General features: G+C 43.4%; 2 protein-coding genes across 2 annotated transcripts; one reads left to right on the forward strand and one right to left on the reverse strand.

Moving 5' to 3' along the window:
• Positions 1 to 31,137: 31,137 nt before the first annotated feature.
• plekhf2 (pleckstrin homology domain containing, family F (with FYVE domain) member 2) lies at positions 31,138 to 90,431 on the reverse strand. Its single transcript, XM_068031556.1, has 2 exons — positions 90,220 to 90,431; positions 31,138 to 32,495 (listed from the first exon to the last, which is right to left on the reverse strand). The coding sequence occupies exon 2, from the start codon at positions 32,485 to 32,487 to the stop codon at positions 31,741 to 31,743; it is 747 nt and encodes a 248-aa protein (XP_067887657.1). The 5' UTR covers positions 32,488 to 32,495; positions 90,220 to 90,431; the 3' UTR covers positions 31,138 to 31,740.
• Positions 90,432 to 138,240: 47,809 nt separating this feature from the next.
• Positions 138,241 to 141,126, forward strand: LOC137370258 (trace amine-associated receptor 4). Its single transcript, XM_068032637.1, is given in 5 exon segments — positions 138,241 to 138,411; positions 139,031 to 139,122; positions 140,184 to 140,355; positions 140,357 to 140,468; positions 140,471 to 141,126. Coding segments are annotated over 5 exon segments (1,203 nt in total).
• Positions 141,127 to 144,179: the final 3,053 nt, after the last annotated feature.

The following is a 144,179-nucleotide window of genomic DNA, read 5'->3' on the forward strand; positions in this document are numbered from 1 at the left end:
TTGGCTAGCATGTTTCCTACATTCTAACAGTGACTACACCTTAAGAGTACTGCATTGGTTGTACATTTTGGGACATTCTGAGACACTATATAAATGCAAGTTATTTATTTCCGTCTACTTACACTTTGGCTGCTGCTATCTTGGTAGGGGCCTTTAGTTAGGTGGCCTATTTCAGGCACATCTGTGCTCATTTGTATCGGCCTTAAAAGGCCTAACTAATAGTCCTCTAAGGCATCGCTTGAGGCTGCTCAAAAATGCCTAAAACCATCTTTGTCATGTACGCGGCTGCCTGGATGGCCTCCCAATCCCCATCACCGACCTGCCCCTACACTCCCCTACCCACCCCAACCCCCAGGCCTGGACTGTCAGCCGACTCTCCACAAGAGCTGGACAATTTCGTGCCCTCCCAACCACTGCATTCTGCTGGTTTGGTCTAGGCACCGCATCAGATCCATGCAAACGAGGCCTGGGCCTCAAAATGGTTCCGATCTCACGGCAGCAATAACAGCTGAGAGGGGGATTCCACCCACTAACTGCCTGTTTTGCACCAAATGTTAAAAATGGCCTGATTCAATGAGATTCAAGAACGTAAACGTCATGATGACACCACAGGAAATCTGGATTGTAAATCCAGAAAATCAAATTTAAACAGCTGCTATGAAAGTCATTTAGGAAAGTTCATACTGCAAGAGACTGCAATTCAAACATTTTTCTGGCAGCTGTGGCCAAAAGGTTTTCCGACCTTACACTTTCAATTTTTCATTACCATTATAAAAATATCACATTAAAATTCAGATTTCCTAAAGTATTGGATGATACATTTAATATTACTGTGTGCATAATGTAAACATTGCAAACTGTCTTACTACATTACAACAGTGACTACACTTCAAAAGTAAAGTGCTTTCAGATGTCCTGAGGTTATGAAAGACACTATATAGATGCAAGTATTCCGTTCTTTCTTTCCATGGTAATTAACCAAGCAAACAATATCCTTCTTAGACAAAGGATCATAAAGACATTTTCACACATGGCATGATTGCTATTACTATCTACTATGGCAATTTAAATGTAATTCTGGTGTCAGTTTTGTTCGACAGCTTATCTGTTACATGCATTTGGCAGCACATAAAAAAAACCACAATTCAGCTTCCACCTCTACTTCCTCTTCTGGAACAATGTTCAAGGTATAAACTGAAAATGCTAGAAATACTCAGCAGGGCAGACAGCATCTATGGAGAGAGAAACAGAGTTAATGTTTTAGGTTGATGTTCTTTTGTCAGAAATGGAAAATGTTACAGATGCCGCAGGTTTTAAGTAAGTTGGAGATGGACCATGTGAAGATGAGGTGGGGCAGAAAGTAGAAGGAAAGTTAATGAAATGTTACTTTGGAGTGACAGCAGAGCAATAATTAGAGCGCTCTTTGTTCCGGTCCTACTTAGGTTCCTGCCCTCACCTCTTTTTCTGGTACATTGATGACTAAATTGATGCCGCTTTCTGCTTTCACCCTGATAAGGAAACTTTCATTAAATTTGTTTTCAATTTCTGCAGATTGGGTGATTGCTTTGCAGAATTCCTCCTTTCAGTCCACAACCTAACCCTGAACTTCCGGTCACCTGTCATTTTAATTCTCCGTCCCCTACCCTGACTGCACTGCTGTTTGCCCTCCCACACTCCTCCAATGAAGCTCAACAGAAGCTGGAGGAACAACACTTCCTCTTTTGATTAAGCACTTTAAAGCCTTGCAGACTGAACATTGAGTTCAACAATTTCATATCATAATCTTTTCTCCCTTTTTTTCCAAACAGCAGCTGTTGATAATGATTCTGCTAAATCCATTTTTACCTTCTCCAGACTCATCTTTTGTTTCTTTATTTTTCCCATTACCATTTCCTTTTTCCTTGCACCATCATCCCTATTGTAATTTAATTACAGCTGCTTCACCCTATCACAGACTTTCCCTTTTGTTCTTTCCTACTCTCTCCCTTCTCCCTGCCTCTGTTCTTGCTTAAAACCTATTGCATCTGTAGTATTTTCCAGTTCTGACGAAATGTTATCAATCTGAAATGTTGGGCACAGGGGCTGCTTTGGAGGTGCTGCGGGGTTTTAGAAAATATTCCGTCAGGGTGGCTCCCCAACGCGTTCCCACTTCCAAGTGACCTTGCGCTGGTGGGGCGATACTGCCATCGGCAGTACCCAGCAGTGGCGGTAGCTAATTTCAACAATTGAGGACCCACTTAGAGGAAGTTTGGTGACGCCACCGGGATCTTACCAGCGGTGGATGACCCCCTCCCCCACTGAGGCCGAGGCCTGGCAGATGCCTTGAGCGGCATCCCAGCAGAAGGCCAGGGGGTCAGCAAGGCCTTAAGATCCCATACCTCCCCACCCCCCACACCCAGGAACCACAATGATCAGTGGGCCATGGCTGTGGTCATAGGCCATCCTGTGGAGGGCTTATGCCTCCACAATGATGGCTTGGGAGCTGTGGTCACAGTCTGTTTAAGCTTTTTTTGCAATCTTCAGAGGACACCATCTTAAGGTGCCCTCTCGGTCCCCCACTTACAGCATCAGCATCCACCTCTCCTGGTAAGGCTGTCGGCCAACCTGACCCTCGGGTGCTCCTATTGGTCCTCCCACCTGGCAGACTTACCTGGCAGGAGAGAGACTATGATCAGTGGCCTTTGATCCTGTTCTAGGTAGGTTTTGAGTAAAATGGCTGTAACCAATTCTAGAGCTTCAGGCCAGGAAGTGCGTAACACCGTTCAGGTGGTGATGAAGGACAAGGAAGGAGATGCAGCAGTTGACTGTACCTTCTTCATCAAGAAAATCCTTACTGATGGCTGTAGATTCCAAGCTACGGACATCTTCTGCCTGCAGGACTTCCCCAGCAGTGGATATTTCAACGTGCCTTTCAAGAATGTGGCGGGATGCATCAAGTTTCTGAAGGTGTTCCAGGAGAAGGGAAACCAGGCGCTGCTGTCCATCCTCAAAGCAGAGCCACTCTTCACGCTTCCGTCACAACGTGACCAGGTGGTGACAATTCACCTCTATAATCCCCATGTTCCTGCTGTGGATGTACTCACCTTTCTCGCCAGGTACGTCGAGGTGGCCGGCAGCAGCACTGATGTCAAGGACCCATTTGGGATTTGGACCAGCAAGCGGCAGGTCAAGGTGACCTTAAAGGTCGATGCCAATGGAGCCATCATCCATCCTCCCTCCAGCTTCGCTATCGGGGAAGTCAAGACTTCTTGGTTTATGCGGAGCAGCCCAGAGTTTGTCGCACCTGTGGCAGATTTGGTCATGTGGCAGCCAACTGCAGCACAGTCGTCTGCAAGAACTGCAAGAAGGAAGGCCATTAGACCAAGGACTGTAAGCAGAGTACACGTTGCAATCTGTGCGGTGCGGCAGGCCACCTCTACAAAACCTGGCCCAAACGCTGCCTCAGTTATGCTCAGGCGGCAAGGTCCAAGGAAAGGCCGGGAGAAGGAATGGCGAATGCGTCTGGTGCTGGGGAGCAGACAAGCAACCCTTTCCGCAGCGAGGAAAGTCTACCTGAGATGGAGAAGAAAGGGGAAGCAGCTGAAACCAGTGACCCAACACCTACCCTGTGCCCAGAAACCCCTCCTCTACAGACAGAATCAATGGAGGAGGAGGCAGCAGATGGACAAACAGGTCAGTAGTAAGTGGTACAAAGGAAAACCAGAAAGAAAAAATCTCCAAAAAAGGTACAGGTCACCACCCAAACAAGTGGCAAGAGGAGGCTACTGTCTGAATCAGACCAGAGCAGCTCCTCTTCACTGGATGAGGAAGGGCCGGAACGACGGCACCTACAAAAGAAGCAGCAGAACTCAAAGGAGCTGGAAGATAAAGCCCCCCAGCTCCGGGGCACTGGAAGCTGTGATGGGCCCGGCGTGCATCAAACCCAAAACGCCAAACCTAGCGACACAGCCAGCACATACCAGCTCCAGGACACCGAGAACAAAGAAGCAACGGGCCCACCCTAGCTCCAGGAAGCCGGGAGCAGTGATGTTTTCGAGGAGGAACAGAGGGGAAAGACACCAACAGCAGAGGACAGCCCAAGCCTTGCTGCCTACAAGACCCACACCCACCCCCCACCCCCGATGTCCACCCAGTGGAACAAACCCTGCAAGAGAAACCAGGAGGGGTTTCTGAGCCCAACAAACATGAAACAGCTTGCGTACACTATGGGTATGCAGGAACATACCGAAGGACTGGGAATAGCAAGGACAAATGGTGTGGGAAGCAACAACTAACTTAAAAATGAGTATAAAGATTACTTCAATTAACGTGCATAGCATTAAATCCACTACACGATGTGTTTCAACCTTGAACTACCTCACCAATGTCAAAGCCAACCTACTGTTTCTGCAGGAGTGTGGAATACCACACCTCAGTACCTACAGGCAGTGGTCACGATGGTGGTCCCACGGGCCATCGATTTGGTCAGGGGGAAATGATTCCCGTTCCTCCGGCCTGGGTATTCTGCTGTGGGGAGGCAACTTCACCACCTCCGAAGTTAAGGAGGAGGTGGGCGGTCGCCTCCTCGTAGCAGGTGTAATGTACAACAATGCTCCGCTCCGGTTAATCAACGTGTACGCCCGGTTCAAAGCAGCGAGCAGCTGACCGTCTTCCAGCAGCTCCCACTGCTGCTGGCAACATCCAGGCCGGTCATTCTAGGCGGTGACGTCAACTGCATCATCGATGCAGCTGGACAATCCGGCAGAGATGACAGAAAACTGGACGCCACGCCCAGATTCCAAATGGAAACAGTAAAAGATGCCAAACTGCACGACGTCTTCAGCAAACCTGCAGACAGAGCGCAGCGCAGATACACATGGTCAAGATCGGACGGGTCTGCCCATTCCAGAATTGACTTCCTGTTTGTGTCCCATGCTGTCCCAGTCAGATCCATCGACGTCAAGCCGATGTTCTTCTCCGACCATTGCCTCTTACTGGCCGACTGTCACTTACAGGACGACCAGCGGGTTGGCAGGGGGACATGGAAGCTCAATGCTACACTGCTAACCCCAGAGAACGTTGAAAAACTCAAAAGGGATTACAAAGGTTGGAGAACCGTGAAACCCCTCTTTGAGTCTCCAGTTCACTGGTGGGAGGCGATCAAGGAGAACATCAAGAGGTTCTTTATCTTCAAAGGTGTTCAGAGGACGAGAGAGAGAGACAGAGGGAAATGTCCCGACTCCAGAAAAGTATGCAAAATCTGCTCCGGCTACAGTCGATGAGGGTCGAGGTCAAGGAGGACCTCGAAGAGGTGAAGAGCCAGCAGGCCTCGCTCTTTGCCAAGGAGGCCTCCAAGATCATCTTCCGCTCCATTGAGCAGGATGAGACGTGCTCGCGTTACTTCTTCCAAAAGGTACACACAGAGAGCTCCGTTATCAGCAGCCTGAGGAAGAGGATGGTTCTGTTACGTCTTTGCAGTCCGATATACTAAGGATCAGCAAATCCTTTTATACTGGGCTGTATGACGTGAAGCCAACAGACAGCAGAGCCTCCCAGTCCTTCCTGTCATCTATAACAGAGGTCTTAGATGACAGCATGAGGGAGAGACTGGACAAGCCGCTAACTCTGGACGAGCTGACAAAGGTCGTCAAGTCCTTCGAGACGAGTAAAACTCCTGGAAGCGATGGCCTACCGGTTAAGTTGTATTCGGCCCTGTGGGACTGGGTTGGCCCGAACCTGCTGGAAGTATACGAGAGTATGCTTCTAGCCAGCAGCATGTCAGAATCCATGAGGAAAGGCATCATCACCCTCATCTACAAGCGGAAGGGGGAGAGGGCGGAAATCAGAAATTGGCTGCCCATCTCACTGCTTAATGTTGACTACAATATTCTGTCAAAAGTCATAGCCAGTCGAGTCAAGTCTGCTCTGGAGTTGGTGATTCACCCTGATCAGACCTGCACTGTATCTGGCAGGAAGATCTCTGATAGGCTTGCGCTACTCAGGGATACGATCGCCTATGTACGGGACAAGAGGGTGGTCACCTGCCTCATCAGCCTGGACCAGGAGAAGGCTTTTGACAGGATATCGCACACCTACATGATGGACGTGCTTTCCAAAATGGGGTTTGGGGAGGGAATCTGCAATTGGATCAAACTGCTCTACACAAACATCAGTAGGGCAGTCTCAATCAACGGGTGGGAATCGGAAAGTTTCCCGATCCAATCTGGAGTCAGACAGGGCTGTCCTCTCTCCCCGGTCTTGTTTGTTTGCTGTATTGAACCCTTTGCTGAGTCTATTAGGAAGGATGCGAGCATAAGAGGGGTGACAATCCCAGGCAGCAGAGGCACTCAGGTTAAAACCTCCCTGTACATGGATGACGTCGCCGTCTTCTGCTCAGATCCGCTGTCCATTCGCAGACTGATGAGCATCTGCGACCAGTTCAAACTGGCCTCGGGAGCCAAAGTTAACCATGGCCATGTTCTTTGGGAACTGGGCTGACCGATCCTTTGTCCCCTTCACCGTCGGGTCAGACTACCTGAAGGTGCTGGGGATATGGTTCGGAATGGCACTAAAACTTGGAGGGAGCAAGTAGCCAGGGTACACCACAAACTGAGCATGTGGAAGCAGCGATCTCTCTCCATTGCAGGTAAGAACCTGGTCATCAGGTGCGAGGCGCTCACGTTGTTGCTGTACGTGGCGCAAGTCTGGCCCATACCCCACTCCTGCGCCGTGGCGGTCACCCGAGACATTTTCCGCTTCATCTGGAGATCCAAAATGGACCGGGTCCGGAGGGACACGATGTTCAAACCCCTGGATAAAGGCGGGAAAAATGTATCCAACGTCGCCCTCATCCTGATGTGTGTGGTTGCATCAAGTTGTGCGTAGATCTCCAGTACACAAACACCAAGTGTCACTACGTGCTGAGGTTCTATCTGTCCTCGGTGTTGCGAAGGATGGGCCTGGTCACATTGCGGAACGCTCCATCCAGTTGGACTGTGCCGTACCACCTATCCTTCATGGAAAAGTTTCTGCGGAAAAACTCCTTTGACCACCAATCCATCAGGCAGTCCTCTGCACGGAATGTCCTCAAGGCCCTACGTGAAAAGGAGATGGTGGATCCTGTTGGATGGTTCCCCGAGCAGACTGCCAAAGTTATTTGGCAGAATGCTTCATCACCAGAACTTTCAAACAAGCACCAAGATGTAGCTTGGCTGGTGGTGAGAAGAGCCCTCCCCGTCAGATCCTTCCTGCACGCCCGAAATCTCATCCCTCCGCACACTGCCCTCGAGGTGGCTGTTACCCACCTCCTTCTGGAATGTGTCTTCGCAAAGCAGGTGTGGAAAGAGATGCAGTGGTTTTTGTTGAGGTTCATCCCAAGCAGCTCTGTAACACAGGAGTCTGTGTTCTACGGGCTGTTCCCAGGGACGCACACCAAGATAAACATCAACTGCTGCTGGAGGACCATCATTTCGGTGAAAGACGCCCTTTGGTCTGCCCGAAACTTGCTGGTCTTCGAGCGCAAAGAGTTGTCCACGACCGAATGTTGCAGACTGGCACATTCCAAGGTCCAGGACTATGTGCTGAGGGATGCACTAAAGCTTGGGGCAGCCGCAGCAAAGGCTCAATGGGGAAAGACCACTGTATAAGATCCCCCCCACCAAGGTGAACTGAGGCGCTGGATCCATGGAAAACCCCTCGGGGTGTATCCAGAAAATATGGGTTTGCTGCAAAATGTACATGGTATGTAAAATGAAATGGAATGGTTGTGAGGCAACTCACTCCTGTATTGAAGGAAACTGATCTCCTTTGCACTCTTTGTCTTGTCAACTTGGTGCTGTTTTGAACTGTTTTGTAATGTGCTTTTTACAGACTTTTATGTCCTCCCACAGGTCGCCCACTATCCTCAATTGGACAGAGCTCCTGGACGACATCTTTTAATTGTCTGCCTCCGGTAAGACCGCGCAGACATTAAAAATCATCAGGGTCAGAACCTGGAAATGGTCCTAGCTGCTGATGAAAATCTAAGGCAGTAAGATTCTGCCCAGTAACTCTGTTTTTTTCTCCCTACCTGATCTGCTGAGTCTTGCCATATTTTCTGTTCATATTTCAGTTTTCCAACATCTGCGGTACTTTGTATTGGTCAAGGCATTGTTCATAGGATATAAAATGTACATTTCCATGCATTGAATTTTTACATTTATAAATAATAGAATACTTCAGAACTCTTTCTGTAACATAAAAGCCAAAAATAAGCTTAGAACCAGTGACACATTTTTTCATTTTAAATCTGGTTGAACTTTGTGCTTAAGTGTCCATTCTGGAGATTGGAACAGTTTCCATTTTCAGCAATGTCACCATCCAGCATTGCCAAGTCAGCTCTACTTTTCCCAATAGTCCTCCTTATCCCGAACACCAAAACAACATTCCCTACTGTACTATTACAACATTTCTCACTCCAATAATCCATTTCTTCTTTGAATGAGATACTACCTTCAGTTGCTGAATTATTCACAGTTGTATGCTGCGGATTTATGCCTATTAGGAACTAGATAGAAACTTCAAACTCTTTTGTTTGGGTCCTTAAAGCTCGTTAAAGAATGAATCATTCTTGTCTAGTTTCAAGCTTGTGTTTAAAAATGCGAGAGGCTGAAAACCCTGGCCTCATTCCAGAAGTATGGCAAAGCAGATGTCAGTGACCTCTACTCCTGACGCTGGAAAAATATCCGGGGTCAGGGGATGTCACGATGGGCAAATATTGGGCCAGAAGTTGGGGTGGGGATGGGGAAGAGGACAGGAAGAATTGCACCTTAGTGAGCCACTAGCATCACAGGTACAATTAGGTTTTTTTTTAATGCTCAATTAGCCTATTTTACAAGGAGCCAATTAAACTGTCATTGATGTAAATTGTTTTGCAGGGGGTGATGGTGTTTAGGGTCCTGATCTCAACATCTGGCGCTGAAAATGCCTGCATGCCACGGGCATTCTGAAGTTCAGAGGACTCAGCAGTAAAAAAGCCAAGACTGAGGAAATTCCTGGCTTGGGAGCTCCTTCATCCCAGCCTCACTCCCTCAGACATGATTGGTCATCTTTAGGGAAGATGGAGGTTTTTCCTCAAATAGATGCCAACTGAAACTTACTCGCTGGGCTAAGGCCCAGCGAATCTGAATCCCTGGGACTTTCTGCTGTCTCCAAGTGGATTTACACTGAGAGGACCTGACTGGCCCCTGCAGACATTCAGGTCATAGTGTTGGACCCTCTGTACTCTAATTCGTCATGTGTTTTAATCATCCTAAGTGTGTATTCCTTCACCTTGAAATGAATCTTAGGTCAAAACACTAATAAAATTTCAGTCCTTGGACTACTACAGTTTCAGAACTCAGAGTACTTACTACCAGAATCATTACTGACCTTCAACACTAAATGATATCTGTATTAGTCACCAAATTTTTTCAATGTTGTTATTTTAGTACATTCTCAATCTGATAATATTGCATGTTTATTTTAAAATAGATTAGACTGAGGAAGTATGTGCATTCCAGTATAACTGGTAACGTGTTGTATCAATATCTATGTAACACAGTAAGCTGTAAGGGGAATATTGCAACAAAGTCGTTAACAGATAACAAGTGATATTTTTTGACATCTATTTATGTCAAGTTTTTCATCCTTTCCTACTATCTGTGTTATTTTTACACTTACATTGCATAAATGTCATGTAGCAGGTGCATAAATTGAAATCAGATGCAGCAAAGAATGGCAAGGCATGATGCCATAGAATGGTGAAGTTTCCAACCTTCCACACAAAGTTCTTTACATGTGATCTTATGATCCTAGTTGGGCCATTTGAAGACATGTTGTGTAGATTGAAGCACTCGTAACAGGGAGGAAAATTAGTGGAGGAGCCATGGGCAGTGAGGGGGTGGCGTAGTGGTCATGTCACTGGACTAGTAATCCAGAGCCCAGGTTAATGCTCTGGGGGCATGGATTCACATCCCACCATGGCAGATGGTTAAATTTGAATTCAATTAATAAATCTGGAATTAAAAAGCCAGTCTAGTGGTAACCATGAAACCATTGTTGATTGTTGTAAAAACCCATTTGGTTCACTAATGCCCTTTTGGGAAGGAAATCTGCAGCCCTTACCTGGTCTGGCCTATACGTGACTCCAGACCCACAGCAATGTGATTGGATCTTAAATGCCCTCCGAAATGGCCTAGCAAGCTACTTAGTTCAAGGGCAATAAATGCTGGCCTAGCCAGTGATGCCCACATCCTACAAACAAATAAAAGGTCATCGGCCAGGAGCAACCCAGCAGTCAGAGCAGGGATCTAAGCAGCCTTCCTTCAGCTCTGCTGAAGCCACAGGACTTATACCACACAGCAGCGGTAGCAAAAGGAAGAGTAAAGCTGTGTCCTGACAAAAGGGTCGTTGACCTGAAATGATAACTAGCCAGAATTTTACATTGTTGCAGAGGCCCTGCCCATTGGCTGAAAAGTCGAGGGCGATCCCGCCTCCCCCGGACCTGGAAGCCATGCAGCAATTTTGCGTGGCCCAGGCCCTTAGTTGGTCTTGGTCGGGGCTTCTGGCCCTCTGAGGCATCTCCAAGAGCTGCTGGCCAATCAGAGGCCCAGCAGCTCCTCAGTCCAAACAGCTCCACGAAGAGCAATGGCCACTGCTGGGACTACAGCCAGCCAGGAGCAGCAAGATGCATCAGGCCCCAGAATGGAGGTAAGTGGGTGGGGCCTTGGCAGGATAAACAGCTGGACCCCGACGAGGCGGTGGGGAAGGCGGGCTAACAAGAGGACGGCAGGAGGTGCTCCAGCAGGGGCATCTTGTGCCGCTGGGTGAATGGGCCCTGCACGATCAGGAGGGCCCACCCCAAACCCACAAGGAGGCTGCCAGGGTCCGCCACTGGTAATATAGCAACTGTGGCGGGAGGAGGCCCTTAAGTGGCAATTAATTGGTAAATAATCTCTAATTTTTGAGTAATTTATGGGTGTAGATTAAGGGTAAGTCATGGCAAGGCAGCTCAGCAGCATGGAGTGCTCCTCCTGTGCCATGTGGGAAGACAGGGACACTTCCAGTTTCCAGGCGAACACGTGTGCAGGGAGTGTCTCCAGCTGCAGCTACCCGAAATCCATGTTGTGGATCTGGAGTGGCGGCTGGGGGCACTGTGGAGCATCCGTGAGGCTGAGATCATCCTGGATAGCATGTACAGGGAGATGGTCACATTGCAGGTAAAGACTGCTCAGGCAGAAAGCAAATGGGTGAGCGCGAGGCAGTGTAAAAGAACTAGGCAGGTAGTGCAGGAGTCCCCTGGGTCCATCTTCCTCTCTAATAGATTTTCTGCTTTGAATCCTGTTGGCGGAGATAGCTTCTCAGGGGAATGCAGCAAGAACCAAGTTTGTGGCATAACGGGTGGCTCAGCTGCACAAGAGGGGAGGAAAAAGAGTGGAAGAGCTATAATGATAGGGGATTCTATTGTAAGGGGTACAGATAGGTGTTTCTGTGGCTACAAAGGTGACTCCAGGATGGTATGTTGCCTCCCTGGTGGTAGGGTCAAAGATGTCACGGAACGGCTGCTAGACATTCTGAAGGGGAGGGTGAACAGTCAGAGGTCGTGGTTCACAATGGTATCAATGACATAGGTAGAAAGAGGGATGAGGTCCTGCAACAAGAATTTAGGGAGCTAGGTAGCAGATTAAAAAGCAGGACCTCAAAGGTTGCAACGTGCTAGTGAGTTTAGGAATAGGAGGATAGAGCAGATGAATGCGTGGCTGAAGACATGGTGCAGGAGGGAGGGTTTTAGTTTCCTGGTTCACTGGGTCTGTTTCTGGCAAAGGTGGGACCAGTATAAGTCAGAAGGGTTCAACCTGAACTGGAACGGGATCAACATCCTTTCAGGGAAGTTTGCCAGTGCTGTTGGGAAGGGGGTAAACTAATTTGGCAGTGGAGGTACAGTAGGAGGTGATGCACAACCAAATATAGAAGAGAAACTCAGTCAGTCTGGAAAGCAAAGCAAATTTAGAACTGTTGCGGCACAAGCGAATAATGCAATTGCATCTATTTTAATGCAAGGAGTCTTACAAGTAAGGCAGATGAATTGAGGGCGCTAATTAACACATGGGAATATGATAATATTGCTATCACAGAGACATGGTTGAGGGAAGGGCAAACTGGCAGCTCAATATTCCAGGATATAGAATCTTCAGGCCTGACAGGGGAGGGTGTAAAAGAGGAAGTGGTATTGCACTATTGATCAAGGAGTCAATTACTGCAGTAAGGAGGGATGATATCTTAGAAGGTTCCTCAAATGAGGCCATACGGGTAGAACTTTAAAAAAAAGGGGACAATCAGTTTGGTGGGAGTGTACTACAGGCCTCCAAACAGTCAGGGAGTGATAGAGGAGCAGATATGCAGGCAAATCTCAGAAAGGTATAAAAATAATAAGGAAATAATAGTAGGGGATTTCAACTTCCCCAATATTAACTGGGATAGTCTTAGTGCAAAAGGCTTAAAGGGGGCGGAATTCTTAAAGTGCATCCAGGAGAGCTTTTTGAGCCAGCACGTAGAACGTCCTACAAAAGAAGGGGCGGTACTAGATCTAATCTTAGAGAATGAAGCCGGACAAATGGTTGAAATGTCACTGAGGGAGCATTTCAGGGATAATGACCATAAAGCTGTAAAGGTGAAGGGTAGGACCAACAAATCCAGGGAACCCTGGATGTCAAGGGATATAGAGGATTGGAGAAAGAAAGAAAAGGAGGCTTATGGCAGATTCAGAGGGCTGAAAATGACGGAGGCCCTAGAGGTGTTTAGAAAGTGTAGGGGGGTATTTTAAAAAGTAATTAGGAGAGCAAAGAGGGGGCATGGAAAAAAACTGGCAAGCAAGATAAAGGAAAATCCCAAGGCATTTTATAAGTACATTAAGGGCAAAAGGATAACCAGGGAAAGAGTAGGGCCCATTAAGGACCAAAGTGTCAATCTGTGTGTGGAGCCAGAGGATGTAGGCGAAGTTTTGAATTATTACTTTTCATCTGTGTTCACTATGGAGAAGGACGATGTAGCTGTAAAGGTCAGGAAGGGGGATTGTGATATACTTGAACAAATAAGCATTGAAAGGGAGGAGGCGGCACAGTGGTTAGCACCGCAGCCTCACAGCTCCAGCGACCCGGGTTCAATTCTGGGTACTGCCTGTGTGGAGTTTGCAAGTTCTCCCTGTGTCTGCGTGGGTTTCCTCCAGGTGCTCCAGTTTCCTCCCACATGCCAAAGACTTGCAGGTTGATAGGTAAATTGGCCATTAGCAATTGCTCCTAGTATAGGTAGGTGGTAGGAAAATATAGGGACAGGTGGGGTTGTGGTAGGAATATGGAATTAGTGTAGGATTAGTATAAATGGGTGGTTGATGGTCGGCACAGACTCAGTGGGCCAAAGGGCCTGTTTCAGTGCTGTATCTCTAAAACTAAAAACTAAAAAACTAAAACTAAGGTATTAGCGGGCTTAAAAGTGGATAAATCCTCAGGCCCAGATGAGATGTATCCCAGGCTATTATGTGAGGCAAGGGAGGAGATTGCAGGGGCTCTGACACAAATTTTCAAATCCTCTCTGGCCACAGGAGAAGTGCCAGAGGACTGGAGGACAGCAAATGTGGTACCATTATTGTAGAAGGGTAGCAGGGATAAACCAGGTAATTACAGGCCGGTGAGTCTAACATCAGTGATTGGGAAACTATTGGAAAAAATTCTGAGGGACAGGATTAATTTCCATTTGGAGAGGCAGGGATTAATCAAGAATAGTCAGCATGGCTTTGTCAGGGCAGATCATGTCTAACAAATTTGATTGAATTTTTCGAGGAGGTGACTAGGTGTATAGATGAGGGTAAAGCAGTTGATGTAGTCTACATGGACTTCAGTAAGGCTTTTGATAAGGTTCCGTATAGGAGATTGGTCAAGAAGGTAAGAGCCCATGGGATCCAGGGCAATTTGGCAAATTACATCCAAAATTGGCTTAGCGGCAGGGGACAGAGGGTGATGGTTGAGGGTTGTTTTTGCGATTGGAAGTCTGTGACCAGTGGTGTACCACAGGGATCGGTGCTGGGACTCTTGCTGTTTGTCGTGTACATTAATGATTTAGATGTGAATATACGAGGCATGATCTGTAAGTTCACAGATGACACGAAAATTGGCGATGTCGTAAATATTGAGGAGGAAAGCCTTAAACTACAGGACGATATAGATGGGCTGGTAAGATGGGCAGAGCAGTGGATAATGGAATTTAATCCTGAGAAGTGTGAGGTGATGCATTTTGGGAGGACTAACAAGGCAAGAGAACAAACAATGGGTGGTAGGACCACAGAAAGTACAGAGGGTCAGAGGGACCTTGTGTACTTGTCCATAGATCACTGAAGGCAGCAGCACAGGTAGTTAAGGTGGTTAGGAAGGCATATGGGATACCTGCCTTTATTAGCCAAGGCATAGAATATAAGAGCAGGGAGGTTATGATGGAGCTGTATAAAACGCTAGTTAGGCCACAGTTGGAGTACTGTGTACCGTTCTGGTCGCCACACTATAGGAAGGATGTGATTACACTGGAGAGGGTGCAGAGGAGATTCACCAGGATGCTGCCTGGGCTGGAGCATTTCAGCTATGAAGAGAGACTGGATAGGCTGGGGTTATTTTCCTTAGAACAGAGACGGCTGAGGCGAGTCGTGATTGAAGTATACAAAATTATGAGGGGCATAGATAGGGTAGATAGGAAGAAACTTTTTTCCCTTAGCAGAGGTACCAATAACCAGGGGGCATAAATTTAAGGTAAGGGGCAGGAGGTTTAGAGGGAATTTGAGGAAATGTTTTTTCACACAGAGGCTGATTGGAATCTGGAACACACTGCCTGAAGGGGTGGTAGAGGCAGGAACTCTCACATTTAAGTAGTATTTAGATGAGCACTTGAAACGCCATAGCATTCAAGGCTACAGGCCCTGTGCTGGAAAATGGGATTAGAATAGCTAGGCTTGATGGCCGGCGTGGATAGAGTGGGCCGAAGGGCTTATTTCTGTGCTGTATAACTCTATGACTCTATACGCGATACACACATGCAAATAGAGACATAAAAGAGCAGCAGAAAAATAAAGTGGAAAAGTTTGAAGCAATATCTGAAGAATTTTGTTACGGTTCTTCGAGCTCACTGTAGAGTCCTTGATTGTAGGTAGATCTTGCTTTTCTTTGGGGCTCAGTATTCTTCGTCGACCTTGTTCGCTGTAGGAGACTTATCTCTCTTGGCGTTCATGTGTCTTCAGTGGATTCAGAGGCTTGTGAGAAAGAGATGTGAGCAGACAGGAGAGATCTTCTTAGTCCAGGAGCAAAGAGACACTCTCAGTTCAAACTGTTTGTACAACTTGAAAACCCAGGTTGCCAAGCAGGTTAGTCATGTGACTAGCTGGTCTGACCACGTCTTGGATTGTATCATCTTAGCAGTCTCCAGAATGCTCCTGTTACATACAATACCTGGTAATCAAGGTCCATCGTGGGTTGAATGTGTCGGGGAATGGTCCTTTGTCCTTCCAAGCACTATCTGTTAATATGCAAATGTATTTTCCAGCCACGGCTGATCTGTTTAAAAAGTCATTTCTTCGCTCCAGTAACAGTTTAAAATCATATTTATCACAAAATTAATGTGCCTCATTCTTGGCAGGTGGGAGTTTAGCATGACAGTATGTTTTACTTCATTATTGTTTTATAATAAACTGATAATTTTGTTGTTTATTACAGAATCCTGGTTGGTGTGTTTTATTCTGGGAAAAATAGAGCATATGGTTGACTATATCGGTAAGTGGGAAAATTATGACCTGTGGAGAAGTGGAACTGGAATAAACGGCCTCAGTCCTAACAATATCTTTTTTATTGTTCATTTTTATGGGATGTGGGCGTCGCTGACTAAGCCAGCATTTATTGCCCTTTCATAATTGCCCTTGAACTGAGTTCCTCGTTAGGTCATTTCAGAGGGCATTTTAAGAGTCAACCACATTGCTGTGGGTCTGGAGTCACATGCAGGCCAGACCAAGTAAGGATGGCAGATTTCCCTCCCTAAAAGACATTAGTGAACCAGATGAGTTTTTACAACAATTGACAATGGTTTCACGGTCACCATTAGACTAGCTTTTTTTTAAAATACCAGATTTTTTTAATGAATTGAATTCCGATTTCACCATCTGCTGTGGTGGGATTCAAACCCATGTCCCCAGAGCATTAGTCTGGGCTCTGGATTACCGATCTAGTGACATTACCACTACACCAGTATGCTATGTCTCCTAGCAACCATCCCTCCAGTTTCTTTGCAGGTCCAAAGAGATCAGAGTGTTTGGACTGCCGTAGGATGAAAGTATTATGGCAGTGCCCCAGGAATTCACTGCACAGCTTTTCTTGTGGTTGCACACCAGTTGCACATTGATGGAATAGAATCCCTTGCCATTTCCGAATCCTCCTGGTTGATCTGGCTGGTGCACTGATTGCCACGTGTGTGCAGTCAATGATGCCTTGCACCTGTGGGAAGCCAGCCAGAGACACAAACCCAAGCACCCACTCATTCAGACGGGCAGCATCATGGATAAAGTTGACATAATTGCCAACTCTGGTAAATAACCCATCAGTGACCTGTCTTATACATTTGTGGACAGCCAACTGGAAACTCCTAGCTATGTCTCTAGTGGCACCCTGGAAAGATCCAGAGGCAAAAGGTTGAGGGCAGTGGTCACTTTCACAGCCACTAATAATGCATGTCCAAAAGGTCCAGCAGAGAGCAGCTTTTCTAGGAGGCTGCAGGTGTCTGTCGCAACCTGACGCAACCAACTTTGCGTCCATAAGCAATGCACTTCAGAAAAGGCAAGGAACCGGAGCCTCTCCCTCTACACTGGGGTGTCCAAATTTTTCACGTAGGTGGGGCAGGGTAGGGGGCAGGGCACATTACAATTTTGTCCTACATAGGGGGCTGGTGAGAACATTTCTTAAAGATAAAGGCATTAAAAATTGATCTTACTCCTAATCAAAAACAACAAATGTGCATTTTTGTGATGAAGCTTTAAGATTAGATTAGAGATACAGCACTGAAACAGGCCCTTCGGCCCACCGAGTCTGTGCCGAACATCAACCACCCATTTATACTAATCCTACACTAATCCCATATTCCTACCAAACATCCCCACCTGTCCCTATATTTCCCTACCACCTACCTACACTAGTGACAATTTATAATGGCCAATTTACCTATCAACCTGCAAGTCTTTTGGCTTGTGGGAGGAAACCGGAGCACCCGGAGAAAACCCACGCAGACACAGGGAGAACTTGCAAACTCCACACAGGCAGTACCTGGAATCGAACCCGGGTCCCTGGAGCTGTGAGGCTGCGGTGCTAACCACTGCGCCGCCCTTAAATGAGAAGACTAATTTATTGACTTACTTTCTCATCACTATGTTGAACACTGACTTATTGACATACCTGGTATTGTTTTTGTTTGCATAGGTATTCAATCTCTGCTGCACACTTGATATAGTGATGCAGAGTGTTCCGGATAGATGTCCATCTGTCAGGAGTGATCTTTATCTTTCTCTCCCCTCTCTGCTCCCCATTTCCTACCTGTGCACTTACCATAAATGTGGATAATAGAGAACGAGAGACTGAACGCCACCTATCCACTGGGTGCAGCCTTGTTGTGTGGGAACGGAGTCCAAGCAAACCTATAGCTGCCCACCCAAGTGCCTGACATTCTGGCAGTTTACATCCGTGGGCTGGATGGAAACCTCTGGAGTCCATAGGCCGTATGTTGGACAACCATGGTCTACACCCTGTTATGTGGGTAGTGCCTCTTGTGAGCTCATTCCTTCTGCTGCTCCCCTGTCCACTCACCACCTGCAAGTCTCCCCACTGCAGGCTGACATTGCTGCTGATGTTCTTCTTGCTCCTTGTCCAAGCTCCAATCTAAGGCAGCCAAGATACCACCCATCCTGACCTGACTCTCATTAGTGCCAAAGTGCAAATTTAACCTCTCACCACAAGTACTCTCAACAAACCTTTTCCCAGTGATAGGTAAGAAAGCAGCTATGAGCACTGAGTATTTATTGCACTATTTGCCAAACTTTTAATCAGCCCATGAATTGCCATTCTGTTCTCGCCTTGGAAACTCATGAATGCAGTGTTAAATTTGAATGTAGGTGCGTTGATTGGAAGCTTGATTTAAATTGCTAACCCGTCTCTCTAGAGAGGTTACGTGCAACCAGTCAAACACGCCCGAGTGAAACCAAGAAGTCAGCATGTTGAAGCTGGCTCTCGGACACGAATGTATTTTTGGCCATTTTAACCTTGTCCCCAACCATACTTGAACCCACGTGCTGATACAGGTAAATTAAAATTCCTCCCGCTGAATAGCTTGAAGCTCAAGGTGAAAGTGGACATTGAAGTTTCAGATTGCCAGGTCCAACCTGAACAAATGGTTGCAAAGGTTGATATAATTGGAAGCTAGTGTACCGAGTTTCTGGTAAGAACTAAACAAGATGTTTTCAAGCGTTGCTGATGTTTAGTTTCAAGAAAGTTTTGAGTTATTCACAGCTTGATGTCAGATAGTAATGTGGTATTTAGGAGTTTGGTCACAATTCATATCATAGTCTATATATTTTTATCTATTTGTGATATGTCATTTATCACTTAAATTTTTGGTTACTATTGGCTTGCCTTCCCCAGGCAGCAGTAAGCACACATCACAGGTGGTTTGTAAAAGTTTATAATGTCAATACTATACCCCGATGTAGATACATCTTGATTGCAATGCAAGCAGAAACCACTTTTCACAGCCTCCTGGCGTTGTTGCAAAATTTATCAAATTTGGTTGAAGTGCTTGGTAATGTACAAATGGGCACATCCAACGCAAGTTCAGGACTCGCGTATCAAATTGATAAATTTGCTTTCATTGTGAAGGGCATCGCTTATTTTCAAAGTCACAGATTTTAACGTCAAAGGGTTAAAGAGCACATCAAGCAGCCCCATATTTTAAATCCTGGATATGTTTGGCAACCTGCTACAAGTGAGATGCTCATTTCCTTTGTTCCTGGTTCCTGTGCTCTAATGCATCAGTTCTTTTAACACTGTCGAAATAAATTGTTGGGAGACTCCACGGGCCCAAATAAGATGTACAGATAAGTTATATTACGGGCCCAGATTGCTGACCAAATTAACAAAGGATCATATCATTTTTTATTTTTTTGTATAAAGGGAGTAAAGTTCTGTAAACGATCGATCGGCAGCCCTGGCGCACTGCGGCTGTAATGCGTACTATCCAGAGTATACTGTGGAGAAACTCGCCAAGGCTTGATTGACAGCAACTCCCAAACTGAAAGCTTACCCTTTACTCATTGGAGACTATTCAAAATACTCATGTGTGATAAAATATAAGCTGTAATAATAAAACTACCAGGTTACCACTTAAATGTATGAAGGCATACTTTTTAATAAAAATTAAATTTAAAAAGCAGTTACATTCCATCATGCTGCCTGATTGCACTGACTCACTACAGATTTTATGATTTTGCAAATGAATTTTCAGAAACTTGAACTATAACCTAATCACTGCAAATTTAGGCGCAATTTCCCCCATTACACCCAAAGTAGAAATTCTATCCCTCTATCTCTTATGCGGAAGTTGTTTCGTGCAGAGCAGAATGCAACGCTATGGGGGAGACAGCAGGACATGAAAAGAAATTTTGGATTGCTGTCACAGCCGGCTGAATGGTTTATTTTTGTGCTGTAAACCTCTGGTTCCCTTTTGCTGAAGTCCTCGCCTGAGCGGTAATGTGATTTTGTAATGTGGCATTTACTGAATTTCTCTGCTGTGCAGTTTTGACTTTTCCACTGCACAAGTGTTTCTCATTATTGCTGTGCCGTTCCAATTACTTCCTCTAATTCGGGACATTGTTACATGGTCCCTATAAAGACATTCAGTGGCAAAGCCTTCCACCTTACTTGTGTAGAAGGCCCTGTTTACTTCTAAACTGGGTTATTTTTAAGTATAGACACTTCTTTTACCAACTCGTAACAATTAAAATATTTTACTTGATTTGCACTACTTGTTAAGAGATAATGGTTTGGCAACTTTTTTCCATGTGCATATAAACTCTCCAATTAGGTTTGCCTAATCTCAAACTATTTTCCTTTGTCCTTAAAAGTTTTTTTTTTATTAAATACATATTGGAAATCTCATAAACCAAGCAGTTAGGAAGGCGAATGGTACGTTGGCCTTCATTGCAAAAGGATTTGAGTACAGGAGCAAGGATGGCTTACTGCAGTTATACAGGGCCTTAAGACCACATAGAACAGCACAGGCCCTTCGGCCCACGATGTTGTGCCGAACCTTTAACCTACTCTTGGATCAAACTACCTACATACCCTTCATACTACTATCATCCATGTACCTATCCAAGAGTCGCTTAAATGTCCCTAATGTATCTGCTTCTACTACCACTGCTGGCAGTGCATTCCACGCACCCACCACTCTCTATGTAAAGATCTGGAGTATTGTGTGCAGTTTTGGTCTCCTTATCTGAAAAAGGATGTTCTTGCCATGGAGGGAGTGCAAAGAAGATTTACTAAGCTGATTCCTGGGATGGCAGGATTGATGTATGAGGAGAGATTGGGTCGACTAGGCCTATATCCACTAGAACTTAGAAGAATGAGAAGGGATGCCATAGAAGCCTATAAAATTCTAACAGGACTAGACAGGCTAGATGCAGGGAGGATGTTCCCGATGGCTGGGGAGTCACAGTCTCAGGCTACAGGTATGCCATTTAGAAGCGAGATGAGGAAAAATTTCTTCAGTTAGAGGGTGATGAACTAGTGGAATTCTCTATCGCAGAAGGCAGCAGAGGCCAAGTCATTAAATATATTCCTTAATGCCAAAGGAATCAAGGAATATGGGGAGAAAGCAGGAACAGGGTACTGAATTAGACGATCAGCCATGATCTTTTTGAATGGCAGAGCAGACCTGACCCGAAGGGCCAAATGGCCTACTCCTGCTCCTATTTTCTATGTTTCTATTTAAATAAAACAATGCACTAAAAAGTGCAATATGCGCTACTGAATTGGCCCTGGAATACTCTATTTGTGGACAATGCATTCATTGCCCATCTCTCATTGCCATGAGAAGGCCTACAAAGCACTGTACAAACAAGATGAGCTGGAAAAGGCACCCCAAGTGCCTGATCTGGCCAACTTTAAAGATAGTTGTTGCGAGCAACTGTAAAAGTCTGTGATAGTTCTACTGGCAGCTGCTGCACGAGAATGCATGCAAAATGATCTGATTCTGGGTAATAAAGCAGACCAAGAAAGCAAACTGAAGGAAACAGAACATTGGAAATAGTCACTGTAACCTAATTAGGTCAAAACTGAAATTAGTTAATTTTCAGTCCAAAATTAAGATGTTGCATTAAAAATTTGCCAATTTTAGTGGGATGAAAAGAAAACTGGCCCAAATTAATTGGTTGAAAACAGCAGATCAAACAGTAGTGGGAACTATTTACATTAAAGATGAACAAGGTACAAGTATCAAAGCCCGGAGTTAGAACAAACATTAGGTCTTTAAAAAGGCACAGGAAATGGGCTGGGTATATAAAATGTTACACCACTGAGGAAACATAGGAGTAGGCCAGTCAGTCCGTTCAACAGTCACCCTCCTAACCTCTTGCTTCTTGGATATCCATTTCATTTCCCTTTTTGTAAAGCGCCTTGCAACATTAAGTACAAGTTATTCTTAACACTGGACCTTAACCAAAAACCTTCACAGAATCACAGATCTTTTTCCTGAACTGTCCTAGACACTTAATACCTTAGCAGTTTTTTGTTGTAATATATACCATCATATAATTAACAAAATCCACTTGGCTATTGAAAGTTAAATGCATTAACTCAACAGCAGTGCATGCTCATAAAAGGCATACTAGGGTTTTGGAATTTTAAACAATTTTTCTTTTAAATTTGATAGAAATTAATCCCATTTAATAAGATTTAACTTCTTCCAAGCAGACAAACTGAACCTTAAATGCAGTCTCTGGCAAGTTTTATGCCATTGGTTTGTATGCATAGATCAGCCAACAATTTAAAGTGAGAGCAGTAAATAATCAAGGAAAATGCAACCAGCTTTACATCTTTAAACAAACTTCACAAAATTTGGGAGCAGAGATGGTGATGTGGATCATAGCTCCAACATGTTGTGCACAAAGTAAAAGGATGCAAGCTAATTCCCCATGAGTCACCACATGGTCAAGTTCTTAATTTCAACTAAGTGGTGGTTGAAGATGCCAAGCAAGAACCATGTACTTGGTTCCTCCCAGCCCACTTTTTCAGAGACTTAGTTGCAGAGCTATTTTGGTGGTGGTCTCAGAACATGTCATCCTCGGGGAATTAGTGCATAAACACATAGGAGTGAAGGTGTAAAAATAGGTTAATATAATGTTCAAAATTGGATGAAAATAAAATCTTTGAATGAACAAGCTTGAGGTATTGAACTTTAGTCTACTACATATGCACAGTTAGGTCCAATTTTTAAGTAAAAGACTTTAGTACTGGACAATTACTACCATACTTTTTAAAAAATGTATTCATGGGGTGTGGACCTCTCTGACAAGACCAGCATTTATTGCTCATCCCTAATTGCCTGCGAGGTGGTGATGAGTCTTCTTGAATCGCAATCCATGTGGCCAAAGTATTCGCACAGTGCTGTACGGTAGGGAGTCCCAGGATTTTGACCTAATGACATTGAAGGAACGATGCTGTATTTGCAAGTCAAGATGGTGTGTAATTCGGAAGGGAACTTTGAGGTGGTGTTCCCATGTGCTTGTTGCCATTGCCCTTCTGCGTGGTAGAGGTCACAGCTTTGGAAGGTGTTATTGAAGAAGCCAGTAAGTAATCCCAGTCTGGTGTAATTTCCAAGCGAGAAAAATAGCTTTCATTCAGCCTTCTGTCCACAAATTTCTGGGCCTCATTGAGAATTTTTTAAAAAAACAAAGCTGCTTGCAATAGGTCAGTAATCAAAGAGCAAACACCATTAGAATGCAAAAAGGATGCATAAATACAATCAAATTAAATAAATCAAAATGAAGGAAGTATTACTGGCAGTAAAGACATATAATTGGCAAATAAATTTCAACATATTTAAGTGTGAGGTATTACATTTTGGTAAGAAAGATAAGGTCACATTACTTGGAAAATAATCTAAATGGGATGCTGTGGCAAAAGAATCTGGGAGTACAAATACACAAAGTAGTGATACAGGTTAAGAAGGTCACACAGAAAAAGCAAATCAATCACAAGGGTTTATTTCTAGAAGGATGTAGGGCAGTCATGCTAAACCTGTATCAAACCTTAGTTAGCTGGCCATATTACAGAAATGATATAAAGACACTGGGGAGGGTGCAAACATTTACAAGGATGATATCAAAACTGAGAGGAACTTATCAAGAAATGATAATCAGGCTGGGTCTCTTTCCTCCTGAAAAGGCAGAGGGATGACCTAATTTAGGTCGTTAAAATCATGAAAGGTTTTTCATTAGAGGAGACACAGCATGCTTCCACTTGTGGGAAAGAGAAAAACAATTGGCTATCAATATAAGATAGTCACCAAGAAATCAAATAGGGAATTCATAACAAATGCATTTACCCAGCGTGTGATGAGAATGTGGAGGTGATACTTGATAAGCAGGAGGGAGAAGGGAATTAAGGATTTTCTTGACAGAGTTAGATGAGTAAGGATGGGAGGTGACCTTAGTGGGGCACAAATGCTGGCGTGGACTGGTTGGGCTGAGTGGACCATTTCTGTGCTAAACATTCTCTAATTCTATGTAATTCTGTGCAAGAAAGCACTGCTTGCAGTGCCACTATATATGTTTCTTTTGAGAAACAAGAATGCAGGAAGATAAGGTATTGAAATATTGCTGGCAACTGCTTATAATCAATAGGCTATTTCTGGTTTGAATTTTTAAACCATTCCATTCAGACTTTAAAATTTGTTCAGTATTAATTGAATTTAAAAAAAATCTACTTTAAAACTTGAGTTAGGTAAATCCCACCCTTGCCATCTTGTAATTTAATAGGCCTAGTTTTGTAATCTGCCATAAAAAACCAGATGGCCTCAAGATCTACCTTCCAGCTATGTCTATTTCAGCAATCTCAGCTGGAATGGCATTAAGGTGCTGCAAATTAGCTCTCAGCTTCTGGGGAGGGGAGAAAAATCAGCCAGGTTTACTGCTCCTGATAGGCCCAAACGTTTGGTAAACATACAGTATCAATCTTGGATGTAATACCTCCAGTCAAACAGGCTGCTAGCACAGCATCCAAATCACAGTTAAAGAATGTGACTTTGACAAAGTAATATATGGACAATAGCAACTATAAAACGCAACTTCAGTATCTGTACTTCAGCATATTTGATGTATAAGTTTACGGTACAGAAAGAGGCCACTTGGCCCGTATCTGCGCCGGTCAATCAATTAAATTAGCTTTTTAAGGTGATCTAATGCACTAACTCAACAGGAATGACAAACACAACAGCCTCATCATGCATCTATTCCATGAACAGACCAACTGCAGCTGAAGAATGCGCAGCTGGAGTCAGTTTAGCTTGACCTTGAAAATGTGAAATGTTGGCAAAACAGCAGTCATGCTCTCAAATTGAATATTTTAGAACAAAAAGTGTTCAAATATTAGTCATTCTGTAGCCTAACAATTTGCAAATACCATCACTAAAATATATTTTAAAAATCCATCTGACCAAAAAATCTTCCTCTCCGAGATAGCTTTAATGTCCTTGATCATATACATTGTCTCAACTCAAAACTGAGGTTCAAAACTTCCCAGGTGTTGGTACCAAATTTGCAGACTAGCTCAAGCCAAAAGAATGAATGAGAGAATAGTAATCTCACTAGAACTGTGGAATCACTCATGAGGTTTTACATAAAACCATGAGAAGTGCATGTGGAGTTTTATTTTGCATGTAGTCTGCAAATGCTTGATGCTGACAAGCAAGTGAAAAAACATCCAAATCCTAGGTTGTTTTCACTGACTCAAATAAAAAATCATCCAAATCTAAACTTATAGCTCTGGGAATCATTTAATTGTGTGAATGTCAGGTTTGCCTAGGGACAAGTTGGCAGTGATGCACCAATAATCAAATAGCCTGCCAACACTTACCATCTGGGTTCATTTTCTACTTGGGTGAGGTATTGGAGGAACTGTGCCCACCCCCAACCCAGAGTTCATGCTTTCAGAAACAGAGGAACAAAGTGGGAGAATATTAATTTTTTTTTTTGAAGATTGTAGCTGACAAAAATACTTTTGACAGCTGAATTGAGACTTTTTTTTAAATTGCAACCAGAGAGCACAACTGCTATGCCAGAGTCACGGTTTCTACCAAGACAGATGACTGTACACACGATGACTAGGTAAAAATTACACAACTTTGAGCTTTCTAATACGTGACCGCTTCCTTTGCAACCAAAGCCGACCTCTTTATACAGAAGCACTGATTATGCACAGTTCTGTTGCCATGCAATAATTACCAAGTGACATTTAAGAATTATATTTCATTTAGGTCTGCCATGATGTCAATCGATTAGATAGAACAGCAGCAGCCACTTATCTTCAATGAATCAATCAACCTTGCCAACAAAAACCTTTCCTAAGTTCCACTTTCTCAAATAGCAGTGACACATGGTTGCTTAAGCAAGCATTTTTCCAAGGGCAAAAGTACCATCTGAGGGATAGGCAAAGTAAATTGGGTGCAAAGTCTTTTGACCATTTTACCAGTTTGCTTGAAATCAGGTGCAAATCTAAATCGATCATGCCAAAAGTTGTTTATTTTACCTAGTTTGTACTAGTAATGTAAATCCTATTCCTAGAGGATTTCTTGCTTGCAGTTGGCTCTTGAAAAATGAATATAATTTTGAAGCAACCAAAACATCCCAATTTCATTATGTCCCAGAAGTTTTATTGTAGACTTAGTCAAAGCATTTGCATCTTTCAATTTTTCCAAAGAGAATATGCATCAGAGCATGTACAAAGTGTACTTAAATAACATACCAAATTTGTGAAACAAAGGAAGAAAATTTTTAACACCAGTTACTATTGATATTGAAAGCTTATGTCTGTACACTAGAAACTTTATGCCTTGATTTACGCTTCGTGATTGGCTCGGAAATAAGTCACAATCAAGTATTTGATGTGCAATGTTACCTACCCAAATTTGTGGTAAGTGTAAACTAGACCCAAGTGGTTTCATATCAGTATTAAAAATGTCATGACATAAAAGGTATGATGAGTAAAGAATGTTTCAGAAACCTAACAGAGCAGTGTAATGCCACTCTTTTATGAAGCACATTTTATGTTAGATATCTGAAATAAACAGAAAATGCTGGTAATACTCAGGAGGTCAGGCAGCATCTATGGAGCAAGAAAGAGTTAATGTTTCAGGTTTTTACTATTAAAGTACATTTCACCGACACTTTCCAATTCAGTGCAAGTTTCTACACATGCGAGGAAAAACTTGACTGCCAGTTATCACATTCATAATTCTTTGCAGGATTCTTATTGAAGCGACATACTTGCCATCAGCAAAGTATGAAAGTGACCTTTCGTCAAAGTTAATTCTGCCTCTCTCCACAGATGCTGCCTGACTGTGGAGTATTTCCAGCATTTTCTTTTGATATGTAAATGTCACTTGTTGATAAATGTTGCACTATTAGTGAACTGTTAGTCTGCCAATAACTCAGTTGTGAATTTGAGACCCTCAATAATGTTAAAGCTATGCCCAATTTGTACCCATTTGAAATATTGATTTGCATGACCTTGTACGCACAGAGCATGCGTGATGACTGATCAAAGCAGACCAAATTAAACCCATTAGATTAAGAGTACATTCTGGTGAAACTTAAATGGTTTTATGTTAGTGAGGGTCAAAATAGAATGACAAATGCTTCGCCGTTTTACATCAAGTCCAATACACAATAGTGATCAGTTTGTTGCATTTAGATGACAATTTATAATTACAAAAAACTTTAATTTTTCCCTTAATATGGAATAAAGTTTTCTGAAGACAAATCATGAGACTTTTTCCACAAGTCTCCCAAAAGTTACAAAATAAAAGGAAATGAATCAGGTTATGCACATTTTGTGCAGAGATCCACTTTCCCTACAGAATAGAAAATGGCCCGATTACAAGGAAGTCATTTTAATAGTCAATACAACTGTACACTTTGAAATACTGACATCTCAAGACTAAATGTGCATCCAAAACTGAACAATTATAAAGCTGTGAACAGTTTTTTTTTTAAAGACAACTTTAGTTGTAGTTTATTACACACTCTGCGCTAAATCATCACTTTATCACTTTCTATTAGTGTCAGATCTCCACAAAGTATTTTAGGAAGCAAAGCAATACATTTGCGTAACAAAATAGATCTGTTACAAAGTACTGAGCCCTTTCAAAAAGGTTGAAGAGTTTACACATTACCAAGAATAGTCAACACCAAAAAAAATCTACATCTGAGACTTTGAAGAACTGAAGGAATTCTACACCAACATATACAATTCAAAAGCAACAGCTTGCATGAACACCATAATCATTAACTGTAGATAATAAACATTTCATTGTACTGAAGAGTTCAGACATTTCACCGACACCTTCCAACTCAGTGCAATATAGTGCAAGCTTCTACATATGCGAGGAAAAATTTGAATGACAAGAGGTTATCATTTATAATTTTTTGGAGGATTCTTATTGAAGCAACATACTTGCAGTCAGCAAAATAAAGTGCCAAATTTGAAAAAGTACATTATACAAAAATGATACAGCTTGACAAAAGAACTGTAATGTAAAGCAAAAAAGTTGTTCCTTTCCAATACAGAATATCTGTAAGATGCTAGCCAAAAGATAGGACAGCAATCAAACTCACTTTTTAAATTTATGTACCCTTTGTACACTGATTTTTCCTGAGAAAAATAGCTTAAGAAAATAAGATTTTCGAACCTCGGTTTTCGATCTCAATTTCACTCCTGCAAACCTTAGCAATAGTTTAGTATAGATGGCACGGCAGTAACATGACTTTCTAGCTCACCAACAGGATGTGGTGTATTAATTTTTGTTAATTAATTTCTCGAGTGCAAGCTTGTTGTTTCCTCTCCACTTCAACGACTGAATGTACAAGAAAGGTCACAGAAAAACTGCACTACAGATTTTCTATAGATACTGACACAAATCGATGGAATTCACCTGATAAGCAATTAAAATCTTTAACCAAGAGAAAAGTTGATGCTCTGGATTCTAAGCAATTTTTAAAACGTCAGCTGCCCTGTGACCTCATGCAGTCATGCCAAAGTATGACATTTAGTACATAACGTCAGTCACAAGTGTAGCAGCTCTATCAAATATCTATTTTGCAATGTAGCTGATTAGCAATGATGAAACTTAAGAGTTTATCAGTAAATCTGAATGTGATGCTTAAAAGTATTTTTTCATATCTGTGGATGGGAATAAGGAGTCACCTCAGTTAGCTTTAACAGATTTGCTCACTGGATCAATAATTTAAAAAACTCCCTACAGATGTCTATGCACCGTTTACCAGGTCATGGGCACATAAGCACGATTTGAGGCAACTGCAATTCAAATCCAGTGAGACAATTAGGAGATTCAGCCGAATGGAGCTCAATCACTCATCAATACTGCATTCACGTATGTATCAAAGTGAAGGAAAAAAAATTATAATTCCTGCTCCTTTTTAAAAAAAACATTTCACTACACCATTGACTAAGTAGAGAGAAATAAAAATAGGACAGAAAGAGCAGTTAAGTATTAAAACAATTGGTATTTTGTATTACTGCCCACTACTAATTAACCAGCCAAACAGAAAAACATCCTCCAGTAAAAACATGAGGCATTATGCCCAGTGGTATAATGGCAAAGGAACACAAGGAACTAAAGCCACACCTATGAAAAAGAAATACCAGTTTAACAGAGCTCCTCATCTTTTCCAGCAAAAATGTTGCACATGCTTAAAATTTGGATTTGTTTGTAAACTGTTAGGTTTCTTTTCCTCTCAACACCTTAGTTTGAAATACAGGTCGCAATTACAGCTTGAAACCCATAATACTGTCCATCAACCCCATTTATACTTCAGTATAAACAGAAGTGGTTTGTCAGTGGGCCAGAAATGAAGTTTGGTCAAAGCTGTGGGTAGAAGGATGAGACAAGATCTCAACAGATATGTGACTTGTTACTACACCTTTGATATCACCACAACGTGAACCACAATATCACAGTGGATGATAATTACTGTTTATCCAGGCGCACTGGACATCTAAACACAGCATCTAAACACCAAGCTTATTTTCTAAAATTGGCATTTGGAGAATAATGGAGGACTGCCAATGTTGCTGATTGTTATTACAAATGTTTCACATCATTAAGCTAGCTGTTGCATATAGATGTTTTTAAAACATGCATAAGAAGCTAGCAAAGATTGTATTTTTCTACTGCACACATTATATTCATCAACTTTCATCCTACACTGTCGCTGGTGTTACAAATGTTAGGACACCATTCAACAGGTTTTATTTAGGTTTTTAAAATATTATAATTGATTCTTGTTTACAAAAGGGAAAGTGAAAGATAAACAGTTTTGTACAGGACTATGCCCTTGCTACAGAACAATTTACACAATTAGAAATAAAACTCCCTGAAAAATGTTACCAGTGTACAAAGGGTTTGTTTTCCTTGCAACACTCCTGTCATGTCAAGGCACTACATGGTCAATAAGGAAATTCTCATTTCCAGTTTACCCCCTCTCTCGTCCCCTGCTAACTTACTCATATGCATGAATTTGTTTAACGTTCTCAGCTAACTAAGTCTATTCACTGCTTAGGGAATACTAAACGAACACCTGAATGTAGGTTTCTGTTCATGACCTTACAGCTCAATGTTTTAAGCACAATCCTTGAGGCTTTCAAAACCATCCCTAGTTTAATCCAACTAAAAAAGCATTTCAGTAACTAAACAGACTTGCTACATTTTTTTAAAATGCCAGGTTTTGACAAATTTAATATTCCACAGAAAACAAATCAAACATGGTATTTGGTCTTGCTTCAGTTTTACTATGAAGTATGGTAGAGAAACTCTAGGCCCCACTAGTTCAAGAATGCTGCCATCATACAGGTAATTAGAAATCACAGTACTCCAAACTTGCCATGCAATTCAGTTTCCAATTAGCAAAGATGGTATCGGCCATATACTGACAAATGGTTTGTGCTTGACCATCGGAGAAATCAATAAAATTACAATTTCTCCAATCTCGTTTTCCAGTTAGTTCGTATAATGAGGTAATGGTGTTATTCCATAGAATTCAACGGGGCACAATTAATTCATATTTGCCTGCTCTGGCAGGAGCACCAAGTTTGAAAATCACAGCCAAGCTGCTACGAATTGTGATTAGTGTAAATGTAATGATTTTTGCGTATTACAATATAAAAAGGGCATTAGTAAGTGCCACACAATAGAGCAAGGCATATGAATCAACGAAGTGATAAAAGAATTCTGACGAAAATCATCGACCTGAAACATCAACTATTACTGTCTTCACAGAACTGTCCAACATGCTGAGTATTTCTAGCAGTTTCTATTTTAATTTCAGATTAGAAGCATCCGAAGCATTTTGCTTTTGATTAGAGACTTGTTTGTTTCCATATATTTTCTGTAAATAAGATGTCAATGTCTAGCCAACAAGATTTAAGAATTTGGGGGTGGTGGTCGCGGGGAGATTGGAAGTGACCTTGGTAGTCAGGAGTATTATACTATTTGATTTGTACTCAAGAAACTCTATTCATAGAAGGTATTTAATTAAAAAAGGGTCTGGAAAATTGCTTCATAAATACTGATGTTAAGGTGAGATTTAATCTGAAAAAATCTCAACATTTCCCAAAATAATCTTGATTTTATGGCAATCTTTAGTAAGCTCTATACATTTTATAGAATGGCTTCAGACTTGTTTACTAAACGGACTGCAAACCTACATCCTACCACTTGTGGGAGAGCACCCCAAAATGTGGTTTTATTGTCTGAGATTAAACAAGATATTGGGGGCATGACAGCGATTGTGGAGAGGAAGTATGCCTCACTAAAGCTCCCAATCTAGAAGTGCAATGTAAAATTAGACTTTCCAGCATTTGTTTAGCTCACTCCTTTAGTTCTGTTCAATTTTAAAATTTGACAGTAAGGTGTATCTAATGGTGTGCCTGGCTAAATCTGACCATACATCCCCCCCCTTTTAAATCAACATTGTTGTTCCCAAAGTATTTCTCATAACATTAACATTTTGAGCACTTTGCAGTAACTAAGAAGGTTTTGCATTCTAAATATTTGGGAGAACACACAGAATAATGTAAATGGAGGGCATTAAGTTTTTTTTTGTGCTGCCAGGAAGTAGATCACGTAACTAAAAATGATAATGGTTACAATCAGCCAAGAATGATATTTTTCAGTCAGCATTATGTCCCAGCAGAAGAGATGGAGTAGAAGCCATTAGTATATCCAAAATTTAGGCACAAGTTTTGTATTAAGGTTTGCAGGTATAGTTTATGGCTAACTGTCAAAGGAGGAAGTATGTGAGAAGTTAACACATCTCAAAAGCAGTTCATTTGAAGTTTTACTCTAATTATTTAAATACCAAAGCTGACATTTCACTTTTTAATCACTGCTGTCATCATCATCATCTTCATCAGACAAATTTCTAGGGGATTGGAGGGAGCCACGGTAAAACTCAGAACGATTTGGCAGAGTTGCAGTCAGCTGACCAGTAGAGAGCAGATCGTAGCAGAAAGAACACACACGTACTGGTTTGGAGGACTGGCTGGGAAGGAGGAAACGTTTTTCTGAACAAGGCCCACACACAACAAATCCACATTTTCGGCAGTGATGTCGACGGCTGACTGGAGTGAATTTGACTTTCTGACAACGCATGCATATATTCGCTTCTGAATCAGGCACCCAAACTGCAGCATGCTCATTACTGGGTACTTTCCCACTTTTTGACAACAGATCGGTGACACATTTGTTAATATGATTCATCCACTCCGATTTCTCAGTGGCAGTAGCAGCGTAAACTGCAAAGGATTTGGTTGGAGTCTTAATAAGCCAGCCATTACGCAACTCACCATCATCTTCAATGGAATCAATTGTAACATTCTCCAATGGAATTATATGCTGCTTGTTGTACTTTTTCTTTTGAATGACAATATTACCATAAACAAGGATGTCGTTGAACAAGAAAAACTGTCTGGCTTTCGGCTTCTTTCGACAAAGCTTTGTAAGAACTCCCTCGCCTATGAGTACCCGACCAGGAATAGTCAGGGGTTGTCCAGCTGCTCCAAAACAGTTCTCAACCATGCCAATGCGTCGAGCATTTGCCTCACTGTTTGCTAAGCGGTCCACCATCTTGTTTTCTGTAAGGGAGAAAGACACAAATTACATGGTATTTTTAAATCTAGTTACCATTTTGCTTGGGGGCATAAAAACAGCACATTATCAAATATAACTGATCTTTACAGGGAACAAAACCATTAAAACAACTGCAATCTATAGCATTCACTATAGAACCTAGGCATCTATTTTTATTGCAAGGCAGAGGGACAAGACAGCAGACTACAGTTACATCACCAGAAATGAAAATCAATAATGCAGATATAAGAGCACTGCTAGAGTGTAACTGGGCAGTACATAAGAAAAGGATAGCAAGTGCATTAAACCCTAATGGATTGTTAGGCCATAAAATGCTCAACCAGAAACAATGATGGAAGCAAAACCCATAACCGTTTTTTTTTTTTAAAAAGGAACTGGATAAAGACTTGGGGAAAAAGATTGATGGGTATGAGGAAAGGGACTAAGTGGATAGCTTTCAGGAAAGTGGCACATGCATGATGCACCAAATGTTCTCCTTTTGCATTTTAGTTCCAGCGACTGGATATTTCCAAATAAGTTCTACCATTCATGGTGCCACAATTAATTATTTTGATATGCACAAATATCCCTTACAGAAAATAAGCCTTTAAATATTTAGTCCTCATCATTAATTAATAGAAATACAAATTTGAGAGTTTTAGATTTCTTCACTTAATTTTACACTTGATTTGGATAACATATTTGATAGATTCTGTCACTTTATCCAGGTAGGTACACTATTAAAAGACACTTATAATACCTGTTCAACTTTCCATCCTCCCGCTTTTCTCTCACATTTATAATGGTGGACTCAAAATTTCCACTAAGAAGCAAAGTTCTTTTATGCATTCCTCAAAATTTTAGGCTGTTGCATTCTAGTTACAGCAACTTAATTTTATATACTGTCTTTAATATAATAAAACATCCCAAGGTACTCCAGAGATGTCTTACAAAGCAAAATTAGATACTGTGCCACATAAGGGGGAGATGGTAGCATAGTTTTTATGTCACTGAACTGGTAATCCAAAGGCCCATGGGTTCAAATACCACAGCAGCTGGTGGAATTTAAATGCAATTAATTAATAAATTCAACTACTTAATTAAAAAATCTTGAATTGAAAGCTAGTGTCAGTAACGGTGCCGTGAAACTAGCATTGATTGTCGTAAAGACCCATCTGGTTCAGGGAAGGAAATCTGCTGTCCATACCTGGTCTGGCCTACATGTGACTCCAGACCCACAGCAATGTGGTTGACTCTTAACTGCCCTCTGAAATGGCCTAGCAAGCCACTCCATTCAAAGGCAATTAGGGATGGGCAACAAATGCTGGCCTTGCCAGTGATGCCCATAACTAATGCTTAACTAATTGAATTAAAATTCCAACAGCTGCTGTAGTGGGATTTGAACCCATGTCCCCAGGGAATTAGTAGTTACTGGGTCAGACATTTCCAGATAGCTTGCAGGTTGTGCAGATTCAACTTCTGGCACAATTAATTTTTTTGAAATTAATTCCTGGAATGTGGGCATCACTGGCATTTACTGCTATTCCCAGTTGACCTGAGGAGGTCATGGTGAGCCTTATTCTTGGACTGTAGCAGTTTGACACAACTGAGTGGCTTGCTATATCAAATGTGCATCAGAATGAATCGGAATGTGGTAAAGATTACCCTGATCTGTACGTATAAACAGTTCTAAATTATATACTGCAGACTTACACCAACATAACAGCCTCTTCTGTGATAGGCGACGCATTGAAGGGAGTCAAGAAGTAAAGCAGAATAGCATAGCAGGAAAACAAACCAAATATAGATTTCAAGCATAAATTTGGAAATACTGGCTGCTGAGACACAAATGAATTTTGATCATAGTAAAAACTACTGAATTCACACTTAATAATTTCTGCAATCATCCATTCCTTCACACACCATGCCACAATAAGAAACTGCTGAAAGAACCTCATTGCAGAAATGCTTACTTTTTAAAGAAAAATACGAGCATCTATACTCTAGCACTGTTCACATTCTACATGCATATTAGTCCACTAGCAAGGCCTAACCATGGAAGTCTAAAATGGATAAAATAGAGCAGCTAAAAAAGACATGTAGTTTAACGTTTTGAGTGCAGACAACATTGTCAAGGCGGCAACAAAAAATTTGTGCCTGAAAAGTTAACCTAGATTATTTTTTTTCCAGATGTGAATTGTATTGCTGTATATTTGCCACATTTGATGTCAGATTTCTAGCATTGCAGTTTTTGTCTTTTCATTTCAATTGGACGAACTTCAGAGAAACTCCATTAAAGTTAGTCAGGAACATGAAACACAAATTTAGGGAGTAGATTAGGTAATCAAGATTCCATTAAATCAAAATCATACCATTTTTACCATACAAATCCATCAATATTCAGTCTCCAGCGAGGGGTGCTATAATAATCTCCACTTATTACTCTTCTCAATTGGTATACTGGAGGCTAACTTTACCTTGTGTGATCTTCAAAGTCTGCAGAACCAACTCTGTGCAGTTAATGACAACACAGAGGAATAGCTAATCAGACATTAATTCGTGAGACTCAAAGTATTATTGGATCTCCCAGGATTGCACCATTTAAAGTTCAGAATACTGAACAGAATAAAACGTTTTTAATTCCCCAAATATGAGCAAGTAATATTAGTACTAAAGAAAGGTGGCACCAGTTTTTCATTTTGAAGAAGGATTTTTAGACCACTGAGAGCCTTTGTTATGCATTATAAATAGATAAATAGCTGCAGCTGGATGAACTTCGGATCATTCAGGATGCTGAGGGGGTGATAGCGAGCAGTTATAGGGAAGTAGTGACACCTAAGTTACAGGATAAAGGTAGCTGGGTGACCGTCAGGGGAGGGAAAGGGAATAGACGCACAGTGCAGGGATCCCCTGTGGCCGTTCCCCTCAATAATACGTATACCGTTTTGGATACGGTTGGGGGGGGGCGGGGGGGGACGTACCAGAGGAAAGCCACAGTGGCCAGGTCTCTGGCACTGAGCCTGGCTCAGTGGCTCAGAAGGGAAGGGGGGAGAATAGGAGAGCGATAGTGATAGGAGATTCAATGGTTAGAGGAACAGACAGGAGATTCTGTGGTCGCGAACGAGACTCCCGGATGGTATGTTGCCTCCCGGGTGCCAGGGTCAGGGATGTCTTGGATCGAGTCTACAGGATTCTTAAGGGGGAGGGGGAGCAGCTAGAAGTCGTGGTACACATCGGTACCAATGACATAGCTAGGAAAAGTATGAGGACCTGAAAAGCAAATATAGGGAGTTAGGTTGGAAGCTGAAAGGCAGGATGAGCAGGATTGTTACCGGTGCCACGTGCTAGTGAGGCTAGAAACAGGGAGCGAGTGCAGCTGAATACGTGGCTACAGAACTGGTGTAGCAGGGAGGGATTCAGATATGTGGATCATTGGGATACTATCTGGGGAAGGTGGGACCTGTACAAGAAGGACGGGTTGCATCTGAACTGGAGGGGCACCAATATCCTGGGCGGGAGGTTTGCTAGAGCTCTTTGGGAGGGTTTAAACTAGTTTGGCAGGGGGATGGGAACCGGAGCTACGGATCAGTGGATGGGGTAGCTGTTGAACAGGCAGATACAGAGTACAGAGAGTCTGTGAGGAAGTTTAGACAATTGACACGACAAAGTTGCAGCCAGTATGATGGGTTGAAGTGTGCCTATTTTAACGCAAGAAGTGTCAGAAATAAGGGCGATGTACTTGGAGCTACGATGTTGTGGCCATTACGGTGACTTGGTTATCACAGGGGCAGGAATGGATGTTGGATGTTCCGGGGTTTAGATGTTTCAAAAGGAATAGGGAGGGAGGTAAAAGAGGTGGGGGAGTAGCATTGCTAATCAGGGATAGTATCACAGCTGCAGAAAGGAGGTCGTCGAGGAGGGTTTGTCTACTGAGTCATTATGGGTCTAAGTCAGAAACAGGAAAGGAGCAGTCACTTTGTTGGGAGTTTTCGAAAGACCCCCCAATAGCAACAGAAACACGGAGGAACAGATTGGGAGGCAGATTTTGGAAAGGTGCAGAAGTAACAGGGTTGTGGTCATGGGTGACTTCAACTTCCCTACTATTGATTGGAACCTCCTTAGTGCAAATAGTTTGGATGGAGCAGTTTTTGTCAGGTGTGTCCAGCAAGGTTTCCTGACTCAATATGTAGATAGGCCAACTAGAGGGGAGGCTATGTTGGACTTGGTGCTTGGCAACGATTCAGGCCAGGTGGCAGATCTCTCGGTGGGAGAGCATTTCGGTGATAGTGATCACAACTCCCTGACCTTTACTATAGTCATGGAGAGGGACAGGAGCAGACGGGATGGGAAAATATTTAATTGGGGGAGGGGGAATTACAATGCTATTAGGCAGGAACTGGGGAGCATAAACTGGGAACAGATGTTCTCAGGGAAATGCACGACAGAAATGTGGAGGTTGTTTAGGGAGCACTTGCTGCGACTGCTGGATAGGTTTGTCCCGATGAGACAAGGAAGGGATGGTGCAAGGAAGGGATGGTAGGGTGAAGGAATGTTGGATGACAAGAGATGTGGAACAGCTAGTCAAGAGGAAGAAGGAAGCTTACTTAAGGTTGAGGAAGCAAGGATCAGACAGGGCTCTAGAGGGTTACAAGGTAGCCAGGAAGGAACTGAAGAATGGACTTAGGAGAGCTAGAAGGGGACATGAAAAAGTCTTGGCGGGTAGGATTAAGGAAAATCCCAAGGCGTTCTACACTTATGTGAGGAACAAGAGGATGGCCAGAGTGAGGGTAGGGCCGATCAGGGATAGTGGAGGGAACCTGTGCCTGGAGTCGGAGGAGGTAGGGGAGGTCCCAAATGAATACTTTGCTTCAGTATTCACGAGTGAGGGGGACCTGGTCGTTTGTGAGGACAGCGTGGAACAGGCTGATATGCTAGAACAGGTTGAGGTTAAGAGGGAGGATGTGCTGGAAATTTTGAATGATATGAGGACAGGTAAGTCCCCGTGGCCAGATGGGATATACCCAAGGATATTACGGGAAGCGAGGGAAGAGATTGCCGCGCCTTTGGCGATGATCTTTGCGTCCTCACTGTCCACTGGAGTAGTACCGGATGATTGGAGGGTGGCAAATGTTGTTCCCTTGTTCAAGAAAGGGAATAGGGATAACCCTGGGCATTATAGACCAGTCAGTCTTACATCGGTAGTGGGAAAATTATTGGAGAGGATTCTGAGAGACAGGATTTATGATTATTTGGAAAAGCCTGGTTTGATTAGAGACAGTCAGCATGGCTTTGTGAGGGGCAGGTCATGCCTCACAAGCCTTATTGAATTCTTTTTGATGAAGGAAGAGCAGTGGATGTGGTGTATATGGATTTTAGCAAGGCGTTTGATAAGGTTCCCCATGGTAGGCTCATTCAGAAAGTGAGGAGGCATGGGATACAGGGAAAGTTGGCTGTCTGGATACAAAATTGGCTGGCCCATAGAAGACAGAGGGTGGTAGTAGATGGAAAGTATTCAGCATGGAGCTCGGTGACCAGCGGTGTTCCACAGGGATCTGTTCTGGGACCTCTGCTCTTTGTGATTTTTATAAATGACTTGGACGAGGAAGTGGAAGGCTGGGTTAGCAAGTTTGCCGATGACACGAAGGTTGCTGGAGTTGTGGATAGTGTGGAAGGCTGTTGTAGGTTGCAACGGGACATTGACAGGATGCAGAGTTGGGCTGAGAAGTGGCAGATGGAGTTCAACCTGGAAAAGTGTGAAGTGATTCATTTTGGAAGGTCGAATTTGAATGCAGAATACAGGCTTAAAGACAGGATTCTTGGTAGTGTGGAGGAACAGAGGGATCTTGGGGTCCATGTCCATAGATCGCTCAAAGTTGCCACCCAAGTTGATAGGGTTGTTAAGGCGGCGTATGGTGTATTGGCTTTCATTAACAGGGGGATTGAGTTTAAGAGCCGCAAGGTTATGCTGCAGCTCTATAAGGCCATGGTTCCACCACACTTGGAATATTGTGTTCAGTTCTGGTCGCCTCATTATAGGAAGGATGTGGAAGCTTTAGAGAGGGTGCAGAGGAGATTTACCAGGATGCTGCCTGGACTGGAGGGCATGTCTTATGAAGAAAGATTGAGGGAGCTAGGGCTTTTCTCATTGGAGCGAAGAAGGATGAGAGGTGACTTGATAGAGGGGTACAAGATGATGAGAGGCATAGATAGAGTGGATAGCCAGAGACTTTTTCCCAGGGTGAAAAGGGCCATCACCAGGGGGTATAATTTTAAGGTGATTGGAGGAAGGTTTCGGGGAGATGTCAGAGGTAGGTTCTTTACACAGAGAGTGGTGGGTGCGTGGAATGTGCTGCCAGCAGTGGTAGTAGAAGCAGATACATTAGGGACATTTAAGCGACTCTTGGATAGGTACATGGATGATAGTAGAATGAAGGGTAGGTAGTTAGTTTGATATTAGAGTAGGTTAAAGGTTCGGCACAACATCATGGGCCAAAGGGCCTGTACTGTGCTGTACTGTTCTATGTTCTATTTCTATGTTCTCCAAAACCCTTAAAGCAGGACATTTGCCCACATCTGCACAAAGTGTGATGTTTTGATGCATTGACAGTCATGGACAGTCATGGCAAGGAGGCTGGATAGGAAAGATTCAGACAATTCAAAATTTATAGTAATCAAGATTTGACTTAGGGTTTAGCAGCAATCGATGAAATGGCAGAGCAGAGACGGAAGAGGTAATGTTGCAGAAGTAGAAGAAATTGGTTTCGGTAACAGAGCAGATGTGGGGGAGGAAGCTACATGTCGGGTTCAGAAGTAGACACCATGCCTCCTGACTCAGACCAAGGTGGAAGCTGCATCTTAATGGAGTCCAGAGGCTTGTTAATGCTGATGAATCTAACAAATCAACCACTGAATTGTAACTTCGACTGGTCCTCATTCATTATATAACAGAAAATTCACCTAATAATATTTAGTTAATACACTAATAGTATAGGATGAATACATAATTTGCCTTGAGACAAGACATGCATACTAAATACTACCAGTTACTATAGCTGATGTGAGCATTTCTCAAACTATACGACGACTTAATAAAGAAAAAATGCACAAAGATGATCTTAAGAATCATTAGGGAACCTGAGAAAGCCATTCCGTTTATCGAGTCCATGCCAGCTTTCTGTAGAGCAATCCAGAAGTCCCATTTCCTGGCTGTATCCCACAGCCCTGCAGACTTATTTCCCTCAAGTGCCCATCCAACTTCCTTTTGAAATCATTCATCGTCTCTGCTTCCACCACAGGCAGCGAGTTCCAGGTCACCACCACTCACTATGTAAAAAAGTTTTCCCACATCCCCCCTGTAAGTCTTAGCCAAAACCTTAAATCTGTGTCCCCTAATCTTTGTATCAGCTAATAGGAACAGCTTTTCTTTGTCTACCTTATCTAACGCTGTCACAATCTGGTACATCCCTACCAAAGCTTTAAAAAGGTTTAGCATAAATTCCCTGCTTTTGCACTAAACACTTCTCTTTATAAAATCCAAGATCCCATATGCTTTGCTAATTACACTCTCAATATGTCCTGCCACCTTCAAGGATCTATGCTGACACTGACCCACCTCTTCCATAAGCCTCAATTTTGTTAACCAGTCTTTTATGTGGCACTTAAAATCCATAAAGACAACATTAACTACACTCATTTCATCAACCTTCTCTGTTACTTCATCAAAAAATTCAATTAGATTAGTCAAGCACAATTTGCATTTTACAAATCCGTGCAAACCTCTCCAAGTGTTAGACTGTTTTCCTTGATTTGTTTCTAAGCTTACCCTCCACTGACAAACTGACCGGCCTGTCATTAGTAAGAATGTCTTACACCCTTGCTTGAATAAGGTTGTCACATTTGCCACTCTCCGATCTTCTGGCACTTCCCTGTATCGAGGGAAGATTGGAACATTATGGCAAGCCCTTCCACTATTTCCATCTCTACTTCCGTTATAGCAACCTGGGATGCAAGCCATCTGGAACAGGCGACTTAGCCATTCAGCACAGCCAAGCCTTTCCAGTACATCCTGATCAAATTTCACCCCATCCATTATAGCTACCATCACCACTTCTACCGATATCTGATCAGGATCCTTTTCCTTCGTAAAAACCAATACAAAGTACTCATTAACTATTCCGGCCTTGCCTTGTACCTCTAAGCATATAGCACATTCTTTGTCCCCAATAGGCCCCACCCCACCTCTTACTACCTGCTTACTCTTTACATGCCAGATGATTTTTGGGTTCCCTTTTATGTTAACTGCCATTCTGATTCTCATTCTCTCTTTGCCAGTCATTTCCTCTTCACTTCCCTTCTCAACTAAATGTAATTGGTCTGGTTCTCACTTGAGGAATTCACTTGACATGGATCATACACCATCGTTTTTTATTTCATCATATTCTCTATCTCCCTCATCATCCAAGAAGCCCTACTTTTGATTCCCCAACCTTTAGCCTTGTTGGAATGTACCTAGCCTGTATTGGAAACATAACCTTCAAGATCCCCCCTTGTTCCTTTGCTGTTTTTCTTGTCAGTCTTTGGTTCCATTTTACCCTGGCTAGATCCCCCCCTCATCCTACTTAAGTTGGCTCTCTTCCAATTTAAAAGTTAGACTTTAAATTATTGTTTGCTCTTCTCCATTACCAATTTAAACCTTATGATACAATGATCACTTGTACCCAAATTTCCTCCACAGACATTTGGTCCACCTCATTTCCCAGGATCAAATCCAGCAATGTCTCCTTCCTAGTTGGACCAAGAACATACTGGTCAGGGTAGTTCTCCTGAACACATTTCAGAAATTCCTCCCCTTCCTTACCCGTTACTCTAACATGATCCCAATTGATATTTGGGCATTTTAAAGTCCCCCAATATCATCACTCCATAGCTGTCCATGTGATCTCCCTGCACATCATCTCCTCTATCATGCTCTCACAATTTGGAGGCCTATAGAAATACTCCAGTAGAATGATAATCCCCTTTTTGCTTCTCAACTCTGACCAAATGGATTCTGTCCTTGCCCCCTGAAGGACATCCACCCTTTCCAACACTACAATGCCTTCCCTAATCATTACTGCCACCCCACCTCCCTTTTCTCCTTCTCATCTTTTCTGAACACTTTGTATCTCTGAATATTAAGCACCCAGTCTTCACCATTTTAAGTCGCCTTTTCATTATTGCCACTACATCATATTTCTATATTTGTGCTTGTAGCTCACTAACCTTATTTAACAGACTTTGTACATTTCACATATATGCATTCTAAATGTGCCCTTGTATTCCTCAAGTCCTTTTTAGTCTATCTAATATGGTACTACTTCATTCTCCAGTACTATCCAACACTCAGTCCTTTATGCACTTTAGTCATCTTCTACCTATATATTCTGGTGCCCATCCCCAATTTAGTTCAAACCCTCCCGAACTACACTAGTGAACCACCCCGCGAGGACATTGGTCCCAGTCCTGTTGAGGTGCAACCTGTCCCTTTTGAATAGGTGCCTCCTGCCCCAGAAATGGTCCCAATGTCAAAAATCCTTCCTGCACCAGGCCTCAAGCCATGCATTGATCCTCCCCATCTTCCAGACTACTATCTTTGAGGTCCTACTTTTTAACATCCTCTTGAGCTCCTGAAAGTCGGACAGTAGGACCTCAATACGTATCTACCATACCTATGTTGTTGGGACCAACATGTATCTCAAGTTCTAGCTCACTCCCTCCACCCGTACAAAATATTCTGCACCACCTCAGTGATGACCTTTACCCTGGCACCAGGGAGGTAACACATCATATGGGAGTCATGATGACAGTTACAGAAATGCCTATATGTCCCCCCTAACTCCTATAACAACTGCATTTCTGCTTGGCTATTCCCTCCTGTTCAATCCTTTGTCCATTGGCGCCATGGTCTGGACTCCTTCAAGGTGTCATCACTCCCAGCAGTCTCCAAAGCTGAGTACCTGTGAGAGTGTGGCACATACCCCATAGACTCCTGCACTTCCTGCCTTCAGAAACCCTTCCGGGTAGTCAACCATCTATTATCCTGAACATACTCTGTCTGGGGTGACCACTTCCTGGAGCATACAATCCAGAAAACTCTCACCCTCCCTAATGCTCCGCAAGGGCTCCAGCTGCTCCTCAAGCTCAGAAATCCTGAGCCTGAGCTCAAGCAGCTGGAAACACTTCTTACACATGTGGTTCCCCAAGACACAAAAGTGTCCTGAAGTTCCAGCTTGTAGAAATTGCAAGCAACAAGTCTTAATTACCCATCCATGGTCTAAAAAAAAAATCCTTTATTCCATCTTTTAGAATCTAGTTAGCAGTTTGTTTCAACTATTAATTTTAGTTAATGCCTCTAGACTTGTTCTGTGCAAATACTTTTATTAATTCAGTTACTGTTATACTTACCCCAACTGAAATTTTTAATTTCCCAGCTTCTAGTTTAAATGAAGCCCTAGTTTAGAGAAAAATGGAAATACTTCCCAAGGATATTAGCAGTAGAAAATACCTGCTGTTTTTTCGAAATAACTTGTAATAGAGTAAAAAGGGGTAATAAAGAGACAATATTAAATCTTTCAAAACTGAGGTTTTACCAATATTCTTAACAATTTGTACTTCTACTGCCTTTAACATAATAAAACATTCCAAGGTACTTTACAGATGCATTATCAAACAAAATTTGACACAGCCATAAGGAGGAAACAGAGATGGAGGTTTAGGAAGGGAGTTCCAGAACTTGGGGCCTGGGCAGCTGAAAGCACAGCTACCAATGGTGGAGTAATTAAAATCGAGAATGCTCAAGAGGCCAGAATTAGAGAAGTGCAGATAGTTCAGTGGGTTGTGGGGCTGGAAGAGATGACAGAGATAGAGAGGGGCAAGGCCATGGAGGCATTTGAAAATTATGAGAACTTTAAGCTTGAGGCATAGCTCATCTGGGAGCAACTGTTGGTCTGTTAGCACAGGAGTAATAGGTGAATCAGACTTAGGACATGGGTAGCAGAGTTTGGATGACCTCAAATTAACGGAGTACTCAAAGAGAGCATTGGAATAGTCAATTCTAGAGGTAACAAAAACAGGAATGAGGGTTTCACCAGATGAGCTGAGGTAGGGAAGAAGCTGGGCGATGTTGCAGAGGCAAAAATAGGCTGTCTTAATGATGGCATGGATTTCTGGTCAGAAACTCATCTTGGGGTCAAATATGACATCTGGTTCAGCCTCGCAGTTGCCAGGGAGACATATGGGGTCAGTGGCTTGAAAACGAAGGACGTAGTGGAGACCAAAGCCGGCTCAATGCTACTAACCGGTTCTGATGAAAGTTCATCGATCTGAAACTATTTCTCTCCCCACAGATGCTGCCTGATCCGCTGAGTATTTCTAGCATTTTCTGTTTTTAATATACATTTTAAACTGTCGAAAATAGATTGAAACATTCAGGCAGTCTGACCCGTCTGGGAGTAGTTCATTCCTACTGACAGATGGCCTTAATGCCATCATGGAGAAGGATATTTGAAAGATTTGCACTAATTTATCTTCCAACCTCTTGTCACTACTGTTCTAATGCCAAAGTGAAGATCTGCATAACAGTGAAAGTACAGAAAGTTGCTGCCAGAGGATGGAAATTAGGAAAATCCTGTTGAAATCATACTGCTGGATTCTTTTCTTATCGTAGTGCCAGTGGGGTGGGTTTTCCAACCATCATAATCCCCAATTCCTTTTCCTGGATCAGGGAAACATTTTTATCTCAAATGTAAGGCAGGATCCTAGCAAGATTCCACCACAAGGCTGCAAAATTATGCCGACATAGGTCAGTTGCCGCAGCACCCAAAGAGGCAGCCAGAAATCTGAAATGAAGAGAACAAATGATAGGGAAACAAAGGATTTTTTTTTTTTAAGGCTTCAGCCAATTTTGAAAAAGACAACAATTGTACTTGGAAGTGCCAAAAGGCATAGAGGTTTCAGCAAAATGCAAGGATGAAGGTTGAAGGAGATTTTGGAGATGGAAAGCGACAGTCTTGAAGGACTGGATATAAACCTGAGGAAACCACGGTTCACGGTATTAATTGCTGCAGAGAGATCAGATAAGGCAAAGGATGTCACTTTTAACTTTGGCCAGGGCCAAAGATAATGTGAACAGTGCAGAAATTGGACTGCAGGGATTTGAACAGGCAAAATGGGTATGGAGCTCAAATGTGGCAATATGCTCAAGAACGGGAAGAGAAAAGTGAGATTAGAAATTGAATGGTCATCAGAGAAGACAGATCAGTCGTGGGTTTGTTTTCCGGGTGATAAGTTTTTAGAAGAGAGAACGATATTGCTGGAAGAGAAGAATTAACTCGTATGGGAGCCAGACAGAGTTGATGAATGGTCGGGTTTAACAAGGAGAGAATGAATAATATTGCATGGAGGATAGAAGTGCAGAGACAGCTTTGAGAAGATACTGCAGTGATGGTACATCAGGGGTAAAGTGAATAGGAGACTTAAAAAGGAGTCAGGAAGCAGGATGGAGGTAAGATGGAGGGGAAAGTTGCAGCAGGACAACTGCACTGATAGCCTCAATCCTTGAACTGAAGGAATTAACAAGCCCTTCCTTCATACTTGGGGTTGGAGGAGTGGATGAAGGAAGCAAAAAAATAAATTTTGGTTACCATTGCTTTCATGGATAATCCTATTTTTATACCAATTTGTGGGATGTGGGCATCACTGGCTATGCCAACATTTATTGCCCATCCCTAATTGCCCTGAAGAAAGTGCTGGTGAGCTGCCTTCTTGAACCTCTGCAGTCTTTGGTGTGTAAGTACACCAACAGTGCTGTTCAGAAGGGAGTTCCAGGATTTTGACCCAGTGAAGGAACGGCGATTAGTTCCAAGTCAGGCTGGTGGGTGTCTTCGAGGGGAACTTGCAGGTGGTAGTGTTCCCATGCATTTGCTGCCCCTGTCCTTCGAGGTGATAGAGGTCGCGGGTTTGGAAGCTGCTGTCGAAGGAGCTTTGGTGAGTTGCTGCAGTGCATCCTGTAGATGGTACACACTGCTGCCACTGTGCGTCAATGGTGCAGGGAGTGAATGCTTGTGGATGAGGTGCCAATCAAGCGGGCTGCTTTGTCCTGGATAGTGTCGAGCTTCTTGAGTGTTGTTGGAGGTGCACCCATACAGGCAGGTGGAGACTATTCCATCACACTCCTGAACTATGCATTGTAGAGAGTGGACAGGCATTGGGGTGTCTGGAGGCGAGTTACTCGCCACAGAATTCCCAGCCTCTGACATGCTCTTGTAGCCACAGCAGTTATGTGGCTGGTCCAGTTCAGTTTCTGGTCAATGGTGACCCCCAGGATGTTGATAGTGGAGGAATCAGCGATCATAATGTCATTGAACGTCAAGGGGAGATGGTTGGATTCTCTCTTGGTTGGGATGGTCATTGCCTGATACTTTTGTCGCGCAAATGTTATTTGCCACTTAGCCAAAGCCTGGATATTGTCCAGGTCTTGCTGCATCTGGACACAGGCTGCTTCAGTATCTGAGGAGTCACGAATGGTACTGAACAGTGTACAATCAGCAAACATCCCCACTTCTGAGCTTATGATACAGGAAAAGTTATTGATGAACCAGCTGAAGATGGTTGGGGCTAGGATACTGCCCTGAGAAAATCTTGCAGTAATGTCCAACAACCACAGCCATCTTCCTTTGTGCTAGGTTCGACTCCAATCAGCGGAGAGTTTTCCCCGATTTCAGTTTTGCTCGGGTTCCTTGATGCCACACTCAGTCAAATGCTGCCTTGACATCCAGGGCAGTCACTCTCACCTCAGCTCTGGAGTTCAGCTCTTTTGCCATGTTTGGACCAAGGCTGTAATGAGGTCAGGAGCCGAGTGGCCCTGGCGGAACCCAAACTGAGCGTCAGTGAGCAGGTTATTGCTGATCAGCATACATTCTTCCATCACTTTCCTGATGATCAGGAGTAGACTGATAGGATGGTAAGTGGCCGGGTTGGAATTGTCCTGCTTTTTGTGCACAGGACATACCTGGGCAATTTTTCACATTGCTGGGTAGATGTCAGTATTGTAGCTGTACTGGAACAGCTTGGCTATGGGTGCAGCCAGTTAACTTGTTTGCTCTCTTTACAGATGCTGCCTGATCTGTTGAGTGCTTACAACATTTTCTGTCTGGTTTTCTATTTCCAGCATCTGGAATACTTTGCTTTTTGTTCATGCTCCTTATAGGGCAGTTTCATTCACATTGATGTGAAAAATAGACAAAAACGTGTGTAGCAGGAGGGAGGGGAAATAAGAGCAGCTTTGTTAAAAAAAAAAATACAGATTCAACTGGTCATTGATCTTATTTCTGCCGGAGTTTCTGCTGCTGAACAGCCACTGCTCTCCTAAAGCACTTTGAGATGTTCTGAAGCGCTATGCCCAAAACATCAACATTTCTCCTTCGAAGGGCTGAATAGCCTCCTTCTATGTTGTAAATGACTGACACTGATTCTATTCTTCATAGATGCAACCTAAATCGCTGAATGATTCCAGCATTTTGATTTTACTTTCAAATGTTGTTTTGACACAAGGTGCCAAATGAATGCAAATGTTAATTGGCAATGCATAAATACAATTCAGAAAGCAAGTTAATTATACACACATTCATTCACAACTTGCTGAATTTATTTTTAAATGTACGTTATGCAAACTGCCCAGGTGTTCAGTATAGTAAACTATTTTCCCTCTTTTCAGGATAAGCAGAATGAGATGCAGTGAGCAGCAATCAGCATCCATTGTTAAAATTACCAAAGCTTCAGTGTTCATCACCATAAATCTCCAATAGGTACTTCTAAATTTCCAGTACTTCCTCGACCATTTTACATGAGTTTGAGATATTTTGGCCCACATTTTGCTGTCAGCAATGAAGGAATAGTACTTGCCATTTCACTACGCTAACAGCTATGCACAAAGTTTTCGCAGATTCCCAGCAGCAACTTGCTATCATTGGGTTTTTGATCCAGCATGGTATCCTCTACAGGGGTCTGTGGGAGAGACAGAGACAGAGAGAGACGGGAGAGACAGAGACAGAGAGAGACGGGCAAGCAACACGACTTTTCAACCAGATTGCATGTCTGGTGAAAATTATTCAGAGCCTAAACAAGGCAGTATAAACCAGAAAGTATAAGCTGAGTTTCAATCATGTACAAAAAGCGAGAGGAAAAGATAGAACAGAAATAAGAGGCAGGAAAACATTTTAAAAATTAAATCACCTACACTAATTATATTTGAAGGAATAAGACTCCACATTTGCAAAATTACATTTTCAGTGCCAGAGGTGTAGTTTGGCAGTATTTATGACTTAGCACACCATTAAGAATTCACTTACACGTAGCAGCGTTAACTTTTTTCCAGCATGTTTGGTGGATAACTAGTGGGTAAATACAGCAATTTCATACCCTTACATGGATTTCAATGCTGAGTCTTTCAGCAAGGGCTGGTGGAGCGTAGTTCGTGGAGGAAGGGGGTAACTCAGACAGCGACTTCCAGATTTCTGCATTTAATTGCATAAGTAGGCACTTTCAAAGTTGCTGACTGGTTTACTCCATAATAATGAGCGCCATAAGCCTCACAATTATTCTTAACTCAAATTCTGGGCCAAAGACATTATTACCTGTTATCCTTTAAAATCTTATGGCTTACAAAATCCAGAGTTTGCTTGTCTTAGTTCATTTAGGCCCAAACCCCAAGTGTTGAGCCTGCTCAAGTTTACATACATTTTCAGCTCACAAATGAAAGTTTTTGGATTTCCAAAGTATAGCACTGAAAGGAGTGGACTTCCCCACATGCTTAACCAAATTTACTGAATTCTTTGAAGTAACAGAAATAGTATACAAGGGTAGTGCAGTGGATGTGATTTCTAAAGAGCTTTGACAAGGTACCACACAACAGATTTATGACTAAGGCTAGAGCATGTGGAGTCAGGTACAGATGATAGCAGAATGGATAGTAAACTGGCTACACAAGAGAGAGTAAGAGTTAAAGGTAGTTACTCAGACCAGAAGGTGGAAAGTGCTGTTCCACAAGGATTGGTATTATGTTCAATGTTCTTCACTACTTAACTAAATGATTCAAGACTTGGAAATCTGAAATACGATACCAAAATTTGTGGATGATGCTAAATTGGGAAGGATGCAGGTTTGTGGCAAAATACAAGATGATATTAACAAACTCGCAGAATTGGCATGTAAATGGCAAATTAGTTTCAATATAGTTGAGGTGCTGTATCTTGATAGGAGGTCAAAGGGGTCACCCACTGCTTGGAAAAGCAAAATTCAAATGGGCCAGAGGCACAAAGCGATCTCAGGATACAGACACACATTAAAAGGTAGCAACGCAAGTTAACAACACCAAAAGGAGGGCAAAGAAAGCACAGATTTCTAGAACAGAATTCAAAAGCAGAGATTTACATTAAACCTACATGGAACTCCAGTTAGACCACACTCAGAGCACTGGCATTGCTGCCTGACCAATCAAGTGGCCTATTTCTGTGCTGCAAATTTTGTACAACTATAACATGACCTAGTCACTCAACAATGCCAGTCAGAATGGAGTGGTCCCTGTGTCAAATAGGGAAATCGACTGTATGGATCACACCAAAATTACAACATGCCAACATTGGCATTTCTGGGTTTAATTTGGCTTATTGGTAACTTCAGAATTCATTTGAGGCACAATTAATGTTCTTAATCAGTTTAAAGCACAAGTCAAAAGACTTAACCAATACTGTTTTCCATTGGGACTACAAACAATTCTTTCCTGAAATGTTGAATTTGTTTTGCAAATAACTATTTGCCTTTTTAAAAAAAAACTTTGCGCCTACTTCAGTGAACTTAAATAATGTTTCAAAGATCTTTTTCTTCAATTATTCAACAATGCCATAGAACAAAACATGACCTGACAGATCCACCAATCCTGATTGGGAACATCAGAAAAGCTGAACAGCTGCTTCTATCTATCCACACTGTGCACAGGCCTCCCTCCTCCTGAGATCCCCATTGTCATATTGTCATGCAGGTCAAGAATGAGGCATATTAATTCTGTCATATGAACTCTGATTTTAAACTTGCTGGGAAAAGAAGGCCTGTTACAAGGGCTGCCAGACACTTAGCTGAAAAACATTTGCATACTAACAGATAGTGCTTGTGGAGACAAAAGGACATTCCTGACATGTTCAACCCACAATGGATGTTGATCACCAGACATTGAAGGTGTAAGGAAGAGCATTTCAGAGACTACTAAGGTGATGCAATCCACAAAAGCCAGGACTGGTTAAACCGACTGGTCACATGACTAATTGGCTGGACCAGGAATTTTTTGAACTAGTCATAGTTTTTGAACTCAAAGACTGTTTGCTCCTGCAGTGAGAAGATCTCTCCTGTCTGCTCCCATCTCTTTCTAACAAGCCTCTGGACACATGAACTTGGAGAGAGAAAAGCCTCCTACATCGAACAAGTTCAAGAAGAATACTGGGTCCCAACGAAAAGCAAGACCTACCTACAATCAAGGACTTTACAGCAAGCTCGAAGAACAGTAACTAAAACCATCTTCAGATATTGCCTCAAACTTTTCCACTTTATTTCTTCTGCTCTTTTCTGTTTCTATCTGCATGTGTGTATTGCGTATGCATGCTAATGTGGGCGCGGCCCGTATCCGTAGGCGCTAACCGAATTAGAGTTTAAGCTTAGACCTAAGAAAACCTGTTTGCCTAGCTTCTTTGCCTTATAATTGGAACTTACTGAACTAGGATTTGCAAAGAGGGAGGCTAAAAAACGGTGTGTTTAAAATTAAACCCTGTTACGGTAAGACCAGGTGAAGGTTGAGAGGGAATCCTAGACCCCTTTGGTGGTAATATATACCAGTTTTCAACCAGTTCAATTCACTCCGCATGATATCAAGAAACTGCTGAGTGCATTGGATACAGCAAAGGCTATGGGCCATCAACATACCAGCTGCAGTGAAGACTGTGCTTCAGAACTAGTCGTGCCCCAGCCAAGCTGTTCCAGTACAGTTACAACACAGACATCTACTTGACAATGTGGAAAATTGCCCAGCTAAGACCTCCCCACAAAAAAAAGGATGACTCCAATCCAGTTAATTACTGCTCCAATCTACTCGATCAGCAGCAAAACAATGGAAGGTACCATCGACAGAGCCATCAAGTGGCACTTACTCACTACTAACCTGCTCACAGATGTTCAGTTTGGGTTCCACCAGGACCATCAGCTCTAGACCTCATTACAGCCTTGGTCCAAACATAGAAAAAAGAGCTGAATTCCAGAGGTGAGGCAAGAGTGGTCGTCCTTGACATAAAGGGGGAATTTAGCCAAGGGTGTCATCAAGGAGCCCAAATAAAATTGAAGTCAATAGGAATAAGGGGGAAAACTCTCCTCTGGCTGAAAACATACCTAGCACAAAGGAAGATGGTTGAGATTGTTGGAGGTCCATCATCTCATCCCCAGGATATTTCTGCAGCAGTTCCTCAGGTTAGTGTCTTAGGCCCAAACATCTTCAGCTGCTTCATCAATGACCTTCCTTCCATCAGAAGTTCAAAAGAGGAGATATTCGCTGATGATAACAGTGTTCAGTTCCATTCGCAACTCAAATAAAGCAGTCCATGCTTGCATGCAGCAAATCCTGGTAACATTCTGGCTTAGGCTGATAAGCAGCAAGTAGCATTTGCACCACACAATGTGGCAGGCAATGATGATCGTTAACCATCTCCCCATGACATTCAACCACATTACCATCACTGAATCCCCCACCATCAACATCTTGGGGCTCACCATTGACTCGAAACTTAACTGGACTAGCCATGTAAATACTGTGGCTACAAGAGGAAGTCAGAGGTTGGGATTTCTGCAACACTTATCACACTTCCTGACTCCCCAAAACATTTCCACCATCTACAAGGCACAAGTCAGGAGTGTGATGGAATACTCTCCACTTGCCTGGATGACTGCAGCTCCAACACTCAAGAAGCTCAACACCATTCAGGACAAAGCAGCCCACTTATTTGGCACCCCATCCACCATCTTAAACCTCATTCTATCACAAGTTCAGAAGTGGGGATATTGGCTGATGATTGCAGTGTTCAGTTCCATTCACAATTCCGATAATTAAGCCGTCCATGCCTGCATGCAGGCAAATTCTGGCAACATTCAGGCTTGGGCCGATAAGCAGCTGTTCCTCCACCACAGACGCACAATGGCTGCAGTTTGTACCATCTATAAGATGCACTGCAACAACACACCAAGCCTCCTTCAACAGCACCTTCCAAACACCTGACTTACACCACCCAGAAGTAGGGTGGGGGAAATCTAAAAGGAACAGGTTTAGAAATTGGAAGGAGGAAGTTCAGACAAATAAATGGATATGGTGCTAAAATTTCACAATATTAAACATTTGACAGTTGATAGATGACAAAGAAACTGCCACTGATTGCATTTCATTACAATTCTACAATTCCTCGTCAGTCTAACAGGTCACTATAGTACTCCAAGTCTCACGTGTCTGAAACACACAATATGGAAATCAGCTGAAAGTGCAATAATTCACAAGAACAATCTAAAGCAATGACCTAACCCTACATGCATGTATAATTGAGGGCTAAAGAGACTCAATCAGGATTTTCTTTTTAAAGCATTTTTTTTTTGTAGGTTATATATTTAGGCTTGCCATTTTAGAAGGAATCAATATTTAGATTCCTCCCACCTCTTCTTGCAATTTCCTCTGCCCCTTCCATGCACAATCTCCCTTCCCAGCTATCTTTTGATTCATTCGTGGCATGTTGGCGTCGCTGGCTAGGCCAGCATTTATTGCCCACCCCTAATTGCCCTTGAGAAGGTGGTGGTGAGTCGCTTACTTGAACTGAAATGCTGCAGTCCGTGTGGTGTAGGTACACCCACAGTGCTGTTGGGGAGAGAGTTCCAGGATTTTGACCCGGCAATAATTTCAAACCAATCTCTTCCTAAAAGACAAAAGAATCTGGAAAAATGTAATTCCATTTCTCCTTTCATTAATAGATTGTAAAATGTCCCACTAAATATGCACTACCAATATCCTATTTACACCAAAAATAGTTCAAGGGGATAATTTGCCATGCAGCATGTTTAACCAGATGTGGAAATACTACTGTGAAATCTGCATTAAACTTACTGCAGGTTATATTTGAACCAATGAAATTTACAATTGCATTAAATTTACCACTTGCTTCACAAGTACCTCGCATAGGTTTCTAGTCTTTATTTACCAGAGTGTATCAGCACTAGCCTAAAACCAAAATGTTAAAATGCTGATGTACTGTTATATCATAAATGTTTGGTTATATCCTCCATTACCAAACCACTAATACATCAGAAATCTAACCCAGTGATACTAGCAGGGACCTTACTATCCTACACAAAACAAATGCCAACAATATTTCTAGAAAATATGAGGATTGTTTCCTGTCAGAGAAGTGTTGATCTTTTAACTTTATGAATACTACCAATGTGCCCTGCTGGACAACCGTCTTTGGCTTGTTACAAGGCTGCAATCATCTAAACTAAGTTCCTGAAATGTAGAAATTCCAAGAAATCTCCCCCTGCAGAATGTACAAGTCCAAAGGAAGTACTTTCATTCCTTGTACAGAAAACCTCACGGAACTGCAGTGTCATGGCAGCTTGACAAATAGAAGTAGGCATTCTTAAAGTCCATCACTGCCAGCCAATCTCTTGGCTCCTTTGAATAGAAGGTGCCTTTCCATCCCGTGAGGAGGGAAATAGGGGTCCACTATCATGTTACTGAGTGGGAATACAACATTTCTCCATCAGAGGCCAGGAAGTAATAAAAAATGTCGATCTGCTGGGTGCCATCTCCAAATAGCTGTGAAGATAAATGGCAATTCCAAAAGAAGTTAGATTACTGGTTATGTATAAGGCTAAACTGTTATCTCAGCACAGAGAGAAAATAGTAATCGCTCATGGTCAAAAATACATCACACTTTTCCATTATCCACCATTGTTCAAAAAAGATCAAGAGCCCTTGAGCAATACAAACATCAGATGGGGATTAGGCCCTTACCAAGACAGCATCGAGGGCAGCAAGAATTTGGACACATGTGAAGAAAGGAAACAAGACCTCTGCTGACATTCATGGTCAGCACTAAAGTATGCATCCAGCTAAAATTGTCCTCTTTTGAAATTGTTAAATAGCTGATGTGTTTTTCAACACCATCTTGACAATGGTGAGAATAAATGCTGAAACCATACTAAAGTATTAAGATACGCAGAGGCTCATTAAAGGATATCTGAAGTCAGTATTAATTAGGAGTGACAGGGTTCGATGTGTAGACAGTATTCAATCTTGATTGGCAGAGGCGATACTGTAGACAACAGCAGCTAAAATCACCCAAAATCTACCAGTGAAGAGGCTTTTTTCCCCCAAATATATACTTTATTCATAAAATTACATAAAAGTTCAAATGTCATCTCAAAGTGCAATACAAATCAATTTTTTTCAATACAGTACATGAGGTGCCTCACTACACTTGCCATTAGAGGTTTTATTTACAATGTACATTTACATTTCATGTCAAACATTCTCTGGAACATACAGTCCAAGGGGTTTTACATGGGTTCCAGCCCCTCAGCATATTATGGCGGGAGGGCCTTACACAGCGGCCTTTCCCCACTGAGACTTAGCAGCAGCTGCTCCAGGCTGTCGTGCATCCCTCAGCACGTAGTCCTGGACCTTGGAATGTCGACAGCTCTTTGCACTTTGGACAGACCAAAGAGCATATTTCACCGAGCTGACTGTCCTCCAGCAGCAGTTAATGTTTAACTCAGTGTACATCCCTAAGAACAGTCCGTAGAGTCCTGCATACAGAGCTGCTCAGGATGAACCTCAACAGAAACCTCTGCATCTCTTTCCAGAATTGCTTGGCAATGGTTTCTGCCCCACCACAACCACCTTGAGGGCAGAGTGCGGAGGCAGTGCGACTCAGAGAAAGGATTCTACAGGGAGGGCCTTTCTCACCACCAGTCAAGCTACATCTTGGTGTTCGACAGATCTGATAAGGCATTCTGCCAAATGAGTTTGACAGTCTGTCCTACAGAATCCACCATCTGCTTTTCCCACAGGGCCTTGAGGACATTACGTGCAGCCCAGTGCCTGATGGACTTGTGTTCAAAGGCGTTTGTCTGTACAGACTTTTCCATGAGGGATTAGTGGTATGGCACGGTCCAACTGAATGGAGCTTTCCGTGGCAACGGAGCCAGACCCATCCTTCACAACACCCGGGACAGATAAAAGCTCAGCACAGTGACACTTGATGTTTGCGTACCGAGGATCTATGCACAGCCTGAGGCAGCCACACACAAAGTTGGCCTTCAAGATGAGGGTGACACTGGGTACATTTTTTTTTTCTCTCCTTACCTACCAGTGAAGAGACTGCCAACTTATCGTTGTCTCCGAGGACTTAGGAGTACCTGGCTTTCAGGATGGTTTCTTGCCTCTAGTTGCGGCAGAAACATCAAGGTAAATCACGTTCAAAAGAGAGTCACTGTAAGCTAGCATCAAGAATGAAGGGAAGAGAACTAAAAAGCATTTAAAGCTTTAAAATCTCGCTATTAAAAACTTCAGATGTACAAAGCTAAATTACCTAGATGTATAAATAATATGACAAACATTTATTTAAAATTTAAAAATTCGAAATTGAAGGTCAGAGCACAAGAAAATAGAAAAAGCAAATTCATATTGGTTAACATTTTAATATCTCACCTTGTAACACTTCAATAGCACAATAGTCAAAGCCAAAATAGGCAGCAAAGCAACTGGACTGAAGTAGCGCCAAAACACTTTGGCCTCTGACACAGGGCTATGTTTACTGCAGAAAATATTCCTGCAGACATTACCAAGAACATGGAAAGAACATTATCAGCAAGTTTCACAATTTCTGGGTGTATTAATTTATAATTACTTTCACAGAAATAAAACTAAGCTGATCCAGAGTATTAAAAGTTGGAGGTGACGAAATTTTAGATAGTCTAGTCATGACCAATAGTCCCTCTAATCTCTGTCTGCTGTTCGCAGTCGACTTGTTGCACTGCATAGTCGTGCATGCATGCATCTTAAAGGAAACTGTGATTGTGCATGGTTTGCTTGTTCCCTGCATGGCACATTCCAAATTGCTGTGTGGCCATGCACCAGGGCAGCTTAGAGAGGATACTGGTATATCTTTCAAAACACACTATTTAGGAATTGTCTCCTCGGATTGGAAAATTACCAACATCAATCTATTATTCAAGGACAGTAGGAGAAATAAACTAGGAAATTATAGGCCTAAAAAGTCTAACATCTGCTGAGGGGAAGTTACTAGAATCGGATACTGGGGACAGAGTGATGGAGCATTTGAACAAATATGAATGGATTAGAGAAAGCCAATTAGGATTTTTGAAGTGCAAGTCATGCCTAACAAACCCAGTTCATTTTTTGATAAGGTAGCTAACATAGTAGATAAGGGAGTGGCTGTAGATGTTATTTTAATGGACTTCCAGAGGCATTCGATAAGCTTCCACAGAGGAGACCTAAGAAAAATGGGAGCACATGGAACAAATGGCAACCTATTGATGTGTGTAGAGAATTGGTCAGGATGTCAAGGGACAGCGGAGATAAAGGGTAGCTACTCAAATTGTCAGGATGCGACTAGTCGTATCCCCTGAGAATTGTACTGGGGCCTCAGCATTTCACTATATTTTATAAATGATTTTGATGAACACACACAGCCATATATCTAAATTTGATGACACCAAGTCAGGTGGCATAGTAAATAGTGCAAATGGGAGCAGAAAATTGCAATGGGACAATGATAGTTTACGCCAAAACAAAAAAACTGGCAAATGGAGCTTAACGTGGAGGAGTATAAGGTCATTCACTCTGGACCCAAGATAGATAGATCAGCATATTTTCTAATTATTAAGATAGGAAGAGAGTTAGAGGTCCACATCCAGAAATCACTAAGATCTAGTGGTCGGGTACAAAAACAATTTAAAAAGGTAAATGGAATGTTGACCTTTATCTCGAAGAATTAAGATACCAAGGAGTTACAGTTATGTAAGGTTCTGGTTAGACCCCATTTACAGTACAGCATTCAATTCTTTGCACTGCACCTGAGGAAGAATATATTGGTTTTTGAGAAGGTGCAGCATAGATTGAAAAGAATGGCTAACAGGGTTAAATTATGCAGACAGGTTGCACAAACTAGAGATGTGTAACACTCAGATATCTGCACTCCAATTCTAGCCGACTGCACATCCCCGATTTTAATTGCTACTCAATTGGCATCCATGCCTTCCACTGCGGAGCTGCAAAGCTCTGGAATTCCCTCCCTAATCCTCTCCTCCTCTCTTTTCTCCTTTATAATGTTCCTTCAAACCTAGCTCTTTGACCAAGATTTTGGTTAGCTGATCTCATATCCCCTAATGCTTTGTGTGTCAATTTTGTTTGATAACACTATGAAGCACCTTGGGACGTTGTACTACATTAAAGGCACTATGTAAATGCAAGTTGTTGTAATCCCTTGAGTATATAAGATTAAGGGATGATCTAATTGAGGCATTGATTGAAGGATAGAAAAAGAGTAACTATTATCTCTGGTTGTAGGGGTGGGGGGGGGGGGCGAGGAGAGGAGTCTAGATAAAAAGGGCATAACCTTAAAATTATAACTAAGCCAAAGATAATGTCAGAAAGCATTTCATCACACAAAGGGTAGTGGAAACTTGGAACTCTCTCCATCAGAAAGCTGTTGAGGCTCGGGGGTCAATTGAAAATTTCAAATCGGAGACTGACAGATTTTTTTAGGCAAGGGTAGGGGTCTGTACTGGGGCCTCAACTTTTTACAATTTATATCAATGACTTAGATGAGGGGAGCAATGGCATGGTAGCTAAATTGGCAGATGACAGAAAGACAGGTAGGAAAGTGTTGTGAAGAGGGCATAAGGAGCTTGCAGACCAATATAGATAGGTTGAATGAGTGGGCAAAAAGATGACAGATGGGGTATAATGTGGGAAAATGTGAAGTTGTTCACTTTGGTAGGAAGAATAAAAAAACCAGAGTATTACTTAAACTGAGAATAACTGTAAAATTCTGAGGTACAGAGGGCTCTAGGTGTTCAAGTGCGCAAGTCACAAAAAGTTAGTAGGTACAGCAAGTAATAAAGAAGGCTAATGGAATGCTAGCCTTTATTACGAGGGAAATTGAAAATAAAGGTAAGTATGTGATGCTTCAGTTATACAGGGCATTGGTGAGACCACAACTCAAATACTGTATGCAGTTTTGGTCTCCTTATTTAAAAGGAAGGATGTGAATGCATTGGAGGCAGTTGAGAGGAGATTTACTAGATTGACACCTGGAATGAGCGGGTTGTCTTACGAAGAAAGGTTGGACAGACTGGGCTTGTTTTCACTGGAGTTTAGAAGAGTGAGGGGAGTCTTGATTGAAGTATATAATATCCTGAACAGTCTTGACAAGGTGGATGTGGAAAGGATGTTTGCTCTTGTGGGGGAGTCCAGAACTAGGGGGCACTGTTTTAAAATTAGGGGTCACCCTTTTAGGACAGAGATGAGGAGAAATATTTTCTGAGTTGTGGAACACTCTGCCTCAGAAGGTGGTGGAAGCAGGGTCATTGAATAATTTTAAGGCGGGACAGATAGATTCTTGTTCGGCAAGGGAATCTAACGTTACCAGGGGTAGATAGGAGTGTGGAATTCGAGACACAAACAGATCAGCCATGATTTTATTGAATGGCGGAGCAGGCGCGAGGGGCCGAATGGTCTACTTCTGCTCCTAATTCGTATGTTCGTATTTAAGGGTTATGGAACCAAGGCCAGTAGATAGAGTTACGATCAGTTCAACCATGACCTAATTGAATATCAAGGCAGGCTCGAGGGGCTGAATTGCTTGCTATTAAGAACATAAGAAACAGAAGACAAACCCCGCCCTCAGCTCCACCATTCAATATGATCATGGCTGATCTTTTGGCTCAACTCCACTTTTCCACCCCATCCACAAAGCCCTCGATTCCAAGACCAAAAATCTGTCTTTCTCAGCCTTAAATATATTTACAAAGTGATTCCTGACAACGTAGCGGCCCACTGACGTCATCAGAGCGCTCCAAGCTGCGCACATGCGCAAACGGTCTCCTGCGCTGAGATGCTGCACACGCGGAGCCTACGTCTTGCCTTGCCAGGAATAACTGGCACAGGAGCAGGAAAACGCTCTCACCCCTCGGCCAGTCACTCCAGGCCGTTCGCTCCCCGCTTCCCCACCCACCTCCTCCCCCACACCCTCCCTGCCCCCGCAACATCCCTCCAGACGCTAGCTTTAGGCCCACGGGCTGCTTCCCTACACACGAAGCAAAGCGGGCCATGAGGGGTGATGGGGCGATGTAGCTGAGAGGAGGGAAGCGGCCGCGGCCTAGAGTTAGCGTCTGGAGGGATGGGGGGGTGGGGAGTGAGCAGCCGGAGAAATGGGGCGGGGTGGGGGCGCGCGGGAGAAGCGGGGAGTGAGCGCCCAGAGAGCTGGATGGCACTGAAACCTCACAGAATTACAGAGGGTGTGCAGCACTGTCAGAGGTGTTATCCGTCCGATGAAACTTTAAACAGCGCAACGTTTTCCGAATATCAAACATGTCCACTGTGTGCTGCCATGCATTGAAGTTGTTTTTCTGTGATAAACTGAGCAGCGCCATCCTAAATCCTGGCAGCTGCCTGAACATCACAGACACATTTCAGTGGAATAGGCTGCATTTGCACATATGCTAGTAACCTGATGGTTGTATTGTCAACAAACCACTGGGTAGATAATTCCAAAGGTTCACAACGTTTTGAGTGAAGAAATTTTTCCTCAGCTCAGCCCTAAATGATCAACCCCTTATCCTGAGACTGTGCCCTCATGTTCTAGATTCCCCAGCTAGTGAAAACAACCTCTCTGTCTACCCTGTCAAGCCCCTTCAGAATCTTGTTGTTTCAATGAGATCACCTTTCATTCTTCTAATCTCCAGACAGTATCGACCCAATTTACTCAACCTATCATAGGACAACCCTTTCATCTCAGGATCCAATCACCTTCATGTACTGCATCTAATGCAAGTATATCCTCCCTGCACACAGTACTCCAGGTGTGGTCTCACCAAAGCCCTATACAATTGTAGCAAGACTTTCTTATTCCTGTACTCCAATTTCCTTGCTTTGAAGGCCAACATGCCATTAGCCTTCCTAATTGCTTGCTGTTACCTGCATGCTAACTTTGTGTCCCATGCACGAGTACACTCAAATCTCTCTGAACATCAACATTTAAAAAAGTTTCATACCTTTTAAAAATATTCTTTTATATTCTACCAAAGTAAATAACCTCACACTTCCCTACATTATACTCCCATCTGCCACCTTGTTGCCCAATTAATCTGTCAGCTTAACATTCCACCAAGCTTTAGAGCGTCAGCAAACGTGGATACATTAGTCTCGGTCTCTTCGTCTAAGTCATTTATAATATATTAATAGCTGAGGTGCCAGCACTGATCCTTGCAGCACTCCACTAGTTACAGTCTACCAACTTGAAAATGCCCCGTTGATTCCTGTTTGTTAACCAATCCTCCACTCATGCTAATATATTACCCCAACTCCATGAGCCCTTACCTTGTGTATTAACCTTTTGTGTGGCACCTTACCGTATGTGTTTTGAAAATCCAAACATTATGTCCAAAGGCTCCCCTTTATTTACTCTACTAGTTACAGCCTCAAAAAACTAATACATTTGTCGAACACTATTTCCCTTTCGTAAAACCATGTCTGATCATACTATGAATTTTTTTTTTTTAAGTGCATGTTCCTATGTTCCAAAAGTTAGGATGGCATCTCCAAACACTTCCATAAAAAAATCCTTTTCAGTACTTTTGCTGTTTTTGGTCCTTGCTGATTCATGATTCGTAACTGTTCACTAGCTGGTACTGATGATTGCACGTAATACAGTGACCAATCATTGTGCATTCTAGTGGATTCTGATTGTTTAGTCTCATCAATAGGTTTTTTAAATCATGCTTTCTTGTGTAAAGCATGACAACCCATAACAGAATCACAGACTTGTTACAGCGCAGGAGACCGCCATTTGGCCCATCGTGTCTGCACCGGCTCTCCGAAAGAGCAATTCACTTCGCACCATTCCACACCTTCTCCCTGTAACCCTGCACATTCTTCCTTTTCATATAACAGTCTAATTCCCTTTCGAATGCTTCAATTGAACCTGCCTCCACCAAACTCTCAGGCAGTAAATTCCAGACCTTAACCACTCGTCGTATGAAAAAGCTTTTCATGTCACTTTTGCTTCTTTTACCAATTACTTTAAATCTGTGCCATCTTGTTCTCGATCCTTTCACGTGGGAAGAGTTTCTCCCTATCTACTCTGTCCTGATGCCTCAATCAAATCACTTCTCAGCCTTCTCTTCTCCAAGGAAAAGAGTCCTAACTTCTCCAATCTATCTAGGTAAATGAAGTTCCTCATCCTTGGAAGCATTCTCATGAATCTTTTTTGCACTCTCCAACACCTTCACATCTTTCCTAAAATGCGGTACCCAGAACTGGACGCAATACTCCAGTTGAGGCTGAACTAGGCCTTATACAAGTTCAACATAACCTCCTTGCTCTTGTACTCTATGCCCCTATTAATAAAGCCTAGGATACTGTATGCTTTACTAACCACTCTCTCAACCTCTCGTGCCTTCAATGACTTATGCACATGTACACCCAGATCCCTCTGCTCCTGCACCCCCTTTAGAATTGTGCCCTTTCTTTTATGTTGTCTCTCCATGTTCTTCCTATCAAAATGAATCACTTCACATTTCTCTGCACTGAACTTCATCTGCCACCTTTTTTTTTAATGTCCTTTTGAAGTTCTACACAATCGTCCTCACAGTTCACAATGCTTCCAAGTTTCATATCATTCGCAAACTCTGAAATTATGCAGTGTACACCAAGGTCTAGGTCAATAAACATCAAGAAAAGCAAGGGTCCCAACACTGACCCCTGGGGAACTCCACTACAAACCTTCCTCCAGTCCAAAAAACATCCATTAACCACTACTCTTTGTTTCCTGTCACTCAGCCAATTTCGTATGCATGTTGCTACTGTCCCGTTTATTCCATGAGCTATAACTCTGCTCACAAGTTGTGTGGCACTGTAAAACACCTTTTGGAAGTCCATGTACACCACATCAACTGCACTGCCCTCATCAACCCTCTCTGTTGCCTCTTCAAAAAAATCCAGTAAGTTAAACAAATCCATGCTAGCTTTCTTCAATTAACCCACATTTGTTCATGTGACTATTAATTTTGTCCTGAATTCTTTCTAGAATTTTCCTCACCATTGCAGTTAAACTGACCAGCCAGCCTGTAGTTGCTGAACTTATCTTTACACCCTTTTTGAACAAGGGTGTAATTTTGCAATTCTTCAGTCCTCTGGCACCACCCCCGAGGCTAAAAAATTCAGGCCAATCGATGCACCTATACACAAGAATTCTAAGCATACACAGACGGTATATAGCGTTAATACCTTAACTGAAAACGATATCACCTCAGTATTCCTATTAAAAGCCAGTCAAAATCTGAAACATTGACAGTCTTATACTTCGCTTAAACCTTGCTTACAGAAGCAAAGCTTTGACAGGCGATTGATCCACGTTATTTTAGATTTTTCTGGATCATTTAAAACCCCTAAACACACTACTTTCAAAGGTGTAGAGAGATTTCAGGATAAAAGCAGGAAGGTAAAATATTTGCAAAAAGTTATAATCTTTTCCTGATCTAAGTGGAGATTCAATTTTCAGTAACAAAAACAAGGAATCCTTGCTGCAACGCTGTACCATTTTTGTAAAAGATCTTTAGCAACTGAACAGGTCAACTGATACAAATAGAAATGATGATACATATTAAATGTTTAAAGATAAGGCTCAGCAAAATTGATTAGCTTGCAATCTTTACACCAAATAGTTTAGCCATGCAGTGCAGTGCTCATTGCAGCAAAAATCAATTTGTTGAAAAGGCTACAGTAAGCTTAAAAATGCATTTTGAACTCAATATATATGGAAACAATGTTTGGATGAGAGGTTATCGACCTGAAACATTAATTTTTGCTTCTCGACCTGCTGAGTATTTGCAGCATTTTCTGCTTTTCAGATTTACAGAATCCTCAGTATGTTGCTTTTATATCATATACAGAAACAAAGTAGTACTGGATTGGTATCAATACATTTCTGAAAATAAAGAACTTATAGCTCCAACAGTTTGCTACGTCTAGATCAAAACGAATGCTGTCTTAAGTGAATTCAGGCATTGCAGCGTTCCAAATTTTAAGTTATTGCATCAGAGCAGCACAAAATCATCAGCTGACAAAATGGGTCAAATTTTGCTATAGCAGAACATCTAAGTGGTTGGACTTGCCCTTGTATCTTTAGTCTTTTAAATTCTGTGCAACTGTTAAGTTGCTGAAAGTACGAGCTAACGGTGCAGCGAAGGAAACAAGGCATCTGGGACCCGAGTGAACAGGGCAAGCAACTTGGATCTCCTTAACCAGACTGAAGGATTGTGAAATTAACAGCACAAGAACAGAGAAGGAAGTGTAAACTGGAATAGGGGAATTCAATGCAAATCATGCACAGAGAAAGAAATAAATGGAAAGAAAAACTGGATCAACAAAAAAAGAGAAAGAAAAGGTAAAAAGAAATTAAAACCTCTAACAATTAAAACCTGAAGGAATGACAGTTGCCATGGTTAATTTCCAATGCTAGAGGTTGACTGGCAATAATTAATACTTACCACATTATTAAAAGGATATTTCAATGGGAAAAGATAAGACTTAACTTTCTGTCATGAGTTTAGTTCATATCTATCGCGCAAATACAGCAACTTTGTGCTGTCACACCAACATGCTTTGTTTCATGATAATTTTCTTCAATCCACTGACTGGAGACTTGAATTTATATTTTCTTCAAAGAAATTTAAAAAGGAACAGATAAAAGATGACTTTGCTTGCAGCTTAAGATGGTCAATTAATGTGCAACACTGTGCTGCATTGTAAGGCTGTGAGGTGGAGACAGAATGTCTGCTCATCCCAGCAAGAACCAAGACCCAGGAAGTTTAAGGGAACCGCCTGTTCTCTTTAGCAAGAAATGCACTGCTAACTACCATGCTTGAATCACTGGGTGCCTGTCATGTGACAAGCCCACCGCACCCCCCACCCTCCCTCCCCACAATCTGTGGTTTTAAGCTGGTGTTTCTCTGCAGCAGGTTGATAAGAATCTGGACTCTGAAACGTGCAGATCCAAGTGAGGGTCCCTTCCTCTCTCTCCATTCCAGCTTGCAAGTTGCAAACCCTGCCTGCTGACTGACCACCTCTGCATACTCCACTGGAAGCCAGCCGGATCACCAAACTCCACAGAGTGCAGACCCCTTTTTTTTTTGCATGGACTCTAACTCGACCAATCTACCCTTTCCCATTCTGTAACCTGTGTGTGTGTGTGTGTGTGTGTGTGTGTGTGTGTGTGTGAGAGAGAGAGAGAGAGAAAGTTGGAGGGTAGTTTATTATTTTACTTAGTTCAGTTTAAGTACAATAAAGTCAACCTCTGGAAGGTGGAATTAGAATGAGCGGCTAGTTTTTTTCAGCTGGCACAGACACGATGGGCTGAATGGCCTCTTCCTGTGCCGTAACTTTTCTATGGTTAAACTCAAGAAAAGCTGTCCTATTGATTCTTATGATCGTAGCAAGTAAGTAATCAAACACCTACTGAATTGGCCAGTACATCCACTTTAAAAAAATGAAACCTGTTGTGGTGAAACAAACCCTCCTCACCTGACCATAAAAGTGCTGTTCAAAGATGAAGCAGACAGCAGCAAGATACCGTTCTGAAGAAGCTAACCAGCAGAGCATCGCAATTTAGACAGCAACTTTTAGATTTGAATTCAACTGCACAATAACCTCTTACCTGAAGTTCCTGTACCATTTTTGCATTCATAATAGCAGGTGCCATTAGTCTCAACATTATTTTGACAGGAAAATCTGGGTTATGATCTTCACAAACCTGACAAATTTACATTAACTACTCGCATAATACCTCCGCAGCTGAGGAAAATGTGGTCAAGAAGCGGAACGTTTTTTTAAATTACAAATTAAGATTGACCATATATTTCAGCATTGTTCAGACAAGATAGAAAAACGGAACAGAAAGAGACTTGCATTTATAGAATAAAAACAGAAATACTCAGCAGGTCTGGCAGCATCTGTGGAGAGAAAAGCAGAGTTACCGTTTCAGGTCTGTGACCTTTTATCAGAACCTTGCATTTATAGAGCCTCCTTCATGACCTCAGTCAATCCCAAAGAGTTCTGCAAGAAATTAAGTACTTTAAGTGTAGTCACTGTTATAATGTAGGGAACATGGGAGCCAAATTGCACACAGCAACGTCCCATCAACAGAAATGGGATAATGACCAGATAATCTGTTTTAGTCATGTTGGTTGAACGATAAATATTGCCTAGAACACCATGTTCTTCTTCAAAGTAGTGCATGGGATCTTTTACGTCTACCTGACAATGCAGACAGGGGCTTAGTTTAATGTCTCATCTAAAATACGGCACTTCTGACAATGTTGCAGTCTCTCAGAACTGCACTGGAGCATCGGCCTAGATTTTATGCTCAAGTTTCGTAACTGGGACTTGAACCCACGACCTTCTGACTCATAGGAGAGAGTGCTGCTATTGAGCCACAGCTAACATGATCTTAACTTTACAGCTGCATAAATACATCAGATTGACTGTAAATAGAGCTTCCAAACCTTGCATACAATACATTAACAGAACAATGATTTCTCAGTTCATACATTGCAGCCTTGTATTTGAAGACTTATTTCTCCCCATTCCATTCTTATACCAATACTTCAATTATACAAATACTAATATGTTGTGTTTAAACGTGTTTACATTCTCCAAAATGATTTAAAACTGAGAGAAGCAATTTGTTGGTCTGAGAGCTCAGCCTGCTTGAGAATAAAAAAAAATTAACAGCAGCACCACTGCCTCAAGAAAAGTCTTAGCATACTACGTTCTATAATCATTCTTGGCTCCTCCAGTGGCACAAGCACCATTTCATTTATCTTCGTGTATAAAATCTCGGCTGAGGTTGGCAATAATGCTGCAATATAAAAGGTATTTGGGGGATGACACAATACAATATCTAGATGGATACACTCAAAATAGGTATGCAAGAAGTGTATACTGATTTCCTAGTGACAACATCTAAGAGTAATCAAAGGGATATCAACTTTTCTTTTAATTTTATACAATCCTTAAACTTCCTTTGTTAGCCACGGTTGACTGCCTTTATTTTGGGGGTTTTTGTGCCTTGTTTCAATATATTTTAATTGTTTTAATTTCAAGTTTGTCCCATCTTTACCAGAAATGGATTTTAGATTAAAGTGCTGTCTTCAGGCATAACACACATTCCCACCTAGTTTTGAAATCTGAGAACTTGGAAATATTACATTTGGTCCCCACATCCAAATCATTGATATAGATTGTGAACAGTTGGGGCCCCAAGTACTGATCCTTGCGGTACCCCACTCGTCACAGCCGGCCAACACGTGAATGACCCATTTATTCCTACTCTGTTTTCTGCCTGTTAAAGGACAAAATCCATAATTGCGTTGTTGGGCCTTTTTCAGGGTTCATATGGATATAGCATGGAAAATTGATATTCCTTTGATTACTCTTAGATGTAAACAGAGCTTCAGAACATTACATATAATATAGTACCGAAACAATGATTTCTCAGTTCATACATTGCAGCCTTGTACGTGAAGATCTGTTTATCCCCATTCCATTCTTGTACCAATACTTGAATTACACACATACTAATGTGTTGCGTTTAAATGTGTTTACATTTGTAAGTCCATTACAGGCTGAGTCAGGAGAATTTATAATGGGGAATAGAGAAATGGCAGAGAAGCTAAATGATTACTTTGTGTCTGTCTTCAGAGGAAGACACAAAAAATCTTCCAGAATGAAAGATCCAAGGGACTAGGGAGAATGAGGAATTAGCATGGATTAGAGATTGGTTAACAGGCAGAAAACAGAGTAGGAATAAATGGGTCAATCACGCATTGGCAGGCTGTGACTAGTGGGGTACCGCAAGGATCAGTACTTGGGCCCCAGCTGTTCACAATCTATATCAATGAATTGGATGTGGGGACCAAATGTAATATTTCCAAGTTCTCAGATGACAAAACTAGGTGGGAATGTGTGTTGTGAGGAAGATGCAAAGCGGCTTCAACGGGATTTGGACTTAGTGAGTGGGCAAGAATGTGGCAGATGGAATATAATGTGGAAAAATGTGAGGTTATCCATTTTTTGTTAAGAGGAACAGATGTGCAGAGTATTTCTTAAATGTTAAGAGATTAGAAAATATAGATGTACAGAGAGACCTGGATGTCCTTGTCAAAAAGTCACAAAGCTAACATGCAGGTGCAGCACGCAATTAAGAAGGCTAATGGTATATTAGCCTTTATCGCAAGAGGATTTGAGTACAGGAGTAGTGAAGTCTTGCTTCAATTGTTTAAAGCCTTGGTTAGACCACACCTGAAGCACTGTGTGCAGTTTTGGTCCCATTCCCTTAGGAAGGGTATTATTACCATAGAGGGGGTGCAACAAAGGTTCACCAGACTTGTTCCCAGGATGGCGCGACTGTCATACAAAGAGAGATTAGGGAAACTGGGCCTGTATTCTCTAGAGTTTCAAAGAATGAGAGGTGATCTTATTGAAACTTACAAAATACTTAAAGGGATAGACAGGGTAGATGCAGCTAAGATGTTTCCCCTGATTGGGAAGTCTAGAACCAGGGGACACAATTTCAAAATAAGGGGGAAGCCACTTAGGACAAAGATGAGAAGTTTCTTTATTCAGAGGGTTGTGAATCTTTGGAATTCTCTACCCCAGACGCTGTGGAAGCTCAGTAATTGAGTATGTTTACAATAGAGCTTGACAGATTTCTAAATACCAATGACACTGACGGTGGGGAGACAGTGGCATACTGGTAATGTCGCTGGACTAGTAATTCAGAGCCCAGGTTAATGCTCTGGGGACATGGGTTCAAATCCAACCATGGCAGATGGTGAAATTTAAATTCAATTAATAAAAACCTAGAATTAAAAGCTAGTCTAATGGTGGCCATGAAACCACTGTCGATTGTTGTAAAAACCCATCAGCCATCCTTACCTGGTCTGGCCTACATGTAACTCCAGGCCCACAGCAATGTGCTTGACTCTTAAATACCCTCTGAAATGGCCTAGCTCAGTTCAAGGGCAATTAGGGATGGGCAACAAATGCTGGCCTAGCCAACGATGCCCACATCCCACAAGCAAATAAAAAAAAAAAGAGGGATATGGGGATAGTGTGGGGAAAAAGGCATTGAAGTGGATGATCAGCCATGATCGTACTGAATGGCAGAGCAGGCTCGATGGGCTGAATGGCCTATTCGTGCTCCGATGTTCCCATGAAACACATATAATAGTCCCCTTTAGAGTGCTGGTATTAATATGCTTTTATAAACCTGCTCACAACACTGTCTAATCTTAACATAAGGTTAAGATTCGCACAAAAGATTGGAAGCAGGATACAATTTTAAAAACCGAATTTTAAAAGACAGACAACTTGAAATAAACACATTGTGCAATTATCAGAGGGAGCTGAGAAACTGGAATGTCCTGAATTTCTCCAAATTGAAAAATCATCTAGGCAGGGCAGGTTGTTTTACTGCGTATGCATGCAAGAGAATGACCCACCTGTTGATGGATATTTAACTGTGTAATTAGGCATTTATTTGCAGCACTCCCACAGAACATGAGATTGATGTTTCTACTAAAGGGAAGCTGCTATTGTTAAACATTGTGTGTTATGTATTTATAATTTCTCTTTCAGAAGACTTAATAAGGAGATCTGAAGGAGAATAGATATGACCAAGACCAACTTTGTCAGAACTAAGGGCATGTTAACATCAAAGAAACTGAATCAGAATCTTCGGAAAAGAATGCTGAGGTGCTACATTTTGTCATCTATGTTATTTACCTCAGAGACATGGGCAACAAACAAAGGGAAGCTGAATGCATTCGAGATGTGAACATATAGGAGGATGTTCTGCATATCTTAGACAGAAAGACGAATGAGAAAGTGCTAGATATGGCTGGAGAACAGAGGAAATTATGACATAACATCAAAGAGAGAAAGAGACAATATTTCAATCACAACATTAGAGCAGACAGTCAATTATTGGAAGGAAAGATTGACAGAAAACATAGGAGAGTGAAGCAAAGGATAAAATGGATGAAACACAAAGAACTGGATGAGTTGGCCTATGCAAAATGTGTAAGGGCAGCACAGGACAGATAGGGGTGGAGATCCATGGCAGTCAACCTTCTGGGAAGATGATGACACCAACGAACTATGCATAATTTATGCAAGAGATTGGTTTGCTGGGAGCATTGCAAGCAGTCTGGGCATCCCAAAATAGCAATAATATTCTTTCTTCTTTGGCCTCCTTGTCTCGAGAGACAATGGGTAAGCGCCTGGAGGTAGTCAGTGGTTTGAGAAGCAGCCCATGAAAAGGGTACAGCAAAGATAAAGATTCACTAGAATGATACTAGTGATTAAAAGTTATATTTGTAAAGACTTTGAAAAGTTGGAGCTTTTTTCATTGGAACAGAAAGATTGAGAGAGATCTAATCCGGAGTTTCAAAATAAGAAGGATGAGTTTTTTTTTTATTCGTTTATGGGATGTGGGTGACGCTGGCTAAGCCGGCATTTATTGTCCATCCCTAACTGCCCTTGAACTGAGTGGCTTGCTAGGCCATTTGAAGAGTCAAGCATATTGCTGTGGGTCTGGAGTCACATGTAGGCCTGACCAAGTAAGGATAGCAGATTTCCTTCCCAAAGAACATTGAAACAATGTTTCTACTGGTTTGGAGTAACAGAAGTATACATTCGGAGTTGTCACTAGAAAAATAAGGGGAAGGTTTTAGAAAGATTTCCCCCCCACTCTCCTGCCACACAGAGAACCATATCAGAACATAAAATACAGTGGCATTTAAAAGGGAACTTAATAGTTATTAGAATTTAAATGAGAATTTGATAGTATTTGGAAACTGAATACAAAAGGGACACAGGGAAAGGCTGGGTAGCAGAATAAAAGCAGAAAATAATGGAAAAGTTCTATCAGCATCTGCAAAAAATAATGTGGGCTCCAAGTGTAGACAAAATTCCGAAGAAGGGTCACTGACCCGAAACGTTAACTCTGCTTCTCTTTCCACAGATGCTGCCAGACCTGCTGAGTGAATCCAGCATTTCTTGTTTTTGTTTCAGATTTCCAGCATCCGCAGTATTTTGCTTTTATACAAAATTAAAAAATGTTTTTGCTGGACTTCCTGATTCCACTGCTCTGCTTAATTTTATCACTTTGCAAGGAGTTTCTGAATCTAAGACACTGATGTAAATTAGAAATGGTATGATCAAAAGGAATCAGGACACTTAGCTTAGTATCACCCACCCTATCCCAGGAAAATTCCTATAACAAGTACCCACTGTTTTCTTCCTGTCAGACAACTTCTCATCCATTCCCAAGATTTTCCCTGAATCCCAAAAGCTTTGATCTTGACTTCATAAATCTTCATGCAGAACTTCAAATATATTTTGGAAGTTTAAGTGTTCTGTAGTCCTCTTATGCCCTTCACTGAAACTGAAAAGGATGGGGCAATAACATTAGGTAGAGCCAGTTAAGGAGCTAGCATCAGCACCATGAGTAGAATCCTTCCGCGCTTCCATACCAGGAAATACTGGGGGCTTGTAAGAAAGGTACGGCAATAATCATGGGTGATTTTAATATGCATATAGACTGGATTAATCAAATTGGCAAGGGTAGCCTCGAGGGAGAGTTCATTGAATGTATCAGAGATTGTTTTTTGGAGCAATATGTTGTGGAACCAAGCAGGGAGCAGGCTATTCTAGATTTGGTATTAAGTAATGAGGTGGGATTAATTAATAATCTCAGTTAAAAATCCTCTAGGAAAGAGTGACCATAGAAGTTCTAATTCAGTTTGAAGGCGAGAAACTGGAGTCCCACACTAGCGTTTTGGAGTTAAACAAAGGTAATTACATAGGCATGAGGACAGATTTGGCCCTAGTGGACTGGACAGGAAGACTAAAAGGTAGGACAGTTGATGAGCAGTGGCAGATGCTTGAGATATTCAATTCCTCCCAAATAAAATATATTCCAGAGAAGAAGAAAGATTGTAAGAGGGGGAAAAAACATCCATGGCTAAGCAAGGCAGTTAAGGATAACAAAGACAAAAACTAAGGCATACCATATTGCAAAGGCCAGTGGCAGGCTGGAAGATTGGGAAACTTTTAAAGATCAACAAAGGGTAACTACAAAAAGTAATAACAGCAAAGGTAAATTATGGAAGAAAACTGATAGCAAAAGCTTCTATAAGTATAGAAAAGGGAAGACAGTAGCTAAAGTGAATGTTGGTCCCTTGGAGGATGTGACTGGGGAGTTAATAGTGGGGAACACAGAAATGGCAGAGACACAATCAGCATTTCACCTCAGTTTTCAGAGTGGAGGGGACTAGTACCATCCAAATAGTAATAGTTTTTTGAGGAAGTGATGAAGATGATTGATGAAGGAAGGGCAGTGGATGTTATCTACATGGACTTCAGTAAAGCCTTTGACAAGGTCCCTCATGGCAGACTGATACAAAAGGTGAAATCACACAGGATTAGAGGTGAGCTGGCAAGATGGAGACAGAACTGGCTTGGTCATAGAAGACAGAGGGTAGCAGTGGAAGGGTGCTTTTCTGAATGGAGGGACATGACTAGTGGTGTTCCGCAGGAATCAGTGCTGGGACCTTTGCTGTTTGTAATATATATATATAAATGATTTGGAAGAAAATGTAGCTGGTCTGATTAGTAAGTTTGCGGACGACACAAAGGTTGGTGGAGTTGCAGATAGTGATAAGGATTGTCAGAGGATACAGCAGGATATAGATCGGTTGGAGACTTGGGCGGAGAAATGGCAGATGGAATTGAATCCGAACAAATGTGAAGTAATGCATTTTGGAAGGTCTAATGCAGGTGGGAAGTATACAGTAAATGGCAGAACCCTTAGGAGTATTGTCAAGCAGAGAGATCTGGGCGTACAGGTCCACAGGTCACTGAAAGTGGAAACGCAGGTGGATAAGGTAGTCAAGAAGGCATACGGCATGCTTGCCTTCATCGGTCGGGGCATAGAGTATAAAAATTGGCAAGTCATACTGCAGCTGTACAGAACTTTAGTTAGGCCACACTTAGAATATTGCGTGCAATTCTGGTCACCACACTACCAGAAGGACGTGGAGGCTTTGGAGAGGGTACAGAAGGGGTTTACCAGGATGTTGCCTGGTCTGGAGGGCATTAGCTATGAGGAGAGGTTGGATAAACTCGGACTGTTTTCACTGGAATGACGGAGGTGGAGGGGTGACATGATAGAGGTTTACAAAGTTATGAGCAGCATGGACAGAGCGGATAGTCAGAAGCTTTTTCCCAGGGTGGCAGAGTCAGTTACTAGGGGACATAGGTTTAAGGTGCGAGGGGCAAAGTTTAGAGGGGATGTGCGAGGCAAGTTCTTTACACAGAGGGTGGTGAGTGCCTGGAACTTGCTGCCGGGGGAGGTGGTGGAAGCAGATACAATAGTGACGTTTAAGAGGCATCTTGACAAATACATGAATAGGATGGGAATAGAGGGATACAGTCCCTGGAAATGCAGAAGGTGTTAGCTTAGGCAGGTATCAAGATCGGCGCAGGCTTGGAGGGCCAAATGGCCTGTTCCTGTGCTGTTCTGTTCTTTGTTCTTAGTAACCAGTAATGCAGAGGTTATAGAAAGGGAGGAAAATAGATCAATCACTAGGGAAAAAGTACTGAGCAAACTACTAAGATTAAAGGCAGATAAGTCTCAGGGCTTGATGGCCTACATTCTAGGGTCTTAAAGGAAGTGGCAGTGGAGATAATGGATCCATTGGTTATAATATTCCAAAATTCCCCAGATGCGGGAAAGGTTCCAGTGGATTGGAAAACTACTAATACAACGCTCTTAATCAAAAAGGGATGAAGGCAGAAAGTAGGAAACTATAGACTAGTTACTTTAACATCTGTCGTTGGGAAATTGTTAGAATCCATTATTAAGGAAATAATAACAGGACACTTAGAAAGTCAATATGCAATCCATCAGTCAGCATGTTTTTATGAAGAGTAAATCGTGTTTGACTAATTTGCTTGAGTTAGAGTCAGTCATTGAGATACAGCACTGAAACAGGCCCTTCGGCCCAACAAGTCCGTGCCGACCATCAACCACCCATTTATACTAATCCGACATTAATTAGGGTAGGCGGTGGCGGAGTGGTATCACTGGACCAGAGACCCAGGGTATTTCTCTGGGGACATGGGTTCGAATCCCACCACAGCAGAAGGTGGAATTTGAATTTAATTAATCTGGAATTAAAAGATAGTCTAATGATGGGCATGAAACCATTGTCGATTGTTGTTAAAAACCCATCTGGTTTACTAATGTCCTTTAGGGAAGGAAATCTGTTGTCCTTACCTGGTCTGGCCTACATGCGACTCCAGACCCACAGCAATGTGGTTGACTCTTACATGCCCTCTGAAATGGCCTAGCAAGCCACTCAGTTGTACCTAACCGCTACGAAATCAATAAAAAGGAATGAAACCAGACGGACCACCCGGCATCGACTTAAGCACCAGAAACGACAACGGCAAACCCAGCCCTGTCGACCCTGCAAAGTCTTCCTTACTAACATCTGGGGGCTTGTGCCAAAGTTGGGAGAGCTGTCCCACAGACAAGTCAAGCAACAGCCTGACATAGTCATACTCACGGAATCATACCTTACAATGTCCCAGACACTGCAATCACTATCCCTGGGTATGTCCTGTCCCACCGGCAGGACAGACCCACGAGGTGGTGGCACAGTGGTATACAGTAGGGAGGGAGTCACCCTGGGAGTCCTCAACATCGACTCCAGACCCCATGAAGTCTCATGGCATCAAGTCAAACATGGACAAGGTAACCTCCTACTGATTACCACCTACCGCCCTCCCTCAGCTGATGACTCTGTACTCCACCATGTTGAACACCACTTGGAGGAAGCACGGAGGGTGACAAGGGCACAAAATGTTCTCTGGGTGGGGGACTTCAATGTCCATCACCAAGAGTGGCTCGGTAGCACCACTACTGACCGAGCTGGCCGAGTCCTAAAGGACATAGCTGCTAGACTGGGTAGGCGGCAAGTGGTGGGGGAACCAACAAGAGGGAAAAATATACTTGACCTCGTCCTCACCAATCTGCCTGCTGCAGATACTCCTGTCCATGACTGTATTGGTAGGAGTGACCATCGCACAGTCCTTGTGGAGACGAAGTCCCGCCTTCACATTGAGGATGCCGTCCATTGTGTTGTGTAGCACTTATCACCGTGCTAAATGGGATAGATTTCAAACAGATCTAGCAATGCAAAACTGGGCATCCATGAGACGCTGTGGGCCATCAGCAGCAGCAGAATTGTACTCAAACACAATCTGTAACCTCATGGTTCAATGAAGAGTGCAGGAGGGCATGCCAGGAGCAGCACCAGGCATACCTCAAAATGAGGTGTCAACCTGGTGAAGCTACAAGACAGGACTATCTGCGTGCCAAACTGCGGAAGTAGCATGCCATAGACAGAGTTAAGCGATCCCATAACCAACGGATCAGATCTGAGCTGTGTAGTCCTGCCACATCCAGCCATGAATGGTGGACAATTAAACAACTAATTTGTTTAATTAGTGGAGGAGGTGGCTCCACAAATATCCCCATCCTCAATAACGGGGGAGCCCAGCACATCAGTGCGAAAGAGAAGGCTGAAGCATTTTCAACAATCTTCAGCCAGAAGTGCCGAGTTGATGATCCATCTTGGCCTCCTCCTGAAGTCCCCAGCATCACAGATGGCACTGGATACTGCAAAAGCTATGGGCCCTGACAATATTCCAGCAATAGTACTGAAGACCTGTGCTCCAGAACTTGCCGCGCCCCTAGCCAAGCTGTTCCAGTACAGCTGCAACACTGGCATCTACCCTGCAATGTGGAAAATTGCCCAGGTATGTCCTGCACACAAAAAGCAGGACAAATCCAACCTGGCCAATTACCGCCCCATCAGCCTAGTCTCAATCATCAGTAAAGTGATGGAAGGTGTCATCAACAGTGCCATCAAGCGGCATTGCTTAGCAATAACCTGCTCAGTGATGCTCAGTTTGGATTCCGCCAGGGCCACTTAGCTCCTGACCTCATTACAGCCTTGGTTCAAACGTGGACAAAAGGGCTGAACTCAAGAGGTGAGGTGAGGCGAGAGTGACCGCCCTTGACATCAAGGCAGCATTTGACCGAGTATGGCATCAAGGAGCCCTAGCAAAACTGAGGTCAATGGGAATCAGGGGGAAAACCCTCCGCTGGCTGGAGTCATACCTAGCACAAAGGAAGATGGTTGTGGTTGTTGGAGGTCAATCATCTGAGCTCCAGGACATCACTGCATGAGTTCTTCAGGGGAGTGTCCGAGGCCCAACCATCTTCAGCTGCTTCATCAATGACCTTCCTTCAATCATAAGGTCAGAAGTGGGGATGTTCGTGGATGATTACACAATGTTCAGCACCATTCGTGACTCCTCAGATACTGAAGCAGTCCGTGTAGAAATGCAGCAAGACCTGGACAATATCCAGGCTTGGGCTGATGTGTGGCGCGAATGTTACTTGCCACTTAAGTGCCAGGCAATGACCATCTCCAACGAAAGAGAATCTAACCATCTCCCCATGACATTCAACAGCATTACCATTGCTGAATCCCCCAGTATAAACATCCTAGGGGCTACCATTGACCAGAAACTGAACTGGAGTAGCCATATAAATACCGTGGCTACAAGAGCAGGTCAGAGGCTAGGAATCCTGAGGCGAGTAACTCACCTTCTGACTCCCCACCATCGACAAGGCACAAGTCAAGAGTGTGATGGAATACTCTCCACTTGCCTGGATGGGTGCAGCTCCAACAACACTCGAAGCTCGACACCATCCAGGACAAAGCAGCCCACTTGATTGGCACCCCATCAACCAACATTCACTCCCTCCACCACAGACGCACAGTGGCAGCAGTGTGTACCATCTACAAGATGCACTGCAGCAATGCACCAAGGCTGCTTAGACAGCACCTTCCAAACCCGCGACCTCTACCAACTAGAAGGACAAGGACAGCAAATACATGGCAACACCACCACCTATAAGTTCCCCTCCAAGTCACACACCATCCCGACTTGGATCTATATCGCCGTTCCATCACTGTCGCTGGGTCAAAATCCTGGAACTCCCTTCCTAACAGCACTGTGGGTATACCTACCCCAAATGGACTGCAGCAGTTCAAGAAGGCAGCTCACCACCACCTTCTCAAGGGCAATTAGGGATGGGCAATAAATGCTGGCCTGGCCAGTGTCGCCCAGATCCCATGAATGAATAAAAAAAAATCCCATTTTTTTTCCCCCTCACATCCCCACCTTCCCCCTACCACCTACCTACACTGGGGGCAATTTTTACAATGGCCAATTTACCCATCAACCCACAAGTCTTTGGCATGTGGGAGGAAACGGAGCACCCGGAGGAAACCCATGCGGTCACAGGGAGAACTTGCAAACTCCGCACAGGCAGTACCCAGAACCGAACCCGGGTCGCTGGAGCTGTGAGGCTGCGGTGCTAGCCACGGTGCCACTGTGCCGCCCAAAGATGATGTAACAAGTAATGTGGATAATGGGGATCCTGTAGATGTAGTATATCTGGACTTCCAGAAGGCATTTGATAAGGTGCCGCACAAAAGGTTAATACACAGTGTAAGTTCACATGGGGTTAGGGGCAATTTATTAGCTTGGATAGAGGATTGGCTAACCAGCAGAAAACAGAGTCGGGATAAATGGGTTCTTTTCTGGTTGGCAAGATGTAACTAGTGGAGTGTCACAGGGGTCGGTCCTCGGGCCCCAACTATTTACAATCTATAATAACGATTTGGATGCAGGGATAGAAGGTACTATAGCCAAATTTGCAGATGACACTAAAATAGGTGGGATAGTAAGTTGCAATAAAGAAATAAGAAATTTACCAATGGATATTTACCAATGGGTGGCACAGTGGCACAGTGCTTAGCACCGCAGCCTCACAGCTCCAGAGACCCGGGTTCAATTCTGGGTACTGCCTGTGCGGAGTTTGCAAGTTCTCCCTGTGACCGCGTGGGTTTTCGCCGGGTGCTCCGGTTTCCTCCCACCGCCAAAGACTTGCAGGTGATAGGTAAATTGGCCAATGTAAATTGCCCCTAGTGTAGGTGGTAGGGAATATGGGATTACTGTAGGGTTAGTATAAATGGGTGGTTCTTGGTCGGCACAGACTCGGTGGGCTGAAGGGCCTGTTTCAGTGCTGTATCTCTAAATAAATAAATATGGATAGGTTAGGTGAATGGGCCAAAATTTGGCAGATGGAGTTTAACGTGGATAAGTGTGAGGTTATCCATTTTGGTTGGAAGAATAGAGAGGCAAATTATCTAAATGGAGAGAAACGTCAGAGTGCTTCAGTGCAGAGGGATCTGGGTGTCCTCGTGCATGCATCACAGAAAACTAGTATGCAGGTGCAGCAGGTAATAGAGGAAGGCAAATGGAATTTTGGCATTTATTACTAAAGGAATAGAACATAAAAGTAGGGACATGTTGCTGCAACTGGACAAGGCATTAGTGAGACCGCACCTGGAGTATTGCATACAGTTTTGGTCCCCTTGCTTGAGAGATGTAGATGCATTGCAGGCAGCTCAGAAGAGGTTCACCAGATTGATTTCAGAGATGAGGGGTTTGTCTCATGAAGAGCAGTTTAGGCCACTACTCTCTAGAGTTTAGAAGAATGACAGGAAATCTAATTGAGGTATAGAAGATGATTAAGAGGATTGACAAAGTAGACCTAGAGAGGATGTTTCCTCTGGTGGGGCAATCTAGAATGAGAGGTCATAGTTTTAGGTTAAGGGGTAGTAGATTTAAAACAGAGATGAGGAGAAATTACTTCTCTCAAAGGGTGGTGTGTCTGTGGAATTCACTACCCCAGAGTGTGGTGGATGCCAGGACATTGAGTAAATTTGAGGAGATAGACATTTTTAATTAGTAATGGGTTGAAGGGTTATGGAGAACAGGCAGGAAAGTGGAGTTGAAGCCAAGATGAGATCAGCCGTGATCGTATTGAATGGCGGAGCTGGCTCGAGGGGCTGAATTGCCTACTCCTGCTCCTAGTTCTTATGTTCTTATGCTGAAACTACTGTGATTCTGCACATATATGGAGAAGGGTTGCACAAAATTGTTACAGAAACTATTTTCTCTTTGCATTGTGTTACTTAGCTTAATAGGCTGTGTAAGAAATATTTTACCCACAAAATGGTTCCATTCCCTACAACTCAAAACAATCAATCTGGTAAAACCCTACTGTAAATGTTTCAAGCCATCATTTGAGCTGTCTTCAATGGTCAGCTGTAACTGCTGCTACAGTAATGTAAACCAATTTGAAGTAACCAATTTGACAATTTAAAACAAGGACCAAAATGCCTGCCTTGACAGTCTGAATTGCGCTATAGAAATCTTGCATATAAGTAGACAACAGAACTAGGTCTTAATGTTTCCCCAGAGCACTATCTCAGATTACATGGCAAAAATCGGTCACTTCAGTTCATCAAGAGTGTGTGTGCTGGTCAATGGAAGCTGATGAGCACACAAATTGTACTGCTATTACTGTACTTGAGTAAGAAATATTTTACCCACAAAATGGGCCTATATTCTCTGGAGTTTAGAAAAAATGAGTGGTTATCTGACTGAGTTGTGTGAAATTCTGAGGGTTTCACGGGCTAGATGCTGAGAGGCAGTTTCCCTGACTGGAGTGTGTAGAACGAGGGGTCATAATCTCAGGTAAGGGGTCACCCATTTAGGACTGAGATGAGGAGAAATTTCTTCACTCAAAGTGTGGCGAAACTTTGGAATTCTCTACCACAGATGGTTGTGGATAGTTTGTCGATGAATATGTTCAAGACCAAGATCGACAGATTTTGGGCAATATGGGGACAGGGTAGGAAGTGGCGTTGATGTACAAGTTCAAGAATGATCTTATTGAATGGCAGAGCAGGTCCAAGGGGCAATATTACCTACTCCTTGTTCATCTGTACAAAGTGACCGTATTCCAAAGACTGTATTTAAAGCACTTAAAACTTGTTTCAGCCTGGGATCCAGACTGATGAACCTACTGTGAGGATGGCGCCACCTGAGCCAGAATGAGCCAAGGCTGTGGAGGGGATGTTTACCCTGATGGGAACAAATTAAGTGGTATTACATTCAAGAACAGACTATTGGGGGTGAGTACCAGGGTGCTGAACTGTCACACAGAAGTGGGTTGCAATATCTCTGTCACACAAAGACTTGCTATCAGTTGGAAAAATTCAAAAATGAAGTGATGAGAAAACTAACCTTATAATGTTAATTATAACTCTGCATTCAACTGAAATTAAAATATAAACTTTAGTCCTTGGTTTATGAGCTGAGGCAGTCCAATAAAAACACTGCTGAAGCTACACACAGAAGACAACTTTATAGTAAGGTTAATCGATGCTGGAAGTTTTCACAATTATTTAATTTTTTAAGCTTAAAATCTTAGTTTGGACATTACAAATTTTGGTACAGAGGACAAATGTCAAAGAAAATATTCTGGATGTTCTCTGAACAATCTGATTGGTTTGCTTGGCTGGCCTTCTGCTCGGAGTGAAGAATAATGCATAAATTTGCATGTCACCCAATCAACTGAAAGAAATTTGCTTAAGGTGGAATAACCCTGCATATCATTCAAGTAACTCGAGAACTTTGCAGCACAAATTAATTTAACTATGATTAGCCAAAGTGTTACACTGAAATGTATGACAGTGCATACTATACTCAAAAAGTACATCTTGTCTTTATCAAAATTTTCCATGCCATATTGCCTCTTACATTTAAGAGTACAGAAATAAAACAAATCATTTACAATCTAAAGAAAAACTTCCTTCAGTATCAGAATGTGCCTTATTGCCTCAAGTCAGAATATTTAAGACCAATTAGCCTCCACGTAATCTTAGCAAGCAGAAAATAGATTTGTGGCTTCAAGGGACAGGCCCCTCGAGCAGAATATGACATAATGTTTGTCCTTATAAAGCAGCACATAATTCATCTTAGCTTAAGCAACTCCACAGGAACCCTTGTGCTAAAAATATATAGAGTATAATGTAAATATACACCAGTTAGCAATGTGACCCTTCACTACAGAGAGGATTCAAGTGTCTTTACACATGTACGTGGGGGAGTTATGCTGATTAAATTATAAATCAAGCCTTCAAAATGAAAATTAAATTTTATGAATATAAATGCTACAGAATTAACTCCTTTATCCTGCAATCCCATAAACCCAAAAGTCTAAAACATAGAGGAAAGTCAAACCAGAGAAGTTTTTAACCAGATAAAAGCAAAATACTGCAGATGCTGGAAATCTGAAATAAAAACAAACTGCTGGAAACTCAGCAGGTCTGGCATCATCTGTGGATAGAGAAGCAGAGTTAACGTTTCAGGTCTGTGACTTTTCATCAGAACACAGCTATAATGCTGGAACTGTATAAAACGCTGGTTAGGCCACAGCTGGTGTGTTGCATACAGTTCTGGTCACATTACAGGAAGAACATAATGCTCTGGAGGGTACAGAGGAGATTTACAAGAATGTTGCGAGGGATTGAAACTTGCAGCTATGAGGAAAGATTGGATAGGCTAGGGTTGTTTTCCTGAGAACAGAGGAGGCCGAGGGGTGACAGAATTGAGGTGTAGAAAATTATGAGGGGGATAGATAGAGTTGATAAAAACTACCTGTTTCCCCTAGCAGAGAGCTCAATTACCAGGGGGCACAGATTTAAGGTGATTGATAGAAGGATCAGAGGAGACATGAGGAAAACCTTTTTCACCCAAAGGGCCGTGGGTATCTGGAATTCACTGCCCGGATCGGTGGTGGAGGCAGAAACCCTCAACTCATTTAAAAAGGTCCCTGGGACATGCAGCTGAAATGTTATAACCTGCAAGGCTAAGGATCAGGTGCTGGAAGGTGGGATTAGATTGGGCAGCTAGTTTTTTCAGCCGGCGCAGACACGATGGGCTGAATGGCCTCCTTCTGTGCAGTAACTTTTCCATGGTTCTATAGTCCTAATTGAGGAAAATACTTCATTTTTAAATTTTTAGTGTATAATATACTGTTATATAATATATATGTAAAAATTTAAATTATTATCTATAATTATGGCTTGAAAACCATATATGGCTAATAAATTTTTATACACGGAGGTTGGCATCTTTCCATCTACGCAAGATGATGGCCACGCGGCAAACCATCCATATAGGTGAGGTGTCATCTCTTGGTGCACCTTTCTTGATGGCTGTGAAGGCCAATCCTTGAAAAGCAGGTTCCACAAGTGCTGCACGTGAAGCTGCCAAATGGCGCTATGAGTTGTTTGATGTTGGCACATGTTGCCAAAGCAGCTGTAGCAACTGGTCATCGTGGTAATGCACATCAGTCCACAGGATGTGACGTCATTTCCCTCTTTCGCCAGCTAATGCCTTTCAAGTGCAACAGTCGACATTTAGGATCTTCATGTCACACTTGCAAGCATCCTTGAAGCATAGGTTTGGGTGCCCCGCTATTTGCCGGGCCCTGGCTACCTCACCTACAGAAGGTCCTTGGGTATACAACCATCTTCCATCCTGCAGAGGTGTCCGATCCACCGAAGCAGCCTCTGTTGATTAGTACCAACACACTTAGGAACTCTGCCTTTGAGAGGACTGGCACATTTGTGATTTTGCTCTGCTAGGATATACCCATAATGCGCCGCAGACAGCAAAGGTAAAAATTACTGAGCTTCTTTTCCTGGTAGCTGTAAGTCGCCCATGTTCCACAGCCATACAGCAAGGTGCTGAGAACACAGGCCTTATAAACCATCAGCTTGATCGTAAGGGTCAGCTATACACTACAGCCCTATTTATACTGGTAGACTGACCAAACCTAAAATTTGACCTTTCTTGGCTGATGTCAGTTTAATGACTTGTTTTAAAAAATAAGGTAACTTCTTGGGAAAGTTAAATGCAAATTCAGATAGTGTAGTCTTAAATACCTGTTTGGCTCCCAGCTACATTTTTTTCTTTATTCATTCACAGGATGTTGATATTAAGGCCATTTACTACCTATCCCTAAACGCCCTTAACCCATTTCAGAGGGCATTGCTAGGAGTCTGGAGTCACATAGGCCGAATCAAGTAAGGACAGCTGATTCCCTTCCCTAAAGGACATTCATGAAATCAGATGGATTTTTACAACAATTCACTAGTTTCATGGTCACCATTACTGATACTAGCTTTATTCCAGATTCATTTAATTACTTGAATTTAAATTCCACCGCTGCCGTAGTGGGATGTGAACTCATGTCTCCGGATCATTAGTCCAGGCCTGTAGATAACGAGTCCAGTAGCATAACCACTATGTTAACATACCCATGATCGTCCCATACCGCTCACGAAGTGCATTGCACATGTATGAAATCATGCGTGACAATCAGCTGTAAATTTAAAATAAGGCCATTTCACACAATCTGCTTACATGGATTTACTGAGTCGGGTTTAAAACATGCCTTACAAATTTGTCAAATTATCATTCAATTAACTGGTAATGATTGTGCATCTTTTAAAATATTATGTCCAACTTTGAAACTCAGGATCAGAAATATAATTGTCAAGTTTAAATTTAAAGTTGCACTCCTAATCTGATCTGGCATTTACAGTCCACTGAAATATTTAATTTGCATGTTGACTGTGGCAATTAATGCATTTATAACTCAATGATCTGAAGCGAACAGCAGTGGGGATGGGGTTTGGTGGGGTGGGGGAGGAAGAGAAAGGGAAACAAAATCTCAAACCTTAGAAACAGAACTATAAACATTACGGATTAACAGATTATTGGCACATGTAACATTGTGACCAAGGCAGGATTGTAGGTATTAGTACCAAGCACAAGGTTATTTTACAATTACTCTATGTCTGAAGGCTTCACATTCGTCATTAGTTTTAGATATCACATCATATTTAATCTTCACTCCATTCCCCCAAACCCACCCCACATAAGAACGAACCTGTAGTAAAAGTGTGATAATCACCTTGTCCACAGCAAGGTGTATTTCTTCCTGCCCCTGATTACTCTAACTATATTTAGGCTTACTTTACAATACAAATTAGTTTAAAATCACACTTTTTCTAGGAGGTCAAATGTTGTTACACTTCAGCATGCGGAACAGCTATCTTTAACCCACAACGCGCCTGTCAAGTCTCCTAGGCACTGCTTTGTACAGCCCAGGAGATCCTTAGCCTGAATAACACTCCTCACACACTTTGTAATGTCAGTGTCCCCACCTGCTCAAGTGCGATTGAAAAGGAGGAGTTTGTTGAGAGACACAGGGTGGGGACATGCAGGGTTGCATTAGGCTCAGTTATCAGGGCAACAGGACAGAAGATTGGTCAGTGGGGAGGACAGAGGATTAGTGGGGATGGATTCAGGAGATTGGGACGCGGGAGGAGGGAATGACAGGAGATTAGGATTCAGGAGATTGGAACAGAGCGGGCAGGGAGGCACATGGGTAGAAAACTGTGGAGTGGGACTAAAAAAAAATAAATAAAATTGGAGAATGTAATCAAATTGTGTCAGCATGCTGCCCAGTACTTCCTGCAAAGCTTGAAGCATCAGCGCCAGCAATATTGAGCGGTAGCAAACCAAGAGGAGCAGTCAGGAAAGAGATGAGTAAAACTCATGGATTGCTTTCACTAGTATGTGGATTTTTCTTTTTAATTATTTTATGGGATGTGAGCATCACTGACAAGGCAAGCATTTAATGCCCATCCTTATATAAAAGAGTGGCTTGCTAGGCCATTTCAGATGGCAGTTAAGAGTCAACCACACTGCTGTGGATCTGGAGTCATATTATAGGCCAGAACAGATAAGGATGGCAGATCTCCCTCTCTAAAAAGGACATTAGTGAACCAGATGGGGAACAGGTGGATGGAGACCAAACCACACTCTGCACCTGAGGAATTGCGCACTGACCTTTACATTGCAAACTCCAACCACCTCCGTTCACATTGGGCTAGGGTAGGTGGGGAGTGGCATGTGGCACAACCATAAGCTGCAGCAACTCAATCTTGCTAGGGCCATATGCTCAACTAAAATTTGGCCTCAAGCCTCATTTTAATAATAGAGGCGAGATACTATCTCTGGAGACAGCTTGTTCAACTTGTGAAAAATATTTTGGGGCTAAAGCCCTGCTCAGGTTAGGGAAAAATACCCGACCCGGACCCGACAGAACCACATCGGACCTGGACCCGACCGAAGTCCCTCCATATTTTCCCGCGCCCAACCCGACTGTCAGAATGTTCACTTTACCTACCTTACTGTTCCAAATCTGCAGGAAGCTGCAGCATGAGCGCAATGACGTCATAGAGACGCTCACTCGCTCACTGCGCAGACTCAGTTTTCTTCCTTGATGTCCCAGACTCCCAGCTCAGGTAGGCTTTTCAACTGTTAACACTTACCAGCAGAGCAAAATGCAATACTTAGTGTCCCCGACCCGGACCCAGTCCGAAAGCCGGACCCAGAAGAGCAACCCGACCCGAACCAGACAAGTCATTGGGTCCCGTCGGGTAGCAGGTCTTTATTTGGGCCTGCTGCATAGTTTTGAGAAAGTAAATGTATAAAGGCCAACAATGACATCGCAGCAGTCCATGGTAGTGCTCTGGAGCTGGAAGAGGCCATTTGCTCTACCAGTTTTTCAGTAGCAGACAACAGTCCCTTTAAAGTCTGTTAGTTAGGCCACTGTAGAACTGGAAAAACTAGTTGGAAGCTTGCACGTTAAATACTTCACTTAGTTTTTTAATGCATTTTGCAGAAGGGCCCTGAATCAGGCACAGGTCCCTTCTGACACATTTAAATTAACCCAATGCTGATTTCAGGCAGCCACCAGGGACACCATAAAAAATGACCAGTATGGCAATGGCTATGCTGCTGAAGCAGATTTATTACAAAATCACATCCATTTTACGCCCAAAAAAAACCAAGCAAAAAAACACACTAAATTTTACCCTAGTGTGACCACATATACTTCTGCTGAGAGTAGCCGACACCAAGTGCTAGGATAACAAATCAGGCTCTGTAAACTGAGTTTGACACTTCCATATTAGATCAATTCGGGAGCAAGGATGGGGTGAGAAGGAATGGTTGGGGAAAGAGAGACTTGTTTCAGCAAGAGCAGGAGGTAAAATTACAAATTTTGTGGGGTTGTCAGCGTGTGAAATTTACTGCAGCATAGGATGTATGGTTGGGGTGCAATTTCTGCTTCAGCTGCCACTGCCCGGAGCAGTTGAGAGGGGCACTGCAATTTCGGCCTCAGTAATGCCCACATCCCATGAAATGAATTTTAAAAAAGAAAAAATGTGTACAACATTACTAAACCTCAAGCCCAATTATAATGTTGAAGATCCCACAATCAGGTTTTCACCACCTGCACAGAGCACCTCAATGACTGCTGCATGCTTTCCTTCATCAACCCCTTGAACTCTCATGTTCCTATAAGCTCAGAGTATGTTTAAAGCAGAGATTGACAGATTTCTAAAAACCAATTACATAATGGGATATGAAGTGGATGATCAGCCATGATCATATTGAATGGCAGAGCAGACTTGATGGGCTGAATGGCCTACTCCTGCTCCTATGTTCTCCTCCTTTGACACTTGATCACTCCACGGACTCACCACAGCAGTCCATCTTCGGGGCACTATTCTTTCCTTCAACATGGAAAACATTCTAAGTCACTTTACAGAGGGAGGAAGAAAAAAATTAAGTATAGATAAGGGAATGAATACCGAGCCATGGAGCCTGAAATTAAGACATGCTTTAGAACTACTTGCTCACATGGAGGATAAATGCCAACATGAACTGGTTGGGCCAAATGGCCTGTTTCTGTGATGTAATTTTTATGCTTTTATAAAGTCAGTCAGTGGCACAGAAGGAGGCCATTCAGCCCATCGAGTCCATAGAGCAATCCATTCAGTCTCATTCTCCCGCTCTATCCCATAGCCCTGCAAGTTTACTTCCCTTAAGTGCCCATCCAAATTCCTTCTGTAATCATTCATCGTCCCCACTTCCACCACCCTCGTAGGCAGTGTCCAGGTCATTATCAGTCTCTCTATTTAAAAGTTTCTCCTCACATTCCCCCTGCATCTCTTGCCCAAAAACCTTTCATCAGTGTCCCCTAGTCCTTGTACCTTGTACCATCAGTTAATGGGTACAGCTTTTCGTTGTCCACCTTATCTCAACTAGTCATAATCTTGTACACCTCTATTCAAATCTCCCCTCATTTGCCTTTCACCAAGGAGGACATCATCATTTTCTCCAACCTAAACATGTAGCTAAAATCCCTCATCCCTGGAACCATTCTGGTAAATCTCCTCTGCATCCTCTCATAGACCCCTACATCCTTTCTAAAGTGTGGTGACCGGAACTGGAATGTGGCCTAACCAGAGCTTTATACATTTTCAGAATGATTTCCCTGCTTTTGTACTTAATACCTCTATTTCTAAAGCCCAAGATCCCATATGCTTTGCTAATTACTCTGCGTCCTACCACCTTCAAGGATCTGTGCACATGGGTGACAAGGTCCCTCTGTTCCTGCACACTCTTTAGGATGGGACCAGTAAGTGTATATTGCCTCCCTATCCCTTCTGCCAAAAAGCATCACCAAAGACTTCTCTATCAAATTCCATCTGCCACTTCTCTGTCCATTCTACTAGCCTATATCCTTTTAAAATTCAGGATAATTGTTGAAGTTAATAGGAAAAATTATTGACTTCCTCGAAATAGTTTGCATTTTTATGGAAGATCTGTGTTCGAGGGTAGGTGAAACACATGGTGTGCATATTGTGCTTAATATTGAAATTGCTTATATATCACTGTGCAAACCATTCCCAGAGTAAAGCAGTCTTTTCTTAGCATAACAGTTCAGACCATTACAGCGTTGCTTCACCTACGTAAAACTTCCTAGAAAGTTACATTATTTTAATTATAAGTACTGTACAATGCTTGACCTCAGATGGCTAACTCGTGGCACTGTAAACTTTTCCATAAGTACTAAAGTATTACCCATAAACAACTCGCTAAGTTTAAGAAAATCACCAGGATATCAGTCAAGCTTTAAATGACCATAATTTTAATAGCACTAGCAACTCCAACAGTTCTGTGAACAAAAATTCACACTGAGGTGCACAGTCATTGCCCCAATGCAAATTTAAAACTGGTTCACATTGAGTAAAACTTCAATTAAGAAAAAAATTAAAAATGTATCTTCAATAGTCATCATCAGCAATCCCTTGTGTCAAGGATGATTCTTCCTTGCAGACGGCTGGGTGGAAATGAGGAGGTCAATGTTGACTGTGGGTTCACAAATGGGTTATGAGCCTTGCAGGCTCTCCAAGTGAGGACATCGGTTGTCAGCTGGTAGAGGTAGTAGCAAATTGTTGGCTTGACTAGCTGCCGTCTCCTTCCATTTCTCTCACCATTCTGTCTCAGTGGCTGCTCTCGTTGATTGGAATGTCTTGAAGACATTTTTGGTGATGGATCACCATTTTGTCCAAGTTTGGGCATCTGCTTCCCATGTTTGCATTAATAGAACAAATCTTCATTGAGACTGTCTTTCAAGCATTTCCTTTGGTTTCCATGTGAACGGGCTCCTTAGCGTAGCTCTGAGCACGACACGGCACCTGTTTGGACAGGCATTCTGACAACATGCTCACCTGACAGGAGATTATCTTGGTCTCTACACTTGGCAAATCTGATATCTTGGAGGACGCTCAAGTTTGTTCTTTTGACCTCCCACTTGATTCGCAAGATTCTTCTAAAACAGTGATGATGCTGTTCTCGGGCCTTGATGTGTCATCCATAAGTTGTCCAAGCTTCAGCACATGGAGAAACGTGGGGAGAATCACTGTCCATTAGATTTTGAGTTTATAGTGTTGGGCCTGATATCATGGTTCTTGGAAACTCAAATATGGAATTTACCATAGGCTGAACTAGCACATTGGATTTGGTGGTGTACCTAATCAATGTCAGCTTTTTGAAATCCCAAGATATAGGAAGTGAGGAACATTTTCCAACACTTCATTAAGAATCTCAATTGAAGGCACTGGATTTGATACATTTGGCGTGGGTTGGTCAAGGGCTTTAATCTTCAGAGCAAGTCTGTTGCTCTCGTAGGCTTCAACTATCTGTTGTGGTTCTTCTTCAAAGTGAACACTAACTTATGCATCATCAGCATATTGTAGTTTTATTATAGAAGTGGTTCTTATCTTGGTTTTGGCCTTCAGCTGGTTGAGGTTGAAGAGAGCCTGTCAGTAGTAAACTGCAGCACTGCTGCAAGGAAGATTGAGAATAGTATTGGTACAATGACACACCCGTTTGCCACCTGTTTTGACAGGGAAGGGGTCTGTAGCGGAGTCAATGCATAGTACTGATATTTGGATATTGTCATGGAGATATATGATGCTTGTGAACTTAGCTAGGCATCCATATCGCTGTAGCACCTTCGAAAGAGCAGTTCAATTCAGAGTCAAAGGCTTTTGTGAGATCGAAGAAAGCCATGTTTCAAAGGATATTCTGCTCTCTGCATTTTTCCTAATGTTGGCATGCTGTGAAGATCATGTTGATGGTTGTTCTGGCAGATCAGGAGCCGCACTGGGACTCTGGAAGGACCTCCTCTACAATTGGTGGAAGGTGATTAAGAAGTATCCGAGCTAGAATTTTGCCAACAGTTGAGAGTAATGCCATGCCCCTTGAGTTGCTACAGTTCAACATGTCTTCTTTCCTGAAGATTGTGATCATCATGGCATCTCTAAGGTCACTTCAATTTTCTTCATTCTGCCAAAGCTTCACAAATAGGACATGTATCCAAGAGATCAGTATGTCTTCTCCATGTTTCAGTACTTCTGAAGGGATAATGTCAGACCAGAAGCTTGGTTGCTTATCATCTGGTTGACAGAAGTTATCACTTCATCAAGTGTTGGATCATTGCCTACCTCACTTTTGATTGAATGTTGTTGAGCCAAGCTGCACCTACCAACCGCGTCAGCAGATAGCTGACAGCCAGAACAACCTCCAGATATGGACTCTAGCTGTGAAATAAATGGGACCACTCCTGACGAATAAGCATTGCAGCAGCAGGGTGTTTTGGGTGTCTTCAATGGTAATATGGTTTTACAACTTGAATAAAATTATAGATGTTCTCTTCAGCCAATAAGCCATTCCAAAACAAAAGGCTATCAGAAATGCTGCAACATGAATGCAATACATTTTCAATGAAACCAACAATTAAAATAATTATAAACTGACTGCTCCGGACCATTTAAGAGTTAAACTTAAGCACAAACAGGAATAGGCCATTCAAACCCTCAAATTTGTTCTGCCATTCAATGGTAGATACATACCTGGAGTTTTATCCATAAGTAACAAAAATCTATTGATCTGTCAGCTTCAATTGATCCAGCATTCTCAGCCTTTTCAGGGGCAGAATTCCAAATTTGCACTACTCTTTGTAGGAAGTGCTTCCTGATTTCGCTTAGTTCTAATTAAGACACTCAGCCAACATTAGACAAGAGTTAAAACAGGAATGAAAGTTCGTGTAAGAATAACATTCTGTCCGAGATACGTAATTGATAGTCGAACGGTTAGTCCAGTATATTTTAAAATGATAAGGTTGATCAATTTAAAGAAAATGGATTTTTATCGACGGCACTCAATTTGAGTGTCAATGTTAGACACAAGCGTTCGATCAAAACAACTCGACACATTCAAGCCCAGAGAAAACTCACATTACCAGTTCTACCAGAAGCACACGCCCAGAAACGACGTCTTAAGAAAACAACTACTTGTTGCTACGACTTTTTTTTTTTAACAAAAACGAAAAGTCAACGCCTGTGATCTACAAGTATAAATAACTTGAGAGCGTCGCAAGGACAATAACGCTTGTAAAATATCAGAGGCAAAGAAAGTGTCATTTACAGAACACCAGCAATAGTTTGAGTTTTTTTTAAATTTACAACACGGTCAGTATGTGACACATGTAAACACTTGGCAAATAAAAGCGGACTCGCAGCCCGGGACGGGGCCGCCGCCGCCCGAGCTCTTACACGTTCGGACACAGTGGACACAAGCTCCAAGGTTACCGTTTTCCTTCCCATTTACCGCCCCTGACTGGTTGAATGTTAACGCCCAGAGCCCGCTCTCCGTTCCGCGCGAAGTTACCACCAACACGGGCAAGTAGCTCTTTTCACTTTAATTAACAAACGGCCGCAACTTCCAGAAACAACCGCTGCCTTTCTCTCGCTCACCATTGAGTTTACCAGACCTTCAACTCGGCGCAGTTTAAACCAGCCTGAAGTTTGTTAAGGCTGATCTCGAAAGTTCAATTTCGTCCTCTCACACTTTTCTTTTTCTTTCCCCAGTGGATCACAATATGGCGCCGACGGGATTGGCCTCAGGATCGCGAGCGCCCAAGCGAAGCTCGCAACGTCCAGACGCACAATCCAGGCGGACAGACGTCAGGACGTCGATAAGGTGACGGCGGCAGGCGTCAAGCGAGGGAATCCCCGCGCATCACGTGAGAAGGAGATTACAGCTCTAACCAGACCACTGTTACACAAAGCTTGAAACCACAGCAAATTGCATTTATGTAACACCTTCAGCAACGGGCAAAAGTCCCAAGGCACTTCACAGAAATGTAATCAGATAAAAAAACACACAATACCAAAGAAGATAATCCCAACCCTGCGGTTCCAAAAATCAAGAGAACAAACTCTCAAAAAGTCAAGAGATCTGGTATTAAAATCACGACTTGCTTTTTTTTCCAATAACCAATAACAGACCTGAAATGTTAACTCTATTTCTCTCTCCACAGATGTTGCCAGACCTGCTGAGTATTTCCAGCATTTCTGTTTTCATTTGATAACAGTTGGTTTATAAGCATAAGTGCTGGAGTAGCTGCTGCGATTTTTAATTAAGTATTTAATAAGTTGTTAGTTTATTTCTATTATGTTTAGTTAGTCCAATAAATAGTGGCACGGCAGGGCACTTCAGACCCATGAAGTGCACGTCTTGTTCCATGTGAGAACTCCAGGATACTTCTCGTGTCCTGGTCAACCACATGTGCAGGAAGTGTCATCAGCTGAAGCAGCTCAGACTCTGGGTTTCAGAGCTTGAGCAGCAGCTGGCGTCACTGCAGGGTACCCACGAGGCTGAAAGTTATCCGGATAGCACATTTCTGGATGTCATCATCGCACAGCTTAAGTGTGTGCAGGTAAAAGGAATGGGTGACCTCCAGGCAATCAAAGAGGTCCAGGCAAATAGTGCAGGAGTCCCCCTGAGTACATCTCCCTTTCTAGCTGGTATTCAGTTCTGAATCCTGGTAAGTGCAGCCAGAGCCATGTCCATAGCACCATGGGTGTCTCAGCTGTATGAGGGTTGAGGGTTGGGGGGTGGGGTGGTGTGCAGGAGGAAGATTGGAAAAGCAATAGTGATAGGGATTCTATAGTTAGGGGAACAGACAGGTACTTCTGCGCAGATGTGAATCTAGGATCATACATTGCCTTCCTGGTGCCAGGGTTAAGGATGCCACTGAGCATCTGAAGTGCACTCTGAGGAGGGAGGGAAGGGGGGGGGTGAACAGCCAACTGATCATCCTGCACAGAGATTTTAGGCAACTAGGAAGGAGACAAGCAAGCAGGACCCAAAAGGTAGCAATCACTGAATTACTTCTGGTGCCATGTACTAGTGAGCATAGAAATAAGAGGACAGAGCAGATGAATGCATGGCTGGAGAAATGGTGCAGCGGGGAGGGTTTAGGTTCTTGGGATGTTGGGACCGATTCTGGGGGAGGTGGGACGTATACAGGCTGGACGGGTTGCACCTCAACAAAAATGGGACTAATGTCCTCATGGTGGGGGTGAGTTGCTAGTGTTGTTGGGGCGGGTTAAAACTAACTTGGCCGGGCATTAGGAACCAGGATGTAAGATTAGAAAGGAGAAACAAGGTGAACAACAGATTGGGAGGGAAAGAAAGTGCTACAGTAAGCAATAGTGAGGTATTAGGTGGAGTCAGAGTAAGAGAGAAAGCAATAAAGTCTAAATTAGGTTTACAGTGCATGTATGTGAATGCACAAAGCGTAGTAAAATAAGGTTCGTGAGCTGCAGGCACAGATAACCACATGGGAATATGCTGATGTGGCAATAACAGAGATCTGGCTCAAAAAAGGGCAGGACTGTGCAGCAAATATTCCTGGATACCAAGTTACCAAGTATTCACAAAAGTAAGGAAAAGAAAGAAAGGAAGATGGGCAGCAATATTGATTAATGAGAATGTTACAGTGCTGGAGAAAGAGGATATCTGGAGGGGTCAGGGACAGAATCTATTTGGTTAGAGTTAAGGAACCATTACACTACTGGGTGTATTCTTTAGGCCAATGGGGAAAATATAGAGGAGCAAATTGCAGGGAAATTAAAGAGAGATGCAGAAACTATGGAGTAGTGATAAAGGGGAACTTTAATTATCCTAATATAAACTGGAATAATAACCGTGTAAGGGGCAGAGAGAGGGAAGAGTTTTTGAACTGTGTTCGGGAGAATTTTCTTGATCTGTATGTTTCTGGCCCAACGAGGAAGGAGGCATTGCTGGATATGGTTCTGGGGAATGAGGTGGGTCAAATGGATTTGTAGGTGAACATTTAGGGGACAATGATCATAATATCATAAGGGTTCCGAAGAAGGGTCGCTGACCCGAAACGTTAACTCTGCTTCTCTTTCCACAGATGCTGCCAGACCTGCTGAGTGATTCCAGCATTTCTTGTTTTTGTTTCAGATTTCCAGCATCCGCAGTATTTTGCTTTTATAATATCATAAGGTTTAGGTTAGCTATGGAAAAGGACAAGGAGCAATCTAGAATAAAGATAATTGATTGGAAGAGTGTCAAACTCACTGAGCTAAGAACAGAACTGGTCAAGATAAATTGGAATTAAAGATTGGCAGGCAAAACTGGGATGGAACAATGGGCTGCTTTTAAAGAGGAGATGATTCAGGTACAGTCGTTATGCATTCCCATGAGGGCGAAGGGAGAGCATGCAAAGCCAGACCTCCCTGGATGATGAAAGAGATAGAAAGTTAGATGAAGCAGAAAAAGGGCACAGATGACAGATATCAGGTTGATAGTACAAGTAAGAACCAGGCTGTATATAGAAAGTTCAGAAGGGAAGTGAAAAAGGAAATAAGAGAGAGTATGAGGAGAGACTGGTAGCTAAGATAAAAAGGAATCCAAAAGTTTTCAATAGGCATATAAATAGTAAAAGGGGGATGGGGCCAATTAGGGACCAAAAAGGGGATCAATACATGGATGCAGAGGGCATAGCTGAGGTACTAAACGAGTACTTTGATCTGTCTTTATGAAGGAAGAAGATGCTGCCAAAGTCATAGTGAAGAAGGAGGTAGTTGAGACATTGGGTGGGAGAAAAATTGATAAAAAGGAGATATTAGAGATGCTTAAAGTTGCTAAGTCACCAGGACCAGATGGGATGCATCTGAGGATACTGAGGGAAAGAAGGGAGGTAATGGTGGATGAACTGGCCATAATCTTCCAATCCTTCCTGGGTACAGGGGAGGTGCCAGAGGACTGGAGAATTGCAAATTTTACTCCCTTGTTCAAAAAAGGATGTAAAGATAAATCCTGACACTACAGGCCAGTAAATTTAACCTTGGTGGTGAGAAAGCATTTAGGAATAATAATGTGAAACAAAATTAACAGACACTTAGACAAGTGTGGATTCATATAGGAAAGTCAGCATGGATTTGTGAAGGAAAATCATGTTTAACTGAGCTCTTGATGAGATAACATTGAGGGTTGCCGAGGATAATTGGGCGGCACAGTGGCGCAGTGGTTAGCACTGCAGCCTCACAGCTGCAGTGACCCGGGTTCAATTCTGGGTACTGCCTGTGCTGAGTTTGCAAGTTCTCCCTGTGACCGTGTGGGTTTTCGCTGGGTGCTCCGGTTTCCTCCCACAGCCAAAGACTTGCAGGTTGATAGGTAAATTGGCCATTATAAATTGCCCCTAGTATAGGTAGGTAGTAGGGGAATATAGGGAAGGTGGGGATGTGGTAGGAATATGGGATTAGTGTCGGATTAGTATAAATGGGTGGTTGATGGTTGGCACAAACTCAGTGGGCCGAAGGGCCTGTTTCAGTGCTGTATCTCTAAATAAATAAATAATGTGGGATACATGGACTTTCAAAAGACATTTCATAAAGTGCCACATAATAGGCTTACTAGCAAAGTGTTTCCCTTAAGTTAACACCTTCCGGCAACTCCTGCGACCGAATAATCCCCAGATGTATAGGCTTTCATCTTCCCTCTGGACACCAGCCTACGAGGTCGAGAGGTGGGTGTAGATGCTAGGTAAGTCTGCACCTCCTAAAACCATACCTAGGCTGAGCAGCAAACAAAGAATGGTAACCTTTCGCCTTCAAAGCTGGAATGTGTCCTGGGATGAACAATGACCACATTCCACAGCTAATGTACACAAGACAGCCCTGATTGACCCTGAGCTACACAAGCTTAGTCTACAAGAAACCAGATTAGCCGACACAGGCTCTATTCAAGAGTCTAATTACAACTTCTACTGGCATGGAAAGAGTGCTGAAGATTGCCGTGAGTATGGTGTAGGCTTCGCAGTGAGAAACCAGCTGACACAGTCAATTGAGCCATCAGTAGCAACGTCGGAGCACCTCATCTCCCTGTGGTTATCATCTGATAGAGGCACAGTCAACATCATATGCATCTACTCACCAACTCTGAATGCCAGCATCTCAGATAAAGAGCATTTCTATGACTATGTGACGTTCTGAGGAACATCCCAAATGGCGAGACGCTATTCATCCTGGGTGACTTCAACGCACGTGTTGGGGCTGACAGTGATTCATGGCCAACGTTCTTCAGTTGTCAAGAGGTGGGCAAGATCGATGATAACGGACAACTCCATCTTGAACTTTCTACCTGAATGAACTCTGCAGTACCAACCACCAACACCTACTTCCAGGGCAGGCGTCACCACACAGTATCATGGTGTCACCCAGGGTCTGGACATTGGCACCAACTAGATTAGTCATCATGAGGAGGCATGATCTGCCCAGTGTTTTTCACACCCGCACCTATCACAATGCAGATGCTGACACCAACAGAGTAAAAGTGCACCCCTGAAAGTTCCGCATCTCCAAGCACAATGGTCCGCCATGCAACAACATCTCTTGTTTAAGCAATGTTGCCAAAACGCTTGCTACCCACCAAAGCCTTAACAGGAAGCACCGATGCTGGCATTGATGATGCTTGGGAGTCACTAAGCTCAATGGTCTATGAAGCAGCATAAGCAGCATTCAGTAAAGGTGGAACCCACAACCAGGACTGGTTTGAGACCTATTCAGCTGAGATGATATCTGTCATTGATGCAAAACACAAAGTCTACATGATACATAACAAAAACCCAACAGCTAAGACACTGCATGACCTGAAAGTAGCCAAGAGGGAGATACTGCGCAAACAAAGACTGGATCAACTTAAGTCAAGAAATGCAAACTGCATGTGACAAAGGAAATCTATGAACTATGCATGAAGTGATCTAGAGGGCGCTTGGCCCTGCTCCCCTGAAGTCGACAAGTACTCACCAACAGAAGTAAACAGATGTCCCACTGGGCTGAACACTACTGAGAGTTGTATTCCTTAGAGTCGGTCATCTCCCAGCTTGCACTTGATGCTCTCCGCCACTTCCTGGATGAGTTAGATGAAGAACCCTCATCATTGGAGCTCGAGAAGGCCATAGACCGCCAAGCGAACGGAAGGGCACCCGGCAAGGACGGAATCCCAGCCGAGCTGCTCAAGCATGGAAAGTCCCATCTATTGCCACACCTTTATGAGCTTCTCCTTCTCTGCTGGAAAGTAGACTCTGTTCCACAGGAAATGCGTGACATCAAAATCATTATACTATACAAAAACAAGGGTGACAGAGGAGACTGCAACAACTGCAGGGGCATCTCACACCTTAGCGTCAAGGGGAAGGTCTTTGCTAGGGTCATACTTAAAAACTCCATTTACTTGCAGATTGAGTGTACCCGGAAGTGCATTCCGTGCCAGCAGATCTATTGTGGACATGATTTTCTCCATACACCAGCTACAAGAGAAGTGTAGGGAACAGAGTATACCCCTTTACCTTACTTTCATAGATCTCACTAAGCCATTCAACACTGTCAGCAGAACAGAGCTCTACAAGATTTTGGGAAAATTGGCTGTCCACCAAAGCTCCTCAGTCTCATCCGCTCCTTCCATTCCAACATGTACTGTATTATATAGTTTATTGGCTCCACTTCCGACAGTTTCGGAGTGAAGAATGGAGTGAAACAGGGTTGTGTCCTAGCCCCAGTCTGTTTGGCATCTTCTTCTCCACGCTCCTGACCTTCACCTTCCCTGCAGGTATGAAAGGAGTCTACTTGTACACAAGGTCAGATGGCAAGCTCCATAATCTATCAAGGCTGAAAGTGAAGACGAAAACACATCACATCCTGATTAGAGAACTCCCCTACGCTGATGATGCTGCAGTAGTCACTCGCATGGAAACTCAGCTACAAAGACTCATGGACTGTCTCTCCCATGTATGTAACTTTTTCTGCTTGACTATAAGAAAACCGTAGTCTTGAGACAAGGTGTTGCATCTCCACCCTTGATCAGACTAAATAACACCCCACTGGAATAACAAAATTCTGCTACATTGGGTCCACAGTGGCAGACAATCTGTCCCTTGATGCAGAGTTCGATACATGCTTAGGGAAAGCAGCTACCACCTTTGACTGACTTGTGAAACATGCATGGGATAACACCAAGCTGACCATTAGGACCAAGCTAATGGTTCATAAGGCCTGTCTTCTCAGAACCTTGCTGTATGTCTGTGAAACATGGGCGACTTACAGCTACCAGGAAAAGAAGCTCAATAATTTCCATCTTCGCTGTCTGTGGCACATTATGGTTTTATCCTGGCAGGACAAAATCACATAAATTCAGTTCTCCTCTCAAAGCCAGAGCTCCCAAGTGTGTTGGCACTAATCAAACAGAGGTGGCTTTGGCGGATTGGACAGGTCCGTAGGATGGAAAACGGTCGCATATCCAAGGACGTTCAGTATGGTGAGGTAGCCGGGCATGACATGACATGACCTAAATGTCGACTATCGCACCTGGGAATCACTAGCTAGTGAAAGAGGGAAATAGCGACACATCCTGTGGACTGGTGTGCACTACTTTGACAACCAGTGAGTACAGCAGCTTGGCAAAAGGCGCCAATACTAAAAACAACAACAATTCACAGCGTCACATAGCAGCATCACATGCAGTACTGGTGGCAGAACCTGCCTGTCAAGGAATGGCCTCACTGCCGTCAGCAAATAAGCAAGAGGAGACACCCCACCTAAATGGATTGTTTGCTGCATGTCCATCATCTTTCATAGATGGAAGGATACCAACAACAACAGCAAGGTCAAACCCATGGAATAAAAGGAACAGTGGCAGCATGGATATGAAGTTGGCTGAGTGACAGGAAATAGGGAGTAGTGGTGAACGGTTGTTTTTCAGACCGCAGGAAGGTATACAGTGGGGTTCCACAAGGTTTGATACTGGGACCACTGCTTTCCTTGATCTATATTAATGAGTATTGCTGAAAATAGAGACATGTTGTCGAAGCTTTTCGTCTTGCACTGATCAGTACAATCACAAGAATAACCAATTTAAGGGAAAACAACAACTTATACTGCATGAGAAGAGAGTACTAATTGATTAGTAAGTGAACTCCGATGGTTAGAGGCGTTGCCCAATGTTGTCCAATCATGAATTACATTTAATGTTGGATACTGTGTTTTGAGTTTTGCAAGCACAAGCTTGTTGGGTACAGCCTGAACCTTGCCCTTTGCAAACAGCAAAAGGGACATTTTGTGGAATCTGTATGGGTAGAGCTGAGAAACACTAAGGGGCAAAAAACGTTATTGGGGGTTGTATATAGACCCCCAAACTGTAGTGGTAATGTTGGGAATGGCATTAAACAGGAAATTAGAGATGCATGCGATAAAGGAACATCTGTAATTATGGGTGACTTTCATCTGCATGTAGATTGGGCAAATCAAATTAATCACAATACCATAGAGAAGGAATTCTTGGAGTGTATGGTTTTCTGGACCAATACATTGAGGAACCAACTAGAGAACAGGCCATCTTAGACTGGGTATTGTGTAATGAGAGAGGAATAATTGACAATCTAGTGGTGCGAGACCCCTTGGGGACGAGTGACCATAATATGATAGAATTCTTCATCAAGATGGAGAGTGACATAGTTGATTCTGAGACAAGGGTCCTGAATCTTAGTAAAGAAAACTACGAAGGTATGAGGCGCAGGCGCGAGTTGGCCATGATGGATTGGGAAACGTTACTTAAAGGGATGACAGTGGCAAACATTTAAAGAGTGCATGGATGAACTGCAACAATTATCCCTATCTGGCGCAAAAGTATAACGGGAAAGGTAGCCAAACCATGGCATTGGATCCAAGGAAGAGGCATATAAATTTGCCAGGATAAACAACAGACCTGAGGACTGGGAGCAGTTTAAAATATAGCAAAGGAGGACCAAATCCATTATCAAAGATTTTATAGCAGAGCACTTGGCGAACCGTGGTAGAATCAGACAGAGTCAGCATGGATTTACGAAAGGGAAATCATGCTTGACAAATCTACTAGAATTCTTCGAGGATGCAACTAGTAGAGTTGATGAGGGGATGCCAGTGGATGTGGTTTATTTGGATTTTCAGAAGGTTTTCGACAAAGTCCCACATAAGAGATTAGCATGTAAAATTAAAGCACATGGGATTGGGGGTAGTGTACAGTGATGGATAGAAAATTGGTTGGCGGACAGGAAACAAAGAGTAGAGATAGATGGGTCTTCTTCCGAATGGCAGGTAATGACTAGTGGGGTACTGCAGGGTCATAGAGTCATAGACTCGTACAGCATAGAAACAGGCCCTTCGGCCCACCGCGTCCATGCCGACCATAATGCCTATCTATACTAATCCCACCTGCCTGCATTAATTCCATATCCCTCTATGCCTTGCTCATTCAAGTACCTGTCCAGATGCCTCTTAAATGTCACTACTGTTCCTGCCTCCACCACCTCCTCAGGCAGCTCATTCCAGATACCCATATTCTTTGTGTGAAAAATTTACCCCTTTGATCCCCTTTAAACCTCCTCCCTCTCACCTTAAATCTATTCCCTCTAGTTTTACTCACCCCTACCATGGGAAACAGAATCTGGCTATCTACCCTATCTATGCCTCTCATAATTTTATATACCTCTATCATGTCCCCTCTTAGCCTCCTTCGCTCCAGGGAAAACAGACACAGCCTATCCAATCTCTCTTTATAACTCAAGCCCTCCAAAGCAGTCAACATCCTTGTGAATCTTTTCTGCACCCTATCTAGCTTAATCACATCTTTCCTGTAGTGCGGCGACCAGAACTGCACATAGTACTCCAAATGCGGCCTAACCAATGTTACATACAACTGTAACATGACGTCCCAACTCTTGTACTCAGTGCCTCAGCCGATGAAGGCAAGTATGCCATACGCCTTCTTCACCACCCTGTCTACCTGTGTTGCCACTTTCAGGGAACTATGTACTTGCACCCCAAGGTCTCTCTGCTCAACAACACTCCCCAGGGCCCTGCCATTCACTGTATATGTCCTGCCCTGGTTTAACTTCCCAAAATGCATCACTTCACACTTGCCTGCGTTAAATTCCATTTGCTACTCCCTTGTCCACTTTCCCAGTTGATCTATATCCTGTTGTAACCTTAGACAACCTTCTTCACTGTCCACTATACCACCAATTTTGGTGTCATCTGCAAACTTACTAATCATGCCCCTTACATTCACATCCAAGTCATTAATATATATGATAAACAACAGAGGGCCCAGCGCCGATCCCTGCGGCACACCACTGGTCACCGGCCTCCAATCTGAAAAACAACCCTCCACTACCACCCTCTGCCTCCTATCACCAAGCCAATTTTGTATCCAATTTGCTAGCTCACCCTGAATCCCATGTGTTTGAGCCTTCTGGACCAGCCTACCATGCGGGACCTTGTCAAAGGCCTTGCTAAAGTCAATGTAGACAATGTCCATCACCCTGCCCTCGTCAATCCTCCTGGTCACCTCGAAAAACTCAATCAAATTCGTGAGACTTGATTTCCCACGCATAAATCCATGCTGACTATCCCTAATTAGACCATGCCTTTCCAAATGCATATAAATCCTGTCTCTCAGAATCCCTTCCAATAACTTTCCCACCACTGATGTAAGGCTCACCGGCCTGTAGTTCCCTGGCTTATCCCTGCTGCCCTTCTTAAATATAGGCACAACATTAGCTATCCTCCAGTCTTCCGGTACTTCACCCGTGGCTGACGATGATACAAAAATCTCTGCCAGGGCCCCAGCAATCTTCTCCCTTGCTTCCCATAGCATCCTAGGATACACCTGGTCAGGCCCTGGGGATTTATCCACTTTAATTCACTTCAAAACCTCCAACACCTCCTCCTTTCTAATGTTGATATGCTCCAGGATATCGGTGTTCCCTCCCTTGAACTCAATAGCTTCCATGACCTTCTCCATGGTAAATACGGACGAGAAATATTCATTTAAGACCTCGCCCATTTCCCGTGGCTCCACGCATAGATTGCCACACTGATCCTTAAGGGGACCTACTCTCTCCCTAGCTACCCTTTTACTCTTAATATATTTATAGAATCTTTTAGGATTTTCCTTTATCTTATCTGCCAGGGAAATCTCATGGCCCCTTTTCACCCTCCTAATTTCCTTCTTAAGTGTAGTCCTACATCTCCTATACTCCTCGAGGGACTCGCTCGATCCCAGCTGCCTATACCTGACATATGCCTCCTTCTTTGTCTTGACCAGACCCTCAGTATCCCTCGTCAACCAAGGTTCCCTAAACTTGCCAGCCTTGCCCTTCCATCTAACAGGAACATGCTGGCCCTGAACTCTTCCTATCACTTTTAAAAGACTCCCACTTGCCAGACGTCCCTTTACCTGTGAACAGCCTCTCCCATTCAACTTTTGAGAGTTCCTAGCTGATGACCTCGAAATTAGCCTTCCCCCCAATTTCGGACTTCAACCTGAGGACCAGTCCTATCCTTTTCCATAACTATCTTGAAACTAATAGAGTTATAGTCACTGGTCCCAAAGTGCTCCCCCACTGACACATCAACCACATGCCCATCCTCATTTCCTAAGAGGAGGTCAAGTGTCGCCCCTTCTCTAGTAGGGCCATCCACATACTGCTTCAGAAAACTATCCTGGACACACAACAAATTCTTCCCCATCTGATCCCTAAGCAGTAAGGTAGTCCCAGTCAATATTAGGGAAGTTAAAATCACCTACTATTACAACCCTATAATTCCTACACCTATCTGTGATTTCCCTACATATATGCTCCTCCACTTCCCTCTGACTATTGGGGGGCCTATAGTATAATCCCATCAAAGTGAGTCGAAGAGACTTAGTAGTTGGCAGGAAAAAAGACAGAGGCGCAAGGGGAGAGCCAACTGTGCAACAGCCCCAACAAACAAATTTCTCTGCAGCACCTGTGGAAGAGCCTGTCACTCCAGAATTGGCCTTTATAGCCACTCCAGGCGCTGCTTCACAAACCACTGACCACCTCCAGGCGCATATCCATTGTCTCTCGAGATAAGGAGGCCCAAAAGAAAAGAAAAGAAGAATAGTATAATCCCATCAAAGTGATCACCCCTTTCTTATTTCTAAGTTCTACCCATATGGCCTCGCTGGACATTCCCCCCGGGATATCATCTCTAAGTACTGCCGAGATGTCCTCCCTAATCAAAGAACAAAGAAAATTACAGCACAGGAACAGGCCCTTCAGCACTCCAAGCCTGTGCCGATCCAGATCCTCTATCTAAACCTGTCGCCTATTTTCTAAGAGTCTGTATCTCTTTGCTTCCTGCCCATTCATGTATCTGTCTAGATACATCTTAAAAGACGCTATCGTGCCCGCGTCTACCACCTCCGCTGGCAACGCGTTCCAGGCACCCACCACCCTCTGCGTAAAGAACTTTCCACACATATCCCCCCTAAACTTTTCCCCTCTCACTTTGAACTCGTGACCCCTAGTAATTGAATCCCCCACTCTGGAAAAAAGCTTCTTGCTATCCACCCTGTCTATACCTCTCATGATTTTGTACACCTCAACTCCCCCCTCCTCTCTTACCTCCACCTCTACCATGCTGGAAGGATCGGTACCCCGGAACATTGAGCTGCCAGTCCTGCCCATCCTTCAACCACGTTTCCATAATAGCTATAATATCACAATCCCATGTACCGATCCATGCTCTGAGTTCATCTGCCTTACCTGTAAGGCTTCTTGCATTAAAGTAAATGCAGTTTAGCCTATCAGACCTTCCACGCTCCCTGTCCTGCCCCTGCCTGGCCTGTCTACTGGACTTGCTTGCTTTAACCTCTACATTTGCCTCAACTATCTCATCGGAGAGACTACTACTTTGCGTCCCACTCCCGTCAGACTAATTTAAACCCTCCCGAGTCGCACTGGAAAACCTCCCCACAAGGATATTGGTCCCCCTCCAGTTTAGATGCAACCCATCCTTCTTGTACAGGTCACCTCTGCACCAGAAGAGATCCCAATGATCCAAGTAGCTGAAGCCCTCCCGCCTACACCAGCTCTTCAGCCATGCATTCATTTACCTAATCCTCCTATTCCTACCCTCACTAGCATGTGGCACAGGAAGTAATCCTGAGATTACAACCCTAGAGGTCCTGCTTTTTAACCTTCTGCCTAACTCCCTATATTCACTTTGCAGGACCTCATCTCTCTTCCTGCCTATGTCGTTAGTACCAATATGGACCACGATCTCTGGCTGCTCACCTTCCCCTTTCAGAATGTCCTGCAGCCGCTCCGAGACATCCTTGACCCTAGCACCAGGGAGGCAACATACCATCTAGGAGTCTCGTTTGTGGCCACAGAAATGCCTATCTGCACCCCTTACATTAGAATCCCCTATCACTCCAACACTTTTCCTCCCCTGCCGTGAAGCAGAGCCCTCCGTGGTGCCACAAATTCGGCTGTTGCTTTCCCCTGGGAGGTCATCCCCCCAACAGTATCCAAAATGGTATATCTGTTTGAGAGGGGGATGGCCACAGGGGACTCCTGCACTACCTGCATGCGCCTACTACTCCATCTGGTGGTCACCCATCTCTTTTCTGCATGTGCAGCCATTACCTGCGGTGTGACCACCTCACTAAACGTGCTATCCACGACTTCCTCAGCATCGCAGATGCTCCACAGTGAATCCACCCGCAGCTCCCGCTCCATAATGCGGGTAGCCAGTAGCTGCAGATGGATACACTTCCTGCACACATGGTCATCAGGGACACTGGAAGCGTCCCTGATTTTCCATATAGCGCAGGAGGAGCAAATCAGGGGGCTGAGCTCTCCTGCCACGACTTACCATTCGGTTAATTAGTTACTCCCTTAATTAAAAAATACTAATTATACTAGGGGCCTTGTTCCACCCACTTCAATCTAAAGTCCTTAAAAAAAAACTTTACCACCAGAGACTTTTTTCCCAACAAAAAAAACAACTTTCCCCTTTTTTTAAGATATTCTAACAGCTGCTACTCACCAACCAATCAGCATGCAACTCTCCTCTGACATCACTGTTTGCCTTTTTTTTCAAAACTCTGGCGCGCTGGAAGAGGTTCGACTGCTCTCCGCTCCCAGAAGATAAGAGACTGGGCCTCGATCCTCGGGGTCCATTTATAGGCTCTGCTCCTGGCGTTCTCCCCACAGGTCCGCTCCGGTCCTCTCTGCTCCCGGAAGGGATCGGTGCTCAGACCCCAGCTATTCACAATATACATTAATGATTTAGATGAGGGAACTAAATGTAATATCTCCAAATTTGCAGATGACACAAAACTGGGTGGGAGGGTGAGTTGTGAGGAGGATGCAGAGAGGCTTCAGGGTGATTTGGACAAGTTGAGTGAGTGAGCTAATGCATGGCAGATGCAGTATAATGTGAATAAATGTGAGGTTATCCACTTTGGTAGCAAAAACAGGAAGGCAGATTATTATCTGAACGGTTATAAACTGAGAGAGGGGAATATGCAGCGAGACCTGGGTGTTCTCGTACACCAGTCGCTGAAGGTAAGCATGCAGGTGCAACAGGCGGTAAAAAAGGCAAATGGTATGTTGGCCTTCATAGCGAGAGGATTAGAGTGCAGAAGCAGGGATGTCTTGCTGCAAATATACAGGGCCTTGGTAAGGCCACACCTGGAATAGTGTGTGCAGTTTTGGTCTCCTTATCTGAGGAAGGATGTTCTTGCTATAGAGGGAGTGCAGCGAAGGTTTACCACACTGAATCCAGGGATGGCGGGACTGATGTATGAGGAGAGATTGTGTCGGTTAGGATTATATTCGCTGGAGTTCAGAAGAGTGAGGGGGGATCTCATAGAAACCTATAAAATTCTAACAGGACTTGACAGGGTAGATGCAGGAAGGATGTTCCCGATAGTGGGGGAGTCCAGAACCAGGGGTCATAGTCTAAGGATCCGGGGTAAACCTTTCATGACTGAGACGAGGAGAAATTTCTTCACCCAGAGAGTGGTGAGACTATGGAATTTGCTACCACAGAAAGCAGTTGAGGCCAAAACATTGAATGTTTTCAAGAAGGAGTTAGATATAGCTCTTGCGTCTAAAGGGATCAAAGGGTATGGGGCGAAAGCCGGAACAGGCGACTGATTTGGATGATCAGCCATGATCATAATGAATGGCGGAGCAGGCTCGAAGGGCCAAATGGCCTATTCCTGCTCCTGTTTTCTATGTTTCTTTGTTTCTGTTTGATACAGTCCGCCAGTCTTTGGGACGTACGGCCTATATACCTAATATATGAAGTTCAATGCCAGTGTGATGCTAGGTATATAGGCTGCACATCCCAAAGACTTGGCGGATTGTATCAAAGAGCATGTCCCTTCTGCAGTTCGCAACGGATAAGGAACGGGCCTTACCCAACCAGCCCGTGCTTGCGAAACTCAAAACACAGTGTCCAACATTAGATGTGATTCCACGATTGGACAACATTTGCTAAATAATCCACAGTGTGCTAAGAATTACACTGACAACCAATTTAAGATTGTCAGTAGGGCTCCCAGTGTGGCACATTTGCGTGTACTGGAAGCTACATATAATAAGACACAGGGCCCTGTTCTTTGCAGACAGAAAGAATATGTACAAACATTGTGCCTGTTTCAGCCGAACTAAGTAAGAGACAGCCATTCGCTGGTTCATTCCTCAGGGCAATGCCTTGACCAATCGACGTCAAGCTGCCTGGTTTAAATTTCAAACAAAGCTTGGCAGTTAACTGTCAGTCACCGTAAACTGGTGCATTCTCCATGGCAACACCTCCAGCAATCAGAGTTCACTTGCCAACCAATCAGCACTCTCTTATGCAGTACAAGTTGTTGTTTTGTCCTGATGAGTGCAAGATTAAAAAGCTTCAACAACATGTCTCTATTTTCAGCAATACTCAAGTTCTGTACTACTAACCGACTATATATATTAATGACCTAGATTTGGGTGTACAGAACACAATTTCAAAATTTGCAGGTATCACAAACTTGAAAGTATTGTGAACTGTGAGAAGATAGCAATAGACTGTAAGAGGACTTAGAGAGGCTGGTGGAATGTTTGGGCACATGGCAGATGAAATTTACTGCAGAGATTGGTGAAGTGATACATCTTGGTAGTAAGAACAAGGACAGGGAATGTAAATTATTGGATGCAATTCTAACGTGGGTGCAGGAACAGAGACACCTTGGGGTGTATCTGTACAAACGATTGAAGGTGGCAGGGCAGGTTGAGAAAGCAGTTAAAAAGGCATACAGGATCCTGTGTTTTATAAATAGAGGCACAGAGTACAAAAACAAGGAAGTTATGATGAACATTATAAAACACTGGTTCAGCCTCAAGTGAAGTATTGTGTCCAATCCTGGGCACCACACTTTTTAGGAAGGATGTGAAAGCTTTAGAGAGGGTTCAGAAAAGATCTACTAATATTCATTATAGGCCCACCGACTCCCACAGCTACCTTGAATACACTTCTTCACACCCTGCCTCCTGTAAGGACTCCATTCCATTCTCCCAATTTCTCCATCTCCAATGCATCTGTTCTGATGATGCAACCTTCCACAACAGCGCATCTGATATGTCTTCCTTTTTCCTCAACCGAGGATTCCCCCCCCCCCCCCCCGCCACTGTGGTCGAAAGTGCTCTCAACCGTGTCCGACCCATTTCCCACACCTCTACCCCCACCCTTTCCCCTCCCTCCCAGAAACAAGACAGGGTTCCCCTTTTCCTCACTTTCCACCTCCATATCCAAAGGATCATCCTCTGCCATTTCTGCCGCGTCCAGCATTATGCCACTACCAAACGCATCTTCCCCTCCCTTCCCCTGTCAGCGTTCCGAAGGGATTATTCCCTTCGCGACACCCTGGTCCACTCCTCCATTACCCCCAACACCTCGTCCTCTTCCCACGGCACTTTCCCATGCAATCACAGGAAGTGTAATACCTGCCCTTTTACTTCCTCTCTCCTCCCTATCCAAGGCCCCAAACACTCCTTTCAGGTGAAGCAGCGACTTACTTGTACTTCTTTCAATTTAATATACTGTATTCACTGCTCACAATGCGATCTCCTCTACACTGGGGAGACCAAACGCAGATTGGGTAACCCATTTGCGGAACACCTCCACTCTGTCCGAAAGCATGGCCCCGACCTTTCGGTTGCTTGCCATTTCAACACACCCCCCCTGCTCTCATGCCCACATATCTGTCCTGGGCTTGCTGCAGTGTTCCAGTGAACATTAACGCAAGCTCGAGGAACGGCATCTCAATTACCGATTAGGCACACTACAGCCTGCCGGACTGAACATTGAGTTCAATAATTTCAGAGCATGATGGGCCCCACTTTTTTATTTTTAGTTATATTTTTTCTTTTTTACTTTTTATTTTTATTTTATTTTAGTTTGTTTTGTCATTCATTTTTTTTTAACCATGTCCAGCCCACTGTTTATTTTTTCATGTTTGTGCTTTTGGCCAGGGCTGTTCATTTTTCTGTCAATTCAAACCCTCTCTGCACTAATGCTTTGTCTTTCAGCACACCATCAACATACCCTTTCCTTTGCTCCATGACCTTCTTGTTAGTTATTCACTGTGACCCTCTGTCCTATCAACACCTTCCCTTTTGTTATCTCTTGCCCCACCCCTGCTTTATTTGCTTAAAACCTATTACATTTCTAACCTTTATTAGTTCCGGTGAAAGGTCATTAACTCTGCTTCTCTGTCCACAGATGCTGCCAGATCTGCTGAGCATTTCCAGAATTTTTTTTTTATTTCAGAAAAGATCAACCTGTTTGGTTCCAGACAAGCGATTTCAGTTGTGTGGATAGATTGAAGAAGCTCGGGTTCTCTTCCTTAGAGAAGAGAAGCTTGAGAGGAGATTTGATAAAGGTGTTCAAAATTATGAGGGTCCAGACAGAGTCTTCTCTTCTTTGGCCTCCTTATCTCGAGAGACAATGGATACGTGCCTGGAGGTGGTCAGTGGTTTGTGAAGCAGTGCCAGGAGTGGCTATAAAGGCCAATTCTAGAGTGACAGGCTCTTCCACAGGTGCTGCAGAGAAATTTGTTTGTCGGGGCTGTTGCACAGTTGGCTCTCCCCTTGTGCCTTTGTCTTTTTTCCTGCCAACTACTAAGTCTCTTCGACTCGCCACATTTTAGCCCCGTCTTTATGGCTGCCCGCCAGCTCTGGCGAAAGCTGGCAACTGACTCCCACGACGTGATCAATGTCACAGGATTTCATGTCGCGTTTGCAGACGTCTTTAAAGCGGAGACATGGACGGCCGGTGGGTCTGATACCAGTGGCGAGCTCGCTGTACAATGTGTCTTTGGGGATCTGCCATCTTCCATGCGGCTCACATGGCCAAGCCATCTCAAGCGCCACTGACTCAGTAGTGTGTACAAGCTGGGGATGTTGGCCGCCTCGAGGACTTCTGTGTTGGAGATATGGTCCTGCCACCTGATGCCAAGTATTCTCCAGAGGCAGCGAAGATGGAATGAATTGAGACGTCGCTCTTGGCTGACATACGTTGTCCAGGCCTCGCTGCCATAGAGCAAGGTATTGAGGACACAGGCCTGATACACTCGGATTTTTGTGTTCCGTGTCAGTGCGCCATTTTCCCACACTCTCTTGGCCAGTCTGGACATAGCAGTGGAAGCCTTTCCCATGCGCTTGTTGATTTCTGCATCTAGAGACAGGTTACTGGTGATAGTTGAGCCTAGGTAGGTGAACTCTTGAACCACTTCCAGAGCGTGTCGCCAATATTGATGGATGGAGCATTTCTGACGTCCTGTCCCATGATGTTCGTTTTCTTGAGGCTGATGGTTAGGCCAAATTCATTGCAGGCAGCCACAAACCTGTCGATGAGACTCTGCAGGCACTCTTCAGTGTGAGATGTTAAAGCAGCATCGTCAGCAAAGAGGAGTTCCCTGATGAGGACTTTCCGTACTTTGGACTTCGCTCTTAGACGGGCAAGGTTGAACAACCTGCCCCCTGATCTTGTGTGGAGGAAAATTCCTTCTTCAGAGGACTTGAACGCATGTGAAAGCAGCAGGGAGAAGAAAATCTCAAAAAGTGTGGGTGCGAGAACACAGCCCTGTTTCACGCCACTCAGGATAGGAAAGGGCTCTGATGAGGAGCCACCATGTTGAATTGTGCCTTTCATATTGTCGAGTAGTTAGAGAGAAACTGTTTGCATTGGAGAAAGGCCGAGAACCAGAGGACACCAATATAAGGTAAGTGGTAAAAAAAAACAACGGCAACATGAGGAAAAACTTTTTTATGCAGTGAGTGGTCAGGATCTGGAATGCACCATGTGGTGGAGGCAGATTCAATTGTGGCTTTCACAAGGGAATTGGAAAGCACCCGAAGAGAAAAAATGTGATGGACTAAAGGAAAAGGATGGAGAAGTGGGACTTGCTGAGTTGCTCTTACAGCTGACACAGTCACAACAGGCCGAATGACGACCTCCTGTGCTGTAAACATTCTATGATTATATTATTTAATCTCTAACCAGCTACAAAAACAATATTACAGCATCTGAAAATGCTTTATGAAAGATCCTACCTGTTAAAGAAGTATTTACCCTCCAACCACAGTCACTATTGGCTGAACAGCTGCCTCCTTATAGGATGAAACCTAATACAGCTTCATGCATCAATATATTAAAAAATACATTTATTACAGTGGTATAAATATTATCACTTCCAAATTTGAGTTATACAAAATATGACAGTGGCAGTTAAGTTCATACAAATATATGAACAATAACTGACTGGTCCATCCAATGACCCTGTGTGTCACCATAAAATGTAAAGAATTCAATTATCAGTTTCGATTATCAGTCTTAATCATTATTTTCATTTGAAATAATTTAATGTAACAAATGTTCATGGAGAATAATAAATACTTAGTGAACACCAGAGTTGTGTTGCTATTTTAATACCAATAGACAACAATCTGCAATTGTACAGAACTCATTTTGCAGAGAAATAATTCAAAGTACTTTACGTTGAAGAGTACTAAATAGTGGATGCTAAGCAGGAGAGGAAAGTTTAAAAATAAAGAGCAGATTGGGAAATGAAAGGCACAATTAAATAAAGTTGTTTTAGGGAGTTTTTTAAAAGCACTAAATGAGGGGTCCTCAATAGTGAAGTAATGAAAAAACAGTAAGAATCTTGGTGTTAGAGGAGTGGAGGAGACATGCAGGAATTTGATAATTAGGCCAAAAATGTAATTCAACTCCCAAAGGCACAGGAACCACTGGAACTTGGAGAAGACGAGTGATGGGAGGGCAAGAGAGAACATGGTTTGCAGACTTTAAATGAGTTTAAGTTTGTGAAGGGGTGTGGAAAGGAGGCTGGCTAGGAGATGGAGAATTTAAACCTTGAGGTGTGACGGCATGAATTAGGGTTTAAGTGGAGGTAGGAACCAAAAAATTGGCCTTCTGTTTTGACACTGCAAAGCAAGAAAAAAATTTGTACTATTTCTCTCTCGTGATAATTTTCTTAAACCAGAATATTATATTTCCTCTGAGTATTAAGATAAGAAAAAAATTATATTGAACTGTGATTGTTTCATGACAAAATCACAGAATGATACAACACAGAAGAAAGCCATTCAGCCCATTGCACCAGTGCCAGCCCTTTGAAACAGATATCTAATTAGTCCCACTCACCTGCTTTTTCCCCATAGCCCTGCAGATATTTTCCCCTTCGAGTATTTATCCAAATCCCATTTGGATGTTATTATTGAATCTGCAGTGCAGTGCATTCCAGATCATCATGACTTATTTCATGAAGAGAAAAAAAATGTCCTCATGTTGCCTCTAGTTCTTCTGCCAGTCATCATGACAGAATATACATGGGTTGATTGCTGTGTGTCTCCTCTAACCTGTGCATCACCTAGAACCACAACATAGGGATATAACTGGGGCAGCCCGAAGTAATATAAAAGTGACCCTGTTCAATCCACTAACTACAAACTTTTTTAAAACGGTGGGGAATAAAACAAGAAAGTGAAGAGATATTTTTTTAAAAATATGAATTAAAATAAAATTGACTTTGAGAGCAGAAATCAGATCCAGGCTGTTTGTTGCTGGGAGTTGGAGTTACATCACCTGAACAGGCCATTCCTCAGGATGTAGGAAAAGACACTTTTCAAACCTGCCTGTCAAAATCTCAAAATTTAAGAGCTCTCTCGCGAGATCGTAAGTGAGGCTCAATATTACTTTGGAATCACATCTCTCACAAGGAAATTGCAAGATGTTTAGTTTAGTTTAGAGATACAGCACTGAAACAGGCCCTTCGGCCCACCGAGTCTGTGCTGACCATCAACCACCCATTTATACTAATCCTACACTAATCCCATATTCCTACCACATCCCCACATTTCCCTACCACCTACCTATACTAGGGGCAATTTATAATGGCCAATTTACCTATCAACCTGCAAATCTTTTGGCTTGTGGGAGGAAACCGGAGCACCCGGAGAAAACCCACGCAGACACAGGGAGAACTTGCAAACTCCACACACAATCCTCATCATTATCCGCAACTCCACCAACCTTTATTTCATCCGCAAACTTACTAATCAGACCAGCTACATTTTCCTCCAAATCATTTATATATATATTACAAACAGCAAAGGTCCCAGCACTGATCCCTGCGGAACACCACTAGTCACATCCCTCCATTCAGAAAAACACCCTTCCACTGATACCCTCTGTCTTCTATGACCGAGTCGGTTCTGTATCCATCTTGCCAGCTCCTCTCTGATCCCCTGTGACTTCACCTTTTGTATCAGTCTGCCATGAGGGACCTTGTCAAAGGCTTTACTGAAGTCCATATAGATAACATCTACTGCCCTTCCTTCATCAATCATCTTCGTCACTTCCTCAAAAAACTCAATCAAATTAGTAAGACACGACCTCCCCTTCACAAAACCATGCTGTCTCTCGCTAATAAGTTTGTTTGTTTCCAAATGGGAGTAAATCCTGTCCCGAAGAATCCTCTCTAATAATTTCCCTACCACTGACGTAAGGCTCACCAGCCTATAATTTCCTGGATTATCCTTGCTACCCTTCTTAAACAAAGGAACAACATTGGCTATTCTCCAGGCCTCTGGGACCTCACCTGTAGCCAATGAGGATGCAAAGATTTCTGTCAAGGCCCCAGCAATTTCCTCTCTTGTCTCCTTCAGTATTCTGGGGTAGATCCCATCAGGCCCTGGGAACTTATCTACCTTAATGCTTTGCAAGACACCCAACACCTCCTCCTTTTTGATAATGAGATGACTGAGACTATCTACACTCCCTTCCCTAGGCTCATCATCCACCAAGTCCTTCTCCTTGGTGAATACTGATGCAAAGTACTCATTTAGTACCTCGCCCATTTCCTCTGGTTCCACACATAGATTCCCTTCTCTGTCCTTGAGTGGGCCAACCCTTTCCCTGGTTACCCTCTTGCTCTTTATATACGTATAGGTACTGGAGAGGGTGCTAAAAAGATTTATAAGGACGATACCAAAACTGTAACATATTACCCACCAGGAAAGGATGAGCAAGCTTGGTCTCTCTTGAAAAGAGAAGGCTGAGTGGTGACTTAGTAGAGGCTTTTAAGATTATGAAAGATTTTGATCGAGTGGATAGAGTGTTTCCACTTGTGGGGAAAAGAAAAACTGGAGGCCACTAATATAAGACAGTCAGCAAGAGAAATTAGGAAATTCAGAAGAAACTTCTTTAGGCAGAGATTGATGAGAATGTGGAACTTGCTCCCTCAGGGACTAGTTGAGGCAAATAGTCCAGATGTATTTAAGGGGAAACCAGCGAAGCATATGAGGAAGAAAGAAATAGAGGCTTATGCTGATTGAGTTAGATGAGGAAGAATGGGAGGAGGCTCAAGTGGAGCATAAATGCCAACATGGCTTGGTTGGGATGAATGGTCGTCTCTGTGCTGTATATTCTAAGTAATTCTATGTGTTCCTTTGTTTAAAAAAAAATGATCTAATCAGTAACCATTAATTGTGTCTTTTTTTTAATTAAATTTCCTTTTCTGGAAATGTTTAACAAATCCTTAGGTGGCTTCGACAAAAAAAATCTGTATCAGTGCTAACTTCAGCTATTTCTTTTCAATGCCGAACGTTGACGTTTTCATTAAAGAACCAGCTCACACTGCCATCTAGCAGCTGGATTTGGAAATGGCTATTAATGTTGATAAATAATGTGCCAAACTAATGTTTCCAGTTTTCCATTTTTTTTAAAAAAGGGGAAGTATTTGCATCTCCTGAATATTACAGAAATAAATTGATAATGGAAATGAAGCACTCACAGATTCCATATGGGCATTTTTCTCTGGCCTAAAAGACTCTAAATAGCACCATGAACTAATCCAGTGGGGATCCAATGAATGGAATATTCTCCACCAGGACATTGGCAGGAATAATCCTGCCAGTCAGAAAATCAAGATTTTATTTACTAAACAGATTTTTTGCTGTGAACTGTTGTGTACAGGTGACTTAAAGAAGTTAGCCTGAAGCTTTTAAGGCCCTGAATTTGGAAGGGACCTGCTCCACCACCAAGTACAGCCAAGTGGAGCCCTTATTTGGCTGCCACTGAAGCTGACATCAGGAAAACAAAGCAATTTAAGGGAATTTCATAGGTAATAGATCTCCTGCAGGATTGATTAGCTTTGTCCCTGGAACATCAGCAGCTTACAACTGGTATGAAATTCGCGTGGACCTTGTAAGTGTGAAATGGGCAAAATTTACTGCGGGAAACACAGGAACCCTCCTTTTGATATGAAGGAAAGCAGGGGGACTTTGTGCCCCTGGTCCTCCCTATCAGAATTATATGGTAAGAGTTTCTCTTTTAAAATGTCTTGGGTTGATGTTTAAAGCAAAAAGACGTGAATTTTTATAGTGCCTTTCACAACAACCAGATGTTCCAAAGTGTTTTACAGCCAATTAAGAACTTTTGAAATGTAATCACTGTTGTAATTTCAGAAACGTGACAGCCAATTTGTGCACAGCAAGCTCCCAAAAACAGCAATGTGATAATGACCAGACAATCTGCTTTTATGACATTGATTGAGGGATAAATATTGGCCGGGACACCAGGGATATCTCCCGAGCTCTTCATTTATTTATTTTTATTTAGAGATACAGCACTGAAACAGGCCCTTCAGCCCACCGAGGCTGTGCCGACCATCAACCACCCATTTATACTAATCCTACATTAATCCCATATTCCTACCACATCCCCACTTTCCCTCAATTCCCCTATCACCTACCTATACTAGGGGCAATTTATAATGGCCAATTTACCTATCAACCTGCAAGTCTTTGGCTGTGGGAGGAAACCTGAGCACCCGACGAAAACCCATACGGTCACAGGGAGAACTTTCAAATTCCGCACAGACAGTACCCAGAATCGAACCTGGGTAGCTGGAGCTGTGAGGCTGCGGTGCTAACCTCTTCTTTGAAATAGTGCCATGGGATCTTTCCATCTCTCTGAGAGGGTCTCAATTTAATGTCTCATCCAAAATGACAGCACGTCCAACAGTGTATCACACCCTCAGTACTGCACTGAAGTGCCAGCCTTGATGTTTGTGCTCAAATCATGAGTTTTTTTATATTAGTTCCTGGGATGTGGGCGTCACTAGCTAGGCCAGCATTTATTGCCCATCCTTAATTGCCCTTGAGAAGGTGGTGGTGAGCTGCCTTCTTGATCTGCTGCAGTCCATGTGGGGTAGTTACACCTACAGTGCTGGAAAGGGAATTCCAGGATTTTGACCCAGAGACAGTGAAGGAACAGTCCTTCTAGGTGGTAGAGGTCGCGGGTTTGTGAGGTGCTGTCTAAGGAGCCTTGGTACATTGCTGCAGTGCATCTTGTAGATGGTACACACTGCTGCCACTGTGCGTCGGTGGTGGAGGGAGCGAATGTTTGTGGATGGGGTGCCGATCAAGCAGGCTGCTTTGTCCTAGATGGTGTGGAGCTTCTTGAGTGTTGTTGGAGCTGCACCCATCCAGGCAAATGGAGAGTATTTCATCACACCTTGACTTGTGCCTTGTAGATGATGGACAGGCTTTGGGGAGTCAGGAGGTGAGTTACTCGCCGCAGGATTCTTGTAGCCACGGTATTTATATGGCTGGTCCAGTTCAGTTTCTGGTCAATGGTAACCCCCAGGATGTTGATAGTGGGGGATTCAGCGATGGTAATGCCATTGAATGTCAAGGGGAGATGGTTAGATTCTCTCTTGTTGGAAATGGTCATTGCCTGGCACTTGTGTGGCGCGAATGTTACTTGCCACTTATCATCCCAAGCCTGGATATTGTCCAGATCTTGCTGCATTTCTACACGGACTGCTTCAGTATCTGAGGAGTCGTGAATGGTGCTGAACATTGTGCAATCATCAGCGAACATCCCCACAGCTGACCTTATGATTGAAGGAAGGTCATTGATGAAGCAGCTGCAGATGGTTGGGCCTGGGTCACTACCGTGAGGAAATCAGGTGGGACTTAAACCCAGAACCTTCTGACTCAGAGGCAAGAGTGCTACCAACTGAGCTACGGCTGACACACCATGTAATTAGAGCTGTCATTGCCCCTGGATTAACTTCTAAAGGAATTAATTAACTTGTGTAAAGAAGGACCCTTGTAGATACAGGTTAACTGGAATGCTAAGTTCAGTTGATATAAAAACAAGAAATGCTGGAAATACTCAGCAGGTCTGGCAGCAACTGTGGAGAGAGAAACAGAGTTAACGTTTCAGGTCAGTGACCCTTCTTCAGAACTGGCAAATATTAGAAATGTGAAAGGTTATAAGCAAGTAAAGCGGGGGTGGGGCAAGAGATACAAAGAAGAATGTGTAGATAGGACAAGGTCACTGAATAGCATACCAGAAGGTCATGGAGCAAAGGCAAACAATATGTTAATGGTGTGCTGAAAGACAAAGCATTAGTACAGATAGCGTGTTAACGGATTGAAAATTGAACAGCCGCAAGTACAAACATGAAAAAAAAGTGGGTGAACAAACTAAGATGAAATAAAATAAAATAAAATAAACACAAAAAAATAAAGAAAAAAGAAAAAAATAACTAAAAATTAAAGTAAAATGGGGGGGCCCGTCATGCTCTGAAATTATTGAACTCAATGTTCAGTCCGGCAGACTGTAGTGTGCCTAATCGGTAAAGCTGTTCCTCGAGCTTGCATTGATGTTCACTGGAACACTGCAGCAATCCCAGGACAGAGATGTGAGCATGAGAGCAGGGGGGGAGTGTTGAAATGACAAGCAACCGGAAGCTCTGGGTCATGCTTTCAGACTGAGCAGAGGTGTTCCGCAAAGCAGTCACCCAATCTGCGTTTAGTCTCCCCAATGTAGAGGAGACCACATTGTGAGCAACGAATACAGTATACTACATTGAAAGAAGTACAAGTAAATCACTGCTTCACCTGAAAGGAGTATTTGGGGCCTAGGATAGTGAGGAGAGAGGAGGTAAATGGGCAGGTATTACACCTCCTGCGATTGCAGGGGAAGGTGCCGTGGGAAGGGGACGAGTTGGTGGGGTAATGGAGGAGTGGACCAGGATGTCGCGGAGGGAATGATCCCTTCGGAATGCTGACAGGGGAAGGGAGGGGAAGATGCTACTGGTAATGGCATCACGCTGGAGGTGGCGGAAATGGCGGAGGATGATCCTTTGGATATGGAGGCTGATGGGGTGGAAAGTGAGGACAAGGGGAACCCTGCCAAGGTTCTGGGAGGGAGGGGAAGGGGTGAGGGTAGAGGTGCGGGAAATGGGCCGGACACAGTTGTGGGCCCTGTCAACCACAGTGGGGGGAATCTTCGTTTGAGGAAAAAGGAAGACATATCAGAAGCGTTGTCATGGAAGGTAGCATCATCAGAGCAGATGTGTCAGAGACGGAGAAACTGGGAGAATGGAATGGAGTCCTTACAGGAGGCAGGGTGTGAAGAAGTGTAGTCGAGGTAGCTGTGAGAGTTGGTGGGCTTATAATGGATATTAGTAGACAGCCTATCCCCAGAGATGGAGACAGAGAAGTCGATGAAGGGAAGTGTCGGGGATGGACTATGTAAAGGTGAGAGAAGGGTGGAAATTAGAAGCAAAGTTGAGGAAGTTTTCCAGTTCGGGGCGGGAGCAGGAAACGGCACCGATACAGTCATCAATATACCGGAAAAACAGTTGGGGGAGGGGGCCTGAGTAGGACTGGAACAAGGAATGTTCGACATATCCCACAAAAAGACAGTCATATCTAGGACCCATGCAGGTACCCATAGCAACACCTTTTACTTGAAGGAAGTGAGTGGAGTTGAAGGAGAAGTTGTTCAATGTGAGAACAAGTTTAGCCAGGTGGAGGAGGGTGGTGGTGGATGGGGACTGGTTGGGCCTCTGTTCAAGGAAGAAGCAGAGAGCCCTCAAACTGTAGAGATGTAGAGAGATTGGACGTCCATAGTGAAGAGGAGGCAGTTGGGGCCAGGAAACTGGAAATTGTCAAAATGACGTAGAGCGTCAGAAGAGTCACAGATGTCGGTGGGAAGAGACTGGACCAGTGGAGAAAAGATAGAGTCAAGATAGGAAGAAATAAGTTCAGTGGGGCAGGAGCAGGCTGACACAATGGGTCTGCCAGGACAGTCTTGTTTGTGGATTTTGGGAAGGAGTTAGAAGCGGGCTGTCCGGGATTGTGGGACTATGAGGTTGGAAGCTGTAGAGGAAAGATCTCCAGAAGAGATGAGGTCAGTGACAGTCCTGTGGACAGTAGCTTGATGTTCGGTGGTAGGGTCATGGTCCAGAGGGAGGTGTGAAGAAGTGTCTGAGAGTTGGCGCTGAGCCTCTGCAAGGTAGAGGTCGGTACGCCATACAAAAACGGCACCATCCTTGTCTGCAGGTTTGATGACCATGTCGGTGTTAGACCTGAGAGAACGGAGTGCCTTAAGTTCAGAGGGGGACAGGTTAGAGTGAGTGAGTGGGGCAGAGAAATTGAGATGACCAATGTCTCACCGACATTGAAAAGATCAAGAACGGGTAAGAGGCCAGGGGGAGGGGTCCAGGTAGAGGGAGAATGCTGGAGGCGGAGGAATGGGTTTACTGATCGGGGGGGGAGGAATCCTGGTCAAAGAAGTGAGCCCGGAGGCAGAGGCGACAGGAGAAGAGCTCAACGGCATGCTGAGCACGAAATTCATTGAGGTGGGGGCATAAGGGAATAAAACTGAGACCTTTGCTGAGTACAGAACGTTCAGCGTCAGAGAGGGGAAGGTCAGAGGGTATAGTGAATACATGGCAAGGGGTCAGATCAGAAGGGATGGGGTCAGAGGGAAGTGAAGGGGAAGAAGGATCTGGAGGGGCATTAGTCCCCATCAGCTACTGGAGCTTGCGTTCCTTAACACCTGACAGGAAGAGAAAAAGTTTTTTGTGAATGTGTCAGATGAGACAAAGGATGAAATGAAACTGCGGAGTAGAACAGCTTTGAGATAAGGTGAGGCAGTGCTGCTGGAAAGAGAGGTTCAGTGTGCACATGTGGCGATGCATAGCATTGAGTGTGGATCTCAGGATGCGACGAGAATAGCAGTCCGAGGAATGTTGTATTTCTCGGATATACCTGTAATCCTGGGTGGATTCAAAACATGATGGGTGAAACTGCAGTTCGAATCCACGTGGAATAAGTCGGAGCCGGAGACAGTCACTGAGGAAGGAGATGTGGCTGTGAAAACGGGTTTTGGTAGACACTTTATCAAACACCAGGAGGGAAATAGAAAACAATGAAGGCGAACAAGGTAAAAGAGACAAACGAAAATCCCGTTGGAGAGAAGAGCAAAACTTCTTCAAGGTAGGCATTCCTGGAAGAGAAGTGGCAGTGAATTAAACACTAAAATAAAAGCAAAATACTGTGGATGCTGGAAATCTGAAATAAAAACAAGAAATGCTGGAAATACTCAGCAGGTCTGACAGCATCTGTGGAGAGAGAAGCAGAGTTAACATTTCAAGTCAGTGACCCTTCTTCAGAACTAGCAAATATTAAAAATGTGAAAGGTTATAAGCAAGTAAAGTGGGGGTGGGGCAAGAGACAACAAAGGAGAAGGTGTAGATAGGACAAGGTCACAGAATAGCTGACCAGAAGGTCATGGAGCAAAGGCAAACGATATGTTAATGGTGTGTTGAAAGACAAAGCATTAGTACAGATAGGGTGTTAACGGACTGAAAATTGAACAGCCGCAATACAAACATGAAAAAAAGTGGGTAAGCAAATTGAACAAACTAAGGTGAAATAAAATAAAATAAACACAAAAAAAAGAAAAAAAAAATATCTAAAAATAAAAGTAAAATGGGGGGGCCCGTCATGCTCTGAAATTATTGAACTCAATGTTCAGTCCAGCAGACTGTAGTGTGCCTAATCGGTAAATGAGATGCTGTTCCACGAGCTTACGTTGATGTTCACTGGAACACTGCAGCAATCCCAGGAAAGAGATGTGAGCATGAGAGCAGGGGGGAGTGTTGAAATAGCAAGTAACCGGAGTTGCTGACTGCAGCCAAGACAGACCTTCCGCTGAGTTTCCATTGCTTTTATTTTAGTGTTTAATTCACTGCCACTTCTCTTCCAGGAATGCCGACCTTGAAGAAGTTCTGCTCTTCTCTCCGACGGGATTTTTGTTTGTCTCTTTGACTTTGTTCACCTTCATTGCAGTCTCCTGCTGAGTCCAATTGATCCCTGCTGTATTTAAATTAGACTGATAGGTCCAGTGATTGCAGACTATTCATAACTGGGTGTCCCAACAAACTGGAGTCACTTGTCTATCCCTTTTTGTTATGTTTACTGTTACAAATGTCGCTGAAACCATTTATAAATGTCCCAAGTTCTTGTCCTGCACCCCCCTCAAGATACCTGCTGAAATCATTATCCCTCCCTAGGAATTTTCAGTCCTTGGTAAAAGCAGCGATAATTTCCACAACTGGGAACATTCCTACCATTTTGGATATATGAGGACTGGAAAATCAGATGTTCTGTAAATTTGCACTCTAAAGCCCAGGCATGTCTTATAGTACAGCCCCACCAGGACTTCCAAGTTATCATTGTCTGCTATGTGCCGAATAACGTTGCCATCCAAATGAGCCTTAATTATTGCGGAGGTGCAGGAGAAGGTCCAACCACAGGACAATGAGAATGAATCATTGTTCTGATGAAAGTCAACAATCTGAAACGTTAATTCTGTTTCTCTGTCCACAGATGCTGCCTCTCCTGCTGAGTGTTTCCAGCATTTTCTGTTTTTATTTCAGATTTCCAGCATTCACAGCATTGTGCTTTTGGAGCCATTGGCCGGGATTTTGTCAGCCCATTGGAGACTGGCTGGGAGGCTGGAGGGGCAGGCAAGTGACAGTGAATGGCCTCAGGAGGGAAGCCTGACGTACTTACATCACTTGGGGATATTCCCAGAAGTGGCAGCGATGGGAAAGTAATTAAACCTGTTCAAGAGGCAATTGATGGCGATTTTACAAGCTTTTTCCCATTTTGCAAGGGGCACATGAGAATATTCGCTTCAGAGCCTCAGCAGCTATAAGGAGGTGGAAACTCAACAGAAGGTCTGTCTTGGCTGCAGTCAGCAGCCATTGCAAGAGGTAGTATGGCTTGGTAGGGAAAGTGATGCTGAGTAAACAGCGGCAGTAGCAATCTGGAGGCAAGCCAAATTTGGTTATCGCAAAGGAGGCATTCTGGTTAAGTGGCCTCTATGACTTGACACTTGTATGTACAGAGTAAGGCAGGGTGGGAGGTCCTGAGAAGTGAGTGCAGCAATTTGTTATGGGCCTCATTCACTCAAGCTTTGAGACCTCCAGTGAGGAGGGTCATCAGAGAGGGAGAGAGCCGGAGCCACATGCCACAGGACAGCATCACCCAAAGGGGCACCAGGACCACAAGGCTGGAAGGGGGTACAGACAAGAAAGGTGCAGAGAGGCATGCAACTAGCCTCCTGTGCGCAGAAGATGCTACCCACTGGAGAAGGTGTACTGTCAGAAGCTCTGCTTCCTGCAACTGTCGGAGCAGTAGCATCGCAGAAGACAGCTTCTCTTCAGGGAGGTGGTCACTGAGCTGTGCACCATGATAGCAGAGGAGCTGCGCCCAAAGGGAAGTGGTGGGCACCGATTGCGTATGGGGCTAAACTTCTACGCCTCAGAATCAGCCCAGGAATCTTCTGGAGATATCTGTGGGATCTTCCAATGTACGGCTCATCGTTGCATCAATTCTTATCAATTCCATGTTTAAGAGGGCCAGCCAATACATGTGATTTTGCATCGATCTAGAGAATGAGGCTGAGAGGACTATAGGATTCATGTCCATTGCTGGATTACCCAGGTACAGGGTGTGATCGCCTGTATGCATGTGGCCATCAAGTCTCCCACAGACCAGGCAGCAGCCTCCATCAGCAAGGAGGCCTTCCACTCACTCAATGTACAACTGGTCTGCAACCACTGCAAACAGATCCTTCAGGTCTGTACAAGGTTCTCAAGAAACTGTCACAGTGCCTACATTCTAAGGCAGTCCCAGGTGCCCAACCTTTTCAGGCCTCTCGTGCGCCTTCAAGGATGGGTACTGAGTGGCAAGTGCAGAACCCTTACACAGATGCAGAGGAGAGAGATTACAGCTGCCACAGCACAACTCGAGCAACCATCAGGCAGGCCACAGGGCCAGAAGATGCGCTTTAGATGCCTTGATAGATTCATTGGAACCCTTCGGTATGCCTCAGCTAGGGTCTTGCGTGTCGTTGTGGTGTGCTGTGCTCTGCACAACCTGGTGCTACAAAAGGGAGAAGCTTTGAACAATGAGGATATCCTGGAGCGTGATGCCGCCTCCAAGGATGACGATATGGAGAGGGATGGTAACCAGGTGCAATATGATGAAGACCCCCGAGGGACCGCAGGCAAGGCGCAATGAGATATGCGCAAGGGAGACTCTTGACTCACTAATACCGACACATTCCTCATGAATCTCCTTTGCACACCCATTCAATCAAATAAATCTTCCACCTTCTATACCTCGCTTCCCTTTCCTTGAGTATCCTTACCATCTCACTGGACCCATCATTACATGAGCCAACAGCATGGGAAATGCATTGGCCTCATTCGGTGTGATCCTTCCCATCCCATCCTTTTGAAGAGCCATCGATCTATTAATGGCCCAGTAGTGTACAAATAAGTAAAGGATTATTTTTGTAGTGCAGCATATCAGACTTCATTAAAGATCACTCAACAGCAAGGTGGCATTTAATTATGTAATATAACCTGACAAAATCTAAGTGCAGCTAGGTGCACTTTATCACGTGCTTGCAGGGTGCTCCTTCATGTTGCTCCTCCTGTTCTGTCAGCTGAACAGGAAGCAGGCTGCTGATCTTTCTGCTCTGTGGCTTTTGATGGTGTGGCAGTCATCCTCTGGTTGCCTGAGGCCTAGAGGACCCAGACACATTGGGGGCCTCCTATTCAGGTGCAGGACCAACCTCTGTCATTGTAGCTTCCTGAGGCATTGATGTCACTATCAGCTGGGCAGAGGACCCACCGTCCATGCCAGGAGCACCCTGAGAGGAGCACCCAGATGCTTCAGTGGCTGCTCCTCTTCCCTTTCGAGGAACACTTGTCCCTCCCTGCTCACCTAAGGAACTCGAGGAACTGACGATGACTCCAAGTGCGTCATTTCCCTCTCGCCCAACCATTTCTCCATAGATCTCATGAAGGAGGAGATGGCATACAGATCCATGTGCATCTCTGGCATCTACTGAGTGGTTTGCTGGATGTGGCTGTCCAAGAGGTCGCCACTCACTCAGTGGAGGATGCCATGTGTGCACATACCAGAGACTTGGCTGCACTCGTGACCTGGATTGACATCTTCATCATCATAAGGGGAGATGGTGGTGTAGTTGTAAGGTCACTGGACTAGTAACCTAGAGACCCAGACTAATGCCCTAGGAGCACCAGTTCAAATCCCACCAGAGCAGCTGGTGGAATTTAAATTCAATTAATAAAAATCTGGAATTGAAAGCTAGTCTCAGTAATGTTGCTATGAAACTGTCATTGATTGATGTAAAAATCCATCTGGTTCACTAATGTCCTTCAAGGAAGAAAATCTGCCGTCCTTACACCTGGTCTGGCCTACATGTGACTCCAGATCCACAGCAATGTGGTTGATTCTTAACTACCCAGGTTAATAGGGCTGTTAAGAAGGCATATGGTGTGCTAGCTTTTATTAGTAGGGGGATCGAGTTTCGGAGCCACGAGGTCATGATGCAGCTGTACAAAACTCTGGTGAGGCCGCACCTTGAGTATTGCGTGCAGTTCTGGTCACCGCATTATAGGAAGGATGTGGAAGCTTTGGAAAGGGTGCAGAGGAGATTTACTAGGATGTTGCCTGGTATGGAAGGAAGGTCTTACGAGGAAAGGCTGAGGGACTTGGGGTTGTTTTCATTAGAGAGAAGGAGGAGGAGAGGTGACTTAATAGAGACATACAAGATAATCAGAGGGTTAGATAGGGTGGATAGTGAGAGTCTTTTTCCTCGGATGATGATGGCAAACACGAGGGGACATAGCTTTAAGTTGAGGGGTGAAAGATATAGGACAGATGTCAGAGGTAGTTTCTTTACGCAGAGAGTAGTAGGGGCGTGGAACGCCCTGCCTGCAACAGTAGTAGACTCGCCAACTTTAAGGGCATTTAAGTGGTCATTGGATAGACATATGGATGAAAATGGAATAGTGTAGGTCAGATGGTCGGCGCAACATCGAGGGCCGAAGGGCCTGTACTGCGCTGTAATGTTCTAATGTAATGTTCTAATGTTCTAATGTACCCTTTGAAATGGGGTAGCAAGCCATTCAGTTGTCAAGGGCAATTAGGAATGAGCAACAAATGTTGGCCTTGCCAGCAACACCCACATCCCACGAAAGAATAAAATAAAATTCACACATGGCTGCACAAGGTCTCTGGAAGCTCCGCCAGATGTTCAGGCACCTCATGCTGCCATTCCAGCATCTGTCACCTTGTTGATGACACCAGAGGCATATCATCAGTCTGAGGCTCAGCATCGCTGTGTAGTCCTCCAAATGTGAGTGGTCTCCACTGTCATTGCTTCTGTCAACAGCTCAGGCATATCCGTGCTGTGCTCACCAAATTGTGACCCCGTTGCTACTCGCGCATGGCAATCCACCGATATGAGAGTATCTATGTTGGTGGAAGGTGCGGGGGAGTGATGTGATAGTGCACCCTCTGAGATCTCCTCCTCCTCCTCAGAGTTGGAAGGTTGTCCCGCAGGCTGTACAGCTGGCTACTCTTGACCTGCGAGAGAGAGAAGAGTGATAAGAGGGCAATGCAAGTTCCAACAGGTCCTTCTGACAATTCATCATCTGGAGCTTTATGTGACCAGAGGTAAACACATGAGCATTATGCTTTGTGCTCCCCAGAGGGTCTGTTGTACCCATCCATTAGGCTTCTCATTCTCTCGGGGCTCCATGCCCATCTCACCATCAATGATTGCCTGCCCTGCCGCCATGCATCCCAGCTCCAATGCCTCTTCTTCCATTGGCATGCCTCCAATTCTTGAACTTTCTTTCGCATATTGCACTCTCTTTTCCTGCAAGCACATAAATTTAGATTAGATTTTAGATTAGATTAGATTTAGATTAAAGATACAGCACTGAAACAGGACCTTCGGCCCACCGAGTCTGTGCCGAACATCAACCACCCATTTACACTAATCCTACACTAATCCCATATTCCTACCAAACATCCCCACCTGTCCCTACCACCTACCTACACTAGTGACAATTTATAATGGCCAATTTACCTATCAATCTGCAAGTCTTTTTGGCTTGTGGGAGGAAACCGGAGCACCCGGAGAAAACCCACGCAGACACAGGGAGAACTTGCAAACTCCACACAGGCAGTACCTGGAATCGAACCCGGGTCCCTGGAGCTGTGAGGCTGCGGTGCTAACCACTGCGCCACTGTGCCGCCCAAATGTTTCCAATGTTACTCACCCATTAAAGACATGCACTATGCTTATGTTGGTGGCAGCCTAACTGTCCATCATGATGCCACAGGGATGCCTCATGCATGCAGCCATTCAGTACTGGCAGTGCAGGAGTCATCTTCGACTGACTGGTGTCCTCACAAAGAAGTTAACATGCATCCAACAGCCAGTGCTAATGCCTGGGCATTGTCACTGACTGGGTGGGCATCCTCTTCTTGAATTTGATATTCATTCTTAGTCACATTTAAGGCTGTAAGCTTAACATTATGCACTGCACTCACCTTGCCAGAATGTGTCAGGTGATCGATCCTCTTTTGACAATGCAGCCACGTACATGGGACCACCCCATGGCTGCTCACCTTCTCTGCTATCTTCTTCCATGCCTGTTTGGTTTGCCAAGGGAACAGGACTTCCATCTGTGCCCATGCAGCCTGGAGGAGAACCTTCAGGGAGGCATCAGAGAACCTGGGCACCACCCTTGCTCTGACTTCTGCCATATCATGATTTCTGCAGCTGCCAGAGCTCCCTCACTGTTCCCTCTGGAGTTGCTGCCTTTAAAAGTACTGCTGGCTGCCTTTTAAAGATGGCACCAGCCTTGCCTAAGCCGGTACTTTCTCCTGCCCACGCCTCCTAACTGACTGGCTCCCAAGCCTGGTGGGCGTTAATTGGATAGCCCCAAAAATATCATGCTCCCACTTCCACCCACCACCCACATGGCTATGCCACCAACTTTAGGTCCTGATGTCGGGACTTCATTGTGCTGTTAAAATCCCAGCTATTATTGACCTATTAGTGATGTGTGTTTAGTGACACTATATAGTTGGTGTCTTTTAAAGCCTATGTTACTATATTTGTAGTGGAAGGAATAAGTGAGGGCCTAACTGATCAACCTCAGTGGGAGGTTTTTGGCACTGAGGAATTACATGGACCAGATGTGACATTGTGCTGTGAAACAGCAGATTCATCTGCCTCTAGTGTAGCCATGTCTTTCCTGGAGGATGTGCCCTCACCATATCCTTTGATTTGCCTGGGAGCAGACCTTGAGGCAGCAGTATAGTTACTGAAGGCAGGTTTCATTACTCTCTCCATCTGATCCCCAGCATGTTGAGCCTGTTGCACATTACAGCCCAGGGTCACCACAGCGGAAGTCTAACCAATCATGAGAGATAATCCAACAACACTTGGCAACAATTCCTATTGACACTCTGCTGCAGACGCCTATTGAGTTGCTGCGTGCTCCATGGTTGACTGAAGTGCTCATAAAAAAGTACAACTACACAGATGCAATTATTGGTCTGCTCCACAGTAATTGTCACACCTTGCAAATATTTTGGATAGCCTCAAATAAGTTCTCAAAAGTCTATAAAAATCTTCTGTAACATTCAAAGCCCTTGACTCAACAGCCAAGGAAGGACATAATGCAGCAATCCAGCCAGCAGGTTCTTGGTTCATCTCAACCCCCTACTACTTGCATTTTCTTTCTTGCCTTCATTGATTCAACTGGTGATGCCTCCTCAGCTTCAGTATGTGCTTGTATTGATAATTGTGGCAGAATGAATGACTGCAGGGTGTTGAAATATCTTAGCTAATATAGGCCACTGGCATTTTAGTCTGTTTCTTGGAACAATGTCCTAGAATGCTGCCTGCATAAATCTGCTTCAATAGTATATACAAATTATAATATGTTTGAGAGAATGAATGAGTGTGACTGGACAAATGAGCAAGCAGGTGGATGAGTAGGAGAAGAAGAAAATAACAAGAGTAGAATGATACTAGCATTGAGATTAGGGTGGCCATCAAGTTCTTTCTATGCTCTCCAATTATTTTGAATGTACCCTCTTTAAAGGGGTCCAATCACTTGAAAGTTCATGGACCTACTTCCAAATAGATATTTTCCTTTCTGTAACATGCCTCCTTATCGTACAAAAAGAGAAGTGGTACCCAAGTTCCAAAGTGTTACATATGGGGCAGCAGCCAGTTTCTAAGAACTTGTGAAAAGTCATTTTATGGGATATATACTTTGCCCACCTATTTGATTTAAGGTATTGGTGGATAATCTCATTTTGATAGATTTTTCAGCTCAGCATTTTCATATCTCACGTCCCCTGGATGTTGTAGACACTGTTTTGCTATCTCCCTTGCACTCTGCACTACTCTCTTGGTGAAATAGTACTCAGGAGTGCCAAAAAAAAAGGCAACCCTCCTGTTGGGTTTTTATTGGGTTTAGTTGTATTAGTAACATTGTAGGGTGTTCCAGAGAAAGTCTTCGGCTCCGGTAAAGATGAACTAACAATTCTTTATTATTTATAATTACTATATACACTCTCTGCAAACCACCTAAGCTCGCATCCTTCGTGCTGCATACCTTCATCTCAAGCCTATCTCATGTGACTGTTACATCATCACTCGTACATTTGGAGGGGTCTCGCTTACTGTCTTCAATATTAACCCTTTACATCCTTGTACTACATCTCCCCCCAAGTCTTTATCCAACATTTTTCCAAACATATGTACTTCTCTACTCCTCTCTCTCCCCCCATCCTCTGACTTTACAGACTCAGTCTCAATGGAGGTTTGACAACTCTGCCCGATCTCGTCGTAATCTGACTGGGATGGTCAATAATCTTTGTAGGACGTCTGCGTTGCTGACTTGGTTTTTCATTTCTACAGGTTGTAGTATTTCGTTCGGTTTGGGTTTACATACGTACATACGAATTAGGAGCAGGAGTAGGCCACTCGACCCCTCAAGCCTGTTCCACTATTCAATAATTTCATGGCTGAACTGATTATTCTACATTTCCACCTACCCCCCATAACCTTCCATCCCCTTGATTATCAAGAATCTATCTACTTCTGTCTTAAAAATATTCAAAGACTGTGCTTCGACTGCCTTTTGAGGAAGAGAATTCCAAAGACTCATGACCATCTGAGAGAAAGAAATTCTCCTCATCTCTGTCTTAAATGGGCAACCCCTTATTTTTAAACAGTAACCCCTGACCCCTAGCTCGACATTCTCCCACAATGGGAAACATCCTTTCCACATCCACCCTGTCAAGACCCCTTAGGATCTTATATGTTTCAATCAAGTCACCTTTGACCCTTCTAAATTCCAGCGAGTACATGCCTTTCCTCATAACACAGCCCACCCATTCCAGGTATTAGTCTAGATTAGATTAGATTAGATATACAGCACTGAAACAGGCCCTTCGGCCCACCGAGTCTGTGCCGACCATCAACCACCCATTTATACTAATCCTACACTAATCCCATATTCCTACCAAACATCCCCACCTGTCCCTATATTTCCCTACCACCTACTTATACTAGTGACAATTTATAATGGCCAATTTACCTACCAACCTGCAAGTCTTTTTGGCTTGTGGGAGGAAACCGGAGCACCCGGAGAAAACCCACGCAGACACAGGGAGAACTTGCAAACTCCACACAGGCAGTACCCAGAATCGAACCCGGGTCCCTGGAGCTGTGAGGCTGCAGTGCTAACCACTGCGCCACTGTGCCGCCCTTAGTAAACCTTCTCTGTACTGCCTCCAGTGCATTTACATCCTTCCTTAAATAAGGAGACCAATACTGTACACAGTACTCCAGATGTGGTCTCACCAATGTCCTGTAGAGCTGAAGCATAAACTCCCTACTTTTTAATTCAATTCCCCTCGCGATAAACTATAGCATTCTATTAGCTTTCCTAATTACACGCTGCACCTGCATACTAACCTTTTGCGATTCATGCACTAGGACACCCAGATCCCTCTGCATCTCAGAGCTCTGCAATCTCTCACCATTTAGATAATATGCTTCTTTTTTATTCTTCCTGCCAAAGTGGACAATTTCACACTCTCCCACATTATCCTCCATTTGCCAGGTCTTTGCCCACTCACTTAACATATCTATATCCCTTTGTAGCCCCCTTATGCCCTCTTCACAAGTTATTTTCCTACCTATCTTTGTGTCATCAGCAAATTTAGCAACCATACCTTTGGTCCCTTCTACTAAGTCATTTATATAAATTGTAAAAAGTTGAGGCCCCAGCACAGATCCTGTGGCACACCACTCGTTACACCTTGCCAACTAGAAAATGACCCATTTACGCCTACTCTCTGTTTCCTGTTAGCTAACCAATCTTCTAGCCATGCCAATATGTTGTCCCCTACACCATGAACTTTTATTTTCTGCAATAACCTTTGATGTGGCACCTTATCAAATGCCTTCTGGAAATCTAAGTACAATACCAGTTCCCCTTTATCCACAGCACACATAACTCCCTCAAAGAACTCCAATAAATTGGTTAAACATGATTTCCCTTTCACAAAACCATGTTGACTCTGCCTGATTACCTTGAATTTTTCTAAATGCCCTGCTATAACATCTTTAACAATAGCTTCTAACATTTTCCCTAAGCTAACTGGCCTGTAGTTTCCTGCTTTCTGTCTCCCTCTCTTTTTGAATAAAAGAGTTACATTCGCTATTTTCCAATCTAAAAGAACTTTTCTTTCAATCTAGGGAATTTTGGAAAATTAAAACTAACGCTTCAATTTATTCATCTTCATCTGGATCTTGCAGATGGATTATAGGCTGTTGCTTTTACAGAATAGGAATAATATTCCTCTGATTCTTTCATATATTCTCTTCATTTGTTCATATAGCATACAATCGCTGATAATCCTCATGTTTATGGATTACTGTATCTTCTCATTCCAGCTCATGTGTCCAAACATTTTGACCATTGTTCAATTTGAATAAGCTCCTCGCTCAAAATTTCCAATTGTATTTCCAGGTTTGTTTCCTTCTCTAGAAGTTTTCTCTTTAATATTGCTAAAAACAGAGACATTTTGTTGAAGCTTTTCGTCTTGCACTCATCAGGACAAGAATACCAGTGTAAGGGAAGCAACAAATTTATACTGTATGAGAAGAGAGTGCTGATCAGTTGGTAAGTGGACTCTGATTGGTAGAGGCATTGCCATGGAGAATGAACAAGTTTATGGTGATTGACAGTTAACTGCCAAGCTTTGTTTGAAATTTAAACCAGGCAGCTTGACTCTGATTGGTCAAGGCATTGCCCTGAGGAATGAACCAGTGAATGACTGTCACTTAGTTTGTTTAGCTGAAATAGGCACAATGTGTGTACATGTTCTTTCTGTCTGAAAAGAAAAGGCCCTGTATATTAATATATGTAACTTCCAGTACGTGCAAATGCGCCACACTCCGAGCCCGACTGACAATCTTAAATTGGTGGTCAGCGTAATTCTTAACACACTGAGGATTATTTAGCAAATGTTGTCCAATAGCAGAATCACATCTAATGTTGGACACTGTGTTTAGAGTTTTGCAAGCACAGGCTGGTTGGGTACGGTCTGTACGTTGCCCATTGCAAACAGCAGAAGGGACATGTTGTTTTATATGTTCCACCAGTCTTTGGGACGTATGGCCTGTATAACTAGCATCACACTGGCATTGAAATTCATATATCACATTATTCATTTGTGTGATAGGTAGAACGTCCTTTCGGCTTCCTGTTAGTAGCCAACAACACACGTGTTGCTACTGCATAGTAGCAGTGTGAAACAGCTAGCTTGACCTGTTGCTCAAATTTGTGGAATACATTACCCTTCCAGGGTAATCTGAGGTAGACTGGACACCTTTCAGAGCCGAAAATAATGGCCTTAGACCCGTTCATAAGTTTGCGTGATATGCAGAAATGATCTGATCAGGGTAGCCATTGTCATGCAGGATGTCTTTGATTCGCCCTATTTCAGCATCAAGCTTGCATGGTGAGTAAATGGCTATTTACAAGGTTGCCGATAATGCCAACCTTACAGTGTGTGGAACTGTAAGAATCCCAACGCATGTATTAACCAGTGAAGGTAGGCTTGCAGTCGACCGTGGTAGAGAACCCTTAGTAGATTTCTCAACTAGTATGTCAAGGAAAGGGAGCTCATTTGACTGCTCCATTTCAAAGGTGAATTGAGCGCAGGATGGAGCCATGTAAGGAAATTATTACAAGCAGCTGTGGATTCAAATATAGCGAACGTGTCATCTACATATTGGAAATATGCAAAAGGTAGCAGGGTCGGAGTCATTCCCTCAAAGACATGTTTCTCATGGAACCCAACAAAGATGTTTGCGAGAGCTGGGCCTGGAGGTGATCCAATGGCAACAGCAATTTGGGCATACATGGTGTTAAAACAGAACTCAATTGTGCAAGTTGCTGAATTCATAAGTTCAATGAATACTGATTCACGCAATGATGGCAGGTCTAGATTACCATGATATAGTTCTGCAGCACAAATATCTATGGCTTCCTTAAGTGGTACATTGGCGAATAGGCTAACAATGTCAAATGAGCACATGGACACGGCATTGCTATCAATATGAAAGTCCTGTATGGTCTTTGCAAACATGAAGGAATCCTTCACCGTGTATGTGGAGAATGTGCTTAAAACTGGTTGTAACAATTCACCCAACCATTTGGCCAATTCATGTTGTGCAGAACCGGTCATAGACAAGATAGGGTGTAGAGTGACATATCTTGGGCAGCCCATAGATACTCGGACTCAGCGAGCTGTGAGAACGAACCCTGTCATATATATCATCTGGCAGCTCATTGCTCTTACACAAGTCCAGCAAGCATTTTCTTAGCTTACTTTCGAGCAAGGCTGTCCGGTTATGTTGAGCAGCATGGCCGATGGATACAAATTTGGACCCATCATTAAGTATGGCGTGCATTGATATCGTCACACTTGTTAAGAATGACTATTCCCATCCCTTTGTCAGATTTACCGATGTGTATGTCTGGGTTGGTCTTAAGGCCTCGCAACGCTGTCAGACATTCACATTGTATGTAGAAATCAGACACATCATTTGGAATCCCGCAATATGTGCACACTAGATCAGCTAGGTGCGCTTTCAAGGGCTCAGCATCTTCAGTGGATGCTGGTTTATGGCAGGAAATTTGGGAGCAGAGGAGTCCAAACTCAGCAAATATGTCTTCCTGTTTGATTTGGGATGAAGGCTTCAGTGGTGCAGCCTGTACTTCTGTGCTCTGACTCACCACAGCTAAGGAGCTCTCCACAGCCTGTTCTACAGGTAAGTAGTTTTCTTACTGTATCAGGTCAGTATTTATCTTTAATTTTACTGTTGTTCACCTGGTGTTTCTTCCAAAGGTAAGGAGATCTTCAAATTCTCCTGGTCACTTCCACCACTGTTTACCGTTGTTTTACTATTGCCACCATATTGTATTTGTTGGGTTTAGTGTATTAGTAGCATTGTAGGGCTTCTAGAGAAAGTCTTAGACTCCAGGTTAACTAAAAACTCTATTATTTACAGTTACTATATACACTCTCTGCAAGCCACCTAAGCTGGCATCCTTCATGCTGCTATACCTTCTTCTCAAGCCTATCTCATGTGACTGTTACATGATAGCTCATACAGTGAGAGGGTTTCTCTCACTGTCTTCAGTATTAACCCTTTATGTCCTTCTACTACACCTCCTTTCACTCATTCCTGAAACAGCAGCTTCACGTGAATGTGAGCTTCACAGCCATTGATCTACTAATTGACCAGAAAGGATGAATGCAATCTTTAGGAAGGAAAAGCAAACTTCCCTATAAATCATTACTTCAGGCTGTTAAGTAATTGCAACAGTGCTAGAAATCGCACTCCCCATGCTGCAAGCTCCAAGTGTTAGACAGATGATTGCAGAGACTCATGTGCAATATGCTAATGATCCAGAACTAGAGACTGCAGTGAGAACAGCCTTGTTGAATGTGTATAGGCACAGAGCTCTGTGCTTGCTTTAGGAAAGCTACCTTATTGTGTCAGCTAAGATTTTTATAAAGATCAGGATAAATACCTGTTAAGGAGTTCAGTTGAAAGTTATCAGGTTAAGTATACAGAGAGATTATTAACATTTGTTTGTTGAATTGTTGGGAGCATTACAATGTCACATCAAAGAAAGCAATCAAATATAAACTGAAAAGTTAGATAAATAATCTTGAAATTTATTAAATTTATCTTTGGGGTGGCGCGGGAGAAATCTTTGTAGAAACCTATTCTCAGGAAAGAAAGTAGATAGGATTGAAAGGGATTCCACGTGAAAGGAACAGAACTAAAGGGCTCCATCACTTTTTATTTCTCGCTTTCTTAAGTTCCTGTTTGGCTGGAAATTATTTTGGGATTATATTCTTGCAACTGATAAAATATTGTTAATAAAAAAGCAAAACAACCTCTTGATTTTGGTGGGAAGATGAAAAAAATGGGCAATTGAAGTACAGCTGACAATTAGCACAACAAGCACATTTCAGCAAAAAGTTAAAAGAACATTGATGTGAATTATCTCAAATGAATTTTTAAGATGTTTAAGGCAAATTCTTCCTTCATTATTGGATTTGAACCTCTATATAAGTTAACATTGAGTTGTGAACCTGGAAATTGCTGTTGACCTGCTGTTTGATCATTAGCTGAATTACTAAAGATTGACTATGGAAAAGCTATTTTTAGTTACAAGTGCAAATCATATAATCCCCTGCTTGCACTGTGGGCTCTCTAATGGTGTATTGGAAATGATTATCATGTAGAGTGACTATTAATGACTTATTCTCTACCTTACCTGTCCCAAGTATCCACAACTAAACTCATTTTGTGCAATGCATCCAAAGCATCAACAGAAGTTTATCCTGTATTTTCCTATCATCTCAACAACAACAACAACTTATATTGATATAGTGCCTTTAATGTAGTAAAACATCCCAAGCTGTTTTACAGGAGTGTTATTAAATGACATTTGTCACTGAACCACATAAGGTAATATTAGGGCAGATGCTTGGTCAAAGAGGTAGGTTTTAAGAGCATTTTAAAGGAGAAAAGAGAAATACAGAGGCAAAGAGGTTTTAGGGAGGGAATTCCAGAGTTTAGGGCCTAGGAAGTTGAAGGCATAGCCACCAAGGTGGAGCAATTAAAACTGGAGATCCTCAAGATGCCAGAATAGAAACATAGAAAATAGGAGCAGGAGTAGGCCATTCGGCCCTTCAAGCCTGCTCTGCCATTCATTATGGTCATGGCTGATCATCCAACTCAGTAGTCTGTTCCGGCTTTCGCCCTTTGATCCCTTTAGACCCAAGAGCTATATCTAACTCCTTTTTGAAAACATACAATGTTTTGGCCTCAATTGGAGGAGTGCAGACATTTCAGAGAGTTGTAGAGCTGGAGGAGATTACTGAGATGGGGAGGGACAAAGCCATGGAGGGATTTGAAAACAAGGGTGAAAAATTTAAAAATCGAGGTGTTTTTCAACCAGGAGTCAATGTAGGTCAGCGAGCACAGAGGTGAGGGGTGAACAGACCTGGTGTGAGTCAGAACACAGGCAGCAGAGTTTTGGATGACCTCAAGTTTATGTAGGGTAGAACATAGGAGGCCAGCCAGGAGTGCATTGGAATAACCAAGTTTAGATGTAACAAAGTCATAGATGAGGGTTTCACAGCAGATGAGCTGAGGGAGGAGTGGATGCGGGTGATGCTACAGAGGTGAAAATACGTGGCCTTAGTGTTGGTGCAGATATGTGGTCAGAAGTTTATCTAGGAGTTAACTATGACACCAATATTGTAAACAGTCTGGTTCATCCTCAGACAGTTGCCAGGAAGCTGGATGGAGTCGGTGGCTAGGGAACTGTGTTTGTGGTGGGAACCGAAGGCAATGGCTTCAGTCTTCCCAATATTTAGTTGGATGAACAGAAATTTCCTCCAGTCGGACAAGCAGTCTGACAATTTATTGACAGTGGAGGGATCGAGAGATGCCATAGTGAGGTAGAAAAGAGTGTCATCAGGGTACATGTGGAAACTGATGCTGTGCATTCAGATAATGTTGCTGATGGGCAGCATGTAGATGAGAAATAAGAGGGGGCCCAGGATAGATCCTGGGACAGATCAGAGGTAATGGTGCAGAAGCAGGAAGAAAAGCCATTGCAGATGATACTCTGTCTACAAATGGATAGATAAGAATGGAACCAGGTGATAGCAGTACCACCCAGCTGGACAATGGTGGAGAAGCATTGAAGGAGGATGGAGTGAACAATCATGTCAAACTCTTGTTATGGTCATGCGAGAAAGGTGTCTAGGGGTCTCTTTCAGCCTTCACCTGGTCTTATTATAACAGGATTTAATTTTTAAACACACCATATTTAAAGCTCCCCCTTGGTGAATCCTTGTTCACCACTTTCCGATTCTTTCTTTTTTCTTTTCTTTTGGGCCTCCTTATCTCGAGAGACAATGGATACGCGCCTGGAGGTGGTCAGTGGTTTGTGAAGCAGCGCCTGGAGTGGCTATAAAGGCCAATTCTAGAGTGACAGGCTCTTCCACAGGTGCTGCAGAGAAATTTGTTTGTCGGGGCTGTTGCACAGTTGGCTCTCCCCTTGCGCCTCTGTCTTTTTTCCTGTCAACTACTAAGTCTCTTCGACTCGCCACATTTTAGCCCTGTCTTTATGGCTGCCCGCCAGCTCTGGCGAACGCTGGCAACTGACTCCCACGACTTGTGATCAATGTCACAGGATTTCATGTCGCGCTTTCCAATTATAAGGCAAATAAATGAGCATAAGGTGATTAAGTGGCAGGGCCGTATCTCCAACACAGAAGTCCTCGAGGCGGCCAACATTCCCAGTATATACACCCTAATGAGCCAGCGGCGCCTGAGATGGCTTGGCCATGTGAGCCGCATGGAAGATGGCAGGATCCCCAAGGACACATTGTACAGCGAGCTCGTCACTGGCATCAGACCCACCGGCATCTATGTCTCTACTTTAAAGACGTCTGCAAATTGACATGAAGTTCTGTGACATTGATCACAAGTCGTGGGAGTCAGTTGCCAGTGATCGCCAGAGCTGGCGGGCAGCCATAAAGGCAGGGCTAAAGTGTGGCGAGTCGAAGAGACTTAGCAGTTGGCAGGAATAAATACAGAAGCGCAAGGGGACAGCCAACTGTGTAACAGCCCCAACAACCAACTTTATCTGCAGCACCTGTGGAAGAGTCTGTCACTCTAGAATTGGCCTTTATAGCCACTCCAGGCGTTGCTTCACAAACCACTGACCACCTCCAGGCACTTACCCATTGTCTCTCGTGACAAGGAGACCAAAGAAAAATAAAATGAGCATAAACAAGCTTTCTTAGGTTTAAAAAAGAAAAGTGAAATTTATTAAACTTAAACTCTAATTCGGTTAACGCCTATGGATACAAGCCACGCCCCACGCTAGCATGCGTACGCGATATGCACATGCAAATAGAGACAGAACAGAGCAGATGAAAAATAGTGGAGAAGTTAGAGGCAATGTCTGAAGAGGGTTTATTGTTACTGTGCTTCAAGCTCGCTGTAATCCTTGCTTGTAGGTAGATCTTGCTTTTAATTGGGGCCTAGTATTCTTCTTAAACCTTGTTCACAGTCAGAAACTTTTCTCTCTTGGGGTTCATATGTCTTCAATGGCTTCTGAAGCTGGTGAGAGCGAGATGAGAGCAGACAGGAGATAGGTCTTTTCAGTCCAGGAGCAAACAGCTTTCTGAGTTTTAAAACTCTGTGGCAAGTTCAAATTCAAAAAATCTCCAACAGCCAGTTAGTTATGTGACTAACCTGGTCTGACCACGTCTTCTCTGTATTGGGGAGCAGGTACTCATTCCTTTGTTCCAACACTGTCTGCGAGTATGCAAAAAAGGTCTCTCCAGTGAGGGGCCTGGCAATTCCTTGTGATAGGGCCTCTTTTCTTCCCAGCAACAATTTTAAGTTTTAATGTTCATGTGGCAAAATATGTGTCTCATTCTTGGCGGGTGAGAGACTGCATGACACTCTGCAGACAGGTCAAGAAGGACGAGGAGGGATAATTTACTCTCTGAGTACATCCCACGTGTGGTCATATTGCAGCATGGAGTAAGCACCAACTTATATTTAATTATAACTTTGTTAACACAAGTCTCTCATAATTATTTACAAATTTCATTTACATCTTCCTTTCCACTATTTGGTGTGCTACAATACATTCACAATGGTGTGACAATCAGTTGGTATTTTTCAGCACAGTCAAAAGGCATTCTATTTGCACCACTTCTCTAGTGGTGTAAGAACATAAGAAATAGCAGCAGGAGTAGAGCAGATGGCCCCTCAAGCCTGCTTCACCACTCAATACAACCACATCAATTTTCTGCCTCAACTCCACTTTCCTGTCTGATCCCTGTATCCCTTGATTCCCTTAGAGTATAAGAACATAAGGAATAGGAGCATGAGTAGGATATTGTATAATATTGTCTCTAATTAAAACCTTTAATCTTCTCCCTGCTTTTCCTATCCCTCCTGAAAATCACAGTATATGAGCTAGGAAGTTGGCATGACTAGCTAGACACATTGCCCTCAACCTTTATCTGTTATCTGTTGTACTTATTGGCATAGCACTGTGCCAGCCTCCTGAGGTTTTTCAAGATCAGCCATGTGTTCACAACAAGTTCCTAACCTGGATAGAGCCTGGCAATGGAAGCCTGTTGGCAGCCACAGATGGGAAATAGCATAAAGTAATGGCTGTAGCTGCTACTAAAAGGGGCTGTTAGATTGTTGAACAGAAAACTCAAAAAGACTAACCAGTGACACAGAGCGTCTCCATTTTCATAACATTATACAAAAATTCAAACATGGAAACAGGTCATTTAGCCCAATCTGTATATGTTGGTGTTTACCCTCCCTATGTGCAATAATGCTAATCCATGTATCCACTCTGATTTTATTTTGCTTCATTTCTCTTTCCTTCTACCACCTAGGGCGGCACAGTGGCGCAGTGGTTAGCACCGCAGCCTCACAGCTCCAGGGACCCGGGTTCGATTCCAGGTACTGCCTGTGTGGAGTTTGCAAGTTCTCCCTGTGTCTGCGTGGGTTTTCTCCGGGTGCTCCGGTTTCCTCCCACAAGCCAAAAGACTTGCAGGTTGATAGGTAAATTGGCCATTATAAATTGTCACTAGTATAGGTAGGTGGTAGGGAAATATAGGAACAGGTGGGGATGTTTGGTAGGAATATGGGATTAGTGTAGGATTAGTATAAATGGGTGGTTGATGTTCGGCACAGACTTGGTGGGCCGAAGGGCCTGTTTCAGTGCTGTATCTCTAATCTAATCTAATCTAATCTATCTAATTTATTTTTCACGTTAACATGATCTCTACTTTAATCGCTCTGGTCATGCATTCCATGGCTTTGCAAGCCACTTGCACACATTTATACTGTTTTCTGTCCTAAGCTTTTACATTTAATCTTAAATCTATGTCCCTGTTTTTCTAGAGAATGAGCACATGTAAAAATGAAAATAATTCTCCAAACAACACATCTGTTCAAAGAGCAATGTTTTAGGAGCTTTCTGTTGCATCTCATAACAGCACCACATGCCCAGTTTGTTACTGAGGAAACAGCAGCAAACCATTTTTCGCAGCGTGTCCTTGTGTTGAAGAAATAACATCTGAAGCACCGGACACATTGGCCTGAATTTTAGTAGTGCGCCACAAATCGCAGTGGCATGCTTTGAAGTTGGCAGTCCACCTGCGCGTAATGGCCATCGCTGAGCCTCCGCGATATTTCGTGCTACTTCCATTTAAATGGAAGGGGCGGAATCGCTGGCCCGATGACATTGAGGGGGCGGTCGCTCTGTCCCCGGCAACGGCGTCTGGCACCACCTTGCAGGCACCAGCGCCATTTCTAAAGAGCTTCAAGTCCTTACTAGTAATTTAAATTTTTAAACAGCACAGCACCTTTACTTTAAATAAAATCTGTCAATTGAACATCAAAGCCACTCTTCCACCCCGCAATGAGCAAACAATTCCCTCCCCCAAAAAAACATTTTTGCCGGTACTGACCTTTCAGCCACAAACTTTATAATCTTTGCCGTTCAACCCCTTCCCACCATCCCCTCAGCCAATGGAAACACTTTTCCCTGCTCCCCCACCCTGATAATTTCACTCCTCCCCCCTCCCCACCAGAACGCCGAATGGAGTTCCGAAGGCACGGGAGTTCCGGCCAGTGGCTGGAATATCAGCATGGGACGGCTGCCGGGACAAGTTTATTTGCATGTGCTTTCATTAATTTCAATACTAAAATGAAGGCCCCGCCGCAGAGTGGTGGGGGGAGGCCGCATTGAGGCCTTGCCGCTGCTGGTAAAATACGGCGAGGACTTCTCAGCGTCAGGGGCCGTGACAGACCTCTCCCAGAAGAATTTTCCGGTTCTCCGCCACAACCCCCGATGTCAGAGGGCGAGTAAAATTCAGTCCAATGAATTCCCCTCCCTCCACCAGCACTTCATCCAATCACATCACTCCAATTGACCTTTCTGGTTTGTCTGTAGATTGTTATCCTGAGCCACAAACCTGAAGATGCAGGAGAGCAGCTCAAGGACAGGAGCATGGACTATGGAGTTTACAGTGACTGGATGACAAGGTAGAATCTTTCAGATGAAACTTTAAGAAAAGTATGTTTTTACCCAAAAATTACATTAAGGGTGACTTGGAAAGGTGGTAAACATTTTGATTTTCCTATTGGAGATTGAGTAGTGGGGAACCACTCTTGCTTATAGGATATGGAGTGGAAACCAACCCAAACACATCAGAGGAGGGATTTTTCTGTCTGTTGATGGTAAAGATCCAAGGTGAAGTGAGTTTGAGCAGATTCAACTTGGTTTGGTTTGGATCCAAAATATAAAACTGTGCACAATTTAGTCCTAAATTTCGAGGAAAAAGATCATAAAGGTGTTTGATGGGTCAAATTGAAATTTCACATTGGTATAGTACAGGGTCGCCTTTTGAGGCTGTGGTTGAAGCACACCGCAGGATTGAAGAGGCTTTCTTCAAGCACCTGGCTGCTATAGAACCATAGAAACATTATGGCACAGGAGGAGGCCATTCAGCCCATCGTGTCCGTGCCGGCTGAAAAAAAACTAGCCACCCAATCTAATTCCACCTTGCAGTATCTGGTCCATAGCCTTGCCGGTTATAGCCATGCCTTTCTAAGTGGTAGTTTATCCTGTCCCTCAGAATAGACTCTAACAATTTCCCACCACCAAGGTCAGACTGACCATACTAGAAATACATTGACACTCTGTGCCTAAAGTAGAAATATGTTTATTTTCTCAGTCCGATGGAAAAATATAATTTAACAAGTCAATCAAAATGTTTAAAAAAGCGTTTTACTTAGACAATTAAGTCATGCAATGACTTATATAAAGTGTTCGACAATTATGTGCCGTCCTGAGGTAATGGGAAATCCCACCTTGCAAAATGCTTTCAGATTGTATCGTTCCCAACAAAGTCTCGCTTTGAGGCAAATATAAGACATGTTTTATTATTATTATCGGCATCAATGATGCCTCTTATGGAAAATGATAGCCATTTGAAAATGAAATAGTTCCTCAAGTTGCTAAATCTTTTGATTGAGCCCAGTCGGTGGAATCAACTGAAAGCGCTCGCATACTGTATCATTGGAGTTTGAGATACAAATTTGAGATACATCTGCTGCTGCACCTTCATAAGCAAAATGTTAACGGTCGTCTTCATGGTCTTACTGACAATCGCTGTCCTGCCTGGCAACTTGGTGACCCTGGTTGTGTTCCGAGGCTCCAAGCGCTTCTGCACCCCTCAGGGCTATCTGAAGGCTTCTCTGGCAGCCGCAGATCTGGGCTGTTGGCATTGTGGTGGTCCCATTTTCCATCTATGTGGAGATATTCTTCATGCTGAAAGAATCCTCTGCAGAATGGGAGATGGACACTTTATTCAGCGACTGTTTCCAGCCTTGACCGTGATTGGGACGATCTATTCCGGCTGCACCCTGGTTTCCATCAGCATCATCTTTCTGCTAACCATTGAAAGAAGCATTGCCATCCTGTAGCCCCTTCACAAAGAGGCAGTGATTACCAGGAAGAGAAAAATGTCCCTGATCAGCATCTCCTGGTTTGCCATTTTCTTCCTGGCCATGCCCCCTCTGATATTGAGCAAGCGGATCATGCTCCAATATAATCCCTGCAGTCGAATGTGTAACTTCATCTTTGTGGCCGGGAGGTTACCTCGGAATGGCTGGAAAATTCTGCTACTTTTCCCAGCTTTTGATTTCACACTCCTGGGAGGGACGGTGGCGATAAACATTTTATCTTTCAGCAGTATTCGGCAATATTCCAAACAGAGAAAAGTTCTGGCGAAAGGTAAGTTGACCCGATCGGCATCTTCTGACATCAAAGCTGCAAAAATCATCGCGACTCTGACTCTCGCCTTCACAGCTTCCTTCTGTCCCATCGTTGTGTTCGTGGTGGGAAACGACCTGGGATGTCAATGATGTGACTTCTCGTTTTTCGCCTTTTGGATCCTGACTTCAAACAGTTGCTGGAACGTGATAATTTACAGCGTTAGAGATCAGAAGCAACCGGCTCTGGAGCTGCTGGCCGCCTTCAAATAAGTCACCTCCACGGACAGGTAGCTAGAAGCAGCGCAAGGGGTAAACTCTGATCCAATTTACCTTGCTTTCAGTGAAAAATACACCTTAACACTACTGACACTGTTAAATCAAGCTTCGGGTCAACATTTTTCCTCTATTGTTTAACTGAGAGATTGTATAATGCTAAATTTAAGCGAGGAGACAAAGGGTGTTTTTTCATTCAATAACTTATGACATGTCTTGGCATTTTAAAAAAAAACACTCATGTACATTCCATATGTATATATACACTGACAAACGGAATGCTGCATGGTTACTCGACGTATTCTACTGGATGGAATGGGGCTGATTGGTGAAGAGAAATGCAATATCAATCTACAATGAAATTTGCCTACTTAGACGCTGGCATGGTGCCATCATACTTGTAATTGCATTTATTTTTGTTTCGGACGTAAGTTATTTAATTCAACCTCTTGTACTGACTTTGCATGGTTATAGTCAGTGTCGTGGACCTGATGCGTTATCCTTAACGATTGCCTATGCTTAAATAGAAGTCTGCCCCGTCTTTATCAAATAAATTGTCAGTGAATAAAATATTTTTCGAACTGACTGCACGACTTCAGGATAAATCTGGCTCCCTTCCTCCAATGGAAACGTTCAATTGTCACAGTAACAATGAAGTGTTTATAAAAACTGAAAGCTGAATGTGTATTCGCTGTACTTTCACTGCCTTAATTTAACGTGCTGACACGTGAATCGTTTGTAAATCGAGTCTTTAAATGACTGAAGAAAAGATTCTACCCGTTACGCTAGGGTTGGCAAAATAACTTATAATGTATTAATTATAAATAAGTACCATGGACAGCGACCATCCTCCTGGGCAAAAACTCTCCTGCCTTCTTTCTGAAGTTTTCTCCACCTCGCGTTCTATATTCCGACAACGAGTAGATGTTATTTTCAGTGCGGGAGTTCATTGCCATAAAATTATCTAACTGATGAGAAAATTTAAAGTGTAATTTTTCTTATTTCAGACTGCATGCAAGTTGAACATTGAATCTTACATTTAATCCTGCTGAGGCTATTGAGGCAGTCCAGTAAGAACCGTAAATCCTGTGGAAAATATCGTTTTAAACCATGTACAGCTATAAAGCTCCTCAGATACCGCTCCCCTCTCTTTCAAAACTGCTATCATCGCTCCTTCCTCAAAAATCCCACCCTTGGCCCCACTGTCCTTGCAAACTGCCCACCATCTCCAACCTCCCTTTTCTAGGGGTTCCGAATAAGTGTCACTGACCCGAAATGTTAACTCTGCTTCTCTTTCCACAGATGCTGCCAGACCTGCTGAGTGGTTCCAGCATTTCTTGTTTTTACTCCCTTTTCTCGGTCCTCGAAGTGTTGTCGGCTCCCAAATCTATGCCCATCCCCCTCGCAACTTTGGGCGAGATTTTACTGTAGAAATAACGGCTCCAAATGTTGCAGTCAGTGACCAACTAATCGTGCTCGTTGTTGATTACACTTAACATTTGCTCACAGATTTTCGAGTTTCATCGAGCCGGACCATTAAGTCTGTTTCTCTCCTCACAGATGCTGCCAGATCTGCTGAGTATTTCCAACATTTTCTGTTTTTATTTCAGATTTCCAGCATCCGCAGTATTTTGTTTTTGTATCTGTACAGTGATGTTAGTTAAGGGATAATTATGGTCAGGGCACCACGGAGAACTCCCCTGATCTTCTTTAAAATATTTTTTGCATATATCTGAGAGAGCAGACGAGGCCTCGGGCGCCATTCACATTCCCTTGGTACTGAAATCCAGTGCAGATTAATTATGTGCTCAAGTCCCTGAGTGTTAACTTACACTTACAATCACAGAAGCACAAAATTCACAGAATTGTTACAGTATAGGAGGCCATTCAGCCCATCATGTGTGCGCTGGCTCTCCAAAAGAGCAATTTACTTAATGCCACTGCCCGCCTTCCCCCCACTGCCCTGCACATTCTTCCTTTTCAGATAACAATCCAATTCCCTCTTGAATGCCTCAATTGAATCTGCCTCCACCACACTCTCAGGTAGTGTATTCCAGATCCTAACCACTCAGTGTGAAAAAGCTTTTCCTCATGTCGCTATTGCTTCTTTTGCCAATTACCTTAAATCTGTGCCTTCTTGTTCTCGATCCTTCCACCAATGGGAACAGTGTTTGCCTATTAACTCTATCCAGACCCCTAATGATTTGGAATACCTCTATCAAATCTCCTTTCAGCCTTCTCTTTAAGGAAAACAGTCCCAACTGCTCCAATCTAACCCCATAACTGAGGTTCCTCATCCCTTGAACCATTCTCGTGAATCTTTTCTGCACTTTTTCTGAAGTATGGTCCCCAGAACTGAACACAATACTCCAGTTGAGGCCAAACCAGTGTTCTAGACAGATTCACCATAATACCCTTGCTTTTGTACTCTATTTATTAATAAACCCTATGATGCTGTATGCTCTATTAACCACTCTCTCAATCTGTCCTGCCATCTTCAATCATTTATGCACATATACATCCAGGTTTCTCTGTTCCTGCAAACCTTTTATAATTGTACTCTTTATTTTAACAAAGTGAATCCTGACAATGCAGAGCATGCGCAGAACAATTGCAGACATCATCAATGTGTGCAAACATTTGCCAGCCTGCCAGCATGAATGCGTGCATGACGTTACCACACAATGACATCCTCCCTCCCACCATCCCTGCTTCAATTGCCACTTCACCCTGCTGAATCCCCGCCACTCACTCCCCCGCCTGCTTCCCCCCCACTCAGCTACTCAGTCCCCCCTCGGCCACTTGCTCCAGGCCTCGTTGCTTTCTCCCCCTCCCCCATCTTCCCTACCGACTGCTTCCCCCCACTCAGCCACTCACTCCGGATAGCGCCACTGCTTCCCTCCACTCCCCTTGGCCGATTGTTTCCCCCCGCCCACCCACTTTCCAGCCACTCGTTCCCTGCTTCCACACCCCCCTCTCCAGCCGCTAGCTGTGGCACGGCGGAGAACGATCGAATGCGGGAGTGATGGCTGAGAGGAGGGAAGCGGAGC

Source organism: Heterodontus francisci, chromosome 5, assembly GCF_036365525.1.
Source record: "Heterodontus francisci isolate sHetFra1 chromosome 5, sHetFra1.hap1, whole genome shotgun sequence".
Classification (NCBI taxonomy): domain Eukaryota; kingdom Metazoa; phylum Chordata; class Chondrichthyes; order Heterodontiformes; family Heterodontidae; genus Heterodontus; species Heterodontus francisci.

What these genes read in the sequence shown, in the direction of transcription:
- plekhf2 (XM_068031556.1), bottom strand. Translation starts at nt 32,487, where the DNA reads ATGGTGGACCGCTTAGCAAACAGTGAGGCAAATGCTCGACGCATTGGC.